We start from the raw sequence: 144,179 nt of genomic DNA on the forward strand, positions 1-144,179 counted from the left end.
CCTGTATTATACTAGACCTGGCCTGTATTATAATAGACCTGGCCTATATTATAATAGACCTGACCTGTATTATAATATACCTGGCCTGTATTATAATAGACCTGGCCTGTATAATAATAGACTTGGCCTGTAGACCTGACCTGTATTATAATAGACCTGACCTGTATTATAATAGACCTGACCTGTATTATAATAGACCTGGCCTATATTATAATAGACCTGACCTGTATTATAATATACCTGACCTGTATTATAATAGACCCGGCCTTATATTTTAATAGACCTCTCCTGTATTATAATAGACCTGACCTGTATTATAATATACCTGGCCTGTATTATAATATACCTGGCCTGTATTATAATAGAACTGGCCTGTATTATAATAAACCTGTCCGGTATTATAATTTACCTGGTCTGTATTATAATAGACCTGGCCTGTATTATAACAGACTTGGCCTGATTTATAATAGACCTGGCCAGTAGACCTGGTCTGTATTACAATAGACCTGGCCTGTATAATAATATACCTGACCTGTAGACCTGACCTGTATTATAATAGACCTGGCCTGTATTATACTAGACCTGGTCTGTATTATAATAGACCTCTCCTGTATTATAATAGACCTCTCCTGTCTTATAATAGACCTGGTCTGTATTATAATATACCTGGCCTGTATTATAATAGACCTGGCCTGTATTATAATAGACCTGGCCTGTATTATACTAGAGGTCTGTATTTTAATAAACCTGGCCTGTTTTATAATAGACCTGGTCTGTAGGATAATAGACATGGCCTGTAGACCTGGAATTTATTATAATAGACCTGGCCTGTATTATATTAGAACAGGCCTGTATTACAATAGACCTGGCCTGTATTATACAAGACCTGGCCTGTATTATACAAGACCTGGTCTGTATTATAATAGACCTGACCTGTATTATAATAGACTTGGCCTGTATTATAATAGACCTGGCCAGTAGACATGGCCTGTATTCTTTTAGACCTGGTCTGTATAATAATATAACTGACCTGTAGACCTGACCTGTATTATAATAGACATGGCTTGTATTATAATAGACCTGGCCTGTATTATACTAGACCTGGCCTGTTGACCTGTCCTGTATTATAATAGACCTGGCCTGTATTTTAATAGACATGACCTGTATTATAATAAACCTGGCCGGTATTATAATCTACCTGGTCTGTATTATAATAGACCTGACCTGTGTTATAATAGACCTGGTCTGTAATATAATAGACCTGCTCTGTAGACCTGGCCTGTATTATAATAAACCTGGCCTGTATTATAATAGACCTAGCCTGTATTATAATAGACCTGGTCTGTATTATATCCCCACAGAACACATCCTTGATCAGTTTACAACTGGTCTTTCTTGTCGATGAAAGGACGAAGATTATCGTCATTGACGAAGGTTGGCCAAAAATGCCTAATGTTAAGTCCTAGACTTTGGAAAGCACTGGGTCTTTCCTCGTTTCCTCTACTATGTCTGAGGCAGTTCGTCAATGAGAGAGATCTGGAAGACTGCTCTATCATCTTCACTGTCGGAGTCACTATTGCATGGTAGCGGATGCAACAATGTGGACAAGTTTGCCACAAACTTTCCGTAATAGTTCAGGAGACCCAAAAATGACCTCAGCTCTGAGATATAAGGTGCTCTCCAATGGTTGGTGCTGACACGAGGATGTCGTCCGTGAAGCGGCCCCGGGAAGCGGCCCCGGGAAGCGGCCCCGGGAAGCGGCCCCGGGAAGCGGCCCCGGGAAGCGGCCCCGGGAAGCGGCCCCGGAAAGCGGTGAGTACGGAGCAGGGGTGCTGTATACCATCTGATCCATGGTGTGTTGGAATATCGCTGGAGCTGTCGAGATTTCGTAGGCCAAGCGATTCTGAATAGCCCCTTGTGTGTATTGATGGTCAGATACTGTTCTGATTCCGGATCCAGCTTCAGTTGCTGATAAGCGAATGAAAACCAGCTTACTGAAAACCTTCCCACCAGCTAGAGTGGCAAACAGATCTTCAGCATTTGGTAGTGGATATTCCTCTGGTAGTATGCAGCGATTTACTGTGACCTTGTAGTCAACCGCACATTCTGACGGTCTTGTCTTTCTTTGGTTCTACAACGATCGGAGCGGCCCAGTCGCTCCTCGCTACTTTCGTGATTATGTTATTCTTCTGTAGGCGGTCCAGTTCATTCTCTACTGCTTCCTTAAGAGCATAGGGAACTGGACGTGGTTTGTGAAAGATAGGCTTGGTTCCTTCTTGCACTCTGACTTTTGCTGTGAAGTCTTGTATTTCGCCGTCGCCATCTTTGAAAAGTTATTTGTGCTTCTCCAGCATGTTAGTGAGTGTAGCTTGACTCACTAGTTTGTCATTTCTCAGACTGAAGATATCTCCCCAGTTCAACTTGATCTTTTGAAGCCAGTTTCTGCCTAGCAAGGCTGATTCTTCTCCTTTAACAATGACAAGCGGTAGCATCCACTCCTTTTCCTCATACCGGACTGGTACCTGGATCTGCACACAGGAATAGTGTCACCAGTGTATGAAGAAAGGCTGAAGAGGGTTACCCTTTTAGTTTTTCTTTGTAGTGTCTCTCTGGAACCAGAGATACAGACGCTCCGGTGTCCAGCTGCATTTTTACTGGTTTTCCCGCTAACTCCATGTTGAGATAGATTCCATCTTTTTGTTGTTGAGCTGTGTACACTGTGAACAGTTCCAATACTGTTTCAGTTGTACCTTCCTCTTCTTGTGCTGCGTCTGACACTTTGTGCGCTCTTGCTGTGCGTTTTGAGGCTTTACACACTTTCTGTAAATGTCCAACCTTTCCACAATTGTGGCACTTTTCATTTTGGAATCGACATTCACTGTGCTGATGATTATCTCCCCTACATCTGTAGCAACTTGGCTTAGACCTTTGAGATGTGGGCTGCTTTGTTCTTGTGTAACCTTGAGGACGGGACTGAGAAAAAGTGTGACTTTTGTTGGCCTTTTTCACCCCGTGCATCACTGACCTTGTGAACACCTTTCTGACGTTCTGCATATCCCGATAGCTCAATAGTATCCCGTGGGCAAGCTCGAGTCCAAGTGCGATATCACAGGCTTTCTTAAAGGTCAGGTCCTTCTCTGACAGAAGCCTTCTGTGAAATGCTTCACCTGTGAGACCCCATACAAACTTGTCTCGAAGAGCATCATCAAGAAATTGTGCAAACCCACATGTACTTGCCAGGCTTTTCAAAGCAAGGATGTAGTCAGCCACGGTTTCCCCTTGACTCTGGTGACGTTGGTAAAATCTGAAACGTTCTGCAATGAGAGTAGGCTCTCCATGAAAGAGTTTCAGTCAGTTCTGCATAGTTCACCTCCACTGCTTTTATTGGTTGAATGAGACCTTTCAGCAATCCATACTCAGTGGGACCCAAAACACTGAGAAATACGTCTGCTTTCTTTTCATCTTTGATTTCATTTGCAGCCAGCCAACGCTCAAAACGCTCCAAATAGGCTATACTCAGCCTTGTCTCAGGGTAGTAGGGTGGTAGATATCCCTCTAGTGGTGTGGGGGCTATACTCAGCCTTGTCTCAGGGTAGTAGGGTGATAGATATCCCTCTAGTGGTGTGGGGGCTATACTCAGCCTTGAATCAGGGTAGTAGGGTGGTAGATATCCCTCTAGTGGTGTGGGGGCTATACTCAGCCTTGTCTCAGGGTAGTAGGGTGATAGATATCACTCTAGTGGTGTGGGGGCTATACTCAGCCTTGTCTCAGGGTAGTAGGGTGGTAGATATCCCTCTAGTGGTGTGGGGGCTATACTCAGCCTTGTCTCAGGGTAGTAGGGTGGTAGATATCCCTCTAGTGGTGTGGGGGCTATACTCAGCCTTGTCTCAGGGTAGTAGGGTGGTAGATATCCCTCTAGTGGTGTGGGGGCTATACTCAGCCTTGTCTCAGGGTAGTAGGGTGGTAGATATCCCTCTAGTGGTGTGGGGGCTATACTCAGCCTTGTCTCAGGGTAGTAGGGTGGTAGATATCCCTCTAGTGGTGTGGGGGCTATACTCAGCCTTGTCTCAGGGTAGTAGGGTGGTAGATATCCCTCTAGTGGTGTGGGGGCTATACTCAGCCTTGTCTCAGGGTAGTAGGGTGGTAGATATCCCTCTAGTGGTGTGGGGGCTATACTCAGCCTTGTCTCAGGGTAGTAGGGTGGTAGATATCCCTCTAGTGGTGTGGGGGCTATACTCAGCCTTGTCTCAGGGTAGTAGGGTGGTAGATATCCCTCTAGTGGTGTGGGGGCTATACTCAGCCTTGTCTCAGGGTAGTAGGGTGGTAGATATCCCTCTAGTGGTGTGGGGGCTATACTCAGCCTTGTCTCAGGGTAGTAGGGTGGTAGATATCCCTCTAGTGGTGTGGGGGCTATACTCAGCCTTGTCTCAGGGTAGTAGGGTGGTAGATATCCCTCTAGTGGTGTGGGGGCTATTCTCAGCCTTGTCTCAGGGTAGTAGGGTGGTAGATATCCCTCTAGTGGTGTGGGGGCTATACTCAGCCTTGTCTCAGGGTAGTAGGGTGGTAGATATCCCTCTAGTGGTGTGGGGGCTATACTCAGCCTTGTCTCAGGGTAGTAGGGTGGTAGATATCCCTCTAGTGGTGTGGGGGCAATACTCAGCCTTGTCTCAGGGTAGTAGGGTGGTAGATATCCCTCTAGTGGTGTGGGGGCTATACTCAGCCTTATCTCAGGGTAGTAGGGTGGTAGATATCCCTCTAGTGGTGTGGGGGCAATACTCAGCCTTGTCTCAGGGTAGTAGGGTGGTAGATATCCCTCTAGTGGTGTGGGGGCAATACTCAGCCTAGTCTCAGGGTAGTAGGGTGGTAGATATCCCTCTAGTGGTGTGGGGGCTATACTCAGCCTTGTCTCAGGGTAGTAGGGTGGTAGATATCCCTCTAGTGGTGTGGGGGCTATACTCAGCCTTGTCTCAGGGTAGTAGGGTGGTAGATATCCCTCTAGTGGTGTGGGGGCAATACTCAGCCTTGTCTAATTTTAGTAGGGTGGTAGATATCCCTCTAGTGGTGTGGGGACTATACTCAGCCTTGTCTCAGGGAAGTAGGGTGATAGATATCCCTCTAGTGGTGTGGGGGCTATACTCAGCCTTGAATCAGGGTAGTAGGGTGGTTGATATCCCTCTAGTGGTGTGGGGGCTATACTCAGCCTTGTCTCAGGGTAGTAGGGTGGTAGATATCCCTCTAGTGGTGTGGGGGCTATACTCAGCCTTGTCTCAGGGAAGTAGGGTGATAGATATCCCTCTAGTGGTGTGGGGGCTATACTCAGCCTTGAATCAGGGTAGTAGGGTGGTTGATATCCCTCTAGTGGTGTGGGGGCTATACTCAGCCTTGTCTCAGGGTAGTAGGGTGGTAGATATCCCTCTAGTGGTGTAGGGGCTATACTCAGCCTTGTCTCAGGGTAGTAGGTTGGTGGTCTGTTGATATCCCTCTAGTGGTGTGGGGGCTGTGCTTTGGCATAGTGGGTGGAGTTATATCCTGCCTGGTTGGCCCTGTCCAGGGGTATTGTCGGACGGGGTCACAGTGTCCCACGATCCCCCCTTATCAACCTCCAGTATCTATGCTGCAATAGTCCATGTGCTGGGGGAGGGGCTAGGGTCAGTCTGTTATATCTGGTGTAATTCTCCTGTCTTATCTGGTGTCATGTGTGAATTTAAGTATGCTCCCTCTAATTCTCTCTCTTTCCCTCTCTCCCGGAGGACCTGAGCCCTAGGACCATGCCTCAGGACTACCTAGCCTGATGACTCCTGGCTGTCCCCAGTCCACCTGCGGCTATGGAACCCTGACCTGTTCACCGGACGTGCTACCTTGTCCTGGACCTACTGTTTTTGACTCTCTCTCTCTACCGCACCTGCTGTCTCGACCTCTGAATGCTTGGCTATGAAAAGCCAACTGACATTTACTCCTGAGGTACTGACCTTTTGCACCCTCTACAACCACTGTGGTTATTATTTGACACTGCTGGTCGTCTATGGACGTTTGAACATCTTGAAGAACAATCTGGCCTTAATGGCTATGCACAGTTATAATCTCCAACCGGTACAGCCAGAAGAGGACTGGTCACCCCTCAGAGCCTGGTTCCTCTCTAGGTTTCTTCCTAGGTTTTGTCCTTTCTAGGGAGTTTTTCCTAGCCACCGTGCTTCTACATCTGCATTTCTTCCTGTTTGGGGTTTTAGGCTGCGTTTCTGTATAAGCACTTTTGTGACATCTGCTGATGTAAAAAGAGCTTTACAAATAAGCGTGAGTGACTGGAATATATTTTGATTGATTAGCTTACCTATATTGATTAGCAATATTGACATCAGCTCAGAAGCACTTGTGTTTCAAACTAGGTCTTGTTTTACCAATTGCTGATCAATGGACACGTCTGTCAAAATAACATGTAGCTTCAAGTTGTTTGTACTTGTATTTCTTTATGCAATAAAGATGGTGGAGCAACAATAACACACATTTACAATAGGCCTATATTAGAAAATACATACAGCCAAGTGATATACAGAACCATACACATCTACAGTGCCTTCGAAAAGTATTCAGACCCCTTGACTTTTTGCACATTTTGTTAATTTACAGCCTCATTGTAAAATTTATTACATTGATTTTTCCCCCTCATCAATCTACACACAATACCCCATATTGACAAAGCAAAAACAGGTTTTTAGAAAAGTTTGCAAAAAACCCGAAATATTACATTTACATAAATATTCAGACCCTTTACTCAGTACTTTGTTAAAGTACCTTTGGCAGCGATCACAGCCTCGAGTCTTCTTGGGTATGACGCTACAAGCTTGGCACACCTGCATTTGGGGAGTTTCTCCCATTCTTCTCTGCAGATCCTTTCAAGTTCTGGCAGGTTGGATGAGGTCCTGAGCGCTCTGGAGCAGGTTTTCATCAAGGATCTCTCTGTACTTTGATCCGTTCATCTTTCACTTGATCCTGACTAGTCTCCAAGTCCCTACCACTGAAAAACATCCCCACAGCATGATTCTGCCACCACCATGCTTCACCGTAGGGATGGTGCCAGGTTTCCTCCGCTTGGCATTCAGGCCAAAGAGTTCAATCTTTGGCCTGAGAATCTTGCGTCTCATGGTCTGAAATTCTTCAGGGGCCTTTTGGCAAACTCCAAGCGGGCTGTCATGTGCCTTTTACTGAGGAGTGGCTTCTGTCTGACCACTCTACCAGGAAGGCCTAATTGGTGGAGTGTTGCAGAGATGGTTGTCCTTCTGGAAGGTTCTCCCATCTCCACTGAGGAACTCTGGAGCTCTGTCAGAGTGACCATCAGGTTCTTAGTCACCTCCCTGACCAAGGCCCTTCCCCGACTGCTCAGTTTGGCCGGGCGACCAACTCTAGGAAGAGTCCTAGTGGTTCCAAACATCTTCCATTTAAGAATGATGGAGGCCACTGTGTTCTTGGGGACGTTCAATGCTGCAGACATTTTCTAGTACCCTTCCCCAGATCTGTGCCTCGACACAATCCTGTCTCTGAGCTCTACGGACAATTCCTTCTACCTCATGGCTTGGTTTTTGCTCTGACATGCAGTGTTAACTGTGGGACCTTTATATAGACAGGTGTGTTCCTGTCACGACTTCTGCCGAAGCCTCTCCTTGTTCTACCGAAGTCGAAGCCTCTCCTTGTTCTGCCGAAGTCGATGCCTCTCCTTGTTCGGGTGGTGCTTGGCGGTCGACGTCACCGGTCTTCTAGCCATCATTAATCCATTTTTCATTTTCCATTGGTTTTGTCTTGTCTTCCTACACACCTGGTTTGAATCCCATTCATTACCTGTTGTGTATTTAACCCTCTGTTTCCCCTCATGTTTTTGTCAGAGATTGTTTGTATTTCAGTGTTGTATATCTTTTGTATTGGTGCGCGACGGTCCTCGGACCCATTTTGTTATTTGTTACATTTAGTGTTTGGAGTATGTTTCGCTCATTATTATTAAATAACTCCATTACACTCAGTTTGATTCTCCTGCGCCTGACTTCCCTGCCACCTATACACACAACGCTGACAGTTCCTTTACAATCATGTCAAATCAATTGAATTTACCACAGGTGGACTCCAATCAAGTTGTAGAAACATCTCAAGGATGATCAATGGAAACAGGATGCACCTGAGCAAAATTGAGTCTCAGAGCAAAGGGTCTGAATACTTTAATAAATTTACCCAAGAAATGTAAAAACCTGTTTTCGCTGTCATTATCGGGATTTGTGTGTAGATTGATTGACATTTTTTTATTTAATACATTTTAGAATAAGGCCGTAACTTAACAAAATGTGGATAAAGTCAAGGGGTTTGAATACTTTTTGAAAACACTGTATATATATATATATATATATATATATACACACATATACACAGTTGAAGTCAGAAGTTTACATACACCTTAGCCTAATACATTTTAACTCAGTTTTTCACAATTTCTGACATTTAATTCTAGATTCTAGTAAAAAATTCCCTGTCTTAGGTCAGTGAGGATCACCACTTTATTTTAAGAACGTGAAATGTCAGAATAATAGTAGAGAGAATGATTTATTTCATCACATTCCCAGTGGGTCAGAAATGTACATACACTCAATTAGTATTTGGTAGCATTGCCTTTAAATTGTTTAACTTGGGTCAAACGTTTCGGGTAGCCTTCCACAAGCTTCCCACGATAAGTTGGGTGAATTTTGGCCCATTCCTCCTGACAGAGCTGGTGTAACTGAGTCAGGTTTGTAGGCCTCCTTGCTCGCACATGCTTTTTCAGTTCTGCCCACCAATTTTCCATAGGATTGAGGTCAGGGCTTTGTGATGGCCACTCCAATACCTTGACTGTGTTGTCCTTAAGATATTTTGCCACAACTTTGGAAGTATGCTTGGGGTCATTGTCCATTTGGAAGACCCAAGCTTTAACTTCCTGACTGATGTCTTGAGATGTTGCTTCAATATATCCACATAATTTTCCTCCTCATGATGCCATCTATTTTGTGAAGTGTACCAGTCCCTCCTGCAGCAAAGTACCCCCACAACATGATGCTGCCACCCCCGTGCTTCACAGTTGGGATGGTGTTCTTCGGCTTGCAAGCTCCTCCCTTTTTCCTCCAAACATAACAATGGTCATTATGACCAAACAGTTCTATTTTTGTTTCATCAGACCAGAGGACATTTCTCCAAAAATGTAGTTTATGGCGGTTTTGGAGCAGTGGCTTCTTCCTTGCTGAGCGGCCTTTCAGGTTATGTCGATATAGGACTCGTTTTACTGTGGATATAGATACTTTTGTACCCGTTTCCTCCAGCATCTTCACAAGGTCCTTTGCTGTTGTTCTGGGATTGATTTGCACTTTTCGCACCAAAGTACTTTCATCTCCAGGAGACAGAACGCGTCTCCTTCCTGAGCGGTATGGCGGCTGCGTGGTCCCATGTAAAGAATTGTTGGAAAAGTTACTTGTGTCATGCACAAAGTAGATGTCCTAACAGACTTGCCAAAACTATAGTTTGTAGTTTGTTAATAAGAAATGTGTGGAGTGGTTGAAAAACTAGTTTTAATGACTACAACGGAAGTGGATGTAAACTTCCGACTTCAACCGTACTAGGTAGGATCTGATATTACCTGTTATTATACAGTATAGGCTACATGTACATACTACCTCAATTTGCCCAACTAACTGGTGCCTGTATATAGCCTCTCTACTGTATATAGCCTCTCTACTGTATATAGCCTCTCTACTGTATATAGCCTCTCTACTGTATATAGCCCCTCTACTGTATATAGCCTCTCTACTGTATATAGCCCCTCTACTGTATATAGCCTCTCTACTGTATATAGCCTCTCTACTGTATATAGCCCCTCTACTGTATATAGCCTCTCTACTGTATATAGCCTCTCTACTGTCTATAGCCTCTCTACTGTATATAGCCTCTCTACTGTATATAGCCCCTCTACTGTATATAGCCTCTCTACTGTATATAGCCTCTCTACTGTATATAGCCTCTCTACTGTATATACCCTCGCTACTGTTATAGCCTCGAAACTTATTTTCACTGTCTTTTTACTGTTGTTTTTATTTATTTTCTTATCTATTGTTCACCTAATATCTATTTTTTTTCTTAAAAATCGACTGTCGGCCGTCATTGTAAATAAGAATTTGTTTTTAACTGACTAAACTTTTGTCGCCTCCCTCTCAACCATACAATTTTTTTATTTCCTCAATCCAGAGATTTAACAGTTTTTACAGTCATTTTCTTAATGGGTGCATGCATATTAGTAACTGGGATAAGCAATTTCATAAATGTGTCTAATGCAGTGTCTGGTTGCTCCTCATTACGCACCAAGGAACAACAAATATTCTTTACATCAACAACATAGGAATCACTACAGAACTTCTTGTATGACCTCTTATACACTATATTAGGCCCAGTCTTCAGAACTGTGGTTTTCCTAGATACGGTTACTATATGATGATTGCAATCTAATATAGCTTATTTGCTGAGATATAAATGTCAAATTGAACAATTAGCCATGTAACAAGCTAATGATGCATCAGCTTTTACAATCACAACTACATTTCATATGAAGGATTTGGGATAAAAACATGTGTTGTCTGCTTGAAGTTTCAGGCTTTGTGAAATGTAGTGTACACTGGGATCAAGCTAAGCTAACTGCAAGCTAGCTAACTACAGCCACACTAAATGTAAAGGGTTTCAGGCTATGTAAAATGTAGTGTACACTGGGATCAAGCTAAGCTAACTGCAAGCTAGCTAACTACAGCCACACTAAATGTAAAGGGTTTCAGGCTTTGTAAAATGTAGTGTACACTGGGATCAAGCTAAGCTAACTGCAAGCTAGCTAACTACAGCCACACTAAATGTAAAGGGTTTCAGGCTATGTAAAATGTAGTGTACACTGGGATCAAGCTAAGCTAACTGCAAGCTAGCTAACTACAGCCACACTAAATGTAAAGGGTTTCAGGCTTTGTAAAATGTAGTGTACACTGGGATCAAGCTAAGCTAACTGCAAGCTAGCTAACTACAGCCACACTAAATGTAAAGGGTTTCAGGCTTTGTGAAATGTAGTGTACACTGGGATCAAGCTAAGCTAACTGCAAGCTAGCTAACTACAGCCACACTAAATGTAAAGGGTTTCAGGCTATGTAAAATGTAGTGTACACTGGGATCAAGCTAAGCTAACTGCAAGCTAGCTAACTACAGCCACACTAAATGTAAAGGGTTTCAGGCTTTGTAAAATGTAGTGTACACTGGGATCAAGCTAAGCTAACTGCAAGCTAGCTAACTACAGCCACACTAAATGTAAAGGGTTTCAGGCTATGTAAAATGTAGTGTACACTGGGATCAAGCTAAGCTAACTGCAAGCTAGCTAACTACAGCCACACTAAATGTAAAGGGTTTCAGGCTTTGTAAAATGTAGTGTACACTGGGATCAAGCTAAGCTAACTGCAAGCTAGCTAACTACAGCCACACTAAATGTAAAGGGTTTCAGGCTTTGTGAAATGTAGTGTACACTGGGATCAAGCTAAGCTAACTGCAAGCTAGCTAACTACAGCCACACTAAATGTAAAGGGTTTCAGGCTATGTAAAATGTAGTGTACACTGGGATCAAGCTAAGCTAACTGCAAGCTAGCTAACTACAGCCACACTAAATGTAAGGGTCGCAACGATTTCCAAATAGACTTACCACTGTGTTACGTCCTGAACGTAAGGCTGTGTTCTACCTTGCACCATTGCTGGGCTAACATTACAGTACATTTTCTGACTTAGTAGCCATGTGGTGAGTTTTCTAACAACAATGACAAGAAACTGCCATGTGGTGAATCATAAGTGGCTCGGCTTGTTCGTGATACCATGTCTTGTTTTGAGGTGTTTTGGTTGATGTCACGTGACTAAAATTGGCTAGCTAGCGCAAGCTAACCAACACCTGTTACTATGTATGAGAGACAAGTGCTCATTGTGCTTTATTTTATGTTTTCAATAAACATTGGAGACTAAATATAGTTTACATGTTATCAACAATCTAAGCACATCCCAGTGCGTATCGCCCAAAGTTACGCATGCGTCAGTTGTGTTGCTAAACAACCAACCCGTCTATATGACTGAAGAGTGAGACAGACAGCTATTTAATATGACATCACTGGAGAGTGAGACAGGTTTAAAATGACATCACTGGAGAGTGAGACAGGTTTAAATGACATCACTGGAGAGTGAGACAGGTTTAAATGACATCACTGGAGAGTGAGACAGGTTTAAATGACATCACTGGAGAGTGAGACAGGTTTAAATGACATCACTGGAAAGTGAGACAGGTTTAAAATGACATCACTGGAGAGTGAGACAGGTTTAAATGACATCACTGGAGAGTGAGACAGGTTTAAATGACATCACTGGAAAGTGAGACAGGTTTAAATGACATCACTGGAGAGTGAGACAGATTTAAATGACATCACTGGAGAGTGAGACAGGTTTAAATGACATCACTGGAGAGTGAGACAGGTTTAAATGACATCACTGGAAAGTGAGACAGGTTTAAATGACATCACTGGAGAGTGAGACAGGTTTAAATGACATCACTGGAAAGTGAGAGATCTTGAACAGTAAACCAGTCCTTAGAGACAGGACTAGTGAGAGATCTTGAACAGTAAACCAGTCCTTAGAGACAGGACTAGTGAGAGATCTTGAACAGTAAACCAGTCCTTAGAGACAGGACTAGTGAGAGATCTTGAACAGTAAACCAGTCCTTAGAGACAGGACTAGTGAGAGATCTTGAACAGTAAACCAGTCCTTAGAGACAGGACTAGTGAGAGATCTTGAACAGTAAACCAGTCCTTAGAGACAGGACTAGTGAGAGATCTTGAACAGTAAACCAGTCCTTAGAGACAGGACTAGTGAGAGATCTTGAACAGTAAACCAGTCCTTAGAGACAGGACTAGTGAGAGATCTTGAACAGTAAACCAGTCCTTAGAGACAGGACTAGTGAGAGATCTTGAACAGTAAACCAGTCCTTAGAGACAGGACTAGTGAGAGATCTTGAACAGTAAACCAGTCCTTAGAGACAGGACTAGTGAGAGATCTTGAACAGTAAACCAGTCCTTAGAGACAGGACTAGTGAGAGATCTTGAACAGTAAACCAGTCCTTAGAGACAGGACTAGTGAGAGATCTTGAACAGTAAACCAGTCCTTAGAGACAGGACTAGTGAGAGATCTTGAACAGTAAACCAGTCCTTAGAGACAGGACTAGTGAGAGATCTTGAACAGTAAACCAGTCCTTAGAGACAGGACTAGTGAGAGATCTTGAACAGTAAACCAGTCCTTAGAGACAGGACTAGTGAGAGATCTTGAACAGTAAACCAGTCCTTAGAGACAGGACTAGTGAGAGATCTTGAACAGTAAACCAGTCCTTAGAGACAGGACTAGTGAGAGATCTTGAACAGTAAACCAGTCCTTAGAGACAGGACTAGTGAGAGATCTTGAACAGTAAACCAGTCCTTAGAGACAGGACTAGTGAGAGATCTTGAACAGTAAACCAGTCCTTAGAGACAGGACTAGTGAGAGATCTTGAACAGTAAACCAGTCCTTAGAGACAGGACTAGTGAGAGATCTTGAACAGTAAACCAGTCCTTAGAGACAGGACTAGTGAGAGATCTTGAACAGTAAACCAGTCCTTAGAGACAGGACTAGTGAGAGATCTTGAACAGTAAACCAGTCCTTAGAGACAGGACTAGTGAGAGATCTTGAACAGTAAACCAGTCCTTAGAGACAGGACTAGTGAGAGATCTTGAACAGTAAACCAGTCCTTAGAGACAGGACTAGTGAGAGATCTTGAACAGTAAACCAGTCCTTAGAGACAGGACTAGTGAGAGATCTTGAACAGTAAACCAGTCCTTAGAGACAGGACTAGTGAGAGATCTTGAACAGTAAACCAGTCCTTAGAGACAGGACTAGTGAGAGATCTTGAACAGTAAACCAGTCCTTAGAGACAGGACTAGTGAGAGATCTTGAACAGTAAACCAGTCCTTAGAGACAGGACTAGTGAGAGATCTTGAACAGTAAACCAGTCCTTAGAGACAGGACTAGTGAGAGATCTTGAACAGTAAACCAGTCCTTAGAGACAGGACTAGTGAGAGATCTTGAACAGTAAACCAGTCCTTAGAGACAGGACTAGTGAGAGATCTTGAACAGTAAACCAGTCCTTAGAGACAGGACTAGTGAGAGATCTTGAACAGTAAACCAGTCCTTAGAGACAGGACTAGTGAGAGATCTTGAACAGTAAACCAGTCCTTAGAGACAGGACTAGTGAGAGATCTTGAACAGTAAACCAGTCCTTAGAGACAGGACTAGTGAGAGATCTTGAACAGTAAACCAGTCCTTAGAGACAGGACTAGTGAGAGATCTTGAACAGTAAACCAGTCCTTAGAGACAGGACTAGTGAGAGATCTTGAACAGTAAACCAGTCCTTAGAGACAGGACTAGTGAGAGATCTTGAACAGTAAACCAGTCCTTAGAGACAGGACTAGTGAGAGATCTTGAACAGTAAACCAGTCCTTAGAGACAGGACTAGTGAGAGATCTTGAACAGTAAACCAGTCCTTAGAGACAGGACTAGTGAGAGATCTTGAACAGTAAACCAGTCCTTAGAGACAGGACTAGTGAGAGATCTTGAACAGTAAACCAGTCCTTAGAGACAGGACTAGTGAGAGATCTTGAACAGTAAACCAGTCCTTAGAGACAGGACTAGTGAGAGATCTTGAACAGTAAACCAGTCCTTAGAGACAGGACTAGTGAGAGATCTTGAACAGTAAACCAGTCCTTAGAGACAGGACTAGTGAGAGATCTTGAACAGTAAACCAGTCCTTAGAGACAGGACTAGTGAGAGATCTTGAACAGTAAACCAGTCCTTAGAGACAGGACTAGTGAGAGATCTTGAACAGTAAACCAGTCCTTAGAGACAGGACTAGTGAGAGATCTTGAACAGTAAACCAGTCCTTAGAGACAGGACTAGTGAGAGATCTTGAACAGTAAACCAGTCCTTAGAGACAGGACTAGTGAGAGATCTTGAACAGTAAACCAGTCCTTAGAGACAGGACTAGTGAGAGATCTTGAACAGTAAACCAGTCCTTAGAGACAGGACTAGTGAGAGATCTTGAACAGTAAACCAGTCCTTAGAGACAGGACTAGTGAGAGATCTTGAACAGTAAACCAGTCCTTAGAGACAGGACTAGTGAGAGATCTTGAACAGTAAACCAGTCCTTAGAGACAGGACTAGTGAGAGATCTTGAACAGTAAACCAGTCCTTAGAGACAGGACTAGTGAGAGATCTTGAACAGTAAACCAGTCCTTAGAGACAGGACTAGTGAGAGATCTTGAACAGTAAACCAGTCCTTAGAGACAGGACTAGTGAGAGATCTTGAACAGTAAACCAGTCCTTAGAGACAGGACTAGTGAGAGATCTTGAACAGTAAACCAGTCCTTAGAGACAGGACTAGTGAGAGATCTTGAACAGTAAACCAGTCCTTAGAGACAGGACTAGTGAGAGATCTTGAACAGTAAACCAGTCCTTAGAGACAGGACTAGTGAGAGATCTTGAACAGTAAACCAGTCCTTAGAGACAGGACTAGTGAGAGATCTTGAACAGTAAACCAGTCCTTAGAGACAGGACTAGTGAGAGATCTTGAACAGTAAACCAGTCCTTAGAGACAGGACTAGTGAGAGATCTTGAACAGTAAACCAGTCCTTAGAGACAGGACTAACGCCGCGTTCAAAACTACTGGGAATTGGTAAAGATACGAGGTCAAATCATGACGTCAGTGATCTTCAGGTCGGAAAGTCGGAGCTCTAGAAAGAGGCGGAGCTCTAGAAAGAGGCGGAGCTCTAGAAAGAGGCGGAGCTCTAGAAAGAGGCCGAGTTCCCGAGTTGGATGATCGTTCAAATCGATTTCTCTCCAGTCAGAGCTCGTTTTTTATCGAATTCCCAGTTGTTTTGAACGCAGCAAAATAAACACTGACCTGGCAGGTTTGGTACATATTCTACTAACCCTGACCCAACTTTGAAAGGTCCCAACCCTGACCCTGACCCTGACCCAGCTCTGAATGGTCCTGGAGACAATCACATGACTGACAATCTACAGCATCCCTGCGATGGTTTACTGACACAGTACTTGTAGTACGTGTGTGTGTTAGTCTCTCTCTAACCAGGTCTTCCAGAGAGAAGAGGTGTGTGTCTGAGTCTTCAGGGAGGAGGGTCCTCAGCGCCTCAGCCAGTGAAAACAGGTATTCAGTGTTCCGTCCGCTCGGTCCGACTGCATCTACAATCTGATTGGCTATCAGTTCCAGGGGGGCGGGGCCCAGGTAGTCAGGGCTGTCATTAGAACCGATGTAGAGCAGAGCCTGGCTGGGTGCAGGGGGAGTGTCAGTGTGTCGTGTGGGGGTCACGGAGGGTCGGGGGTGAAAGTTCACTGCAATGACGCGGTAACCGCCCTTCTCCCGGTAGTCAAGGTAACATTTCACTTCCTGCTCTCGGCCAGACGGCAGCTTATATGCCACGCCCCAGACACAACCCTGAAAGAGAGAGAGAAGCCCAGTTATACCAGGCACGACCTTTACCAATAAAACTGCCAGAGACCAATCACTGCCAATAGCAGAAGGAGACACAGAGAGACATTCAGTGACGGTTGACGGCGAAGAACTCGGGTGACCAGAGCTCAGAAAGTCCCAGGTTTATGGAAATTAGCAGCGACGCAACTGTGAAATAACTAAATCAGAGGAGGGAGGGTCCTGCTAGCTAGCTTTGACACTGTGCTGGATAGGCTAGCAGCCAATGAGACGCTGTGCTGGATATGCTAACAGCCAATGAGACGCTGTGCTGGATAGGCTAACAGCCAATGCGACGCTGTGAATGCTGTTTGGAAGATACACTGACAAAGGGAGAATTGGCCAGCATAGAGAAGGACAGAAGACAAATCTGAGGACATCTATATTAGAGGTCTGAGGGCCAACATCTGGAATCAAAAATAATTGTACTAGTCACATGCGCCGAATACAACAGGTGTACAACAGGTGTAGACCTTACAGTGAAATCCTTCTTACGAGCCCCTAACCAACAACGCAATTTAAAAAATACAAATAAGAAATAAAAAGGGAACAAGTAATTAAAGAGCAGAAGTAAAATAACAATAGCGAGGCTATATACAGGGGGAACCGGTACAGAGTCAATGTGCGGGGGCACCGGTTAGTCGAGGTAAAATGTACAGTTGAAGTCAGGAGTTCACATACACCTTAGCCAAATACATTTAAACTCAGTTTTTCACAACTCCTGACATTTAATCCTAGTAAAAATTCCCTGTTTTAGGTCATTTAGGATCACCACTTTATTTTAAGAACGTGAAATGTCAGAATAATAGTAGAGAGAATGATTTATTTCAGCTTGTATTTCTTTCATTACATTCGCAGTGGGTCAGAAGTTTACATACACTCAATTAGTATTTGGTAGCATTGCCTTTAAATTGTTTAACTTGGGTCAAACGTTTCGGGTAGCCTTCCACAAGCTTCCCACAATAAGTTGGATGAATTTTAGGCCCATTCTTCCTGACAGAGCTGGTGTAACTGAGTCAGGTTTGTAGGCCTCCTTGCTCGCACACGCTTTTTCAGTGGCCACCATTTTTCAGTGACGTCCACTCCAATACCTTGACTTTGTTGTCCTTAAGCCATTTGGCCACAACTTTGGAAGTATGCTTGGGGTCATTGTCCATTTGGAAGACCCATTTGCGACCAAGCTTTTGGAGCAGTGGCTTCTTCCTTCCTAAGCGGCCTTTCAGGTTATGTCGATATAGGACTCGTTTTACTGTGGATTTAGATACTTTTGTACCCGTTTCCTCCATCATCTTCACAAGGTCCTTTGCTGTTGTTCTGGGATTGATTTGGTCCCATGGTGTTTATACTTGCGTACTATTGTCTGTACAGATGAACGTGGTACCTTCAGGCGTTTGGAAATTGCTCCCAAGGATGAACCAGACTTGTGGAGGTCTACAATTTTTTTCCTGAGGTCTTGGCTGATTTCTTTTGATTTTCCCATGATGTCAATCAAAGAGGCACTGAGTTTGAAGGTAGGCCTTGAAATACATCCACAGGTACACCTCCAATTGACTCAAATGATGTCAATTAGCCTATCAGAAGCTTCTAAAGCCATGACATAATTTTCTGGAATTTTCCAAGCTGTTTAAAGGCACAGTCAACTTAGTGTATGTAAACTTCTGACCCACTGGAATTGTGATACAGTGAATTATAAGTGAAATAATCTGTCTGTAAACAATTGTTGAAAAAATTACTTGTGTCATGCACAAAGTAGATGTCCTAACCGACTTGCCAAAACTATAGTTTGTTAACAAGAAATTAGTGGAGTGGTTGAAAAACGAGTTTTAATGACTCCAACCTAAGTGTATGTAAACTTCCGACTTCAACTATACATGTAGGTTATTAAAGTGACTATACATAGATAATAACAAGAGAGTAGCAGCGGCGTAAAAGATGGGGTAAGGGGGGTGGGGCAATGCAGATAGTCTGGGTAGCCATTTGATTAGATGTTCAGGAGTCATATTGGGGTAGAAGCTGTTTAGAACCTTGGACCTTGTTACTGTAACAGTGTTCTATCCCTCTTACCTACCGCTCCACAAAAGACGCGGTCCTTGCAGAGCAAGTGAAACAACTACTTCATAATGCCGCCGGAGGGGATGGCTGACGTTTCACGGGCTCCGAACCAACTGGGCTATTTTGTTTATGTTGTCGCTGTAACGGTCCTGACCTGTTTTCTGTTGTTTTTGTATGTGTTTATGGTCAGGGCGTGTGTTTTGGGTGGGCAGTCTATGTTTTCTGTTTCTATGTTGGTTTTGGGTTGCCTGGTATGGCTCTTAATTAGAGGCAGGTGGTTTGCGTTTTCCTCTAATTAAGAGTCATATTTAGGTAGGGCGTTCTCACTGTTTGTTTGTGGGTGATTGTCTTCCGTATCTGTGTTATGTCTTGCACCATACGGGACTGTTCGGTTGTTCGTTTTGTTTCGATGTAGTCTGTTCCTGTCCGTGAGTTTTACGTTTTAGTTTAGTAAGTTCATGTTCAGGTTTTTTCGTCTACGTCGTTTTCTTGTTTTGTAATTTTGAAAGTGTTTTGTTTTTCGTGTTGTCATCGTCGTGTTTAAATAAAAGATGGCTTATTTCCCGAATGCTGCATTTTGGTCTGATGATCCTTCTCTCCTCTCCTCGTCCGAGGAAGAGGAGAACGACAGCCCTTACAGTCGCATTGTTTGTAACTCGTTTTGTACATAATGTTGCTGCTTCCGTCTCTTATGACCGAAAAGAGTTTCCCCACATCAGAACAGAGATTGCTCACCTCTAACTGGACCAAATCTCCGTCATCAACGTGAAGAAAAGAGGAAGAGGGGGAGGAGGGCGGGGTGCCTTGGAAGAATTCACCGACGAGCAGGTAAACCACCACTTCCCTCCGTATTATTGGCCAACGTGCAATCACTGGAAAACAAACTGGACGATCTACGATTAAGACTATTCTACCAACGGGACTTTAAAAACTGTAATATCTTATGTTACACCGAGACGTGGCTGAACGACGACACAGAGAATATAGAGCTGGTTTTCCGTGCATCGTCAGGACAGAGCAGCTACGTCAGGTAAGACGAGGGGTGGGGGTGTGTGTCTATTTGCCAATAACTGCTGGTGAGCGATGTCTAATATTAAAGAAGTCTCGAGGTATTGCTCACCTAGAGTACCTCATGATAAACTGTAGACCACACTATCTACCAAGAGAGTTCTCATCTATATTATTCGTAACCGTCTATTTACCACCACAAACCGATGCTGGCACTAAGACCACACTCAACATATAAGGCCATAAGCAAACGACTCTAGACCACCCTTACTCCATACACAGACGCATACAAAGCTCTCTCTCGCCCTCCATTTGGCAAATCTGACTATAATTCTATCCTGCTGATTCCTGCTTACAAGCAAAAACTAAAGCAGGATGTAACAGTGACTCACTCAATACGGAAGTGGTCAGATGACGCGGATGCTACACCACAGGACTGTTTTGCTAGCACAGACTGGAATATGTTCCAGGATTCATTTAATGGCATAGAGGAGTATACCACCTCAGTCACCGGCTTCATCAATAAGTGCATCAACGACGTCGTCCCCACAGTGACCGTACGTACATATCCCAACCAGAAGCCATGGATTACAGGCAACATCTGCACCGAGCTAAAGGCTAGAGCTTCCGCTTTGAAAGGCTGGTCATGGCTCACATCAACACCATCATGCCGGAAACCCTAAACCCACTCCAATTTGCATACCGCCCAAACAGATCCACAGATAATTCAATCTCAATCGCACTCCACACTGCCCTTTCCCACCTGGACAACAGGAACACCTATGTGAGAATGCTGTTCATTGACTACAGCTCAGCGTTCAACACCATAGTGCCCACAAAGCTCATCACTAAGCTAAGGACCCTGGGACTAAACACCTCCCTCAGCAACTGGATCCTGGACTTCCTGACGGGCCGCCCCCAGGTGGTAAGGGTAGGTAACAACACACGTTGATCCTCAACACAGGGGCCCCTCAGGGGTGTGTACTCAGTCCCCTCCTGTACTCCCTGTTCATCCATGACTGCGTGGCCAAGCACGACTCCAACACCATCATTAAGTTTGCTGACGATACAACAGTGGCCTGATCACTGACAACGATGAGACAGCCTATAGGGAGGAGGTCAGAGACCTCTACCTCTCCCTCAATGTGAAAAAGACAAAGGAGCTGATTGTGGACTATAGGAAAAGGATGGCCCAACAGGCCCCCATTAACATCAACGGACTGGAGTGGAGCGGGTCGAGAGTTTCAAGTTCCTTGGTGTCCACGTCACCAACGAACTATCATGGTCCAAACACACCAAGACAGTCGTGAAGAGGGCACGACAACACCTTTTCCCCCTCAGAGGAGACTGAAAAGATTTGGCATGGGTCCCCAGAACCTCACGGCCCAGTACATCACTTGGGCCAAGCTTCCTGACATCCAGGACCTATATACTAGGCCGTGTCAGAGGGAGGCCCAAAAAATTGTCAAAAACTCCAGTCACCCGAGTCATAGACTTCTCTCTGCCACTGCACGGCAAGCGGTACCAGAGCGCCAAGTATAGGACCAAATGGCTCCTTAACAGCTTCTTCCCCCAAGCCATAAAACTGCTACACAATTAATCAAATGGCCACCCAGAATATTTACATTGTCCCCCCCTTCCCTTTGACACTGCTGCTACTCGCTGTTTATTATCTATGCATAGTCACTTTACAAATTACCTCGACTAACCTGTACCCCCGCACACTGACTCGGTACCGGTGCCCGCTGTATATAGCCTCGTTATTGTTATGTCATTTTCTCGTGTTACTTTTTTGATTTTATTTTTTGTACTTTATTTAGTAAATATTTTCTGAACTTTATTTCTTTAACTGTATTGTTGGTTAATAAAGGCTTGTAAGTCAGCATTTCACGGTAAGGTCCTGTTGTATTCGGCATTTCACGGTAAGGTCTACACCTGTTGTATTCAGCATTTCATGGTAAGGTCTACACCTGTTGTATTCAGCATTTCACGGTAAGGTCCTGTTGTATTCGGCATTTCACGGTAAGGTCCTGTTGTATTCGGCATTTCACGGTAAGGTCTACACCTGTTGTATTCAGCATTTCACGGTAAGGTCTACACCTGTTGTATTCAGCATTTCACGGTAAGGTCTACACCTGTTGTATTCAGCATTTCACGGTAAGGTCTACACCTGTTGTATTCGGCACATGGGGTGGCAGGTAGCCTAGTGGTTAAAGCGTTGGACTAGTTGCCATTTCACACCTGTTACATTACCACACAGGTGTAAGTAACTACGTGGCAGCTCACCTCTGGGTCCTCCACCAGAGTCACGACTCGGCCAGGCTGAAAAGAGAAGACAGGGAAGAGCTGATTGAGCTTTAATAAATACAACCTTTAAAGAGGTCAACAACATTGAGCCTCCAGTCACCATATTACATTTCAGATGCTGTAGAGCAGTTATGTAGCTAGCTGGATATCACCACTAGTCAACATAGACTATTACTTAATAATAAACTTACACTAGCTTCACTAGTCATCCATACAGATAGACAGATACATCACCTTGCCTGGCACTCCCCTGTGGTCGGTGCTGCCTTGCCAGAAGCGCCGGCTGAAGCCTTCAATGTAGCCGATCCGCTTCTCCTCATAAGGAAAATCCACCTTCCAGATCAGAGAGCCATAACCGAACACCCACATAGCTACTGTACCTCCTCCACCTGTAGTGGCAGCTACTACTGTACCTCCTCCACCTGTAGTGGCAGCTACTACTGTACCTCCTCCACCTGTAGTGGCAGCTACTACTGTACCTCCTCCACCTGTTAGTGGCAGCTACTACTGTACCTCCTCCACCTGTTAGTGGCAGCTACTACTGTACCTCCTCCACCTGTTAGTGGCAGCTACTACTGTACCTCCTCCACCTGTTAGTGGCAGCTACTACTGTACCTCCTCCACCTGGCTAACTGTCACACCTCACGTAGCGTGTTACTGTCAAACATTTACTTTCTAGCACTAAACACCACCATCTTTACTGTTAGTGGCAGCTACTACTGTACTACATTCACAACGGAGCTCAATGTCGCGACGAGCTACTTCCGTCTCAAGCAACCAGCACCTCGTCACGTGATAGTCAGACACAACTTGCGAGCACAGACTTTGCTTGCCAGGCATTAGTAATCAATCATCATCAAATTCAATCTGCACTCAAAATCAAGTCAAAGTTGAATCGTCACGTTTACAGGATACAGCAGGGGTGTAATATGATGCCGATTCAGTTGCAAAACGTTTCTGTATCTGTGACATGGGCAGCGCCAATGAGAAAGGTGACATGCATATAATAACGCGATTATTGTGGATAGTCGGATTAATATAATAGTTGATTAAAACGTTTACATGCTTTGCAAGAACGATTTGCCTAATAATCATGTTTACATGGAAACATCTGAAATCAGGCTACATAATGGTACTCTGATACATGCAGAAAATCGCCAATCAAAATAAATGTTCTACCACAGCGACAATGTTATTTGTTGTATAGGTTGTATAGGAACACCAATGAAGGTGATTACATGTCCTAATCATGGAACACCAATGAAGGTGAATACATGTCCTAATCATGGAACACCAATGAAGGTGATTACATGTCCTAATCATGGAACACCGAGGAAGGTGTTTACATGTCCTAATCATGGAACACCAATGAAGGTGAATACATGTCCTAATCATGGAACACCAATGAAGGTGATTACATGTCCTCATCATGGAACACCAATGAAGGTGAATACATGTCCTAATCATGGAACACCAATGAAGGTGTTTACATGTCCTAATCATGGAACACCAATGAAGGTGAATACATGTCCTAATCATGGAACACCAATGAAGGTGAATACATGTCCTAATCATGGAACACCAATGAAGGTGATTACATGTCCTCATCATGGAACACCAATGAAGGTGTTTACATGTCCTAATCATGGAACACCAATGAAGGTGTTTACATGTCCTAATCATGGAACACCAATGAAGGTGTTTACATGTCCTTATCATGGAACACCAATGAAGGTGAATACATGTCCTTATCATGGAACACCAATGAAGGTGAATACATGTCCTAATCATGGAACACCAATGAAGGTGATTACATGTCCTAATCATGGAACACCAATGAAGGTGATTACATGTCCTAATCATGGAACACCAATGAAGGTGATTACATGTCCTAATCATGGAACACCAATGAAGGTGTTTACATGTCCTAATCATGGAACACCAATGAAGGTGATTACATGTCCTAATCATGGAACACCAATGAAGGTGTTCACATGTCCTTATCATGGAACACCAATGAAGGTGAATACATGTCCTAATCATGGAACACCAATGAAGGTGACTACATGTCCTAATCATGGAACACCAATGAAGGTGAATACATGTCCTAATCATGGAACACCAATGAAGGTGAATACATGTCCTAATCATGGAACACCAATGAAGGTGAATACATGTCCTAATCATTTGTCAGAAGTTTACATACACCTTAGCCAAATACATTTAAACTCAGTTTTTCACAACTCCTGACATTTAATCCTCGTAAAAATTCCCTGTTTTAGGTCATTTAGGATCACCGCTTTATTTTAAGAACGTGAAATGTCAGAATAATATTAGAGAGAATGATTTATTTCAGCTTTTATTTCTTTCATCACATTCCCAGTGGGTCAGAATACACTCAATTAGTATTTGGTAGCATTGCCTTTAAATTGTTTAACTTGGGTGAAATGTTTCAGGTACCTTCCACAAGCTTCCCACAATAAGTTGGGTGAATTTTGGCCAATTCCTCCTGACAGAGCTGGTGTAACTAACTCAGGTTTGTAGGCCTCCTTGCTCGCACACGCTTTTTCAGTTCTGCCCATAATTTTCTATGGGATTGAGGTCCGGGCTTTGTGATGGCCACTCCAATACCTTGACTTTGTTGTCCTTAAATCAGTTTGCCACAATTTTGGAAGTATGCTTGGGGTCATTGTCCATTTGGAAGACCCATTTGCAACCAAGCTTTAACTTCCTGACTGATGTCTTGAGATGTTGCTTCAATATATCCACATAATTTTCCAACCTCATGATGCCATCTATTTTGTGAAGTGCACCAGTCCCTCCTGCAGCAAAGCACCCCCACCACATGATGCTGCCACCCCCGTGCTTCACGGTTGGGATGGTGTTCTTCGGCTTGCAAGCTTCCCCCTTTTTCCTCCAAACATAACGATGGTCATTATGGCGAAAATTCTCTATTTTTGTTTCACCAGACCAGAGGACATTTCTACAAAAAGTACAATCTTTGTCCCCATGTGCAGTTGCAAACCGTAGTTTGGGATTTTTATGGCGGTTTTGAAGCAGTGGCTTCTTCCTTGCTGAGCGGACTTTCAGGTTATGTCGAAATAGGACTCGTTTTACTCTGGATATAGATACTTTTGTACCTGTTTCCTCTAGCATCTTCACAAGGTCCTTTGCTGTTGTTCTGGGATTGAAATATGTTATTTCAATAATCAATCGTTGTTGAAAGGTAGAAATGCATTGTGCATAATGCTACTGGGAGCGGAACAAAACTACATTTTCCGTAGAGGAACTACAATCCCCCAAACCCCCTTGTTTATAGCCGACCGTAAACAGAAAGCGGAAACAATAGAGAACCACAAACACACACCCTTGTCTTGGCGATCTACTCAGGGAAATAAAATACCTTTACCTTTTAAGCAATACTAGTAAAGTAGACATCTAAGAAAATACGAAGTCGACGAGTACTTAGGGGCATTTGACTAAGTTGGTCACCATGGCACTGAAAAGAATACAGAAGGTAAGATGGTTAGCTAGCATTGTGGCTAGCTGTGCCAGGGTGGCTAGCTAACTAACGTTAGCCTCACCGAGCCGAACGTCATCTATCGGAAAGTTATTGTTTGTTAATGTTACGCTAGCTAGATAATTGGTTCATTTCAAAACGAATCCTAACCATGTAGCTAGCTATCTAGTTAGACTGCACACATACGAGGAGGCTAGTTAACAATTCATTAACCCGGCCCACAATCTTAATGTTTAGCATGATATCATGGTATGGCACCACGTCTGAACTAGATTGTCATTTTCTTTGTCAGCCATTCAACCCCTGTCCAGGACTATTGATGCTAAATACTCTTATTTAGGCGCAGCACCTGTTCATGTTGTAATGATAACTAGTCTAATTTGACTTGAGGTTGTAGCTAAGGCAGGGCATTATGAAGTAGGCCTATCATTATTACAGTCAAATATATCAACGAATAAAGTTATGACTAGGGACATGTTTATTAAGAAACCCAGCTTTTTCGTGGATTTAAAATGTATCTGACCTAGTCCTCAAGGACAACTTTCAGTTTCATGTGTAACCCTTAGCACTACTTGTCTGACTTGTTTTGTCCCCTAGGAGCTTCATGACCTGCAGAGGGATCCGCCAGCACAGTGCTCTGCTGGACCCGTGGGAGAGGACTGTAAGTTTAGGACTCTGAGGGTAATGTAGTCTATATCCGGTGAAGGGGAGATGGACTAGGGCTGGTTGTATAGGCCCTACCTAGAGGGACTAGGGCTGGTTGTATAGGCCCTACCTAGAGGGACTAGGGCTGGTTGTATAGGCCCTACCTAGAGGGACTAGGGCTGGTTGTATAGGCCCTACCTGGAGGGGCTGGTTGTATAGGCCCTACCTAGAGGGACTGGTTGTATAGGCCCTACCTAGAGGGACTAGGGCTGGTTGTATAGGCCCTACCTGGAGGGGCTGGTTGTATAGGCCCTACCTATAGGGGCTGGTTGTATAGGCCCTACCTAGATGGACTAGGGCTGGTTGTATAGGCCCTACCTAGATGGACTAGGGCTGGTTGTATAGGCCCTACCTAGATGGACTAGGGCTGGTTGTATAGGCCCTACCTAGAGGGACTAGGGCTGGTTGTATAGGCCCTACCTAGAGGGACTAGGGCTGGTTGTATAGGCCCTACCTGGAGGGGCTGGTTGTATAGGCCCTACCTAGAGGGGCTGGTTGTATAGGCCCTACCTAGATGGACTAGGGCTGGTTGTATAGGCCCTACCTAGATGGACTAGGGCTGGTTGTATAGGCCCTACCTAGATGGACTAGGGCTGGTTGTATAGGCCCTACCTAGATGGACTAGGGCTGGTTGTATAGGCCCTACCTAGAGGGACTAGGGCTGGTTGTATAGGCCCTACCTAGAGGGACTGGTTGTATAGGCCCTACCTGGTGAAGTGATGCTCTATAGGCCTAATACATGTTCTCTTTCTATATTCCAGTGTTCCATTGGCAAGCAACAATAATGGGGCCAGTGAGTATGACTTCAAAAGAATGTGTGTGGTTTAATGATTGCAACATGGGTCATCTGAACAATAGGTATGAATGGGTATTGAAATCATTTTATTGTACATTTTCATCATTTATAACAATGTATATCTGTTCCTGTTATTCCTAGGGTGATAGTCCGTACCAAAGTGGGGTCTTCTTTCTCACAATCCACTTCCCCACCGACTATCCCTTCAAGCCACCAAAGGTAAGAATTGATTTGTTATGGAGGTCGTTACATCATTAAACTGTTGCTAAAGAATGGTCCTCGTGGATAAATTGAACATAAACCCATGTCCATCTTTCTACAGGTAGCGTTCACAACGAAGATCTATCATCCAAACATCAACAGTAACGGGAGCATTTGCTTGGACATCTTGCGATCCCAGTGGTCTCCAGCATTAACTGTATCAAAAGGTGAGAGAACTGGGTTGGTACTTTACTACACATGCTGCCACAATGTAGCTGGCTGACTGGTAGAAATGACAGGCCTGGTTACTTTACTACACATGCTGCCACAATGTAGCTGGCTGACTGGTAGAAATGACACGCCTGGTTCCATGTTAAAGCATTGTTCCATCCAACACTTGTAGAATGTTCTATTACAACCCTCCTATAACCTGATCATTAAATCACAATGTTACAACCCTCCTATAACCTGATCATTAAATCACAATGTTACAACCCTCCTATAACCTGATCATTAAATCACAACATTACAACCCTCCTATAACCTGATCATTAAATCACAATGTTACAACCCTCCTATAACCTGATCATTAAATCACAATGTTACAACCCTCCTATAACCTGATCATTAAATCACAATGTTACAACCCTCCTATAACCTGATCATTAAATCACAATGTTACAACCCTCCTATAACTGTAACCTGATCATTAAATCACAATGTTACAACCCTCCTATAACCTGATCATTAAATCACAATGTTACAACCCTCCTATAACCTGATCATTAAATCACAATGTTACAACCCTCCTATAACCTGATCATTAAATCACAATGTTACAACCCTCCTATAACCTGATCATTAAATCACAATGTTACAACCCTCCTATAACCTGATCATTAAATCACAATGTTACAACCCTCCTATAACCTGATCATTAAATCACAATATTACAACCCTCCTATAACCTGATCATTAAATCACAATGTTACAACCCTCCTATAACTGTAACCTGATCATTAAATCACAATGTTACAACCCTCCTATAACTGTAACCTGATCATTAAATCACAATGTTACAACCCTCCTATAACTGTAACCTGATCATTAAATCACAACATTACAACCCTCCTATAACCTGATCATTAAATCACAATATTACAACCCTCCTATAACCTGATCATTAAATCACAATGTTACAACCCTCCTATAACCTGATCATTAAATCACAATGTTACAACCCTCCTATAACCTGATCATTAAATCACAATGTTACAACCCTCCTATAACCTGATCATTAAATCACAATGTTACAACCCTCCTATAACCTGATCATTAAATCACAATGTTACAACCCTCCTATAACCTGATCATTAAATCACAATGTTACAACCCTCCTATAACCTGATCATTAAATCACAATATTACAACCCTCCTATAACCTGATCATTAAATCACAATGTTACAACCCTCCTATAACCTGATCATTAAATCACAACATTACAACCCTCCTATAACTGTAACCTGATCATTAAATCACAATGTTACAACCCTCCTATAACCTGATCATTAAATCACAATGTTACAACCCTCCTATAACCTGATCATTAAATCACAATGTTACAACCCTCCTATAACTGTAACCTGATCATTAAATCACAATGTTACAACCCTCCTATAACCTGATCATTAAATCACAACATTACAACCCTCCTATAACCTGATCATTAAATCACAATATTACAACCCTCATATAACTGTAACCTGATCATTAAATCACAATGTTACAACCCTCCTATAACCTGATCATTAAATCACAATGTTACAACCCTCCTATAACTGTAACCTGATCATTAAATCACAATGTTACAACCCTCCTATAACTGTAACCTGATCATTAAATCACAATGTTACAACCCTCCTATAACCTGATCATTAAATCACAATGTTACAACCCTCCTATAACCTGATCATTAAATCACAATATTACAACCCTCCTATAACCTGATCATTAAATCACAATATTACAACCCTCCTATAACTGTAACCTGATCATTAAATCACAATGTTACAACCCTCCTATAACCTGATCATTAAATCACAATGTTACAACCCTCCTATAACCTGATCATTAAATCACAATGTTACAACCCTCCTATAACCTGATCATTAAATCACAATATTACAACCCTCCTATAACCTGATCATTAAATCACAATGTTACAACCCTCCTATAACCTGATCATTAAATCACAACATTACAACCCTCCTATAACCTGATCATTAAATCACAATGTTACAACCCTCCTATAACCTGATCATTAAATCACAATATTACAACCCTCCTATAACCTGATCATTAAATCACAATATTACAACCCTCCTATAACCTGATCATTAAATCACAATGTTACAACCCTCCTATAACCTGATCATTAAATCACAATGTTACAACCCTCCTATAACCTGATCATTAAATCACAATGTTACAACCCTCCTATAACCTGATCATTAAATCACAATGTTACAACCCTCCTATAACTGTAACCTGATCATTAAATCACAATGTTACAACCCTCCTATAACTGTAACCTGATCATTAAATCACAATGTTACAACCCTCCTATAACTGTAACCTGATCATTAAATCACAATGTTACAACCCTCCTATAACTGTAACCTGATCATTAAATCACAATGTTACAACCCTCCTATAACCTGATCATTAAATCACAATGTTACAACCCTCCTATAACCTGATCATTAAATCACAATGTTACAACCCTCCTATAACCTGATCATTAAATCACAATGTTACAACCCTCCTATAACCTGATCATTAAATCACAATGTTACAACCCTCCTATAACCTGATCATTAAATCACAATATTACAACCCTCCTATAACTGTAACCTGATCATTAAATCACAATGTTACAAACCTCCTATAACCTGATCATTAAATCACAATGTTACAACCCTCCTATAACTGTAACCTGATCATTAAATCACAATATTACAACCCTCCTATAACTGTAACCTGATCATTAAATCACAATATTACAACCCTCCTATAACCTGATCATTAAATCACAATGTTACAACCCTCCTATAACTATAACCTGATCATTAAATCACAATGTTACAACCCTCCTATAACCTGATCATTAAATCACAATGTTACAACCCTCCTATAACCTGATCATTAAATCACAATATTACAACCCTCCTATAACCTGATCATTAAATCACAATGTTACAACCCTCCTATAACCTGATCATTAAATCACAATGTTACAACCCTCCTATAACCTGATCATTAAATCACAATGTTACAACCCTCCTATAACCTGATCATTAAATCACAATGTTACAACCCTCCTATAACCTGATCATTAAATCACAATATTACAACCCTCCTATAACCTGATCATTAAATCACAATATTACAACCCTCCTATAACTGTAACCTGATCATTAAATCACAATATTACAACCCTCCTATAACCTGATCATTAAATCACAACATTACAACCCTCCTATAACTGTAACCTGATCATTAAATCACAATATTACAACCCTCCTATAACCTGATCATTAAATCACAACATTACAATCCTCCTATAACTGTAACCTGATCATTAAATCACAATGTTACAACCCTCCTATAACTGTAACCTGATCATTAAATCACAATATTACAACCCTCCTATAACCTGATCATTAAATCACAATGTTACAACCCTCCTATAACCTGATCATTAAATCACAATGTTACAACCCTCCTATAACCTGATCATTAAATCACAATATTACAACCCTCCTATAACCTGATCATTAAATCACAATATTACAACCCTCCTATAACCTGATCATTAAATCACAACATTACAACCCTCCTATAACCTGATCATTAAATCACAATATTACAACCCTCCTATAACTATAACCTGATCATTAAATCACAATGTTACAACCCTCCTATAACCTGATCATTAAATCACAATGTTACAACCCTCCTATAACCTGATCATTAAATCACAATGTTACAACCCTCCTATAACCTGATCATTAAATCACAATGTTACAACCCTCCTATAACCTGATCATTAAATCACAATGTTACAACCCTCCTATAACTGTAACCTGATCATTAAATCACAATGTTACAACCCTCCTATAACCTGATCATTAAATCACAATGTTACAACCCTCCTATAACCTGATCATTAAATCACAATGTTACAACCCTCCTATAACCTGATCATTAAATCACAATGTTACAACCCTCCTATAACCTGATCATTAAATCACAATGTTACAACCCTCCTATAACCTGATCATTAAATCACAATGTTACAACCCTCCTATAACCTGATCATTAAATCACAATATTACAACCCTCCTATAACCTGATCATTAAATCACAATGTTACAACCCTCCTATAACTGTAACCTGATCATTAAATCACAATGTTACAACCCTCCTATAACTGTAACCTGATCATTAAATCACAATGTTACAACCCTCCTATAACTGTAACCTGATCATTAAATCACAACATTACAACCCTCCTATAACCTGATCATTAAATCACAATATTACAACCCTCCTATAACCTGATCATTAAATCACAACATTACAACCCTCCTATAACCTGATCATTAAATCACAATGTTACAACCCTCCTATAACCTGATCATTAAATCACAATGTTACAACCCTCCTATAACCTGATCATTAAATCACAATGTTACAACCCTCCTATAACCTGATCATTAAATCACAATGTTACAACCCTCCTATAACCTGATCATTAAATCACAATGTTACAACCCTCCTATAACCTGATCATTAAATCACAATGTTACAACCCTCCTATAACCTGATCATTAAATCACAATGTTACAACCCTCCTATAACCTGATCATTAAATCACAATGTTACAACCCTCCTATAACCTGATCATTAAATCACAATGTTACAACCCTCCTATAACCTGATCATTAAATCACAATGTTACAACCCTCCTATAACCTGATCATTAAATCACAATGTTACAACCCTCCTATAACCTGATCATTAAATCACAATATTACAACCCTCCTATAACCTGATCATTAAATCACAATGTTACAACCCTCCTATAACCTGATCATTAAATCACAACATTACAACCCTCCTATAACCTGATCATTAAATCACAATGTTACAACCCTCCTATAACCTGATCATTAAATCACAATATTACAACCCTCCTATAACCTGATCATTAAATCACAATATTACAACCCTCCTATAACCTGATCATTAAATCACAATGTTACAACCCTCCTATAACCTGATCATTAAATCACAATGTTACAACCCTCCTATAACCTGATCATTAAATCACAATGTTACAACCCTCCTATAACCTGATCATTAAATCACAATGTTACAACCCTCCTATAACTGTAACCTGATCATTAAATCACAATGTTACAACCCTCCTATAACTGTAACCTGATCATTAAATCACAATGTTACAACCCTCCTATAACTGTAACCTGATCATTAAATCACAATGTTACAACCCTCCTATAACCTGATCATTAAATCACAATGTTACAACCCTCCTATAACCTGATCATTAAATCACAATGTTACAACCCTCCTATAACCTGATCATTAAATCACAATGTTACAACCCTCCTATAACTGTAACCTGATCATTAAATCACAATGTTACAACCCTCCTATAACTGTAACCTGATCATTAAATCACAATGTTACAACCCTCCTATAACCTGATCATTAAATCACAATGTTACAACCCTCCTATAACCTGATCATTAAATCACAATATTACAACCCTCCTATAACCTGATCATTAAATCACAATATTACAACCCTCCTATAACTGTAACCTGATCATTAAATCACAATGTTACAACCCTCCTATAACCTGATCATTAAATCACAATGTTACAACCCTCCTATAACCTGATCATTAAATCACAATGTTACAACCCTCCTATAACCTGATCATTAAATCACAATATTACAACCCTCCTATAACCTGATCATTAAATCACAATGTTACAACCCTCCTATAACCTGATCATTAAATCACAACATTACAACCCTCCTATAACCTGATCATTAAATCACAATGTTACAACCCTCCTATAACCTGATCATTAAATCACAATATTACAACCCTCCTATAACCTGATCATTAAATCACAATATTACAACCCTCCTATAACCTGATCATTAAATCACAATGTTACAACCCTCCTATAACCTGATCATTAAATCACAATGTTACAACCCTCCTATAACCTGATCATTAAATCACAATGTTACAACCCTCCTATAACCTGATCATTAAATCACAATGTTACAACCCTCCTATAACTGTAACCTGATCATTAAATCACAATGTTACAACCCTCCTATAACTGTAACCTGATCATTAAATCACAATGTTACAACCCTCCTATAACTGTAACCTGATCATTAAATCACAATGTTACAACCCTCCTATAACTGTAACCTGATCATTAAATCACAATGTTACAACCCTCCTATAACCTGATCATTAAATCACAATGTTACAACCCTCCTATAACCTGATCATTAAATCACAATGTTACAACCCTCCTATAACCTGATCATTAAATCACAATGTTACAACCCTCCTATAACCTGATCATTAAATCACAATGTTACAACCCTCCTATAACCTGATCATTAAATCACAATATTACAACCCTCCTATAACTGTAACCTGATCATTAAATCACAATGTTACAACCCTCCTATAACCTGATCATTAAATCACAATGTTACAACCCTCCTATAACTGTAACCTGATCATTAAATCACAATATTACAACCCTCCTATAACTGTAACCTGATCATTAAATCACAATATTACAACCCTCCTATAACCTGATCATTAAATCACAATGTTACAACCCTCCTATAACTATAACCTGATCATTAAATCACAATGTTACAACCCTCCTATAACCTGATCATTAAATCACAATGTTACAACCCTCCTATAACCTGATCATTAAATCACAATATTACAACCCTCCTATAACCTGATCATTAAATCACAATGTTACAACCCTCCTATAACCTGATCATTAAATCACAATGTTACAACCCTCCTATAACCTGATCATTAAATCACAATGTTACAACCCTCCTATAACCTGATCATTAAATCACAATGTTACAACCCTCCTATAACCTGATCATTAAATCACAATATTACAACCCTCCTATAACCTGATCATTAAATCACAATATTACAACCCTCCTATAACTGTAACCTGATCATTAAATCACAATATTACAACCCTCCTATAACCTGATCATTAAATCACAACATTACAACCCTCCTATAACTGTAACCTGATCATTAAATCACAATATTACAACCCTCCTATAACCTGATCATTAAATCACAACATTACAATCCTCCTATAACTGTAACCTGATCATTAAATCACAATGTTACAACCCTCCTATAACTGTAACCTGATCATTAAATCACAATATTACAACCCTCCTATAACCTGATCATTAAATCACAATGTTACAACCCTCCTATAACCTGATCATTAAATCACAATGTTACAACCCTCCTATAACCTGATCATTAAATCACAATATTACAACCCTCCTATAACCTGATCATTAAATCACAATATTACAACCCTCCTATAACCTGATCATTAAATCACAACATTACAACCCTCCTATAACCTGATCATTAAATCACAATATTACAACCCTCCTATAACTATAACCTGATCATTAAATCACAATGTTACAACCCTCCTATAACCTGATCATTAAATCACAATGTTACAACCCTCCTATAACCTGATCATTAAATCACAATGTTACAACCCTCCTATAACTGTAACCTGATCATTAAATCTGAATGAACGATCTCACTGATTGTGAATATATAGATATATAGATAGTAATAGAATAGTAATAATATATAGATATATAGATATATATAATAGAATGTGAAATACCGATGACCATTTAAAGACACAACTTCATCACCTGTTGCTTCATCTGTTTTCCAGTTCTGTTGTCCATATGTTCGTTGCTTTGTGACCCGAACCCAGACGACCCCCTAGTTCCAGACATAGCACAGATCTACAAACTAGACAAAGACAAGTGAGTATATTGTTACTGTGTAAAGTGTTAGGCCTTTTTGCTCCAATGAGCTGCTGGAACCAAATTCTTTGAATAACGGAGGACTTGTTTAGATCGTTTCAGTAGGTTTTGAACATTCTATAGCAGATGAACATTCTATAGCAGATGAACATTCTATAGCAGATGAACATTCTATAGCAGATCAACATTCTATAGCAGATCAACATTCTATAGCAGATCAACATTCTATAGCAGATCAACATTCTATAGCAGATGAACATTCTATAGCAGATCAACATTCTATAGCAGATCAACATTCTATAGCAGATCAACATTCTATAGCAGATCAACATTCTATAGCAGATCAACATTCTATAGCAGATCAACATTCTATAGCAGATCAACATTCTATAGCAGATCAACATTCTATAGCAGATCAACATTCTATAGCAGATCAACATTCTATAGCAGATCAACATTCTATAGCAGATCAACATTCTATAGCAGATCAACATTCTATAGCAGATCAACAGAGATGACACTTCAACTTTGTTTCATATTATTTCTGTCTTTGTTATTGTGAGATAACCCTATTTATTTTGTTTCCAGATACAACAGACTAGCAAGAGATTGGACCCAGAAGTATGCAATGTAAAGATCCTCCTGGAGATGTTTTTTAAAGTCACTAAACACTGTACATTCTGGTTATAGAAAGTCAACCTAGGTGATATGGAACACATTGTACTGTCAACATTTATCATGTGAACCCATGAACTCTAGATGATTTTGTGTTTACAGGGGGTATACACTGCACATATGTACATTAAGGGTGATTATAGGGTGACAAATATGGGGGACAACAACTGTACATTGTTGTTCTCCCTACTTCCTGGTTTTGGGAACTTTTGTTTCTCGTCTCATGAATGGAAGAGGAAGTTATTAGAATACTGTAGCCCACGGTTACATTCAGAATACTGTAGCCTGTTGTTCCAGTCATCAGAATACTGTAGCCTGCTGTTCCAGTCATCAGAATACTGTAGCCTGCTGTTCCAGTCATCAGAATACTGTAGCCTGCCGTTCCAGTCATCAGAATACTGTAGCCTGCCGTTCCAGTCATCAGAATACTGTAGCCTGCTGTTCCAGTCATCAGAATACTGTAGCCTGTTGTTCCAGTCATCAGAATACTGTAGCCTGTTGTTCCAGTCATCAGAATACTGTAGCCTGTTGTTCCAGTCATCAGAATACTGTAGCCTGCCGTTCCAGTCATCAGAATACTGTAGCCTGTTGTTCCAGTCATCAGAATACTGTAGCCTGCTGTTCCAGTCATCAGAATACTGTGGCCTGCTGTTCCAGTCATCAGAATACAACACAGAGTACAACATACTCATGGCTCTGATGACTGTCACCCATAAAGAGGGAAATTGATGAATCAAACCAATTTTACCGTTTTTTTTTTTATTGTATCAAACTATTCTGGACCTACTTTAGTTGTTTTAGCATTAAGTCAGAACTTGTATCATTAAAACATTGAAATACATTCTCTGCAAATAACAGTGATTTAGGGTCTTCAATTATGGCTTATGCTGTTTAACACTTTTGTATAATTAAAGAATGGTACACTTTTTATTAATGTTCATGTGTTCTAATTCACTGCTGTTGAAAGGATGGAAATTTGTCCTGAGGTAAGCATGAGTTAGTTTTATTACGGGTTAAATATTCCACTGGTTTAAAGGCTCAACGTGTTCAGTGGAGTGAATGATGCTCACAGTGAGTTGAGGGGGAACTGCTGACTCCTGAAAGACACTGCCAGGGAAATGAGTGCAGACCACTGGATGGAGATTCAGATGGTGACTCTTCTGATCAAAGTGTGATGAGTATGACCCCGTTACTGGGTATGGCCCCGTTACTGGGTCTGGCCCCGTTACTGGGTATGGCCCCGTTACTGGGTCTGGCCCCGTTACTGAGTATGGCCCCGTTACTGAGTATGGCCCCGTTACTGGGTCTGGCCCCGTTACTGAGTATGGCCCCGTTACTGGGTATGGCCATGGGGCATCAGGCTGTCTTACAGAAAGTGATGGGGGCATGTCTGCCCCTGTTACTGGGTATGGCCAAGGGGCATCAGGCTGTCTTACTCCAGTTGCTGATTGTTTACACCGCCATCCATAAAAGACAATACTGTGCAGCTGTCTTCATCGACCTGGCCAAGGCTTTTGACTCTGTCAATCACCGTATTCTTATCGGCAGACTCAACAGCCTTGGTTTCTCTAATGACTGCCTCGTCTGGTTCACTAACTACTTCTCAGATAGAGTTCAGTGTGTCAAATTGGAGGGCCTATTGTCCGGACCTCTGGCAGTCTCTATGGGGTGCCACAGGGTTCAATTCTCGGGCTGACTCTTTTCTCTGTATATATCAAGGATGTCGCTCTTGCTGCGGGTGATTCTTTGATCCACCTCTACGCAGACGACACCATTCTGTATACTTCTGGCCCTTCTTTGGACACTGTGTTAACAAACCTCCAAACAAGCTTTTGACTCACATTAAGTATCTCCAATCCAAAGTTAAATCTAGAATCGGCTTCCTATTTCGCAACAAAGCTTCCTTCACTCATGCTGCCAAACATACCATCGTAAAACTGACTATCCTACCGATCCTTAACTTCGGCGATGTCATTTACAAAATAACCTCCAACACTCTACTCAGCAAATTGGATGCAGTCTATCACAGTGCCATCCGTTTTGTCACCAAAGCCCCATATACTACCCACCACTGCGACCTGTATGCTCTCGTTGGCTGGTCCTCGCTACATATTCGTCGCCAAACCCACTGGCTCCAGGTCATCTATAAGTCTTTGCTAGGTATAGCTCCACCTTATCTCAGCCCACTGGTCACCATAGCAACACCCACCCGTAGCACTCACTCCAGCGGGTATATGTCACTAGTCATCCCCAAAGCCAGCACCTACTTTGGCCGCCTTTCCTTCCAGTTCTCTGCTGCCAATGACTGGAACGAATAGCAAAAATCTAAAAGTTGGAGACTTATATCTCCCTCACTAACTTTAAGCGTCAGCTGTCAGAGCAGCTTACCGATCACTGCAGCTGTACACAGCCCATCTGTAAATAGCCCAACCAACTACCTCATCCCCATATTGTTTTTGTTTTTCTGCTCTTTTGCACACCAGTATTTCTACTTGCACATCCTCATCTGCACATCTATCACTCCAGTGTTAATCTGCTAAATTGTAATTACTTCGCCACTATGACCTATTTATTGCCTTACCTCCTTACTTCATTTGCACACACTGTATACAGATTTGTCTATTGTGTTATTGACATTACGTTTGTTTATCTCGTGTAACTCTGTGTTGTTGTTTTTGTCGCACTGCTTTGCTTTATCTTGGCCAGGTCGCAGTTGTAAATGAGAACTTGTTCTCCACTGGCCTACCTGGTTAAATAAAGGTGAAATAAAGTAAATAAAATTAATTGTTTGTACAATTTGTTAAAGTTGATATAGCCTTTCTATTTTCATCCCCCAAAATGATCATCATTTGGGAAGCTCTGATTGGACTTCTGGCAACGCCTACTCAGAAGAACTAATGCAATGAAACCCATGGGTCAAGAACGCAAAAAATATAATTTATATAAATGAAACCCATGGGTCAAGAACACAAAAAAATATAATTTATATAAATGAAACCCATGGGTCAAGAACACGGCAATTTATTAGAGTAATTCAAAAGTCACTTGATTATTTATTGGTCACATGTATTTTTCAATTGGTTGACGTTCCCATTTCTCGTGAATGTGCTGCAGTGAATCTTAAACTACGTAAACACTGCCATGACCTTATCCCACAATGCAGCGCGATGGTGAAGGCGCGTTATCCGTGCATGGCAGGGGCAAACGGACATTATTGAATTAGGTAGCTAATAAACAACCAGAAACGTGTGAGCCAGTCAGTCCGGGACAGTACCATTGTTGTGTCTTTCATAGCTCTATTCTGACCGTCTAGTGCATTCAACCAGACATGGCGCCTTTCGGGCTTATGTTTTCTGGTGTTAGCCTTTTGAAAAAGTCATTCAGTCTCTTCTCCAACGCATCCAGTCTCACAAGGTAACCCAAGGAGCAAAACTTCCCGTTGTATAGATAGATCGTTTTAGCTGTGTTAGGTAGGTAGTTAGTAAGCCACCCTGTACAATTTCTCATTGGTATTTTAGATTTTTGGACATTCATAAAGCCAACTCTGCAAAGGAATTGCTTTATTTCCAGCTATCACGCCAGTATTAGTCTAATTAGAGCCAAGTTAGTTAGCTAGCTAGGGTTAGCTAACGTTAGCTTGACTGGCACTGACCGGTGTCCAAGGACATGTTTTATTTTGTCAAATGTTTTTAACCTTTAAAAATTGGCAAGTCAGTTAAGAACAAATTCTTATTATTTACAATGACTGTAAAAGGCCTCCTGTTTGGACGGGGGCTGGTGCCTGCTGGACGGTTCATTTATCACGGTACTCCACTTTATTTACCTTTCTGTGTAGTGAACCGACCCTCTCTGCCCATTCATCACATGTTGTTGTCTTAGCTGATTAGCTGTTGTCTTACCCGTTGTTGTCTTAACTAGCTCTCCCAATCAACACCTGTGATTGCTTTATGCCTCGCTTTTTGTCTCTCTCAAATGTCAATATGCCTTGTATACTGTTGTTTAGGATAATTATCATTGTTTTAGTTTACTGCCGAGTCCCTAGTCCCACTGTACATGCCTTAGATACCTCCTTTGTCCCATCTGCCACACATGCGGTGACCTCACCCAGTATAACCAGTGTGTCCAGAGACGCAATCTCTCTTATCATCACCCGGTGCCTGGGCTTACCTCCACTGTACCCGCACCCCACCATACCCCTGTCTGCACATTATGCCCTGAATCTATTCTACCACGCCCAGAATTCTGCTCCTTTTATTCTCTGTCCCCAACGCACTAGACGACCAGTTTTGCTAGCCTTTAACCGTACCCTCATCCTACTCCTCCTCTGTTCCTCGGTGATGTGGAGCCTAACCCAGGCCCTGCGTGTTCCCAGGCACTCTCATTTGTTGACTTCTCTAACTGTAAAAGCCTTGGTTTCATGCATGTTAACATCAGAAGCCTCCTCCCTAAGTTTGTTTTACTCACTGCTTTAGCACACTCCGCCAACCCTGACACTCCGCCAATCCTTGCCGTGTCTGAATCCTGGCTTAGGAAGTTCACCAAAAACTCTTGAGATTTCCATACCCAACTACAACATTTTCCGTCAAGATAGAACTGCCAAAGGGGGAGGAGTTGCAATCTACTGCAGAGATAGCCTGCAAAGTTCTGTCATACTTTCCAGGTCTATACCCAAACAGTTCGAGCTTCTAGTTTAAAAATGAATCTCTCCAGAAATAAGTCTCTTACTGTTGCCGCCAGTTATAGACCCCCCTCAGCTCCCAGCTGTGCCCTGGACACCATATGTGAATTGATTGCCCCCCATCTATCTTCAGAGTTCGTTCTGTTAGGTGACCTAAACTGGGATATGCTTAACACCCCAGCAGTCCTTCAATTTAAGCTAGATGCCCTCAATCTCACACAAATTATCAAGGAAACCACCAGGTACAACCCTAAATCCGTAAACATGGGCACCCTCATCGATATTATCCTGACTAACTTGCCCTCCAAATACACCTCTGGTGTTTTCAATCAGGATCTCAGCGATCATTGCCTCATTGCCTGCATCCGCTATGGGTCCGCGGTCAAACGACCACCCCTCATCACTGTCAAACGCTCCCTAAAACACTTCAGTGAGCAGGCCTTTCTAATCGACCTGGCCAGGTGTCCTGGAAGGATATTGACCTCATCCCGTCAGTCGAGGATGCTTGGTCGTTCTTTAAAAGTAATTTCCTCACCATCTTAAATAAGCATGCCCCTTTCAAAAAATGTAGAACTAAGAACAGATATAGCCCTTGGTTCACTCCAGACCTGACTGTCCTTGACCAGCACAAAAACATCCTGTGGCGGACTGCAATAGCATCGAATAGGGCAATATGCAACTGTTCAGGGAAGTCAGGAACCAATACACACAGTCAGTCAGGAAAGCAAAGGCTAGCTTTTTCAAACAGAGCTACAGGATGCAAATTTCTAACTCCAAAAAGTTTTGGGACACTGTAAAGTCCATGGAGAACAAGAGCACCTCCCAGCTGCCCACTGAGGCTAGGCGACACGGTCACCACCGATAAATCCATGATAATTGAAAATTTCAATAAGCATTTCTTTACGGCTGGCCATGCTTTCCTCCTGGCTACCCCAACCCCAGCCAACAGCTCCGCGCCCCTCGCAGCTACTTGCCCGAGCCTCCCCAGCTTCTCCTTCACCCAAATCCAGATCGCAGATGTTCTGAAAGAGCTGCAAAACCTGGACCCGAACAAATCAGCTGGGCTAGACAATCTTGTAGGGTTAATGTGTAGTAGGGACGATGTATTGTGTGGTGTGTAGTAGGGATAATGTATTGTTGTGTGTGTTGTAGGGATAATGTATCGTGGTGTGTGTGTAGTAGGGATAATGTATTGTGGTGTGTTGTAGGGATAATGTATCGTGGTGTGTAGTCGGGATAATGTATCGTGACATGTAGTAGGGATAATGTATTGTGGTGTGTAGTAGGGATAATGTATCGGGGTGTGTGTAGTAGGGATAATGTATTGGGCGTGTGTGTAGCAGGGATAATGTATTGGGGCGTGTGTGTAGTAGGGATAATGTATTGGGGCGTGTGTGTAGTAGGGATAATGTATTGGGGCGTGTAGTAGGGATAATGTATTGTGGTGTGTAGTAGGGATAATGTGTTGTAGGGATAATGTATTGTGGTGTGTAGTAGGGATAATGTATTGTGGTGTGTTGTAGTAGGGATAATGTATTGTGGTGTGTTGTAGTAGGGATAATGTATTGTGGTGTGTTGTAGTAGGGATAATGTATTGTGGTGTGTTGTAGTAGGGATAATGTATTGTGGTGTGTTGTAGTAGGGATAATGTATTGTGGTGTGTTGTAGTAGGGATAATGTATTGTGGTGTGTTATAGTAGGGATAATGTGGTGTAGGGATAATGTATTGTGGTGTGTTATAGTAGGGATAATGTGGTGTAGGGATAATGTATTGTGGTGTGTAGTAGGGATAATGTGGTGTAGGGATAATGTATTGTGGTGTGTAGTAGGGATAATGTATTGTGGTGTGTTGTAGTAGGGATAATGTATTGTGGTGTGTTGTAGTAGGGATAATGTATTGTGGTGTGTTGTAGGGATAATGTATTGTGGTGTGTTGTAGTAGGGATAATGTATTGTGGTGTGTTGTAGGGATAATGTATTGTGGTGTGTTGTAGGCTCGTCAATGTGATCCCAGCTGTAAAGAGGTTGACCACCAGTGCCGGCGCTCCCCCTAAGAGGCCCCTGAACGGATACATGAGATTTGTGAAACAGCAACAACCTCTCGTTGTCAGGGAGTATCCAGGTGACTGCTGTTAACATGTATCTCTACAGCTTCACTCATTCCTTTATCTTCACACATCACTGAGTTCATGTTGATGTGTGTTTCAGATGTCAAAACTATCGATGTGATAAGGAAGATTGCACAGCAGTGGAGAACTCTGACAGCAGACCAGAAACAGGTAGGTTGTGTCTTGATTCAGTAGGGACAGCAGGGCCCCCCCCCAGACCCTGACACTTTGGACAGCAGGGCCCCCCCCCCCCCCAGACCCTGACACCTTGGACAGCAGGGCCCCCCCCCCAAGACCTTGACACCTTGGACAGCAGCCCCCCCCCCAGACCCTGACACTTTGGACAGCAGGGCCCCCCCAGACCCTGACACCTTGGACAGCAGGGCCCCCCCCTAGACCCTGAAACCTTGGACAGCAGCCCCCCCCCCCCCCAGACCCTGACACCTTGGACAGCAGGGACCCCCCCCCCCCCCCCCCCCAGACCCTGACACCTTGGACAGCAGGGCCCCCCCCCCCAGACCCTGACACCTTGGACAGCAGGGCCCCCCCCCCCAAGACCCTGACACCTTGGACAGCAGGGCCCCCTGACACCTTGGACAGCAGGGCCCCCCCCCCAGACCCTGACACCTTGGACAGCAGGGGCCCCCCCCCAAGACACTGACACCTTGGACAGCAGGGCCCCCCCCCCAGACCCTGACACCTTGGACAGCAGGGTCCCCCCCCCCCCCCCAAGACCCTGACACCTTGGACAGCAGGGCCCCCCCCCCCAAGACCCTGACACCTTGGACAGCAGGGCCCCCCCCCCCACGAGCCTGACACCTTGGACAGCAGGGCCCCCCCCCAGACACCCTGACACCTTGGACAGCAGGGCCCCCCCCCCAGACACCCTGACACCTTGGACAGCAGGCCCCCCCCCCTCCCCAAGACCCTGACACCTTGGACAGCAGGGCCCCCCCCCCCCAAGACCCTGACACCTTGGACAGCAGGGCCCCCCCCCCCCAAGACCCTGACACCTTGGACAGCAGGGCCCCCCCCCCCCCCCAAAACCCTGACACCTTGGACAGCAGGGCCCCCCCCCAGACACCCTGACACCTTGGACAGCAGGGCCTCCCCAAGACCCTGACACCTTGGACAGCAGGGCCCCCCCCCCCCCCAAGACCCTGACACCTTGGACAGCAGGCCCCCCCCCCCCCCCCCCAAGACCCTGACACCTTGGACAGCAGGGCCCCCCCCCAAGACCCTGACACCTTGGACAGCAGGGCCCCCCCCCCAAAACCCTGACACCTTGGACAGCAGGGCCCCCCCCAAGACCCTGACACCTTGGACAGCAGGGCCCCCCCCCCCCCCAAGACCCTGACACCTTGGACAGCAGGGCCCCACCCCCCCCCCCAAGACCCTGACACCTTGGACCGCAGGGCCCCCCCCCCCCCCCAAGACCCTGACACCTTGGACAGCAGGGCCCCCCCAAGACCCTGACACCTTGGACAGCAGGGCCCCCCCCCCCCAAGACCCTGACACCTTGGACAGCAGGGCCCCCCCCCCCCAAAACCCTGACACCTTGGACAGCAGGGCCCCCCCCCCAGACACCCTGACACCTTGGACAGCAGGGCCTCCCCAAGACCCTGACACCTTGGACCGCAGGGCCCCCCCCCCCCCCAAGACCCTGACACCTTGGACAGCAGGGCCCCCCCCCCCCCAAGACCCTGACACCTTGGACAGCAGGGCCCCCCCCCCAAGACCCTGACACCTTGGACAGCAGGGCCCCCCCCCCCCCAAAACCCTGACACCTTGGACAGCAGGGCCCCCCCCAAGACCCTGACACCTTGGACAGCAGGGCCCCCCCTCCCCCAAGACCCTGACACCTTGGACAGCAGGGCCCCACCCCCCCCCCCCCCAAGACCCTGACACCTTGGACAGCAGGGCCCCCCCCCCCCCAAGACCCTGACACCTTGGACAGCAGGGCCCCCCCCAAGACCCTGACACCTTGGACAGCAGGGCCCCCCCCCCCCCCCCCCCAAGACCCTGACACCTTGGACAGCAGGGCCCCACCCCCCCCCAAGACCCTGACACCTTGGACCGCAGGGCCCCCCCCCCCCCCCAGACCCTGACACCTTGGACAGCAGGCCCCCCCCCCCCAAGACCCTGACACCTTGGACAGCAGGGCCCCCCCCCCCAAGACCCTGACACCTTGGACAGCAGGGCCCCCCCCCCCCCAAGACCCTGACACCTTGGACAGCAGGGCCCCCCCCCCCCCAAGACCCTGACACCTTGGACAGCAGGGCCCCCCCCCCCCCCCAAGACCCTGACACCTTGGACAGCAGGGCCCCCAGATATCTTCTGTCTCCTTGTGTGACGGAGAAGACATTTGACACTTCTGTAGTCCACCTTCCGTCAGAGAAGACTACAGACTGTCATGCGTCTACTTCCTCCCAACATGGATCTACTTGCCAGTGTATTTAAATACCTGAACATCGGCTGTTTGACTTCTACCTGAAAAGACAGTCAATGGTGTTGTACTTGTGTGGTTAATTTGCTAAATACATGTTGACTTTCCCCCACAGCCTTTTCAACAGGCGTCAGTGGTTGCCAGGGAACAGTTTAAGGTGGACATGCAGAGGTTCCAGTCCCAGCTCACACCTGCAGAGGCTGCTGCTCTGAAACAGGAGAGGAGACTGAGGCTGGCCAAGAGGAAAGCCAACAGGAGGAAGAGGGTGCGTGTAGCTCATTGATCTTCATAGTGATGTGCTGTGGGCCGTGGACACTATTTGGCGTGACAGGCCCCTCCTAGTGAATGTAATGGCATACTACTAAGGCCTTGTGATCGTGTTAGTAGTGGTGTGTTCTGATGTTGTGCTGCTGAAATGTTCCTGGTGACTCATCTGACTTGAACACCATCTTCCACTTTTAGGAGTTGAACAGTCTGGGCAAACCCAAACGTACCCGGTCGTCCTTTAACATCTTCATGGCAGAACACTTTGAAGAGGCCAGAGGGACGACCACGCAGGTTAGTACCGAGGGGTCCAGAGGGACGACCACGCGGGTTAGTACCGAGGAGTCCAGAGGGACGACCGCGCGGGTTAGTACCGAGGGGTCCAGAGGGACGACCGCGCGGGTTAGTACCGAGGGGTCCAGAGGGACGACCGCGCGGGTTAGTACCGAGGAGTCCAGGTTAGTACCGAGGGGTCCAGAGGGACGACCGCGCGGGTTAGTACCGAGGGGTCCAGAGGGACGACCACGCGGGTTAGTACCGAGGGGTCCAGAGGGACGACCGCGCGGGTTAGTACCGAGGAGTCCAGAGGGACGACCGCGCGGGTTAGTACCGAGGGGTCCAGAGGGACGACCGCGCGGGTTAGTACCGAGGAGTCCAGGTTAGTACCGAGGGGTCCAGAGGGACGACCGCGCGGGTTAGTACCGAGGAGTCCAGAGGGACGACTGGGTTAGTACCGAGGGGTCCAGAGGGACGACTGGGTTAGTACCGAGGGGTCCAGAGGGACGACCACGCGGGTTAGTACCGAGGAGTCCAGAGGGACGACCGCGCGGGTTAGTACCGAGGGGTCCAGAGGGACGACCGCGCGGGTTAGTACCGAGGGGTCCAGAGGGACGACCGCGCGGGTTAGTACCGAGGGGTCCAGGTTAGTACCGAGGGGTCCAGGTTAGTACCGAGGGGTCCAGAGGGACGACCGCGCGGGTTAGTACCGAGGGGTCCAGAGGGACGACCACGCAGGTTAGTACCGAGGGGTCCAGAGGGACGACCGCGCGGGTTAGTACCGAGGAGTCCAGAGGGACGACCGCGCGGGTTAGTACCGAGGAGTCCAGAGGGACGACCGCGCGGGTTAGTACCGAGGAGTCCAGAGGGACGACCGCGCGGGTTAGTACCGAGGGGTCCAGCGGGTTAGTACCGAGGGGTCCAGAGGGACGACCGCGCGGGTTAGTACCGAGGGGTCCAGAGGGACGACCACGCAGGTTAGTACCGAGGGGTCCAGAGGGACGACCACGCGGGTTAGTACCGGGGAGTCCAGAGGGACGACCGCGCGGGTTAGTACCAGTGTTAAGTAATCAAATACTTTTTCATGGGTTCTGAGTCAATGGGATGAAAATATAATATTCTTTAACACATTACATATTAACATCTCTTTAACGCTGGTATAATGTAATATAAATGTAACGGTAAAACACTGTCACCTGTTATAATGCTGCTATAATACCTGTTATAATGCTGCTATAACACTGTCATCTGTTATAATGCTGCTATAATACCTGTTATAATGCTGCTATAACACTGTCACCTGTTATAATGCTGCTATAATACCTGTTATAATGCTGCTATAACACTGTCACCTGTTATAATGCTGCTATAATACCTGTTATAATGCTGCTATAACACTGTCACCTGTTATAATGCTGCTATAATACCTGTTATAATGCTGCTATAACACTGTCACCTGTTATAATGCTGCTATAATACCTGTTATAATGCTGCTATAACACTGTCACCTGTTATAATGCTGCTATAACACTGTCACCTGTTATAATGCTGCTATAATACCTGTTATAATGCTGCTCTAATACCTGTTATGCTGCTATAATACCTGTTATAATGCTGCTATGACACTGTCACCTGTTATAACACTGTCATCTGTTATAATGCTGCTATAATACCTGTTATAATGCTGCTATAACACTGTCACCTGTTATAATGCTGCTATAATACCTGTTATAATGCTGCTATAACACTGTCATCTGTTATAATGCTGCTATAATACCTGTTATAATGCTGCTATAACACTGTCACCTGTTATAATGCTGCTATAATACCTGTTATAATGCTGCTATAACACTGTCACCTGTTATAATGCTGCTATAATACCTGTTATAATGCTGCTATAACACTGTCACCTGTTATAATGCTGCTATAATACCTGTTATAATGCTGCTATAACACTGTCACCTGTTATAATGCTGCTATAATACCTGTTATAATGCTGCTATAACACTGTCACCTGTTATAATGCTGCTATAACACTGTCACCTGTTATAATGCTGCTATAATACCTGTTATAATGCTGCTCTAATACCTGTTATGCTGCTATAATACCTGTTATAATGCTGCTATGACACTGTCACCTGTTATAACACTGTCACCTGTTATAACACTGTCATCTGTTATAATGCTGCTATAATACCTGTTATAATGCTGCTATAACACTGTCACCTGTTATAATGCTGCTATAACACTGTCACCTGTTATAATGCTGCTATAATACCTGTTATAATGCTGCTATAACACTGTCACCTGTTATAATGCTGCTATAATACCTGTTATAATGCTGCTATAATACCTGTTATAATGCTGCTATAATACCTGTTATAATGCTGCTATAACACTGTCACCTGTTATAATACTGTTACCTGTTATAATGCTGCTATAATACCTGTTATAATGCTGCAACAGTGCCTTCGGAAAGTATTCAGACCCCTTGACTTTTTCCACATTTTGTTACGTTACAGCCTTATTCCAAAATTGATTAAATAAATTAAAATGATCAGCAATCTAAACACAATACCCCATAATGACAAAGCTATAACAGGTTTTTAGACATTTTTGCTAATGTATTAAAAACTGAAATACCTTATTTACATACGTATTCAAACCCGTTGCTATGAGACTGAAAATTGAGCTCGGGTGGCCTATGGGACTCCCAATCACAGCCGATTGTGATATAGCCTGGAATCGAACCAGGGTCTGTAGTGACGCCTCTAGTACTGAGATGCAGTGCCTTAGACCGCTGTGCCACTCGGGAGCCCACAGTATAAGGTCCCACAGTTGACAGTGCATGTCAGAGCAAAAAACAAGCCATGACATCCGAGACAGGATTGTTTTGGGGGCACAGATCTGGGGAAGGGTACCAAAAATGTCTGCAGCATTGAAGGTCCCCAAGAACACAATGGCCTCCATCATTCTTTAATGGAAGAAGTTTGGAACCACCAAGACTCTTGTTAGAGCTGGCCGCCCCGGCCAAACTGAGCAATCGCGAGAGAAGGGCCTTGGTCAGGGAGGTGACCAAGAACCCGATGGTCACTCTGACTGACAGAGCTCTAGAGTTCCTCTGGAGATGGGAGAAACTTCCAGAAGGACAACCATCTCTGCAGCACTCCACCAATCAGGCCTTTATGGTAGAGTGGCCAGACGGAAGCCACTCCTCAATAAAAGGAATATGGCGGTCCACTTAGTTTGCCAAAAGGCACCTAAAGAAACAAGATTCTCTGGTTTGATGAAACCAAGATTAAACTCTTTGGCCTGAATACAATCACGTCTGGAGGAAACCTGACACCATCCCTACGGTGAAGCATGGTGGTTGCAGCATCATGCTGTGGCTACGTTTTTCAGCGGCAAGGACTGGGAGACTAGTCAAATCAAATTCTATTGGTCACATACTCGTGTTTAGCAGATGTTATTGTGGGTGTAGCGAAATGCTTGTGTTTCTAGCTCCGACAGTGCAGTAATATCTAACAATTTCACAACATATACCCAATACACACATCTAAGTAAAGGACTGGAATTTAGAATATATAAATATGTAGACGAGCAGTTTCAGAACTGCGTAGACTAAGATGCAGTAGAATAGAGTACAGTATATACATATGAGATGAGTAATACATAGACTAAGATACAGTAGTGTCATGACGTTGGGTTGGGGGTAGGTTTACGACAGTCATAAATACCTCTCCCCCACTATAACTGATGTGACATAAGGAAACCCATGGGTTAACATAGAGATTCTGGGTAACATCAGAAATTGGGGGAAATGAACTATATTCTGGTAATCCAACCAACTGTACATATGCGGTGGTACTTAAGGTATATTATGTCAGTTCGGTGGCCCTCTGACACATTCTCATCAATGATAGAATGACATAAACGCTACTGTGAAAAGTCTAAACGTCAGAGGTATCAGATTCACATGGAATTGTTGTTTAATTCAAATGTTTGAATATGACATTGTTTGTGAAGAGGTGAAATGTAATTTTACCTTCCAAATGAGAGATCTGTGTTTTCATAAATTTGGCTTCTGCTCAACCAGGGGCCCGCCCCCGTGAAGAGACTTGGGTAATTGACTTCTCAGACACACCCCTCTCCCTCCACTATATAAAGCCAGTGACAAGAATATAACTTCCTGTTCCGGGTACTCTAGGATGACGATCCAGGGTCAGAATGGTTCAGATAATAACTACAGAACTAGGCCAACATCAGCATGGACTTTGACTGTGAATGGTATGAACTTTAAACTCGTGTTCACTACAGAAGTGATATCTCCTAGCCGTTGAGTTGGCAACAGCTGCTACAAACGCAGGTTAGGAAGGACAATCCAAGTATCCCGTCTTCCACACACAACGTTACTACAAAGTATCCCGTGACAACCAGAGACATTCTCCAAAGGACAGAGGACTCGGGTTGGCGATACGTTCTTCCATCTACCACCAACCTACTGAAGCGCAGCTCAGAGTAAATATGTATTGCATTTTCTTTCTCAAATGGGCGGTAATTTAGAATGCATAAGATACTATATTTACGAGAGCACAGCTTTTGCCATGCTCAAGTCTCCCGCGCTTTCACTAAGACTCAGCCCCTTTTCTTTGTGTAACAAGCTGCCATATCTACTCCGCCCGCTAGGGACGTTTTCTGTATGACGTAATTTGTGATCAAGTTATGATTTAATTGTATATGTGTGTTTCTGTGTGATTAGTTAGGTATTTAGTAAATAAATAATTAAACCCAATTTTGTATTGCTGATTCAACTTGTTAGCTAGGATTCTTGCAGATAATCAAGGACTTACAACTTTCAGATGAGACTGAATATAATGACGATTAATGTGACGGCTATTTAGTAAAATATTACAAAATCTTTAAGAGTTTATTCGAAAGATAACAGCTCTATAAATATTCTTTCGTGGTGTCCCTCTCTAGTTAATTAATATTTACATGATTAGTTCAATCAGGTAATATTAATTACGGAGAAATAATTTTATAGAATAGCATGTCATAGCAATCAATCTGGCATAGTCAAAGACACGACAGTAGAATAGAGTACAGTATATACAGATGAGATGAGTAATGCAAAATATGTAAACATTATTAGTGACCTGTGTTTATTAATAGTGGCCAGTGATTTCAAGTGTATGTATATATGCAGCAGCCTCTAATGTGCTAGTGATTGCTATTTAACAGTCGGATGGCCTTGAGATAGAAGCTGTTTTTCAGTCTCTCGGTCCCGGTTTTGATGCACCTGTACTGACCTCGCCTTCTGGATGATAGTGGGCTGAACAGGCCGTGGCTCGGGTGGTTGTTGTCCTTGATGTTCTTTTTGGCCTTCCTGTGACATCGGGTGGTGTAGGTGTCCTGGAGGGCAGGTAGTTTGCCCCCGGTGATGCGTTGGGCAGACCGCACCACCCTCTAGAGAGCCTTACGGTTGTGGGCGGTGCAGTTGACCTACCAGGCGGTGATACAGCCCGACAGGATGCTCTCATTTGTGCATCTGTAAAAGTTTGAGGGTTTTAGGTGCCAAGGCAAATTTCTTCAGCCTCTTGAGGTTGAAGAGGCGCTGCTGTGCCTTCTTCACTACACTATCTGTGTGGGTGGACCATTTCAGTTTGTCAGTAATGGGTACACAGAGGAACTTGAAGCTTTCCACCTCCACTGTGGTCCCATCGATGTGGATAGGTGGGTGCTTCCTCAAGTCCACAACCATCTGTTTTCTTGACTTTGAGTGAGATGTTATTTTCCTGGCACCACACTCCCAGGGCCCTCACCTCCTCCCTGTAGGCTGTCTTGTCATTGTTGGTATTCAAGCCTACAACTGTTGTGTCGTCTGCAAACTTGATGATTGAGTTGGAGGGGCGCGTTGCCATGCAGTCAAGGGTGAACAGGGAGTACAGGAGGGGGCTGAGCACGCACTCTTGTGGGGCCCCGGTGTTGAGGATCAGCGAAGTGGAGGGGTTGTTTCCTACCTTCACCACCTGGGGTGGGCCCGTCAGGAAGTCCAGGACCCAGTTGCACAGGGCGGGTTTCAGACCCAGGGCCACGAGATTAATGATGAGCTTGGAGGGTGCTATGACGCTGTAGGCAATAAGCAGCATTCTTACATAGGTATTCCTCTTGTCCAGGTGGGAGAGGGCATTGCGTTGGCGATTGCATCGTCTGTGGATCTTTTGCGGCGTTAAGCAAATTGAAGTGGGTCTAGGGTGACAGGTAAGGTAGAGGTGATATGACCCTTGACTTGTCTCTCAAAGCACTTCATGATGACAGAAGTGAGTGCTACGGGAATTTGGTAATTTAGTTCTGTTACCTTTACTTTCCTGGGTACATGAACAATGGTGGACATCTTGAAGCATGTGGGAACAGCAGACTGGGATAGGGAGAGATTGAATATGTCTGTAAACACACCAGCCAGCTGGTCTGTGCACACTGAGGACGCAACTAGGGATGCCGTCTGGGCCGGCAGCCTTGCGAGGGTTAGCACGCTTAAATGTCTTACTCACGTTGGCCACGGAGAAGGAGAGCCCACAGTCCTCGGTAGCGGGCTGCGTCGGTGGCACTGTGTTATCCTCAAAGCGGGCGAAGAAGGTGTTTTAGCTTGTCTGGAAGCAAGACGTCGGTGTCCGCAATGTGGCTGGTTTTCGTAATCCGTGATTGTCACATGTCTTGTGTCTGAGCCGTTGAATTGAGACTCCACTTTGTCTCTATAGTGACGTTTTGCCTGTTCGATTGCCTTGCGGAGGGAATAACTACACTGTTTGTATTCTGCCATATTCCCAGTCACCTTGCCAAGGTTTAATGCGGTGGTTCGCACCTTTGTTTTGCGTGAATGCTGCCGTCTATCCACGGTTTCTGGTTAGGGTAGGTTTAATGTCTATCCACGGTTTCCGGTTAGGGTAGGTTTAATGTCTATCCACGGTTTCTGGTTAGGGTTTAATAGTCGGTGGGTACAACCTCTCCTATACACTTCCTGATCAACTCACTCACCCAGTATTTTGGTCAATGTTATTCTCGGAAGCTACCCGGAACATATCCCAGTCCACAATGTGTTGATTGGACTTCGGCAGCCTCTTTGTTAAAATCCCCAGCAACACTAAATGCGGCCTCAGGATATGTGATTTCAGTCCACTGAAGTTCTTTTAAGGGCCGTCGTGGTATCGACTTGAGTGGGAATATACACGTCTGTGACTATAACCGAAGATAATTCTCTTGGGTGGTAATACGGTCGGCATTTGATTGATTGTGAGGTATTCTAGGTCGGGTGAACAAAAGGACTTGAGTTCCTGTATGTTATCACAATCACACCATGAGTTGTTAATCATGAAACATACCGCCATCACCGCCCTTCTTCTTCCCGGAGAGATATTTATTCCTGTCTGCGCAATGAACTGAGAACCCAACTGGCTGGATGGACTCAGACAGTATATCTCGAGATACTCTGTTTCATGGAAACATGGTTATGTTACAATCGCTGATGTCTCTCTCGTCAACTTTATTATCCAGAGACTGAACATTAGCGAGTAATATACTATGATGCGGTGGGTGGTGTGCGCGCCTCCTATGCCGGACTAGAGTACCTCTCCTCCGCCGGCGGTGTTTTGAGTCGGCCTCTGGAATCAGTTCAATTGCCCGTGGGGGTGTGAACAAAGAATCCACTTCGGGAAAGTCGTATTCCTGGTCGTAGTGCTGGTGAGTTACCGCTGCTCTGATATCCAATAGTTCTTCCCGGCTGGATGTAATAAAAAGATTTCTGGGCTAATAATGTAATAATTAATACATAAAAATACTGCAACGTTTCCTAAGAGCTAGAAGCACGGCAGCCCTCTCCGTCGGTGCCATTTTCATAGTCAGGATCGAGGCAAAGATGAACGGAGCTAAGTACAGAGATCCTTGATGTAAACCTACTCCACAGCGCTCAGGACCTCAGACTGGGGTGAAGGTTCACCTTTCAACAGGACAATTACCCTAAGCACACAGCCAAGACAACGCAGGAGTGGCTTCGGAACAACTCTGACTGTCCTTGAGTGGCCCAGCCAGAGCATGGACTTGAAAAAACGATGTCAGCCATTTTAGAATAAGGCTGTAACATAACATGTTGATATAGTGAAAGGGTCTGAATACTTTCCGAAAGCACTGTATAACACTGTTACCTGTTATAATGCTGCTATAACACTGTCACCTGTTATAATGCTGCTATAACACTGTTACCTGTTATAATGCTGCTATAACACTGTTACCTGTTATAATGCTGCTATAACACTGTTACCTGTTATAATGCTGCTACAACACTGTTACCTGTTATAATGCTGCTATAACACTGTCACCTGTTATAATGCTGCTGTAACACTGTCACCTGTTATAATGCTGCTGTAACACTGTCACCTGTTATAATGATGCTGTAACACTGTTATAATGCTGCTATAACACTGTCACCTGTTATAATGCTACTGTAACACTGGCACCTGTTATAATGCTGCTATAACACTGTCACCTGTTATAATGCTGCTGTAACACTGTCACCTGTTGTAATGCTGCTATAACACTGGCACCTGTTATAATGCTGCTATAACACTGTCACCTGTTATAATGCTGCTGTAACACTGTCACCTGTTATAATATAACACTGGCACCTGTTATAATGCTGCTATAACACTGGCACCTGTTATAATGCTGCTGTAACACTGGCACCTGTTATAATGCTGCTATAACACTGTCACCTGTTATAATGCTGCTGTAACACTGTCACCTGTTACAATGCTGCTGTAACACTGTCACCTGTTATAATGCTGCTATAACACTGTCACCTGTTATAATGCTGCTATAACACTGTCACCTGTTATAATATAACACTGTCACCTGTTATAATGCTACTGTAACACTGGCACCTGTTATAATGCTGCTATAACACTGTCACCTGTTATAATGCTGCTATAACACTGTCACCTGTTATAATGCTGCTATAACACTGTCACCTGTTATAATGCTGCTATAACACTGTCACCTGTTATAATGCTGCTATAACACTGTCACCTGTTATAATGCTGCTATAACACTGTCACCTGTTATAATGCTGCTGTAACACTGTCACCTGTTATAATGCTGCTGTAACACTGTCACCTGTTATAATGCTGCTGTAACACTGTCACCTGTTATAATGCTGCTATAACACTGTCACCTGTTATAATGCTGCTGTAACACTGTCACCTGTTATAATGCTGCTGTAACACTGGCACCTTTTTCCCCCTCAGGACAAGATGAAGATGCTGCAAGAGGACTGGACCAAACTGTCAACCTCACAGAAACAAGTAGGTGGAACGAAGTTTTTGATATACAGTGCGTAACGTTTTCATCAAGGATCTCTCTGTACTTTCCTCCGTTCATCTTTGCCTCGATCCTGACTGCGGCCGCCACCATGCTTCACCGTAGTGATGGTGCCGCCACCATGCTTCACCGTAGTGATGGTGCCAGGTTTCCTCCAGATGTGACGCTTGGCATTCAGGCCAAAGAGTTCAATCTTGGTTTCATCAGACTAGAGACATGCTTGTTTCTCATGGTCTGAGAGTCATTTAGGTTCCTTTTTGCAAGCTCCAAGTGGGCTGTCATGTACTTTTTACTGAGGAGTGGCTTCCGTCTGGCCACTCTACCATAAAAGCCTGATTGGTGGAGTACTGCAGAGATGGTTGTCCTTCTGGAAGGTTCTCCCAACTCCAGAGAGGAACTCTCGAGCTCTGTCAAAGAGACCATCATCTGACCAAGGCCATTCTCCCCGATTGCTCTGTCAGAGAGACCACCTCCCTGACCCAAGGCCATTCTCCCCCGATTGCTCAGTTTAGCTGGGAGGTCAGCTCTAGGAAGAGTCTTGGTGGTTCCAAACTTCTTCCATTTAAGAATGATGGAGGCCACTGTGTTCTTGGGGACCTTCAAAGCTGCAGAAGTTTTTTGGTATCCTTCCCCAGATCTGTGCCTCGACACAATCCTGTCTCTGAGCTCTACGGACACTTCTTTCGACCTCATTGCTTGGTTTTTGCACTGACATGCAGTGTCAACTGTGGGACCTTTTATATAGACAGGTGTGCCTTTCCAAATCATGTCCAATCAATTGAATTGACCACAGGTGGACTCTAATCAAGTTGTAGAAACATCTCAAGGATGATCCATGGAAACAGGATAAACCTGAGCTCAATTTTGAGTCTCAAATATGCAAATATGGTATTTCTTTTTTATTTGTAGTAAATTAGCAAAAATGTAAACCTATTTTCACTTTCATTATGGAGTATTGTGTTGTATTGAGGGAAAGTAATATTTAATGACTTTTAAAATAAAGCTGTAACGTAACAATGTGGAAAAAGTGGGTCCGAACACTGTCAGTATGGTATAGATGTAGTTATATACATATGGTGGTGGTATAGATGTAGTTATATACATATGGTGGTGGTGGTGGTATAGATGTAGTTATATACATATGGTGGTGGTATAGATGTAGTTATATACATATGGTGGTGGTGGTGGTATAGATGTAGTTATATACATATGGTGGTGGTGGTGGTATAGATGTAGTTATATACATATGGTGGTGGTATAGATGTAGTTATATACATATGGTGGTGGTGGTGGTGGTATAGATGTAGTTATATACATATGGTGGTGGTATAGATGTAGTTATATACATATGGTGGTGGTGGTGGTATAGATGTAGTTATATACATATGGTGGTGGTATAGATGTAGTTATATACATATGGTGGTGGTATAGATGTAGTTATATACATATGGTGGTGGTGGTGGTATAGATGTAGTTATATACATATGGTGGTGGTATAGATGTAGTTATATACATATGGTGGTGGTATAGATGTAGTTATATACATATGGTGGTGGTGGTATAGATGTAGTTATATACATATGGTGGTGGTATAGATGTAGTTATATACATATGGTGGTGGTGGTGGTATAGATGTAGTTATATACATATGGTGGTGGTGGTGGTGGTATAGATGTAGTTATATACATATGGTGGTGGTGGTGGTATAGATGTAGTTATATACATATGATGGTGGTGGTGGTATAGATGTAGTTATATACATATGGTGGTGGTGGTGGTATAGATGTAGTTATATACATATGGTGGTGGTGGTATAGATGTAGTTATATACATATGGTGGTGGTGGTGGTATAGATGTAGTTATATACATATGGTGGTGGTGGTGGTATAGATGTAGTTATATACATATGGTGGTGGTGGTATAGATGTAGTTATATACATATGGTGGTGGTGGTATAGATGTAGTTATATACATATGGTGGTGGTGGTGGTGTAGATGTAGTTATATACATATGGTGGGGGTATAGATGTAGTTATATACATATGGTGGTGGAGGTGGTATAGATGTAGTTATATACATATGGTGGGGGTATAGATGTAGTTATATACATATGGTGGTGGTATAGATGTAGTTATATACATATGGTGGTGGTATAGATGTAGTTATATACATATGGTGGTGGAGGTGGTATAGATGTAGTTATATACATATGGTGGTGGAGGTGGTATAGATGTAGTTATATACATATGGTGGTGGTGGTATAGATGTAGTTATATACATATGGTGGTGGTGGTGGTATAGATGTAGTTATATACATATGGTGGGGGTATAGATGTAGTTATATACATATGGTGGTGGAGGTGGTATAGATGTAGTTATATACATATGGTGGTGGTGGTGGTATAGATGTAGTTATATACATATGGTGGTGGTATAGATGTAGTTATATACATATGGGGGTGGTATAGATGTAGTTATATACATATGGGGGTGGTATAGATGTAGTTATATACATATGGTGGTGGTATAGATGTAGTTATATACATATGGTGGTGGTGGTGGTATAGATGTAGTTATATACATATGGTGGTGGTATAGATGTAGTTATATACATATGGTGGTGGTATAGATGTAGTTATATACATATGGTGGTGGTGGTGGTGTAGATGTAGTTATATACATATGGTGGTGGTATAGATGTAGTTATATACATATGGTGGTGGAGGTGGTATAGATGTAGTTATATACATATGGTGGTGGTGGTGGTATAGATGTAGTTATATACATATGGTGGTGGTATAGATGTAGTTATATACATATGGGGGTGGTATAGATGTAGTTATATACATATGGTGGTGGTGGTGGTATAGATGTAGTTATATACATATGGTGGTGGAGGTGGTATAGATGTAGTTATATACATATGGTGGTGGAGGTGGTATAGATGTAGTTATATACATATGGTGGTGGAGGTGGTATAGATGTAGTTATATACATATGGTGGTGGTGGTATAGATGTAGTTATATACATATGGTGGTGGTGGTGGTGGTATAGATGTAGTTATATACATATGGTGGTGGTGGTGGTATAGATGTAGTTATATACATATGGTGGTGGTATAGATGTAGTTATATACATATGGTGGTGGTGGTGGTATAGATGTAGTTATATACATATGGTGGTGGAGGTGGTATAGATGTAGTTATATACATATGGTGGTGGAGGTGGTATAGATGTAGTTATATACATATGGTGGTGGTGGTGGTGTAGATGTAGTTATATACATATGGTGGTGGTGGTGGTGGTATAGATGTAGTTATATACATATGGTGGTGGTGGTATAGATGTAGTTATATACATATGGTGGTGGTATAGATGTAGTTATATACATATGGTGGTGGTATAGATGTAGTTATATACATATGGTGGTGGTGGTGGTATAGATGTAGTTATATACATATGGTGGTGGTGGTGGTGGTATAGATGTAGTTATATACATATGGTGGTGGTGGTATAGATGTAGTTATATACATATGGTGGTGGTGGTATAGATGTAGTTATATACATATGGTGGTGGTGGTATAGATGTAGTTATATACATATGGTGGTGGTGGTGGTATAGATGTAGTTATATACATATGGTGGTGGTGGTATAGATGTAGTTATATACATATGGTGGTGGTATAGATGTAGTTATATACATATGGTGGTGGTATAGATGTAGTTATATACATATGGTGGTGGTGGTGGTGGTGGTATAGATGTAGTTATATACATATGGTGGTGGTGGTATAGATGTAGTTATATACATATGGTGGTGGTGGTATAGATGTAGTTATATACATATGGTGGTGGTGGTGGTATAGATGTAGTTATATACATATGGTGGTGGTGGTGGTGGTATAGATGTAGTTATATACATATGGTGGTGGTGGTGGTATAGATGTAGTTATATACATATGGTGGTGGTGGTGGTATAGATGTAGTTATATACATATGGTGGTGGTGGTATAGATGTAGTTATATACATATGGTGGTGGTATAGATGTAGTTATATACATATGGTGGTGGTGGTGGTATAGATGTAGTTATATACATATGGTGGTGGTATAGATGTAGTTATATACATATGGTGGTGGTATAGATGTAGTTATATACATATGGTGGTGGAGGTGGTATAGATGTAGTTATATACATATGGTGGTGGTGGTGGTGGTATAGATGTAGTTATATACATATGGTGGTGGTATAGATGTAGTTATATACATATGGTGGTGGTATAGATGTAGTTATATACATATGGTGGTGGTATAGATGTAGTTATATACATATGGTGGTGGTATAGATGTAGTTATATACATATGGTGGTGGTATAGATGTAGTTATATACATATGGTGGTGGTATAGATGTAGTTATATACATATGGTGGTGGTATAGATGTAGTTATATACATATGGTGGTGGTGGTGGTATAGATGTAGTTATATACATATGGTGGTGGTGGTGGTATAGATGTAGTTATATACATATGGTGGTGGTGGTGGTATAGATGTAGTTATATACATATGGTGGTGGTGGTATAGATGTAGTTATATACATATGGTGGTGGTGGTGGTGGTATAGATGTAGTTATATACATATGGTGGTGGTGGTGGTATAGATGTAGTTATATACATATGGTGGTAGTGGTGGTATAGATGTAGTTATATACATATGGTGGTAGTGGTGGTATAGATGTAGTTATATACATATGGTGGTAGTGGTGGTATAGATGTAGTTATATACATATGGTGGTAGTGGTGGTATAGATGTAGTTATATACATATGGTGGTGGTGGTATAGATGTAGTTATATACATATGGTGGTGGTGGTGGTATAGATGTAGTTATATACATATGGTGGTGGTATAGATGTAGTTATATACATATGGTGGTGGTATAGATGTAGTTATATACATATGGTGGTGGAGGTGGTATAGATGTAGTTATATACATATGGTGGTGGTGGTGGTATAGATGTAGTTATGTACATATGGTGGTGGTATAGATGTAGTTATATACATATGGTGGTGGTATAGATGTAGTTATATACATATGGTGGTGGTATAGATGTAGTTATATACATATGGTGGTGGTATAGATGTAGTTATATACATATGGTGGTGGTATAGATGTAGTTATATACATATGGTGGTGGTGGGGTGGTATAGATGTAGTTATATACATATGGTGGTGGTGGTGGTATAGATGTAGTTATATACATATGGTGGTGGTATAGATGTAGTTATATACATATGGTGGTGGTATAGATGTAGTTATATACATATGGTGGTGGTATAGATGTAGTTATATACATATGGTGGTGGTATAGATGTAGTTATATACATATGGTGGTGGTATAGATGTAGTTATATACATATGGTGGTGGTGGTGGTATAGATGTAGTTATATACATATGGTGGTGGTGGTGGTATAGATGTAGTTATATACATATGGTGGTGGTGGTGGTGGTATAGATGTAGTTATATACATATGGTGGTGGTGGTGGTGGTATAGATGTAGTTATATACATATGGTGGTGGTGGTGGTATAGATGTAGTTATATACATATGGTGGTAGTGGTGGTATAGATGTAGTTATATACATATGGTGGTAGTGGTGGTATAGATGTAGTTATATACATATGGTGGTAGTGGTGGTATAGATGTAGTTATATACATATGGTGGTGGTGGTATAGATGTAGTTATATACATATGGTGGTGGTGGAGGTATAGATGTAGTTATATACATATGGTGGTGGTGGTGGTATAGATGTAGTTATATACATATGGTGGTGGTGGTGGTATAGATGTAGTTATATACATATGGTGGTGGTATAGATGTAGTTATATACATATGGTGGTGGTGTAGATGTAGTTATATACATATGGTGGAGGTATAGATGTAGTTATATACATATGGTGGTGGTGGTGGTATAGATGTAGTTATATACATATGGTGGTGGTGGTGGTATAGATGTAGTTATATACATATGGTGGTGGTGGTGGTATAGATGTAGTTATATACATATGGTGGTGGTATAGATGTAGTTATATACATATGGTGGTGGTATAGATGTAGTTATATACATATGGTGGTGGTGGTGGTATAGATGTAGTTATATACATATGGTGGTGGTGGTGGTATAGATGTAGTTATATACATATGGTGGTGGTGGTGGTATAGATGTAGTTATATACATATGGTGGTGGTATAAATGTAGTTATATACATATGGTGGTGGTGGTGGTATAGATGTAGTTATATACATATGGTGGGGGTATAGATGTAGTTATATACATATGGTGGTGGTGGTGGTATAGATGTAGTTATATACATATGGTGGTGGTATAGATGTAGTTATATACATATGGTGGTGGAGGTGGTATAGATGTAGTTATATACATATGGTGGTGGTGGTGGTGGTATAGATGTAGTTATATACATATGGTGGTGGTATAGATGTAGTTATATACATATGGTGGTGGTATAGATGTAGTTATATACATATGGTGGTGGTATAGATGTAGTTATATACATATGGTGGTGGTATAGATGTAGTTATATACATATGGTGGTGGTATAGATGTAGTTATATACATATGGTGGTGGTATAGATGTAGTTATATACATATGGTGGTGGTATAGATGTAGTTATATACATATGGTGGTGGTGGTGGTATAGATGTAGTTATATACATATGGTGGTGGTGGTGGTATAGATGTAGTTATATACATATGGTGGTGGTGGTGGTATAGATGTAGTTATATACATATGGTGGTGGTGGTATAGATGTAGTTATATACATATGGTGGTGGTGGTGGTGGTATAGATGTAGTTATATACATATGGTGGTGGTGGTGGTGGTATAGATGTAGTTATATACATATGGTGGAGGTGGTATAGATGTAGTTATATACATATGGTGGTGGTGGTGGTATAGATGTAGTTATATACATATGGTGGTGGTGGTGGTATAGATGTAGTTATATACATATGGTGGTAGTGGTGGTATAGATGTAGTTATATACATATGGTGGTAGTGGTGGTATAGATGTAGTTATATACATATGGTGGTAGTGGTGGTATAGATGTAGTTATATACATATGGTGGTGGTGGTATAGATGTAGTTATATACATATGGTGGTGGTGGTGGTATAGATGTAGTTATATACATATGGTGGTGGTATAGATGTAGTTATATACATATGGTGGTGGAGGTGGTATAGATGTAGTTATATACATATGGTGGTGGTGGTGGTATAGATGTAGTTATATACATATGGTGGTGGTATAGATGTAGTTATATACATATGGTGGTGGTATAGATGTAGTTATATACATATGGTGGTGGTATAGATGTAGTTATATACATATGGTGGTGGTATAGATGTAGTTATATACATATGGTGGTGGTATAGATGTAGTTATATACATATGGTGGTGGTATAGATGTAGTTATATACATATGGTGGTGGTATAGATGTAGTTATATACATATGGTGGTGGTATAGATGTAGTTATATACATATGGTGGTGGTATAGATGTAGTTATATACATATGGTGGTGGTGGTGGTGGTGGTATAGATGTAGTTATATACATATGGTGGTGGTGGTATAGATGTAGTTATATACATATGGTGGTGGTGGTATAGATGTAGTTATATACATATGGTGGTGGTGGTGGTATAGATGTAGTTATATACATATGGTGGTGGTGGTGGTATAGATGTAGTTATATACATATGGTGGTGGTGGTGGTATAGATGTAGTTATATACATATGGTGGTGGTGGTGGTATAGATGTAGTTATATACATATGGTGGTGGTGGTATAGATGTAGTTATATACATATGGTGGTGGTATAGATGTAGTTATATACATATGGTGGTGGTGGTGGTATAGATGTAGTTATATACATATGGTGGTGGTATAGATGTAGTTATATACATATGGTGGTGGTATAGATGTAGTTATATACATATGGTGGTGGAGGTGGTATAGATGTAGTTATATACATATGGTGGTGGTGGTGGTGGTATAGATGTAGTTATATACATATGGTGGTGGTATAGATGTAGTTATATACATATGGTGGTGGTATAGATGTAGTTATATACATATGGTGGTGGTATAGATGTAGTTATATACATATGGTGGTGGTATAGATGTAGTTATATACATATGGTGGTGGTATAGATGTAGTTATATACATATGGTGGTGGTATAGATGTAGTTATATACATATGGTGGTGGTATAGATGTAGTTATATACATATGGTGGTGGTGGTGGTATAGATGTAGTTATATACATATGGTGGTGGTGGTGGTATAGATGTAGTTATATACATATGGTGGTGGTGGTGGTATAGATGTAGTTATATACATATGGTGGTGGTGGTATAGATGTAGTTATATACATATGGTGGTGGTGGTGGTGGTATAGATGTAGTTATATACATATGGTGGTGGTGGTGGTATAGATGTAGTTATATACATATGGTGGTAGTGGTGGTATAGATGTAGTTATATACATATGGTGGTAGTGGTGGTATAGATGTAGTTATATACATATGGTGGTAGTGGTGGTATAGATGTAGTTATATACATATGGTGGTGGTGGTATAGATGTAGTTATATACATATGGTGGTGGTGGTGGTATAGATGTAGTTATATACATATGGTGGTGGTATAGATGTAGTTATATACATATGGTGGTGGTATAGATGTAGTTATATACATATGGTGGTGGAGGTGGTATAGATGTAGTTATATACATATGGTGGTGGTGGTGGTATAGATGTAGTTATATACATATGGTGGTGGTATAGATGTAGTTATATACATATGGTGGTGGTATAGATGTAGTTATATACATATGGTGGTGGTATAGATGTAGTTATATACATATGGTGGTGGTATAGATGTAGTTATATACATATGGTGGTGGTGGAGGTGGTATAGATGTAGTTATATACATATGGTGGTGGTGGTGGTATAGATGTAGTTATATACATATGGTGGTGGTATAGATGTAGTTATATACATATGGTGGTGGTATAGATGTAGTTATATACATATGGTGGTGGTATAGATGTAGTTATATACATATGGTGGTGGTATAGATGTAGTTATATACATATGGTGGTGGTATAGATGTAGTTATATACATATGGTGGTGGTGGTGGTATAGATGTAGTTATATACATATGGTGGTGGTGGTGGTATAGATGTAGTTATATACATATGGTGGTGGTGGTGGTGGTATAGATGTAGTTATATACATATGGTGGTGGTGGTGGTGGTATAGATGTAGTTATATACATATGGTGGTGGTGGTGGTATAGATGTAGTTATATACATATGGTGGTAGTGGTGGTATAGATGTAGTTATATACATATGGTGGTAGTGGTGGTATAGATGTAGTTATATACATATGGTGGTAGTGGTGGTATAGATGTAGTTATATACATATGGTGGTGGTGGTATAGATGTAGTTATATACATATGGTGGTGGTGGAGGTATAGATGTAGTTATATACATATGGTGGTGGTGGTGGTATAGATGTAGTTATATACATATGGTGGTGGTGGTGGTATAGATGTAGTTATATACATATGGTGGTGGTATAGATGTAGTTATATACATATGGTGGTGGTGTAGATGTAGTTATATACATATGGTGGTGGTATAGATGTAGTTATATACATATGGTGGTGGTGGTGGTATAGATGTAGTTATATACATATGGTGGTGGTGGTGGTATAGATGTAGTTATATACATATGGTGGTGGTGGTGGTATAGATGTAGTTATATACATATGGTGGTGGTATAGATGTAGTTATATACATATGGTGGTGGTATAGATGTAGTTATATACATATGGTGGTGGTGGTGGTATAGATGTAGTTATATACATATGGTGGTGGTGGTGGTATAGATGTAGTTATATACATATGGTGGTGGTGGTGGTATAGATGTAGTTATATACATATGGTGGTGGTGGTATAGATGTAGTTATATACATATGGTGGTGGTGGTGGTATAGATGTAGTTATATACATATGGTGGTGGTATAGATGTAGTTATATACATATGGTGGTGGAGGTGGTATAGATGTAGTTATATACATATGGTGGTGGTGGTGGTGGTATAGATGTAGTTATATACATATGGTGGTGGTATAGATGTAGTTATATACATATGGTGGTGGTATAGATGTAGTTATATACATATGGTGGTGGTATAGATGTAGTTATATACATATGGTGGTGGTATAGATGTAGTTATATACATATGGTGGTGGTATAGATGTAGTTATATACATATGGTGGTGGTATAGATGTAGTTATATACATATGGTGGTGGTATAGATGTAGTTATATACATATGGTGGTGGTGGTGGTATAGATGTAGTTATATACATATGGTGGTGGTGGTGGTATAGATGTAGTTATATACATATGGTGGTGGTGGTGGTATAGATGTAGTTATATACATATGGTGGTGGTGGTATAGATGTAGTTATATACATATGGTGGTGGTGGTGGTGGTGGTATAGATGTAGTTATATACATATGGTGGTGGTGGTGGTATAGATGTAGTTATATACATATGGTGGAGGTGGTATAGATGTAGTTATATACATATGGTGGTGGTGGTGGTATAGATGTAGTTATATACATATGGTGGTGGTGGTGGTATAGATGTAGTTATATACATATGGTGGTAGTGGTGGTATAGATGTAGTTATATACATATGGTGGTAGTGGTGGTATAGATGTAGTTATATACATATGGTGGTGGTGGTATAGATGTAGTTATATACATATGGTGGTGGTGGTGGTATAGATGTAGTTATATACATATGGTGGTGGTATAGATGTAGTTATATACATATGGTGGTGGTATAGATGTAGTTATATACATATGGTGGTGGAGGTGGTATAGATGTAGTTATATACATATGGTGGTGGTGGTGGTATAGATGTAGTTATATACATATGGTGGTGGTATAGATGTAGTTATATACATATGGTGGTGGTATAGATGTAGTTATATACATATGGTGGTGGTATAGATGTAGTTATATACATATGGTGGTGGTATAGATGTAGTTATATACATATGGTGGTGGTATAGATGTAGTTATATACATATGGTGGTGGTATAGATGTAGTTATATACATATGGTGGTGGTATAGATGTAGTTATATACATATGGTGGTGGTATAGATGTAGTTATATACATATGGTGGTGGTGGTATAGATGTAGTTATATACATATGGTGGTGGTGGTGGTATAGATGTAGTTATATACATATGGTGGTGGTGGTGGTATAGATGTAGTTATATACATATGGTGGTGGTGGTGGTATAGATGTAGTTATATACATATGGTGGTGGTGGTGGTATAGATGTAGTTATATACATATGGTGGTGGTGGTGGTATAGATGTAGTTATATACATATGGTGGTGGTGGTGGTATAGATGTAGTTATATACATATGGTGGTGGTGGTGGTGTAGATGTAGTTATATACATATGGTGGTGGTGGTGGTATAGATGTAGTTATATACATATGGTGGTGGTGGTATAGATGTAGTTATATACATATGGTGGTGGTGGTGGTATAGATGTAGTTATATACATATGGTGGTGGTGGTGGTATAGATGTAGTTATATACATATGGTGGTGGTGGTATAGATGTAGTTATATACATATGGTGGTGGTATAGATGTAGTTATATACATATGGTGGTGGTGTAGATGTAGTTATATACATATGGTGGTGGTATAGATGTAGTTATATACATATGGTGGTGGTGGTGGTATAGATGTAGTTATATACATGTGGTGGTGGTATAGATGTAGTTATATACATATGGTGGTGGTATAGATGTAGTTATATACATATGGTGGTGGTATAGATGTAGTTATATACATATGGTGGTGGTGGTGGTATAGATGTAGTTATATACATATGGTGGTGGTGGTGGTATAGATGTAGTTATATACATATGGTGGTGGTGGTGGTATAGATGTAGTTATATACATATGGTGGTGGTATAGATGTAGTTATATACATATGGTGGTGGTGGTGGTATAGATGTAGTTATATACATATGGTGGTGGTATAGATGTAGTTATATACATATGGTGGTGGTGGTGGTATAGATGTAGTTATATACATATGGTGGTGGTATAGATGTAGTTATATACATATGGTGGTGGTATAGATGTAGTTATATACATATGGTGGTGGTGTAGATGTAGTTATATACATATGGTGGTGGTGGTGGTGGTGGTATAGATGTAGTTATTTACATATGGTGGTGGTGGTGGTATAGATGTAGTTATATACATATGGTGGTGGTGGTGGTATAGATGTAGTTATATACATATGGTGGTGGTGGTGGTATAGATGTAGTTATATACATATGGTGGTGGTGTAGATGTAGTTATATACATATGGTGGTGGTGGTGGTATAGATGTAGTTATATACATATGGTGGTGGTGGTGGTATAGATGTAGTTATATACATATGGTGGGGTGGTATAGATGTAGTTATATACATATGGTGGTGGTGGTGGTATAGATGTAGTTATATACATATGGTGGTGGTGGTGGTATAGATGTAGTTATATACATATGGTGGTGGTGGTGGTATAGATGTAGTTATATACATATGGTGGTGGTGGTGGTATAGATGTAGTTATATACATATGGTGGCGGTGGTGGTGTAGATGTAGTTATATACATATGGTGGTGGTGGTGGTGTAGATGTAGTTATATACATATTGTGGTGGTGGTATAGATGTAGTTATATACATGTGGTGGTGGTATAGATGTAGTTATATACATATGGTGGTGGTATAGATGTAGTTATATACATATGGTGGTGGTGGTGGTATAGATGTAGTTATATACATATGGTGGTGGTATAGATGTAGTTATATACATATGGTGGTGGTGGTGGTATAGATGTAGTTATATACATATGGTGGTGGTATAGATGTAGTTATATACATATGGTGGTGGTATAGATGTAGTTATATACATATGGTGGTGGTGGTGGTATAGATGTAGTTATATACATATGGTGGTGGTGGTGGTATAGATGTAGTTATATACATATGGTGGTGGTATAGATGTAGTTATATACATATGGTGGTGGTATAGATGTAGTTATATACATATGGTGGTGGTATAGATGTAGTTATATACATATGGTGGTGGTGGTGGTATAGATGTAGTTATATACATATGGTGGTGGTATAGATGTAGTTATATACATATGGTGGAGGTGGTATAGATGTAGTTATATACATATGGTGGTGGTGGTGGTATAGATGTAGTTATATACATATGGTGGTGGTGGTGGTATAGATGTAGTTATATACATATGGTGGTGGTGGTGGTATAGATGTAGTTATATACATATGGTGGTGGTGGTATAGATGTAGTTATATACATATGGTGGTGGTGGTGGTATAGATGTAGTTATATACATATGGTGGTGGTATAGATGTAGTTATATACATATGGTGGTGGTATAGATGTAGTTATATACATATGGTGGTGGTGGTGGTATAGATGTAGTTATATACATATGGTGGTGGTGGTGGTATAGATGTAGTTATATACATATGGTGGTGGTGGTATAGATGTAGTTATATACATATGGTGGTGGTATAGATGTAGTTATATACATATGGTGGTGGTATAGATGTAGTTATATACATATGGTGGTGGTGGTGGTATAGATGTAGTTATATACATATGGTGGTGGTGGTATAGATGTAGTTATATACATATGGTGGTGGTGGTATAGATGTAGTTATATACATATGGTGGTGGTATAGATGTAGTTATATACATATGGTGGTGGTGGTGGTATAGATGTAGTTATATACATATGGTGGGTGGTATAGATGTAGTTATATACATATGGTGGTGGTGGTGGTATAGATGTAGTTATATACATATGGTGGTGGTGGTGGTATAGATGTAGTTATATACATATGGTGGGGTGGTATAGATGTAGTTATATACATATGGTGGTGGTGGTATAGATGTAGTTATATACATATGGTGGTGGTATAGATGTAGTTATATACATATGGTGGTGGTATAGATGTAGTTATATACATATGGTGGTGGTGGTGGTATAGATGTAGTTATATACATATGGTGGTGGTGGTGGTATAGATGTAGTTATATACATATGGTGGTGGTATAGATGTAGTTATATACATATGGTGGTGGTATAGATGTAGTTATATACATATGGTGGTGGTGGTGGTATAGATGTAGTTATATACATATGGTGGTGGAGGTGGTATAGATGTAGTTATATACATATGGTGGTGGTGGTGGTATAGATGTAGTTATATACATATGGTGGTGGTGGTGGTATAGATGTAGTTATATACATATGGTGGTGGAGGTGGTATAGATGTAGTTATATACATATGGTGGTGGTGGTGGTATAGATGTAGTTATATACATATGGTGGGGTGGTATAGATGTAGTTATATACATATGGTGGGGTGGTATAGATGTAGTTATATACATATGGTGGTGGTGGTGGTATAGATGTAGTTATATACATATGGTGGTGGTGGTGGTATAGATGTAGTTATATACATATGGTGGTGGTGGTGGTATAGATGTAGTTATATACATATGGTGGTGGTGGTGGTATAGATGTAGTTATATACATATGGTGGTGGTGGTGGTATAGATGTAGTTATATACATATGGTGGTGGTATAGATGTAGTTATATACATATGGTGGTGGTGGTGGTATAGATGTAGTTATATACATATGGTGGTGGGGTGGTATAGATGTAGTTATATACATATGGTGGTGGTGGTGGTATAGATGTAGTTATATACATATGGTGGTGGTGGTGGTATAGATGTAGTTATATACATATGGTGGTGGTATAGATGTAGTTATATACATATGGTGGTGGTGATAGATGTAGTTATATACATATGGTGGTGGTGGTGGTATAGATGTAGTTATATACATATGGTGGTGGTGGTGGTATAGATGTAGTTATATACATATGGTGGGGTGGTATAGATGTAGTTATATACATATGGTGGTGGGGTGGTATAGATGTAGTTATATACATATGGTGGTGGTGGTGGTATAGATGTAGTTATATACATATGGTGGTGGTGGTGGTATAGATGTAGTTATATACATATGGTGGTGGTGGTGGTATAGATGTAGTTATATACATATGGTGGTGGTGGTGGTATAGATGTAGTTATATACATATGGTGGTGGTGGTGGTATAGATGTAGTTATATACATATGGTGGTGGTGGTATAGATGTAGTTATATACATATGGTGGTGGTATAGATGTAGTTATATACATATGGTGGTGGTATAGATGTAGTTATATACATATGGTGGTGGTGGTGGTATAGATGTAGTTATATACATATGGTGGTGGTGGTATAGATGTAGTTATATACATATGGTGGTGGGGTGGTATAGATGTAGTTATATACATATGGTGGTGGTATAGATGTAGTTATATACATATGGTGGTGGTGGTATAGATGTAGTTATATACATATGGTGGTGGTGGTGGTATAGATGTAGTTATATACATATGGTGGTGGTGGTGGTATAGATGTAGTTATATACATATGGTGGTGGTGGTATAGATGTAGTTATATACATATGGTGGGTGGTATAGATGTAGTTATATACATATGGTGGGTGGTATAGATGTAGTTATATACATATGGTGGTGGTGGTGGTATAGATGTAGTTATATACATATGGTGGTGGTATAGATGTAGTTATATACATATGGTGGTGGGGTATAGATGTAGTTATATACATATGGTGGTGGTGGTGGTATAGATGTAGTTATATACATATGGTGGTGGTGGTGGTATAGATGTAGTTATATACATATGGTGGTGGTGGTGGTATAGATGTAGTTATATACATATGGTGGTGGGGTGGTATAGATGTAGTTATATACATATGGTGGTGGTGGTGGTATAGATGTAGTTATATACATATGGTGGTGGTATAGATGTAGTTATATACATATGGTGGTGGTATAGATGTAGTTATATACATATGGTGGTGGTGGTGGTATAGATGTAGTTATATACATATGGTGGTGGTGGTGGTATAGATGTAGTTATATACATATGGTGGTGGTATAGATGTAGTTATATACATATGGTGGTGGTATAGATGTAGTTATATACATATGGTGGGTGGTATAGATGTAGTTATATACATATGGTGGTGGTGGTGGTATAGATGTAGTTATATACATATGGTGGTGGTGGTGGTATAGATGTAGTTATATACATATGGTGGTGGTATAGATGTAGTTATATACATATGGTGGTGGTATAGATGTAGTTATATACATATGGTGGTGGTGGTGGTATAGATGTAGTTATATACATATGGTGGTGGTGGTATAGATGTAGTTATATACATATGGTGGTGGTGGTGGTATAGATGTAGTTATATACATATGGTGGTGGTGGTGGTATAGATGTAGTTATATACATATGGTGGTGGTGGTATAGATGTAGTTATATACATATGGTGGTGGTGGTGGTATAGATGTAGTTATATACATATGGTGGTGGTATAGATGTAGTTATATACATATGGTGGTGGTGGTATAGATGTAGTTATATACATATGGTGGTGGTGGTGGTATAGATGTAGTTATATACATATGGTGGTGGTGGTGGTATAGATGTAGTTATATACATATGGTGGGTGGTATAGATGTAGTTATATACATATGGTGGTGGTATAGATGTAGTTATATACATATGGTGGTGGTGGTGGTATAGATGTAGTTATATACATATGGTGGTGGTGGTGGTATAGATGTAGTTATATACATATGGTGGTGGTGGTGGTATAGATGTAGTTATATACATATGGTGGTGGTGGTGGTATAGATGTAGTTATATACATATGGTGGTGGTGGTGGTATAGATGTAGTTATATACATATGGTGGTGGTGGTGGTATAGATGTAGTTATATACATATGGTGGTGGTATAGATGTAGTTATATACATATGGTGGTGGTATAGATGTAGTTATATACATATGGTGGTGGTGGTGGTATAGATGTAGTTATATACATATGGTGGTGGTGGTGGTATAGATGTAGTTATATACATATGGTGGTGGTGGTGGTATAGATGTAGTTATATACATATGGTGGTGGTGGTGGTATAGATGTAGTTATATACATATGGTGGTGGTGGTGGTATAGATGTAGTTATATACATATGGTGGTGGTGGTATAGATGTAGTTATATACATATGGTGGTGGTGGTGGTATAGATGTAGTTATATACATATGGTGGTGGTGGTGGTATAGATGTAGTTATATACATATGGTGGTGGTGGTGGTATAGATGTAGTTATATACATATGGTGGTGGTGGTGGTATAGATGTAGTTATATACATATGGTGGGGGTATAGATGTAGTTATATACATATGGTGGTGGTATAGATGTAGTTATATACATATGGTGGTGGTGGTATAGATGTAGTTATATACATATGGTGGTGGTGGTGGTATAGATGTAGTTATATACATATGGTGGTGGTGGTGGTATAGATGTAGTTATATACATATGGTGGTGGTATAGATGTAGTTATATACATATGGTGGTGGTGGTGGTATAGATGTAGTTATATACATATGGTGGTGGTGGTGGTATAGATGTAGTTATATACATATGGTGGTGGTGGTGGTATAGATGTAGTTATATACATATGGTGGTGGTGGTGGTATAGATGTAGTTATATACATATGGTGGAGGTGGTATAGATGTAGTTATATACATATGGTGGTGGTGGTGGTATAGATGTAGTTATATACATATGGTGGTGGTATAGATGTAGTTATATACATATGGTGGTGGTATAGATGTAGTTATATACATATGGTGGTGGTGGTGGTATAGATGTAGTTATATACATATGGTGGTGGTGGTGGTATAGATGTAGTTATATACATATGGTGGTGGTATAGATGTAGTTATATACATATGGTGGTGGTATAGATGTAGTTATATACATATGGTGGTGGTATAGATGTAGTTATATACATATGGTGGTGGTGGTGGTATAGATGTAGTTATATACATATGGTGGTGGTGGTGGTATAGATGTAGTTATATACATATGGTGGTGGTGGTGGTATAGATGTAGTTATATACATATGGTGGTGGTGGTATAGATGTAGTTATATACATATGGTGGTGGTGGTGGTATAGATGTAGTTATATACATATGGTGGTGGTATAGATGTAGTTATATACATATGGTGGTGGGTATAGATGTAGTTATATACATATGGTGGGTGGTATAGATGTAGTTATATACATATGGTGGGGTGGTATAGATGTAGTTATATACATATGGTGGTGGTGGTATAGATGTAGTTATATACATATGGTGGTGGTGGTGGTATAGATGTAGTTATATACATATGGTGGTGGTGGTGGTATAGATGTAGTTATATACATATGGTGGTGGTGGTGGTATAGATGTAGTTATATACATATGGTGGTGGTGGTGGTATAGATGTAGTTATATACATATGGTGGTGGTATAGATGTAGTTATATACATATGGTGGTGGTGGTGGTATAGATGTAGTTATATACATATGGTGGTGGTGGTATAGATGTAGTTATATACATATGGTGGTGGGGTGGTATAGATGTAGTTATATACATATGGTGGTGGTGGTGGTATAGATGTAGTTATATACATATGGTGGTGGTGGTGGTATAGATGTAGTTATATACATATGGTGGTGGTGGTGGTATAGATGTAGTTATATACATATGGTGGTGGGGTGGTATAGATGTAGTTATATACATATGGTGGTGGTGGTATAGATGTAGTTATATACATATGGTGGTGGTGGTGGTATAGATGTAGTTATATACATATGGTGGTGGTGGTATAGATGTAGTTATATACATATGGTGGTGGTGGTGGTATAGATGTAGTTATATACATATGGTGGTGGTGGTGGTATAGATGTAGTTATATACATATGGTGGTGGTGGTATAGATGTAGTTATATACATATGGGGTGGTGGTATAGATGTAGTTATATACATATGGTGGTGGTGGTGGTATAGATGTAGTTATATACATATGGTGGTGGTGGTATAGATGTAGTTATATACATATGGTGGTGGTGGTGGTATAGATGTAGTTATATACATATGGTGGTGGTGGTATAGATGTAGTTATATACATATGGTGGTGGTGGTGGTATAGATGTAGTTATATACATATGGTGGTGGTATAGATGTAGTTATATACATATGGTGGTGGTATAGATGTAGTTATATACATATGGTGGTGGTGGTGGTATAGATGTAGTTATATACATATGGTGGTGGTGGTATAGATGTAGTTATATACATATGGTGGGGTGGTATAGATGTAGTTATATACATATGGTGGTGGTGGTGGTATAGATGTAGTTATATACATATGGTGGTGGTGGTGGTATAGATGTAGTTATATACATATGGTGGTGGTATAGATGTAGTTATATACATATGGTGGTGGTGGTGGTATAGATGTAGTTATATACATATGGTGGTGGTGGTATAGATGTAGTTATATACATATGGTGGTGGAGGTGGTATAGATGTAGTTATATACATATGGTGGTGGTGGTGGTATAGATGTAGTTATATACATATGGTGGTGGTGGTGGTATAGATGTAGTTATATACATATGGTGGTGGTGGTATAGATGTAGTTATATACATATGGTGGTGGTGGTGGTATAGATGTAGTTATATACATATGGTGGTGGTGGATAGATGTAGTTATATACATATGGGTGGTGGTATAGATGTAGTTATATACATATGGTGGTGGTGATAGATGTAGTTATATACATATGGTGGTGGTATAGATGTAGTTATATACATATGGTGGTGGTGGTATAGATGTAGTTATATACATATGGTGGTGGTGGTGGTATAGATGTAGTTATATACATATGGTGGTGGTGGTGGTATAGATGTAGTTATATACATATGGTGGTGGTGGTGGTATAGATGTAGTTATATACATATGGTGGTGGTGGTGGTATAGATGTAGTTATATACATATGGTGGTGGTATAGATGTAGTTATATACATATGGTGGTGGTGGTGGTATAGATGTAGTTATATACATATGGTGGTGGTGGTATCGATGTAGTTATATACATATGGTGGTGGAGGTGGTATAGATGTAGTTATATACATATGGTGGTGGTGGTGGTATAGATGTAGTTATATACATATGGTGGTGGTGGTGGTATAGATGTAGTTATATACATATGGTGGTGGTGGTGGTATAGATGTAGTTATATACATATGGTGGTGGTGGTGGTATAGATGTAGTTATATACATATGGTGGTGTGGTGGTATAGATGTAGTTATATACATATGGTGGTGGTGGTGGTATAGATGTAGTTATATACATATGGTGGTGGGGTGGTATAGATGTAGTTATATACATATGGTGGTGGTGGTATAGATGTAGTTATATACATATGGTGGTGGGGTATAGATGTAGTTATATACATATGGTGGTGGTGGTGGTATAGATGTAGTTATATACATATGGTGGTGGTGGTATAGATGTAGTTATATACATATGGTGGTGGTGGTGGTATAGATGTAGTTATATACATATGGTGGTGGTGGTATAGATGTAGTTATATACATATGGTGGTGGTGGTGGTATAGATGTAGTTATATACATATGGTGGTGGTATAGATGTAGTTATATACATATGGTGGTGGTATAGATGTAGTTATATACATATGGTGGTGGTGGTGGTATAGATGTAGTTATATACATATGGTGGTGGTGGTATAGATGTAGTTATATACATATGGTGGTGGTATAGATGTAGTTATATACATATGGTGGTGGTATAGATGTAGTTATATACATATGGTGGTGGTATAGATGTAGTTATATACATATGGTGGTGGTGGTGGTATAGATGTAGTTATATACATATGGTGGTGGTGGTGGTATAGATGTAGTTATATACATATGGTGGAGGTGGTATAGATGTAGTTATATACATATGGTGGTGGTGGTGGTATAGATGTAGTTATATACATATGGTGGTGGTATAGATGTAGTTATATACATATGGTGGTGGTATAGATGTAGTTATATACATATGGTGGTGGTGGTATAGATGTAGTTATATACATATGGTGGTGGTGGTGGTATGGATGTAGTTATATACATATGGTGGTGGTGGTGGTATAGATGTAGTTATATACATATGGTGGTGGTGGTGGTATAGATGTAGTTATATACATATGGTGGTGGTGGTGGTATAGATGTAGTTATATACATATGGTGGTGGTGGTGGTATAGATGTAGTTATATACATATGGTGGTGGGGTGGTATAGATGTAGTTATATACATATGGTGGTGGTGGTGGTATAGATGTAGTTATATACATATGGTGGTGGTGGTATAGATGTAGTTATATACATATGGTGGTGGTGGTGGTATAGATGTAGTTATATACATATGGTGGTGGTGATAGATGTAGTTATATACATATGGTGGTGGTATAGATGTAGTTATATACATATGGTGGTGGTGGTGGTATAGATGTAGTTATATACATATGGTGGTGGTGGTATAGATGTAGTTATATACATATGGTGGTGGTGGTGGTATAGATGTAGTTATATACATATGGTGGTGGTGGTGGTATAGATGTAGTTATATACATATGGTGGTGGTGGTATAGATGTAGTTATATACATATGGTGGTGGTGGTGGTATAGATGTAGTTATATACATATGGTGGTGGTGGTGGTATAGATGTAGTTATATACATATGGTGGTGGGTATAGATGTAGTTATATACATATGGTGGTGGTATAGATGTAGTTATATACATATGGTGGTGGTGGTGGTATAGATGTAGTTATATACATATGGTGGTGGTGGTATAGATGTAGTTATATACATATGGTGGTGGTGGTGGTATAGATGTAGTTATATACATATGGTGGTGGGGTGGTATAGATGTAGTTATATACATATGGTGGTGGTGGTGGTATAGATGTAGTTATATACATATGGTGGTGGTGGTGGTATAGATGTAGTTATATACATATGGTGGGGTGGTATAGATGTAGTTATATACATATGGTGGTGGTATAGATGTAGTTATATACATATGGTGGTGGTGGTGGTATAGATGTAGTTATATACATATGGTGGTGGTGGTGGTATAGATGTAGTTATATACATATGGTGGTGGTGGTGGTATAGATGTAGTTATATACATATGGTGGTGGTGGTGGTATAGATGTAGTTATATACATATGGTGGTGGTGGTATAGATGTAGTTATATACATATGGTGGTGGTGGTGGTATAGATGTAGTTATATACATATGGTGGTGGTGGTGGTATAGATGTAGTTATATACATATGGTGGTGGGGTGGTATAGATGTAGTTATATACATATGGTGGTGGTGGTGGTATAGATGTAGTTATATACATATGGTGGTGGTGGTGGTATAGATGTAGTTATATACATATGGTGGTGGTGGTGGTATAGATGTAGTTATATACATATGGTGGTGGTGGTATAGATGTAGTTATATACATATGGTGGTGGTGGTGGTATAGATGTAGTTATATACATATGGTGGTGGTGGTGGTATAGATGTAGTTATATACATATGGTGGTGGTGGTGGTATAGATGTAGTTATATACATATGGTGGTGGTGGTATAGATGTAGTTATATACATATGGTGGTGGTGGTGGTATAGATGTAGTTATATACATATGGTGGTGGTGGTATAGATGTAGTTATATACATATGGTGGTGGTGGTGGTATAGATGTAGTTATATACATATGGTGGTGGTATAGATGTAGTTATATACATATGGTGGGTGGTGGTATAGATGTAGTTATATACATATGGTGGTGGTGGTGGTATAGATGTAGTTATATACATATGGTGGTGGTGGTATAGATGTAGTTATATACATATGGTGGTGGTGGTGGTATAGATGTAGTTATATACATATGGTGGTGGTATAGATGTAGTTATATACATATGGTGGAGGTGGTATAGATGTAGTTATATACATATGGTGGTGGTGGTGGTATAGATGTAGTTATATACATATGGTGGTGGTATAGATGTAGTTATATACATATGGGTGGTGGTATAGATGTAGTTATATACATATGGTGGTGGTGGTATAGATGTAGTTATATACATATGGTGGTGGTATAGATGTAGTTATATACATATGGTGGTGGTGGTGGTATAGATGTAGTTATATACATATGGTGGTGGTGGTGGTATAGATGTAGTTATATACATATGGTGGTGGTGGTGGTATAGATGTAGTTATATACATATGGTGGTGGTGGTGGTATAGATGTAGTTATATACATATGGTGGTGGTGGATAGATGTAGTTATATACATATGGTGGTGGTGGTATAGATGTAGTTATATACATATGGTGGTGGGGTGGTATAGATGTAGTTATATACATATGGTGGTGGTGGTGGTATAGATGTAGTTATATACATATGGTGGGTGGTATAGATGTAGTTATATACATATGGTGGTGGTATAGATGTAGTTATATACATATGGTGGTGGTGGTGGTATAGATGTAGTTATATACATATGGTGGTGGTGGTGGTATAGATGTAGTTATATACATATGGTGGTGGGGTGGTATAGATGTAGTTATATACATATGGTGGTGGTGGTGGTATAGATGTAGTTATATACATATGGTGGTGGTATAGATGTAGTTATATACATATGGTGGTGGTATAGATGTAGTTATATACATATGGTGGTGGTGATATAGATGTAGTTATATACATATGGTGGTGGTGGTGGTATAGATGTAGTTATATACATATGGTGGTGGTGGTATAGATGTAGTTATATACATATGGTGGTGGAGGTGGTATAGATGTAGTTATATACATATGGTGGTGGTATAGATGTAGTTATATACATATGGTGGTGGTGGTGGTATAGATGTAGTTATATACATATGGTGGTGGTGGTGGTATAGATGTAGTTATATACATATGGTGGTGGGTATAGATGTAGTTATATACATATGGTGGGGTGGTATAGATGTAGTTATATACATATGGTGGTGGTGGTGGTATAGATGTAGTTATATACATATGGTGGTGGTATAGATGTAGTTATATACATATGGTGGTGGTATAGATGTAGTTATATACATATGGTGGTGGTGGTATAGATGTAGTTATATACATATGGTGGTGGTATAGATGTAGTTATATACATATGGTGGTGGTGGTGGTATAGATGTAGTTATATACATATGGTGGTGGTGGGGTGGTATAGATGTAGTTATATACATATGGTGGTGGTGGTGGTATAGATGTAGTTATATACATATGGTGGTGGGGTGGTATAGATGTAGTTATATACATATGGTGGTGGAGGTGGTATAGATGTAGTTATATACATATGGTGGTGGTATAGATGTAGTTATATACATATGGTGGTGGTGGTATAGATGTAGTTATATACATATGGTGGTGGAGGTGGTATAGATGTAGTTATATACATATGGTGGTGGTGGTGGTATAGATGTAGTTATATACATATGGTGGTGGTATAGATGTAGTTATATACATATGGTGGTGGTATAGATGTAGTTATATACATATGGTGGTGGTGGTGGTATAGATGTAGTTATATACATATGGTGGTGGTGGTGGTATAGATGTAGTTATATACATATGGTGGTGGAGGTGGTATAGATGTAGTTATATACATATGGTGGTGGTGGTGGTATAGATGTAGTTATATACATATGGTGGTGGTATAGATGTAGTTATATACATATGGTGGTGGTATAGATGTAGTTATATACATATGGTGGTGGTGATATAGATGTAGTTATATACATATGGTGGTGGTGGTGGTATAGATGTAGTTATATACATATGGTGGTGGTGGTATAGATGTAGTTATATACATATGGTGGTGGAGGTGGTATAGATGTAGTTATATACATATGGTGGTGGTATAGATGTAGTTATATACATATGGTGGTGGTGGTGGTATAGATGTAGTTATATACATATGGTGGTGGTGGTGGTGGTATAGATGTAGTTATATACATATGGTGGTGGTGGTGGTATAGATGTAGTTATATACATATGGTGGTGGAGGTGGTATAGATGTAGTTATATACATATGGTGGTGGTGGTATAGATGTAGTTATATACATATGGTGGTGGTATAGATGTAGTTATATACATATGGTGGTGGTGGTGGTATAGATGTAGTTATATACATATGGTGGTGGTATAGATGTAGTTATATACATATGGTGGTGGTGGTGGTATAGATGTAGTTATATACATATGGTGGTGGTGGTATAGATGTAGTTATATACATATGGTGGTGGTGGTGGTATAGATGTAGTTATATACATATGGTGGAGGTGGTATAGATGTAGTTATATACATATGGTGGTGGTGGTGGTATAGATGTAGTTATATACATATGGTGGTGGTATAGATGTAGTTATATACATATGGTGGTGGTATAGATGTAGTTATATACATATGGTGGTGGTGGTGGTGGTATAGATGTAGTTATATACATATGGTGGTGGTGGTATAGATGTAGTTATATACATATGGTGGTGGTATAGATGTAGTTATATACATATGGTGGTGGTATAGATGTAGTTATATACATATGGTGGTGGTATAGATGTAGTTATATACATATGGTGGTGGTGGTGGTGTAGATGTAGTTATATACATATGGTGGTGGTGGTGGTGGTATAGATGTAGTTATATACATATGGTGGTGGTATAGATGTAGTTATATACATATGGTGGTGGTGGAGGTGGTATAGATGTAGTTATATACATATGGTGGTGGTATAGATGTAGTTATATACATATGGTGGTGGTATAGATGTAGTTATATACATATGGTGGTGGTATAGATGTAGTTATATACATATGGTGGTGGTGGAGGTGGTATAGATGTAGTTATATACATATGGTGGTGGTGGTGGTGGTGGTATAGATGTAGTTATATACATATGATGGTGGTGGTGGTATAGATGTAGTTATATACATATGGTGGTGGTGGAGGTGGTATAGATGTAGTTATATACATATGGTGGTGGTGGAGGTGGTATAGATGTAGTTATATACATATGGTGGTGGTGGAGGTGGTATTGATGTAGTTATATACATATGGTGGTGGTGGTGGTGTAGATGTAGTTATATACATATGGTGGTGGTGGTGGTGGTGGTGGTATAGATGTAGTTATATACATATGGTGGTGGTGGTGGTGGTATAGATGTAGTTATATACATATGGTGGTGGTGGTATAGATGTAGTTATATACATATGGTGGTGGTGGTGGTGGTATAGATGTAGTTATATACATATGGTGGTGGTGGTATAGATGTAGTTATATACATATGGTGGTGGTGGTGGTGGTATAGATGTAGTTATATACATATGGTGGTGGTATAGATGTAGTTATATACATATGGTGGTGGTATAGATGTAGTTATATACATATGGTGGTGGTGGTGGTATAGATGTAGTAATATACATATGGTGGGGGTATAGATGTAGTTATATACATATGGTGGTGGTGGTGGTGGTATAGATGTAGTTATATACATATGGTGGTGGTGGTGGTGTAGATGTAGTTATATACATATGGTGGTGGTGGTGGTGGTATAGATGTAGTTATATACATATGGTGGTGGTGGTGGTGGTATAGATGTAGTTATATACATATGGTGGTGGTGGTGGTGTAGATGTAGTTATATACATATGGTGGTGGTATAGATGTAGTTATATACATATGGTGGTGGTATAGATGTAGTTATATACATATGGTGGTGGTGGTGGTATAGATGTAGTTATATACATATGGTGGTGGTATAGATGTAGTTATATACATATGGTGGTGGTGGTGGTATAGATGTAGTTATATACATATGGTGGTAGTGGTGGTATAGATGTAGTTATATACATATGGTGGTGGTGGTGGTATAGATGTAGTTATATACATATGGTGGTGGTGGTGGTATAGATGTAGTTATATACATATGGTGGTGGTGGAGGTGGTATAGATGTAGTTATATACATATGGTGGTGGTATAGATGTAGTTATATACATATGGTGGTGGTATAGATGTAGTTATATACATATGGTGGTGGTGGTGGTGGTATAGATGTAGTTATATACATATGGTGGTGGTGGTGGTGTAGATGTAGTTATATACATATGGTGGTGGAGGTGGTATAGATGTAGTTATATACATATGGTGGTGGTGGTGGTGGTATAGATGTAGTTATATACATATGGTGGTGGTGGTGGTGGTATAGATGTAGTTATATACATATGGTGGTGGTGGTGGTATAGATGTAGTTATATACATATGGTGGTGGTGGTATAGATGTAGTTATATACATATGGTGGTGGTGGTATAGATGTAGTTATATACATATGGTGGTGGTGGTGGTGGTATAGATGTAGTTATATACATATGGTGGTGGTGGTGGTATAGATGTAGTTATATACATATGGTGGTGGTGGTGGTGGTATAGATGTAGTTATATACATATGGTGTTGGTATAGATGTAGTTATATACATATGGTGGTGGTATAGATGTTGTTATATACATATGGTGGTGGAGGTGGTATAGATGTAGTTATATACATATGGTGGTGGTGGTATAGATGTAGTTATATACATATGGTGGTGGAGGTGGTATAGATGTAGTTATATACATATGGTGGTGGTGGTATAGATGTAGTTATATACATATGGTGGTGGTGGTGGTATAGATGTAGTTATATACATATGGTGGTGGTATAGATGTAGTTATATACATATGGTGGAGGTGGTATAGATGTAGTTATATACATATGGTGGTGGTGGTGGTATAGATGTAGTTATATACATATGGTGGTGGTATAGATGTAGTTATATACATATGGTGGTGGTATAGATGTAGTTATATACATATGGTGGTGGTGGTATAGATGTAGTTATATACATATGGTGGTGGTATAGATGTAGTTATATACATATGGTGGTGGTGGTGGTATAGATGTAGTTATATACATATGGTGGTGGTGGTGGTGGTATAGATGTAGTTATATACATATGGTGGTGGTGGTGGTATAGATGTAGTTATATACATATGGTGGTGGAGGTGGTATAGATGTAGTTATATACATATGGTGGTGGAGGTGGTATAGATGTAGTTATATACATATGGTGGTGGTATAGATGTAGTTATATACATATGGTGGTGGTGGTATAGATGTAGTTATATACATATGGTGGTGGAGGTGGTATAGATGTAGTTATATACATATGGTGGTGGTGGTGGTATAGATGTAGTTATATACATATGGTGGTGGTATAGATGTAGTTATATACATATGGTGGTGGTGGTGGTATAGATGTAGTTATATACATATGGTGGTGGTGGTGGTATAGATGTAGTTATATACATATGGTGGTGGAGGTGGTAAGATGTAGTTATATACATATGGTGGTGGTGGTGGTATAGATGTAGTTATATACATATGGTGGTGGTATAGATGTAGTTATATACATATGGTGGTGGTATAGATGTAGTTATATACATATGGTGGTGGTGGTATAGATGTAGTTATATACATATGGTGGTGGTGGTGGTATAGATGTAGTTATATACATATGGTGGTGGAGGTGGTATAGATGTAGTTATATACATATGGTGGTGGTATAGATGTAGTTATATACATATGGTGGTGGTGGTGGTATAGATGTAGTTATATACATATGGTGGTGGTGGTGGTGGTATAGATGTAGTTATATACATATGGGGGACTGTCTCTCATTATCCTCCTCCCTGTCCTGGGGGGCAAAATGCATTTGCGTCCTCTACCCGTGAGGTTTTCAACTGTTCCATATCTTTTAGTAATTGCCCTGACAGTGCTCAGTGGTATATTCAATCGTTTGTGGATCTTCTTGTAGCCATTATCAGATTTATGCAGGTCTACGACCATCTGTCTCTTTGAACTGACAGGTCTTTTGTTTTCTTCATGGTGTTGGATGACAAAGGGATATTGCATGCATGTTACCTCATTTTTATACCCTAGTGAAACAGGAAGTGATATAATGGCTCAATTAAGTTCCTTAAGACTTTAGATAAGTGGAATGTAATTCCTGGTTTAATTTTGGTAGATGTTATTTACAATAATCTGTAGGGATGCCATTAATTGTGAAACGTTGATTTGGAGGACATTGCTTTTTAATTACTAGGCTAATTGACTCTGTGATGTTTCAGGTCTACATGACTTAACTACTAGACTGACTCTGTGATGTTTCTGGTCTAGATGACTAACTGACTCTGATGTGTGCTCTGCAGGTTTACATGCAGCTGGCGGAGGATGATAAGGTGCGCTATACGACTGAGATGAAGTCCTGGGAGGAACACATGATGGATATCGGACGGGAGGACCTGATCAGACGGAAAAAGACCCACAAGAAAAAAACAGCTACTAAAGGAGGCAAACAGAAACCCAAAGTGAAAGTGGTGAAAACTAAATCTGCAGAAGCTAAGACAGTGAGGAGCGGGAAAAAGGCCTGAGTTGTTCTGGAGAGGAAGGGTGCTGTTATAAAGGCAAGTTACCGTCCCAAATAAAATACACTTTGTTTATCAGTTGTTCATAGTCCTATCAATGCTCGTAGCGCCTCAAACTGTGAAAGACCCCTTCATCAGTCTGTGAAAGATCATCAAACGTTCTCAACCGACAGTTCAGAGTTCACTGTATGATGTCACAAAGTGAGAATTCACTGTGATGTCACAAAGCAGTGTTCACTGTATGATGTCACAAAGTGAGAATTCACTGTGATGTCACAAAGCAGTGTTCACTGTGTGATGTCACAAAGCAGTGTTCACTGTATGATGTCACAAAGCAGTGTTCACTGTATGATGTCACAAAGCAGTGTTCACTGTGTGATGTCACAAAGCAGTGTTCACTGTATGATGTCACAAAGCAGTGTTCACTGTGTGATGTCACAAAGCAGTGTTCACTGTGTGATGTCACAAAGCAGTGTTCTTTCTACTATGAAAAGATGAATTATGTTGAAGTTCCCGTAACCAGGGCAACGTTCTGTTTATACTGTCTCTATGCATTACGTACTGTACAGGCTAGTCTATACTAGATATAGTCTTTGCTGAGTGTTGACATACCAGTGACTTTGTTTGTAGACTATTCGTTTTTACCTGCGGAAAAGTTGCCTCATGTTTTGTATTTAATCTTTATTAAATAAACATTTACGTACATTAAAAAAAAGGACACTTCATATTATACACAATGTTTATACAGTGAAAACAAATTGGGAGGAAATCGACAAGGTCCATAAAACGCTGTATGATGAAAGTAAACTATGTACAATGTCTACACACTTAATGCTCACATCGTATAATAAAACTGTACAATGTCTACACACTTAATGCTCACATCGTATAATAAAAGTGTACAATATCTACAGATGAATGCTGAAAAAGGTGAAGTGTATATAAGTTAGAGAGGTGCTGAGTGGTCAGGTGACGGTAGCAGAGCCTGGAAGTCTGGAGAGCAGACCAGCTTGTGCTTGATGTTCCCCAGGATACTCATGTCTCCAGTCAGGCCCTCAGACAGACGCACAGACACCAGTTGCTGTGGGAGAAATAACAGAGGATTTAGCCCCTCATTGTCTGACCCTAAGACATTGTCTGCACATCCTGGATCACAGTGAATCAGGACTAAACACATCCTGGATCACAGTGAATCAGGACTATGTGGTTCTTTAGGACTAAACACATCCTGGATCACAGTGAATCAGGACTAAACACATCCTGGATCACAGTGAATCAGGACTATGTGGTTCTTTAGGACTAAACACATCCTGGATCACAGTGAATCAGGACTATGTGGTTCTTTAGGACTAAACACATCCTGGATCACAGTGAATCAGGACTATGTGGTTCTTTAGGATTAAACACATCCTGGATCACAGTGAATCAGGACTATGTGGTTCTTTAGGACTAAACACATCCTGGATCACAGTGAATCAGGACTATGTGGTTCTTTAGGACTAAACACATCCTGGATCACAGTGAATCAGGACTAAACACATCCTGGATCACAGTGAATCAGGACTATGTGGTTCTTTAGGACTAAACACATCCTGGATCACAGTGAATCAGGACTAAACACATGCTGGATCACAGTGAATCAGGACTATGTGGTTCTTTAGGACTAAACACATCCTGGATCACAGTGAATCAGGACTATGTGGTTCTTTAGGACTAAACAGGAGAGCTGCCTCTGATACGTCCATAGTGATGTTCCTCAACACCATCTAACCCTGTAATGTCTATTATATTAACGGACCTGTAGGAAAGAGAAGGCCGCTCCCTCTGATACGTCCATAGTGATGTTCCTCAACACCATCTAACCCTGTAATATGTCTATTATATTAACGGACCTGTAGGAAAGAGAAGGCCGCTCCCTCTGAGACGTCCATAGTGATGTTCCTCAACACCATCTAACCCTGTAATATGTCTATTATATTAACGGACCTGTAGGAAAGAGAAGGCCGCTCCCTCTGAGACGTCCATAGTGATGTTCCTCAACACCATCTAACCCTGTAATATGTCTATTATATTAACGGACCTGTAGGAAAGAGAAGGCAGCTCCCTCTGAGACGTCCATAGTGATGTTCCTCAACACCATCTAACCCTGTAATATGTCTATTATATTAACGGACCTGTAGGAAAGAGAAGGCAGCTCCCTCTGAGACGTCCATAGTGATGTCTCCCAGCACCAGCTGCACCTTGCCAGACTTCCTGATCTGTAGTTTACCCAGAAAGCCCTCTGTGAACTCTGACAGGACAGGAACGTCTTGACCAGCAGGGTCCTGTGGAAGAACATGGCCGTTAGGGTCAGGGGTCAGGAGAACTCTGACCGGATGGGAACACTGTCTCTAGCAGGGTCCTGGGGGAGAACATGGCCTTTAGGGTCAGGGGTCAGTAGAACTCTGACCGGATGGGAACACTGTCTCTAGCAGGGTCCTGAGGGAGAACATGGCCTTTAGGGTCAGGGGTCAGGAGAACTCTAACCGGATGGGAACACTGTCTCTAGCAGGGTCCTGAGGGAGAACATGGCCTTTAGGGTCAGGGGTCAGGAGAACTCTAACCGGATGGGAACACTGTCTCTAGCAGGGTCCTGAGGGAGAACATGGCCTTTAGGGTCAGGGGTCAGGAGAACTCTAACCGGATGGGAACACTGTCTCTAGCAGGGTCCTGAGGGAGAACATGGAATACAACAAATGTAGACCTTAGCGTGAAATGTTTCTCTGTTAGAGTGAAGTGGACGGTAGAACATAGCATAGAAGGTGGTCGTTACTCACTGGTGCTTTAATGTGAGAGCAGCGCTTGCTGTCGGACTTGGAGTCTTTTTTACCATTTTTTTCTGGGGCTGTGATTGGCTGGCCGGTGGCTGTGGTTGGCTGGCCGGTGGCTGTGGTTGGCTGGCCAGGGATAATATCAGGAAGCTGGATGAACAGCAACTCTTCTGTCTCTGAAACCGTCAGCTGATGGAAGAGATCTGCTACAGAGGGCTGGTCTGGGCTCAGGACCCCCTGGCCTGGTCCGTACTGAGGGATCTGGTCTGGGCTCAGGACCCCCTGGCCTGGTCCGTACTGAGTGAGCTGGTCTGGGCTCAGGACCCCCTGGCCTGGTCCGTACTGAGGGATCTGGTCTGGGCTCAGGACCCCCTGGCCTGGTCCGTACTGAGGGATCTGGTCTGGGCTCAGGACCCCCTGGCCTGGTCCGTACTGAGGGATCTGGTCTGGGCTCAGGACCCCCTGGCCTGGTCCATACTGAAGGATCTGGTCTGGGCTCAGGACCCCCTGGCCTGGTCCGTACTGAGGGATCTGGTCTGGGCTCAGGACCCCCTGGCCTGGTTCGTACTGAGGGATCTGGTCTGGGCTCAGGACCCCCTGGCCTGGTCCGTACTGATGGACCTGGTCTGGGCTCAGGACCCCCTGGCCTGGTCCGTACTGAGGGATCTGGTCTGGGCTCAGAACCCCCTGGCCTGGTCCGTACTGAAGGGGCAGGTGTGGGTTAGTAGTAGCAGGGGCTCTGAATGCTGTAGGGCAACAAACACAGGACCATCAGTTACCTGGGAACCAGTTTGGATTGACAAGACTGAAACACACGTATCATGTCTTTATGTATTGAGTCTGTACACCTCCATGTATCATGTCTTTATGTATTGAGTCTGTACACCTCCATGTATCATGTCTTTATGTATTGAGTCTGTACACCTCCATGTATCATGTCTTTATGTATTGAGTCTGTATCCTCCATGTATCCCCCATGTATCATGTCTTTATGTATTGAGTCTGTATCCCCCATGTATCATGTCTTTATGTATTGAGTCTGTACACCTCCATATATCATGTCTTTATGTATTGAGTCTGTACACCTCCATGTATCATGTCTTTATGTATTGAGTCTGTGCACCTCCATGTATCATGTCTTTATGTATTGAGTCTGTACACCTCCATGTCTGTCTACATAGTGTGTTGTGCATCGAGGGCCTTCAGGAAACACCCCTTTGACTTATTCCTCATTGTGTTGTTACAGACGGAACTTAAAATGGATTCAATGAGATTGTGTCACTGGCCTACACTCAATACCCCATAATGTCAAAATGGAATTTAGTTTGTAGAAATGAACAAATGAAAAGCTGAAATGTCTTGAGTGAATAAGTGTTCAACCCCTTTGTATTGGCCTAAATAAGTTCAGGAGTAAAAATGTGCTGAACAATGGACTTCCCCGTTGTCTCTGCTGCTGTTTGTTGATTCTTTCTCTCTCTTCCTGTCCGTTTAATCAAACTCTGGCGTTGACCACTTTACCAACGTCCTAGTTTTGTCCTCCCTCTACTTCCAGAAGCGTCCGGGATGGAAACGTTTCATCTGGCATGGATCTGCAGGACCTCCTCCAGACGGAGAAGCTGAGTAACATGGTGCCTTCTCACTGCAGTCGCTGTCCTCGGAAATATACAGGAGGATCGCTGGGTTGGGAACTCTGCTTCAGATGCAATAGTTGGACCAAACGGCGATTTAAAGTGTAGGAAAGGATGATGGTGTCTGTGTAAATACAGGTAGTAGTGTTAATCCCTCTGCACAGCCAGGCAACAACATGGATTCTGGAAAGAAATGCTGTCCACATGCTAGACTGGTGTTAATCCCTCTGCACAGCCAGGCAACAACATGGATTCTGGAAAGAAATGCTGTCCACATGCTAGACTGGTGTCGCTCATTCAGCCGATGAGAAACATTCAACCGGTTTTCCCCACTAAGCAACGAGTCAGAGCCTGAGCCTTCCCAGGAGTCTCCTCCACCGTTACGGGGTCTGAGCCTTCCCAGGAGTCTCCTCCACCGTTACGGGGTCTGAGCCTTCCCAGGAGTCTCCTCCACCGTTACGGGGTCTGAGCCTTCCCAGGAGTCTCCTCCACCGTTACGGGGTCTGAGCCTTCCCAGGAGTCTCCTCCACCGTTACGGGGTCTGAGCCTTCCCAGGAGTCTCCTCCACCGTTACGGGGTCTGAGCCTTCCCAGGAGTCTCCTCCACCGTTACGGGGTCTGAGCCTTCCCAGGAGTCTCCTCCACCGTTACGGGGTCTGAGCCTTCCCAGGAGTCTCCTCCACCGTTACGGGGTCTGAGCCTTCCCAGGAGTCTCCTCCACCGTTACGGGGCCTGAGCCTTCCCAGGAGTCTCCTCCACCGCTACGGGGCCTGAGCCTTCCCAGGAGTCTCCTCCACCGTTACGGGGTCTGAGTCTTCCCAGGTGTCTCCTCCACCGTTACGGGGCCTGAGCCTTCCCAGGTGTCTCCTCCACCGCTACGGGGTCTGAGCCTTCCCAGGAGTCTCCTCCACCGTTACGGGGCCTGAGCCTTCCCAGGTGTCTCCTCCACCGTTACGGGGCCTGAGCCTTCCCAGGTGTCTCCTCCACCGTTACGGGGTCTGAGCCTTCCCAGGAGTCTCCTCCACCGTTACGGGGTCTGAGCCTTCCCAGGTGTCTCCTCCACCGTTACGGGGCCTGAGCCTTCCCAGGAGTCTCCTCCACCGTTACGGGGTCTGAGCCTTCCCAGGAGTCTCCTCCACCGTTACGGGGTCTGAGCCTTCCCAGGAGTCTCCTCCACCGTTACGGGGTCTGAGCCTTCCCAGGAGTCTCCTCCACCGTTACGGGGTCTGAGCCTTCCCAGGAGTCTCCTCCACCGTTACGGGGTCTGAGCCTTCCCAGGAGTCTCCTCCACCGTTACGGGGTCTGAGCCTTCCCAGGAGTCTCCTCCACCGTTACGGGGTCTGAGCCTTCCCAGGAGTCTCCTCCACCGTTACGGGGTCTGAGCCTTCCCAGGAGTCTCCTCCACCGTTACGGGGTCTGAGCCTTCCCAGGAGTCTCCTCCACCGTTACGGGGCCTGAGCCTTCCCAGGAGTCTCCTCCACCGCTACGGGGCCTGAGCCTTCCCAGGAGTCTCCTCCACCGTTACGGGGTCTGAGTCTTCCCAGGTGTCTCCTCCACCGTTACGGGGCCTGAGCCTTCCCAGGTGTCTCCTCCACCGCTACGGGGTCTGAGCCTTCCCAGGAGTCTCCTCCACCGTTACGGGGCCTGAGCCTTCCCAGGTGTCTCCTCCACCGTTACGGGGCCTGAGCCTTCCCAGGTGTCTCCTCCACCGTTACGGGGTCTGAGCCTTCCCAGGAGTCTCCTCCACCGTTACGGGGTCTGAGCCTTCCCAGGAGTCTCCTCCACCGTTACGGGGCCTGAGCCTTCCCAGGAGTCTCCTCCACCGTTACGGGGTCTGAGCGTCTTGCCAGGCTTTTTTCACTATACTTGAGTGGGTTGAGTCACTGACATGATCCTTCCTCTCTGGTCTTGGGTGACATCTTTGTGGGCTCCTCCTTGTCTCAGGGTAGTACGTTGGTGGTCTGTTGATGTCCCTCTGATGTTGGGGGGGGCTGTGCTTTGGCAAAGTGGGTGGAGTTATATCCTGCCTGGTTGCCCCCCCCTCAGTCCCCAGTGTCGGGGGGCTAGGGTCAGTCTGTCCTATCCTGTCTTCTCTGGGTGTCCTGTGTGATCTTAAGTATGCTCCCTCTGATTCCGCCATCTCTCTCTGCCCTAGGACCATGCCTGACAACTCTTGGCTATCCCCTCTCCCCCAGGTCGTGCTGCTGATCCAGTTTCTGCTGTTCTGCCTGCGGCTATGGAACCCTGATCTGTTCACCGGACGTGCTACCTTTTTCCAGACCTGCGGTTTCCTGTCTCTCGCTACCGTGACTGCTGTCTCGACCTCTGAATGCTCGGCTATGGAAAGTCAACTGACATTTACTCCTGAGGTGCTGACCTGTTGCACACTCTACAACCACTTATTATTTGACCCTGCTGGTCATCTATGATCATCTTGAAGAACAATCTAGCCTTAATGACCATGTACTCTTATCTCTACCTGCACAGCCAGAATAGGATCCCGTTTCTTCCTAGGAACCTGCCTTTCTAGAGGACTGGCCACCCCTCAGAGCCTGGTTCCTCTCTAGGTTTCTTCCTAGGTTTCGGCCTTTTAGGGAGTTTTTCCTAGCCACCGTGCTTCTACATCTGCATTGCTTGCTGTTTGGGGTTTTAGGCTGGGTTTCTGTACAGCACTTTGTGATATCAGCTGATGTAAGATGGGCTATATAAATACATTTGATTGGACTCGGTGTAATAGTCGAATATTGTTTAACATGATTTTTTAAATGACTACCTCATCTCTGTACCCCAACACTGAGTAACACTTCATATTGTCAAGCATGGTGATGGCTGCATCATGTTATGGGTAGACTTGTCATCGGCAAGGACGAGGGAGTCTAAAAAAACATTTTTTATAAAAAGAAACAGAATAGAGCTAAGCACAAGCAAAATCCTAGAGGAAGACCTGGTTCAGTCTGCTTTCCAACAGATACTGGAAACAATTCACCTTTCAGCTGGACAAAACCCTAGAGGAAAACCTGGTTCAGTCTGCTTTAACCCCTAACCCTAGTTGTCTGCTTTCCAACAGATACTGGAAACAATTCACCTTTCAGCTGGACAAAACCCTAAAACACAAGGCCAAATATACACTGTGGTTGTTTACCAAGATGACGTTGAATGTTCCTGAGTGGCCGAGTTAATTCAAAAAACTAAGTCGGCTTGAAAATCTATGGCAAATGACTGTCTTGCAATGATCAACTTGACAGAGCTTGAACAATTTTTTAAAAAGAATGTGAAAAGATTGTACAATCCAGGTGTGCAAAGCTTTGAGACTTACCCACTGCCAAAGGTGATTCTAACATGTATTGACTCAAGGGTGTGACTCCTTATGTAAATTAGATTATATTTAATTTTATATACATTTTGAAATCTAAAAATGATTTTAATCCATTTTTGAACACAGGCTGTAACACAATGTGGAACAAGTCAAGGGGTATGAATACTTTCTGAAGGCACTGTGTCTACTTACGTGGAGTTGTGGCCTCTGTTATCAGGATGAATGCTTTCTGAAGGCACTGTGTCTACTTACGTGGAGTTGTGGCCTCTGTTATCAGGATGAATGCTTTCTGAAGGCACTGTGTCTACTTACATGGAGTTGTTGCCTCTGTTATCAGGATGAATGCTTTCTAAAGGCCCTGTGTCTACTTACGTGGAGTTGTGGCCTCTGTTATCAGGATGAATGCTTTCTGAAGGCACTGTGTCTACTTACGTGGAGTTGTGGCCTCTGTTATCAGGATGAATGCTTTCTGAAGGCACTGTGTCTACTTACATGGAGTTGTTGCCTCTGTTATCAGGATGAATGCTTTCTAAAGGCCCTGTGTCTACTTACGTGGAGTTGTGGCCTCTGTAATCAGGAAGTTGCTGGATTGATACAGTGGCAGTTGAATCGGCTTGTTCTTGGCATCATTTTTCAAACCAGGATCATCCAAAAACTACATGGGGGGGAAAGTGTGAGGTTTAAATAAATGTATGTATTTCAACCAGGGGTTGGAACCGGTTCATGGAAATAACTACATGGGGGGGGGGGGGGGTGTGAGGTGTAAATAAATGTATGTATTTCAACCAGGGGTTGGAACCGGTTCATGGAGATAACTACATGGGGGGGGGGGGGGGGCGTGAGGTGTAAATAAATGTATGTATTTCAACCAGGGGTTGGAACCGGTTCATGGAGATAACTACATGGGGGGGGGGGGGGGAGTGAGGTGTAAATAAATGTATGTATTTCAACCAGGGGTTGGAACCGGTTCATGGAGATAACTACATGGGGGGGGGGGGGGGAGTGAGGTGTAAATAAATGTATGTATTTCAACCAGGGGTTGGAACCGGTTCATGGAGATAACTACATGGGGGGGGGGGGGGGGAGTGAGGTGTAAATAAATGTATGTATTTCAACCAGGGGTTGGAACCGGTTCATGGAGATAACTACATGGGGGGGGGGGGGGAGTGAGGTGTAAATAAATGTATGTATTTCAACCAGGGGTTGGAACCGGTTCATGGAGATAACTACATGGGGGGGGGGGGGGGAGTGAGGTGTAAATAAATGTATGTATTTCAACCAGGGGTTGGAACCGGTTCATGGAGATAACTACATGGGGGGGGGGGGGGGGGGGTGTGAGGTGTAAATAAATGTATGTATTTCAACCAGGGGTTGGAACCGGTTCATGGAAATAACTACATGGGGGGGGGGGGGGGTGTGAGGTGTAAATAAATGTATGTATTTCAACCAGGGGTTGGAACCGGTTCATGGAGATAACTACATGGGGGGGGGGGGGGGGGGTGTGAGGTGTAAATAAATGTATGTATTTCAACCAGGGGTTGGAACCGGTTCATGGAGATAACTACATGGGGGGGGGGGGGGGGGTGTGAGGTGTAAATAAATGTATGTATTTCAACCAGGGGTTGGAACCGGTTCATGGAGATAACTACATGGGGGGGGGGGGGGGGGGGGTGTAAAAAAATGTATGTATTTCAACCAGGGGTTGGAACCGGTTCATGGAGATAACTACATGGGGGGGGGGGGGGGGGGGTGAGGTTTAAATAAATGTATGTATTTCAACCAGGGGTTGGAACCGGTTCATGGAGATAACTACATGGGGGGGGGGGGGGGGGGAGTGAGGTGTAAATAAATGTATGTATTTCAACCAGGGGTTGGAACCGGTTCATGGAGATAACTACATGGGGGGGGGGGGGGAGTGTGAGGTTTAAATAAATGTATGTATTTCAACCAGGGGTTGGAACCGGTTCATGGAGATAACTACATGGGGGGGGGGGGGGGGTGTGAGGTGTAAATAAATGTATGTATTTCAACCAGGGGTTGGAACCGGTTCATGGAGATAACTACATGGGGGGGGGGGGGGAGTGTGAGGTTTAAATAAATGTATGTATTTCAACCAGGGGTTGGAACCGGTTCATGGAGATAACTACATGGGGGGGGGGGGGGGGTGTGAGGTGTAAATAAATGTATGTATTTCAACCAGGGGTTGGAACCGGTTCATGGAGATAACTACATGGGGGGGAAAGTGTGAGGTTTAAATAAATGTATGTATTTCAACCAGGGGTTGGAACCGGTTCATGGAGATAACTACATGGGGGGGGGGGGGGGGGGGGGGGTGTAAATAAATATATGTATTTCAACCAGGGGTTGGAACCGGTTCATGGAGATAACTACATGGGGGGGGGGGGGGGGGGTGTAAATAAATGTATGTATTTCAACCAGGGGTTGGAACCGGTTCATGGAGATAACTACATGGGGGGGGGGGGGAGTGTGAGGTTTAAATAAATGTATGTATTTCAACCAGGGGTTGGAACCGGTTCATGGAGATAACTACATGGGGGGGGGGGGGGGAGTGTGAGGTTTAAATAAATATATGTATTTCAACCAGGGGTTGGAACCGGTTCATGGAGATAACTACATGGGGGGGGGGGGGGGGTGTGAGGTTTAAATAAATATGTATTTCAACCAGGGGTTGGAACCGGTTCATGGAAATAACTACATGGGGGGGGGGGGGGAGTGTGAGGTTTAAATAAATGTATGTATTTCAACCAGGGGTTGGAACCGGTTCATGGAGATAACTACATGGGGGGGGGGGGGGGGAGTGTGAGGTTTAAATAAATGTATGTATTTCAACCAGGGGTTGGAACCGGTTCATGGAAATAACTACATGGGGGGGGGGGGGGGGGTGTGAGGTGTAAATAAATGTATGTATTTCAACCAGGGGTTGGAACCGGTTCATGGAAATAACTACATGGGGGGGGGGGGGGGAGTGTGAGGTTTAAATAAATGTATGTATTTCAACCAGGGGTTGGAACCGGTTCATGGAGATAACTACATGGGGGGGGGGGGGGGGGGGAGTGTGAGGTTTAAATAAATGTATGTATTTCAACCAGGGGTTGGAACCGGTTCATGGAAATAACTACATGGGGGGGGGGGGGGAGTGTGAGGTTTAAATAAATGTATGTATTTCAACCAGGGGTTGGAACCGGTTCATGGAGATAACTACATGGGGGGGGGGGGGGAGTGTGAGGTGTAAATAAATGTATGTATTTCAACCAGGGGTTGGAACCGGTTCATGGAGATAACTACATGGGGGGGGGGGGGGGGTGTAAATAAATGTATGTATTTCAACCAGGGGTTGGAACCGGTTCATGGAGATAACTACATGGGGGGGGGGGGGGGTGTGAGGTGTAAATAAATGTATGTATTTCAACCAGGGGTTGGAACCGGTTCATGGAGATAACTACATGGGGGGGGGGGGGGGTGTGAGGTGTAAATAAATGTATGTATTTCAACCAGGGGTTGGAACCGGTTCATGGAGATAACTACATGGGGGGGGGGGGGGGAGTGTGAGGTTTAAATAAATGTATGTATTTCAACCAGGGGTTGGAACCGGTTCATGGAGATAACTACATGGGAGGGGGGGGGGTGTGAGGTGTAAATAAATGTATGTATTTCAACCAGGGGTTGGAACCGGTTCATGGAGATAACTACATGGGGGGGGGGGGGGAGTGTGAGGTGTAAATAAATGTATGTATTTCAACCAGGGGTTGGAACCGGTTCATGGAGATAACTACATGGGGGGGGGGGGGGGAGTGAGGTGTAAATAAATGTATGTATTTCAACCAGGGGTTGGAACCGGTTCATGGAGATAACTACATGGGGGGGGGGGGGGGAGTGAGGTGTAAATAAATGTATGTATTTCAACCAGGGGTTGGAACCGGTTCATGGAGATAACTACATGGGGGGGGGGGGGGGTGTGAGGTGTAAATAAATGTATGTATTTCAACCAGGGGTTGGAACCGGTTCATGGAGATAACTACATGTACTACAACTACATGAACCGGGAACGAAAGTGATCTATACTGTTCCCGGAACAGAACTGTTATGTTAAACAAATGGGAACCAGTTAATAACGTTATCCCTCTGTCAATCAGAAACTTCTCCCAGCGTCTGCCTGCCAGCTAAAAATCGTTACCATTGTGTGTGCGTGTAGGCCACCTGCCCCTCGCCCTCCAAAAGCATTGCTGTAACCTACTAACGTTACAAGCATGATTCAGAAGATGCGGGGAGAGATTTTTAATTAGAGAAGAATGGATTCACTTTTTTCAATGCTAGTTAGGGATACTAGAGTTATCACGTTTCACATTGGATTTATTAACTACAGAAAGGACGTGATTTACATTCTGGTGCCGCTCTGCTCTCACAAGCTTGTTAACGAGCCTCTCTGGTCCAACGTTAAACCAACTCTGAAGTTCAAAGACATTCAAAGTTCCTCCAGAAGCCGCTCCTCTGTAGGTATAATTCTGTGGCCCTAATTCAACATGTCAGTTGCATCTCTGACTAGTCTTTCTATCACACCTGTAAACACTGAGCTATAGGTTTCTAGCTCCGTAACAAGCTGCTCTACCTGTAAACACGGAGCTATAGGTTTCTAGCTCCGTAACAAGCTGCTCTACCTGTAAACACGGAGCTATAGGTTTCTAGCTCCGTAACAAGCTGCTCTACCTGTAAACACTGAGCTATAGCTTTCTAGCTCCGTAACAAGCTGCTCTACCTGTAAACACTGAGCTATAGGTTTCTAGCTCCGTAACAAGCTGCTCTACCTGTAAACACTGAGCTATAGGTTTCTAGCTCCGTAACAAGCTGCTCTACCTGTAAACACTGAGCTATAGGTTTCTAGCTCCGTAACAAGCTGCTCTACCTGTAAACACGGAGCTATAGGTTTCTAGCTCCGTAACAAGCTGCTCTACCTGTAAACACTGAGCTATAGGTTTCTAGCTCCGTAACAAGCTGCTCTACCTGTAAACACTGAGCTATAGGTTTCTAGCTCCGTAACAAGCTGCTCTACCTGTAAACACGGAGCTATAGCTTTCTAGCTCCGTAACAAGCTGCTCTACCTGTAAACACGGAGCTATAGCTTTCTAGCTCCGTAACAAGCTGCTCTACCTGTAAACACGGAGCTATAGGTTTCTAGCTCCGTAACAAGCTGCTCTACCTGTAAACACTGAGCTATAGGTTTCTAGCTCCGTAACAAGCTGCTCTACCTGTAAACACGGAGCTATAGGTTTCTAGCTCCGTAACAAGCTGCTCTACCTGTAAACACGGAGCTATAGGTTTCTAGCTCCGTAACAAGCTGCTCTACCTGTAAACACTGAGCTATAGCTTTCTAGCTCCGTAACAAGCTGCTCTACCTGTAAACACTGAGCTATAGGTTTCTAGCTCCGTAACAAGCTGCTCTACCTGTAAACACTGAGCTATAGGTTTCTAGCTCCGTAACAAGCTGCTCTACCTGTAAACACGGAGCTATAGGTTTCTAGCTCCGTAACAAGCTGCTCTACCTGTAAACACTGAGCTATAGGTTTCTAGCTCCGTAACAAGCTGCTCTACCTGTAAACACTGAGCTATAGGTTTCTAGCTCCGTAACAAGCTGCTCTACCTTTAAACACTGAGCTATAGGTTTCTAGCTCCGTAACAAGCTGCTCTACATGTAAACACTGAGCTATAGGTTTCTAGCTCCGTAACAAGCTGCTCTACCTGTAAACACTGAGCTATAGCTTTCTAGCTCCGTAACAAGCTGCTCTACCTGTAAACACTGAGCTATAGGTTTCTAGCTCCGTAACAAGCTGCTCTACCTGTAAACACTGAGCTATAGGTTTCTAGCTCCGTAACAAGCTGCTCTACCTGTAAACACTGAGCTATAGCTTTCTAGCTCCGTAACAAGCTGCTCTACCTGTAAACACGGAGCTATAGCTTTCTAGCTCCGTAACAAGCTGCTCTACCTGTAAACAAGGAGCTATAGGTTTCTAGCTCCGTAACAAGCTGCTCTACCTGTAAACACTGAGCTATAGGTTTCTAGCTCCGTAACAAGCTGCTCTACCTGTAAACACGGAGCTATAGGTTTCTAGCTCTGTAACAAGCTGCTCTACCTGTAAACACGGAGCTATAGGTTTCTAGCTCCGTAACAAGCTGCTCTACCTGTAAACACTGAGCTATAGCTTTCTAGCTCCGTAACAAGCTGCTCTACCTGTAAACACTGAGCTATAGGTTTCTAGCTCCGTAACAAGCTGCTCTACCTGTAAACACTGAGCTATAGGTTTCTAGCTCCGTAACAAGCTGCTCTACCTGTAAACACTGAGCTATAGGTTTCTAGCTCCGTAACAAGCTGCTCTACCTGTAAACACTGAGCTATAGGTTTCTAGCTCCGTAACAAGCTGCTCTACCTGTAAACACTGAGCTATAGGTTTCTAGCTCCGTAACAAGCTGCTCTACATGTAAACACTGAGCTATAGGTTTCTAGCTCCGTAACAAGCTGCTCTACCTGTAAACACTGAGCTATAGCTTTCTAGCTCCGTAACAAGCTGCTCTACCTGTAAACACGGAGCTATAGGTTTCTAGCTCCGTAACAAGCTGCTCTACCTGTAAACACGGAGCTATAGGTTTCTAGCTCCGTAACAAGCTGCTCTACCTGTAAACACGGAGCTATAGGTTTCTAGCTCCGTAACAAGCTGCTCTACCTGTAAACACGGAGCTATAGGTTTCTAGCTCCGTAACAAGCTGCTCTACCTGTAAACACTGAGCTATAGGTTTCTAGCTCCGTAACAAGCTGCTCTACCTGTAAACACTGAGCTATAGCTTTCTAGCTCCGTAACAAGCTGCTCTACCTGTAAACACGGAGCTATAGCTTTCTAGCTCCGTAACAAGCTGCTCCGTAACAAGCTGCTCTACCTGTAAACACGGAGCTATAGGTTTCTAGCTCCGTAACAAGCTGCTCTACCTGCACTGCATGATTTGGTGAAGTAGCTTTAAAAAGGAACGATATCAACCGGTACTTTTCTTTGGGTCGAACCAGTTCAGAACTTTTATTTTGCTGGTCGGAACAGAAAAGAACGAGACTATAGTCATTAAGGCTGTGTGTACTTTAGGTTGACTAGTCATTAAGGCTGTGTTGTACTTTAGGTTGACTAGTCATTAAGGCTGTGTGTTACTTTAGGTTGACTAGTCATTAAGGCTGTGTGTTACTTTAGGTTGACTAGTCATTAAGGCTGTGTGTTGTACTTTAGGTTGACTAGTCATTAAGGCTGTGTTGTACTTTAGGTTGACTAGTCATTAAGGCTGTGTGTTGTACTTTAGGTTGACTAGTCATTAAGGCTGTGTGTTACTTTAGGTTGACTAGTCATTAAGGCTGTGTGTACTTTAGGTTGACTAGTCATTAAGGCTGTGTGTTGTACTTTAGGTTGACTAGTCATTAAGGCTGTGTGTACTTTAGGTTGACTAGTCATTAAGGCTGTGTGTTGTACTTTAGGTTGACTAGTCATTAAGGCTGTGTTACTTTAGGTTGACTAGTCATTAAGGCTGTGTTACTTTAGGTTGACTAGTCATTAAGGCTGTGTTACTTTAGGTTGACTAGTCATTAAGGCTGTGTTACTTTAGGTTGACTAGTCATTAAGGCTGTGTTACTTTAGGTTGACTAGTCATTAAGGCTGTGTTACTTTAGGTTGACTAGTCATTAAGGCTGTGTTACTTTAGGTTGACTAGTCATTAAGGCTGTGTGTACTTTAGGTTGACTAGTCATTAAGGCTGTGTGTTGTACTTTAGGTTGACTAGTCATTAAGGCTGTGTTACTTTAGGTTGACTAGTCATTAAGGCTGTGTGTTACTTTAGGTTGACTAGTCATTAAGGCTGTGTGTTACTTTAGGTTGACTAGTCATTAAGGCTGTGTGTACTTTAGGTTGACTAGTCATTAAGGCTGTGTTACTTTAGGTTGACTAGTCATTAAGGCTGTGTGTACTTTAGGTTTACTAGTCATTAAGGCTGTGTGTTGTACTTTAGGTTGACTAGTCATTAAGGCTGTGTGTTACTTTAGGTTGACTAGTCATTAAGGCTGTGTTACTTTAGGTTGACTAGTCATTAAGGCTGTGTGTACTTTAGGTTGACTAGTCATTAAGGCTGTGTGTTGTACTTTAGGTTGACTAGTCATTAAGGCTGTGTGTACTTTAGGTTGACTAGTCATTAAGGCTGTGTGTTGTACTTTAGGTTGACTAGTCATTAAGGCTGTGTGTACTTTAGGTTGACTAGTCATTAAGGCTGTGTTACTTTAGGTTGACTAGTCATTAAGGCTGTGTGTTGTACTTTAGGTTGACTAGTCATTAAGGCTGTGTGTTACTTTAGGTTGACTAGTCATTAAGGCTGTGTTGTACTTTAGGTTGACTAGTCATTAAGGCTGTGTGTTGTACTTTAGGTTGACTAGTCATTAAGGCTGTGTTACTTTAGGTTGACTAGTCATTAAGGCTGTGTGTTGTACTTTAGGTTGACTAGTCATTAAGGCTGTGTGTACTTTAGGTTGACTAGTCATTAAGGCTGTGTGTTGTACTTTAGGTTGACTAGTCATTAAGGCTGTGTTACTTTAGGTTGACTAGTCATTAAGGCTGTGTGTACTTTAGGTTGACTAGTCATTAAGGCTGTGTGTACTTTAGGTTGACTAGTCATTAAGGCTGTGTGTTACTTTAGGTTGACTAGTCATTAAGGCTGTGTTGTACTTTAGGTTGACTAGTCATTAAGGCTGTGTGTACTTTAGGTTGACTAGTCATTAAGGCTGTGTGTTGTACTTTCGGTTGACTAGTCATTAAGGCTGTGTGTACTTTAGGTTGACTAGTCATTAAGGCTGTGTGTTACTTTAGGTTGACTAGTCATTAAGGCTGTGTTACTTTAGGTTGACTAGTCATTAAGGCTGTGTGTTGTACTTTAGGTTGACTAGTCATTAAGGCTGTGTGTACTTTAGGTTGACTAGTCATTAAGGCTGTGTGTACTTTAGGTTGACTAGTCATTAAGGCTGTGTGTACTTTAGGTTGACTAGTCATTAAGGCTGTGTGTACTTTAGGTTGACTAGTCATTAAGGCTGTGTGTTGTACTTTAGGTTGACTAGTCATTAAGGCTGTGTGTTACTTTAGGTTGACTAGTCATTAAGGCTGTGTGTTACTTTAGGTTGACTAGTCATTAAGGCTGTGTGTTGTACTTTAGGTTGACTAGTCATTAAGGCTGTGTGTTGTACTTTAGGTTGACTAGTCATTAAGGCTGTGTTACTTTAGGTTGACTAGTCATTAAGGCTGTGTGTTACTTTAGGTTGACTAGTCATTAAGGCTGTGTGTACTTTAGGTTGACTAGTCATTAAGGCTGTGTGTTGTACTTTAGGTTGACTAGTCATTAAGGCTGTGTTACTTTAGGTTGACTAGTCATTAAGGCTGTGTTACTTTAGGTTGACTAGTCATTAAGGCTGTGTGTTACTTTAGGTTGACTAGTCATTAAGGCTGTGTGTTGTACTTTAGGTTGACTAGTCATTAAGGCTGTGTGTTACTTTAGGTTGACTAGTCATTAAGGCTGTTTTGTACTTTAGGTTGACTAGTCATTAAGGCTGTGTGTTGTACTTTAGGTTGACTAGTCATTAAGGCTGTGTGTTACTTTAGGTTGACTAGTCATTAAGGCTGTGTGTACTTTAGGTTGACTAGTCATTAAGGCTGTGTGTTACTTTAGGTTGACTAGTCATTAAGGCTGTGTGTTGTACTTTAGGTTGACTAGTCATTAAGGCTGTGTTACTTTAGGTTGACTAGTCATTAAGGCTGTGTGTTGTACTTTAGGTTGACTAGTCATTAAGGCTGTTTTGTACTTTAGGTTGACTAGTCATTAAGGCTGTGTTACTTTAGGTTGACTAGTCATTAAGGCTGTGTTACTTTAGGTTGACTAGTCATTAAGGCTGTGTGTTGTACTTTAGGTTGACTAGTCATTAAGGCTGTGTGTTACTTTAGGTTGACTAGTCATTAAGGCTGTGTTGTACTTTAGGTTGACTAGTCATTAAGGCTGTGTGTTGTACTTTAGGTTGACTAGTCATTAAGGCTGTGTTACTTTAGGTTGACTAGTCATTAAGGCTGTGTGTTGTACTTTAGGTTGACTAGTCATTAAGGCTGTGTGTACTTTAGGTTGACTAGTCATTAAGGCTGTGTGTTGTACTTTAGGTTGACTAGTCATTAAGGCTGTGTTACTTTAGGTTGACTAGTCATTAAGGCTGTGTGTACTTTAGGTTGACTAGTCATTAAGGCTGTGTGTACTTTAGGTTGACTAGTCATTAAGGCTGTGTGTTACTTTAGGTTGACTAGTCATTAAGGCTGTGTTGTACTTTAGGTTGACTAGTCATTAAGGCTGTGTGTACTTTAGGTTGACTAGTCATTAAGGCTGTGTGTTGTACTTTCGGTTGACTAGTCATTAAGGCTGTGTGTACTTTAGGTTGACTAGTCATTAAGGCTGTGTGTTACTTTAGGTTGACTAGTCATTAAGGCTGTGTTACTTTAGGTTGACTAGTCATTAAGGCTGTGTGTTGTACTTTAGGTTGACTAGTCATTAAGGCTGTGTGTACTTTAGGTTGACTAGTCATTAAGGCTGTGTGTACTTTAGGTTGACTAGTCATTAAGGCTGTGTGTACTTTAGGTTGACTAGTCATTAAGGCTGTGTGTACTTTAGGTTGACTAGTCATTAAGGCTGTGTGTTGTACTTTAGGTTGACTAGTCATTAAGGCTGTGTGTTACTTTAGGTTGACTAGTCATTAAGGCTGTGTGTTACTTTAGGTTGACTAGTCATTAAGGCTGTGTGTTGTACTTTAGGTTGACTAGTCATTAAGGCTGTGTGTTGTACTTTAGGTTGACTAGTCATTAAGGCTGTGTTACTTTAGGTTGACTAGTCATTAAGGCTGTGTGTTACTTTAGGTTGACTAGTCATTAAGGCTGTGTGTACTTTAGGTTGACTAGTCATTAAGGCTGTGTGTTGTACTTTAGGTTGACTAGTCATTAAGGCTGTGTTACTTTAGGTTGACTAGTCATTAAGGCTGTGTTACTTTAGGTTGACTAGTCATTAAGGCTGTGTGTTACTTTAGGTTGACTAGTCATTAAGGCTGTGTGTTGTACTTTAGGTTGACTAGTCATTAAGGCTGTGTGTTACTTTAGGTTGACTAGTCATTAAGGCTGTTTTGTACTTTAGGTTGACTAGTCATTAAGGCTGTGTGTTGTACTTTAGGTTGACTAGTCATTAAGGCTGTGTGTTACTTTAGGTTGACTAGTCATTAAGGCTGTGTGTACTTTAGGTTGACTAGTCATTAAGGCTGTGTGTTACTTTAGGTTGACTAGTCATTAAGGCTGTGTGTTGTACTTTAGGTTGACTAGTCATTAAGGCTGTGTTACTTTAGGTTGACTAGTCATTAAGGCTGTGTGTTGTACTTTAGGTTGACTAGTCATTAAGGCTGTTTTGTACTTTAGGTTGACTAGTCATTAAGGCTGTGTTACTTTAGGTTGACTAGTCATTAAGGCTGTGTTACTTTAGGTTGACTAGTCATTAAGGCTGTTTTGTACTTTAGGTTGACTAGTCATTAAGGCTGTGTTACTTTAGGTTGACTAGTCATTAAGGCTGTGTGTACTTTAGGTTGACTAGTCATTAAGGCTGTGTGTTACTTTAGGTTGACTAGTCATTAAGGTTGTGTGTACTTTAGGTTGACTAGTCATTAAGGCTGTGTGTTGTACTTTAGGTTGACTAGTCATTAAGGCTGTGTGTTGTACTTTAGGTTGACTAGTCATTAAGGCTGTGTGTACTTTAGGTTGACTAGTCATTAAGGCTGTGTTACTTTAGGTTGACTAGTCATTAAGGCTGTGTGTTGTACTTTAGGTTGACTAGTCATTAAGGCTGTGTTGTACTTTAGGTTGACTAGTCATTAAGGCTGTGTGTACTTTAGGTTGACTAGTCATTAAGGCTGTGTGTTGTACTTTAGGTTGACTAGTCATTAAGGCTGTGTTACTTTAGGTTGACTAGTCATTAAGGCTGTGTGTTGTACTTTAGGTTGACTAGTCATTAAGGCTGTGTTACTTTAGGTTGACTAGTCATTAAGGCTGTGTGTACTTTAGGTTGACTAGTCATTAAGGCTGTGTGTTGTACTTTAGGTTGACTAGTCATTAAGGCTGTGTTACTTTAGGTTGACTAGTCATTAAGGCTGTGTGTACTTTAGGTTGACTAGTCATTAAGGCTGTGTGTACTTTAGGTTGACTAGTCATTAAGGCTGTGTGTTGTACTTTAGGTTGACTAGTCATTAAGGCTGTGTGTACTTTAGGTTGACTAGTCATTAAGGCTGTGTGTTGTACTTTAGGTTGACTAGTCATTAAGGCTGTGTTGTACTTTAGGTTGACTAGTCATTAAGGCTGTGTTACTTTAGGTTGACTAGTCATTAAGGCTGTGTGTTGTACTTTAGGTTGACTAGTCATTAAGGCTGTGTTACTTTAGGTTGACTAGTCATTAAGGCTGTGTTACTTTAGGTTGACTAGTCATTAAGGCTGTGTTACTTTAGGTTGACTAGTCATTAAGGCTGTGTTACTTTAGGTTGACTAGTCATTAAGGCTGTGTTACTTTAGGTTGACTAGTCATTAAGGCTGTGTTACTTTAGGTTGACTAGTCATTAAGGCTGTGTTACTTTAGGTTGACTAGTCATTAAGGCTGTGTGTACTTTAGGTTGACTAGTCATTAAGGCTGTGTGTTGTACTTTAGGTTGACTAGTCATTAAGGCTGTGTGTTACTTTAGGTTGACTAGTCATTAAGGCTGTGTGTTGTACTTTAGGTTGACTAGTCATTAAGGCTGTGTGTTACTTTAGGTTGACTAGTCATTAAGGCTGTGTGTACTTTAGGTTGACTAGTCATTAAGGCTGTGTTACTTTAGGTTGACTAGTCATTAAGGCTGTGTGTACTTTAGGTTGACTAGTCATTAAGGCTGTGTGTTGTACTTTAGGTTGACTAGTCATTAAGGCTGTGTGTTACTTTAGGTTGACTAGTCATTAAGGCTGTGTTACTTTAGGTTGACTAGTCATTAAGGCTGTGTGTACTTTAGGTTGACTAGTCATTAAGGCTGTGTGTTGTACTTTAGGTTGACTAGTCATTAAGGCTGTGTGTTGTACTTTAGGTTGACTAGTCATTAAGGCTGTGTGTACTTTAGGTTGACTAGTCATTAAGGCTGTGTGTTGTACTTTAGGTTGACTAGTCATTAAGGCTGTGTGTACTTTAGGTTGACTAGTCATTAAGGCTGTGTTACTTTAGGTTGACTAGTCATTAAGGCTGTGTGTTGTACTTTAGGTTGACAAGTCATTAAGGCTGTGTGTTACTTTAGGTTGACTAGTCATTAAGGCTGTGTTGTACTTTAGGTTGACTAGTCATTAAGGCTGTGTGTTGTACTTTAGGTTGACTAGTCATTAAGGCTGTGTGTTACTTTAGGTTGACTAGTCATTAAGGCTGTGTTGTACTTTAGGTTGACTAGTCATTAAGGCTGTGTTACTTTAGGTTGACTAGTCATTAAGGCTGTGTGTTGTACTTTCGGTTGACTAGTCATTAAGGCTGTGTTACTTTAGGTTGACTAGTCATTAAGGCTGTGTGTTGTACTTTAGGTTGACTAGTCATTAAGGCTGTGTTACTTTAGGTTGACTAGTCATTAAGGCTGTGTGTTACTTTAGGTTGACTAGTCATTAAGGCTGTGTGTTACTTTAGGTTGACTAGTCATTAAGGCTGTGTGTTGTACTTTAGGTTGACTAGTCATTAAGGCTGTGTGTACTTTAGGTTGACTAGTCATTAAGGCTGTGTGTACTTTAGGTTGACTAGTCATTAAGGCTGTGTGTACTTTAGGTTGACTAGTCATTAAGGCTGTGTTACTTTAGGTTGACTAGTCATTAAGGCTGTGTGTTGTACTTTAGGTTGACTAGTCATTAAGGCTGTGTGTTACTTTAGGTTGACTAGTCATTAAGGCTGTGTGTACTTTAGGTTGACTAGTCATTAAGGCTGTGTGTACTTTAGGTTGACTAGTCATTAAGGCTGTGTGTACTTTAGGTTGACTAGTCATTAAGGCTGTGTGTTGTACTTTAGGTTGACTAGTCATTAAGGCTGTGTGTACTTTAGGTTGACTAGTCATTAAGGCTGTGTGTACTTTAGGTTGACTAGTCATTAAGGCTGTGTGTACTTTAGGTTGACTAGTCATTAAGGCTGTGTGTACTTTAGGTTGACTAGTCATTAAGGCTGTGTGTTGTACTTTAGGTTGACTAGTCATTAAGGCTGTGTGTACTTTAGGTTGACTAGTCATTAAGGCTGTGTGTACTTTAGGTTGACTAGTCATTAAGGCTGTGTGTTGTACTTTAGGTTGACTAGTCATTAAGGCTGTGTGTACTTTAGGTTGACTAGTCATTAAGGCTGTGTGTACTTTAGGTTGACTAGTCATTAAGGCTGTGTCTACTTTAGGTTGACTAGTCATTAAGGCTGTGTGTACTTTAGGTTGACTAGTCATTAAGGCTGTGTGTACTTTAGGTTGACTAGTCATTAAGGCTGTGTGTTACTTTAGGTTGACTAGTCATTAAGGCTGTGTTACTTTAGGTTGACTAGTCATTAAGGCTGTGTGTTACTTTAGGTTGACTAGTCATTAAGGCTGTGTGTACTTTAGGTTGACTAGTCATTAAGGCTGTGTGTTGTACTTTAGGTTGACTAGTCATTAAGGCTGTGTGTTGTACTTTAGGTTGACTAGTCATTAAGGCTGTGTTACTTTAGGTTGACTAGTCATTAAGGCTGTGTGTTACTTTAGGTTGACTAGTCATTAAGGCTGTGTGTACTTTAGGTTGACTAGTCATTAAGGCTGTGTGTACTTTAGGTTGACTAGTCATTAAGGCTGTGTGTTACTTTAGGTTGACTAGTCATTAAGGCTGTGTGTTGTACTTTAGGTTGACTAGTCATTAAGGCTGTGTTACTTTAGGTTGACTAGTCATTAAGGCTGTGTTACTTTAGGTTGACTAGTCATTAAGGCTGTGTGTTACTTTAGGTTGACTAGTCATTAAGGCTGTGTTACTTTAGGTTGACTAGTCATTAAGGCTGTGTTACTTTAGGTTGACTAGTCATTAAGGCTGTGTGTTGTACTTTAGGTTGACTAGTCATTAAGGCTGTGTGTTACTTTAGGTTGACTAGTCATTAAGGCTGTGTGTTACTTTAGGTTGACTAGTCATTAAGGCTGTGTGTTACTTTAGGTTGACTAGTCATTAAGGCTGTGTGTTACTTTAGGTTGACTAGTCATTAAGGCTGTGTGTTGTACTTTAGGTTGACTAGTCATTAAGGCTGTGTGTTACTTTAGGTTGACTAGTCATTAAGGCTGTGTGTTACTTTAGGTTGACTAGTCATTAAGGCTGTGTGTTACTTTAGGTTGACTAGTCATTAAGGCTGTGTGTTACTTTAGGTTGACTAGTCATTAAGGCTGTGTGTTACTTTAGGTTGACTAGTCATTAAGGCTGTGTTACTCACATCATCCCGTTGAAGCTTGTGTAACATATCATCATCGTTTTCCTCTGAGGCCCGTCTCTCCTTCTTAAAACACTTCGCTACAGGAGAGGATCTGCTGTCTCCGAGGTCGGTCCCTCTCCACCCCCCTGCACAGAACAGAGGACTGGAATCAGGCCTTTCTAATGATCATAATAATAACCTCTAACACAGTGAAGACACAGAACAGAGGACTGGAATCAGGCCTTTCTAATGATCATAATAATAACCTCTAACACACAGTGAAGACACAGAACAGAGGACTGGAATCAGGCCTTTCTAATGATCATAATAATAACCTCTAACACAGTGAAGACACAGAACAGAGGACTGGAATCAGGCCTTTCTAATGATCATAATAATAACCTCTAACACAGTGAAGACACAGAACAGAGGACTGGAATCAGGCCTTTCTAATGATCATAATAATAACCTCTAACACACAGTAAAGGCACAGAACAGAGGACTGGAATCAGGCCTTTCTAATGATCATAATAATAACCTCTTTAACACAGTAAAGACACAGAACAGAGGACTGGAATCAGGCCTTTCTAATGATCATAATAATAACCTCTAACACACAGTAAAGGCACAGAACAGAGGACTGGAATCAGGCCTTTCTAATGATCATAATAATAACCTCTAACACACAGTAAAGACACAGAACAGAGGACTGGAATCAGGCCTTTCTAATGATCATAATAATAACCTCTAACACACAGTGAAGACATCTTCTGGCAGAGAAGGTCCAATTCACCTGGTTTCTTTACTGTGTCTGCAGGACCCTGTTCAAAGATGGAGTGGGACTGAATGGTCTGATGGGGGCGCTCTCTTCTCTCCACTCTCCTCTCCCTGTGCCTCTCCTCCCTCACTCTTCTGTCCTTCTTTGGTGGAACATGGGCCTCTTCCTTTAACCTGGGGGAAGGAGTTCAACGTTAACATGTATTCTACTAAACGGGATCCTCGGTAGTCTAATGGAATGTGTCTTCAAGCAGTCGATACTCACTCATCTTTACTCTTCCTCAGAGAATGGACATTGGGTACGAAGGTTTTCTGTAATAAAAATTATAAATGATTAATTTCTACTATTTTTGTCACATCTGAATATCATGACTGTTTTGTTTAATGCTTGTGACAGGACACAGTGACAGGACACTGGACACAGTGACTGGACACAGTGACAGGACACTGGACACAGTGACTGGACACAGTGACAGGACACTGGACACAGTGACAGGACACAGTGACAGGACACTGGACACAGTGACAGGACACTGGACACAGTGACAGGACACAGTGACTGGACACAGTGACAGAACACTGGACACAGTGACAGGACACAGTGACAGGACACTGGACACAGTGACTGGACACAGTGACAGGACACTGGACACAGTGACAGGACACTGGACACAGTGACTGGACACAGTGACTGGACACAGTGACAGGACACTGGACACAGTGACTGGACACAGTGACAGGACACTGGACACAGTGACTGGACACAGTGACAGGACACTGGACACAGTGACAGGACACAGTGACAGGACACTGGACACAGTGACTGGACACAGTGACAGAACACTGGACACAGTGACAGGACACAGTGACAGGACACTGGACACAGTGACAGGACACTGGACACAGTGACAGGACACAGTGACAGGACACTGGACACAGTGACAGGACACAGTGACAGGACACAGTGACAGGACACAGTGACAGGACACAGTGACTGGACACAGTGACTGGACACAGGACACAGTGACAGGACACAGTGACAGGACACTGGACACAGTGACAGGACACTGGACACAGTGACAGGACACAGTGACAGGACACAGTGACAGGACACAGTGACAGGACACAGGACACAGTGACAGGACACAGTGACAGGACACAGTGACAGGACACAGGACACAGTGACAGGACACAGGACACAGTGACAGGACACTGGACACAGTGACAGGACACAGTGACAGGACACAGTGACAGGACACAGGGACAGGACACTGGACACAGTGACAGGACACTGGACACAGTGACAGGACACTGGACACAGTGACAGGACACTGGACACAGTGACAGGACACTGGACACAGTGACAGGACACTGGACACAGTGACAGGACACTGGACACAGTGACAGGACACTGGACACAGGGACAGGACACTGGACACAGGACACAGTGACAGGACACAGTGACAGGACACTGGACACAGGGACAGGACACAGGGACAGGACACAGGACACAGTGACAGGACACTGGACACAGGGACAGGACACTGGACACAGGGACAGGACACAGTGACAGGACACTGGACACAGGGACAGGACACAGGGACAGGACACAGGTACAGGACACTGGACACAGGACAGCTGTTTATTTGCCTGTTGTTCACCACCCACTGTGTTTCTGTTTACACTGTAGACTGGTTACTTAACCCAAATCTTTTTTAATTTTATTAACAACAAATCAATACATAAAGTACATGAGGGAACACAAGTATGTATAGATTATATACAATGGACAATCGAGCTAGTATAGGGGGTGGGGCTGGGGGCGGGGCTAGGGTTAGCTAGTATAGGGGGCGGGGCTAGGGTTAGCTAGTATAGGGGGCGGGGCTAGGGTTAGCTAGTATAGGGGGCGGGGCTAGGGTTAGCTAGTATAGGGGGCGGGGCTAGAGTTAGCTAGTATAGGGGGCGGGGCTGGGGGCGGGGCTAGGGTTAGCTAGTATAGGGGGCGGGGCTAGGGTTAGCTAGTATAGGGGGCGGGGCTAGGGTTAGCTAGTATAGGGGGCGGGGCTAGGGTTAGCTAGTATAGGGGGCGGGGCTGGGGGCGGGGCTAGGGTTAGCTAGTATAGGGGGCGGGGCTAGGGTTAGCTAGTATAGGGGGGGGGGCTAGGGTTAGCTAGTATAGGGGGCGGGGCTAGGGTTAGCTAGTATAGGGGGCGGGGCTAGAGTTAGCTAGTATAGGGGGTGGGGCTGGGGGCGGGGCTAGAGTTAGCTAGTATAGGGGGCGGGGCTAGAGTTAGCTAGTATAGGGGGTGGGGCTGGGGGCGGGGCTAGGGTTAGCTAGTATAGGGGGCGGGGCTAGGGTTAGCTAGTATAGGGGGCGGGGCTAGGGTTAGCTAGTATAGGGGGCGGGGCTAGGGTTAGCTAGTATAGGGGGCGGGGCTAGGGTTAGCTAGTATAGGGGGCGGGGCTAGGGTTAGCTAGTATAGGGGGCGGGGCTAGGGGCGGGGCTAGGGTTAGCTAGTATAGGGGGCGGGGTTAGGGGGTACAATATCACATTACACAAGGACCTTAAGGGACATACATACACTTACAATTCTAACAGCTTTTTTGTTCGTAGAGTATTTAATTGTCTTAAAATACAGGCCAAAAGAATAATGAAATTAATTACATAAAAATGTTTCAGCTTATTTCTATCGTATGTAAAGAATCCAAGCAGTACATCTCTCCATAATAGTGTAAAATCTTCATAAATGTGTTCAATTCTAAATCTACTGATGTCTTGCCACAGTTTTCTTACATGAATACAATGTCCAAACAGATGCAACACTGTTTCTGGTCATTACAAAAGGAACAACACTGTTTCTGGGTGGTCATTACAAAAGGAGCAACACTGTTTCTGGGTGGTCATTACAAAAGGAACAACACTGTTTCTGGGTGGTCATTACAAAAGGAACAACACTGTTTCTGGTCATTACAAAAGGAACAACACTGTTTCTGGGTGGTCATTACAAAAGGAACAACACTGTTTCTGGTCATTACAAAAGGAACAACACTGTTTCTGGTCATTACAAAAGGAACAACACTGTTTCTGGGTGGTCATTACAAAAGGAACAACACTGTTTCTGGTCATTACAAAAGGAACAACACTGTTTCTGGGTGGTCATTACAAAAGGAACAACACTGTTTCTGGTCATTACAAAAGGAACAACACTGTTTCTGGGTGGTCATTACAAAAGGAACAACACTGTTTCTGGGTGGTCATTACAAAAGGAACAACACTGTTTCTGGTCATTACAAAAGGAGCAACACTGTTTCTGGGTGGTCATTACAAAAGGGGCAACACTGTTTCTGGGTGGTCATTACAAAAGGAACAACACTGTTTCTGGGTGGTCATTACAAAAGGAGCAACACTGTTTCTGGTCATTACAAAAGGAGCAACACTGTTTCTGGTCATTACAAAAGGAACAACACGGTTTCTGGGTGGTCATTACAAAAGGAGCAACACTGGTTCTGGTCATTACAAAAGGAGCAACACTGTTTCTGGGTGGTCATTACAAAAGGAACAACACTGTTTCTGGGTGGTCATTACAAAAGGAGCAACACTGTTTCTGGGTGGTCATTACAAAAGGAGCAACACTGTTTCTGGTCATTACAAAAGGAACAACACTGTTTCTGGTCATTACAAAAGGAGCAACACTGTTTCTGGTCATTACAAAAGGAGCAACACTGTTTCTGGGTGGTCATTACAAAAGGAGCAACACTGTTTCTGGGTGGTCATTACAAAAGGAACAACACTGTTTCTGGGTGGTCATTACAAAAGGAACAACACTGTTTCTGGGTGGTCATTACAAAAGGAGCAACACTGTTTCTGGTCATTACAAAAGGAACAACACTGTTTCTGGTCATTACAAAAGGAACAACACTGGTTCTGGGTGGATTATTACAAAAGGAGCAGTTTGAGTTGATGTTTTCCTTAAACTTCTTCATATAGTGGTTGGCAGGATAATATTTATCAATCATTTTAAAGGAAACTTCCTTCATTTTGTTATTAAGTAGGTATGTGTGTGGCAACATCCAAACCTTTTTCCAACAGATAAATCCATTCCAATAAGGCATGACAACATCCTGCTGAAACAAGGTTCGTATCGCTCTGTTGTTGAATGGACCAGAAGACAAACAAATCTTTCCTACTGATGAGTCAACAGGGTCAACGGAAGGTCGGCTCTGAGGGTCTTGACACGTTCCTGAATAACAGAGCAACACCTGAGGGAATGGCGTCTAAAACAGTTGTAAAATCTTTAGGTGTTACAGGGACCTTGTAAAGAGATAAGACTTCCTTATAACTGAGTAAAAGACCCTCTGCATTTACCAGTTGGCTCACCAACAGGATATTATTTAGGAACCCATATTCTAAAAACAAAGAAGTATTTTTATACAATATATCCCGATTATTCCATATATAATATCTGTGCGGAGAAAAATTGTGTTTAGAAATTAATTACCATGACAAGAAAACCTGCCGATGAAAAGCACAAAGTTTCACTGGAACTTTGGCAATATTATAATTGCAAAACAACATGAAGTTAAGGCCACCAAAAGTAGAGAAGACATGAAGAGGAATAAAATTACAGATTTGAAGTGGGTTTTCTTAGGAATTGTTTTATCCAATTGATCTTAAAAGTATTATCTAAGGTAGGTAAAGTCCAGAAAATCCAGCCCACCATTCTCATAAGTGTTCATGACAACAGTTTTCCTAATGTAATGGGTTTCTCCACAGAGAGTTGAAAAGCATCTGGTCTATCTCCTTATTTTACCGTCGAGATATAGAGATAGTATGCGCCGTATGTTAGTCTAGAGATGCCTTCAGCCTTGGTTATTAGGACCTTTTAAAGATAAGTCCCTCTGTTTCCATTGATTTAGCTTCTTCTGGGGTTTTTAATAAGAGGGTTAACATGTAGTAAGCCTCTAGACTTCTGATCCTTAGTGATGGTTCTGCTTAAATATGTAAGTTCTTCTTTCACTGGAATACCGTAATATGAAGGTGTCACACAATCTTTGACAGCCACGAGTTCACATTTATTAATGTTAAGATATAAAAATCTGTCGTTCTGCCCCTGAACAAGGCCGTCATTGAAAATAAGAATTTGTACTTCACTGACTTGCCTAGTTAAATAAAATATTTTGTTTTGGCTACGATTAGTTTAGATAGTCTATAGATAGTCTAGCCAGCCAATTTATCAATCCAATTTGTTTTCTTCTGACATGGCTAATTGAGTAGGGGGGCTGGGGCCCTAAGCGACCGCTTATGCCTGGAGCAGGGCCCTGATGGCACAGATACAAAGATGAGTCCTCTATCTCTATGGGTTGAGTAGCTAGTCTGTGATATGAGTGTTCCCATTGGGTATCACCTTTTTGAACCCGCCCAGAGTCAGGTCCCGGGACCGCAGGGACGTCAGTCTGCCTGGAGGAGTAGGAGACTTCAGCACGGTCTGACGAGGTAACCCACTGCCAGCTACATTTAGTCTGGTGATACCGGAGTAGCCAGCCATACCGTCTGTGTTGCTGTTTGGATCAGTCATTCTGCTAATCACTGGCCGGAACGGACGGCTTTGTGACAATACAGTATTAAGGGGATGTAGGCTGTTGAAGGCTACTAAACCTACACCCGTTATTCGATGGGGAAGCCTACAAAGGAAATGACATCATAACTCCGATTTGGAATAAACAATATTTGAGCCGAATTCCTATTTGTCCTTCATCACGCTGTCCAATAGCCTAATAAACCTATGATGTGTGAATGAATAAGAGGCCTTCTTACTGTGAAGTCAGAGAATACAGGTATCCCCTCCGTTAACACGGATATCGGTGTTCACACAACAGTCTGTTATTGTACGGTAAGCCTCCAGAAGCTGTAGCGTCCATCTTGTCTGTCATGTCTGGGCACATCTGACCACAAACAGAGACTGAACAGCAGCCTACATACAATCCAACAGTCTGTTATTGTACGGTAAGTCTGACCACAAACAGAGACTGAACAGCAGCCTACATACAATCCGAATCCAACAGTCTGTTATTGTACTGTAAGTCTGACCACAAACAGAGACTGAACAGCAGCCTATATACAATCCAAATCCAACAGTCTGTTATTGTACGGTAAGTCTGACCACAAACAGAACTGAACAGCAGCCTATATACAATCCAACAGTCTGTTATTGTACTGTAAGTCTGACCACAAACAGCGACTGAACAGCAGCCTATATACAATCCAAATCCAACAGTCTGTTATTGTACTGTAAGTCTGACCACAAACAGCGACTGAACAGCAGCCTACATACAATCCAAATCCAACAGTCTGTTATTGTACTGTAAGTCTGACTACAAACAGCGACTGAACAGCAGCCTACATACAATCCAAATCCAACAGTCTGTTATTGTACGGTTAGTCTGACCACAAACAGAGACTGAACAGCAGCCTACATACAATCCGAATCCAACAGTCTGTTATTGTACTGTAAGCCTCCAGAAGCCGTAGCGTCCATCTTGTCTGTCATGTCTTTATTTAGAAATATTACAAAGTAACTTACTTCCTGATCACGTGAGCAAGTCTTCAGTAAACACAAGCTACATTCCCCGCGCGCTGTAGCCTCGTGAAGGACACGTCACAACAGACGGTAAACGCTCATTCGGTTCCCGAGGTAATCACATCAGCACCGTTTATTCTGCTCTGTCTTCACATGATTCCATTCTCTGAACACAAGGTGGCGCTGTTTATTCGCTCTGAGAAGTATATCTGTGTTGTAACCTGATAAAATAGTATCCCAATTGTAGAATACAACCCCTATTGTATTTGTTCCAATTCATTATTGTCATGTTTCTTTTTCTGACGTTTTGGTGAAAAACAAAAATAAATTCCCGTGAGATGAAAGGCGCAGGACTGTGCAACGTGGTAAAGGCCACACCCTCTCATGCAATACTATGCCAATTGTCCACATGGTGGCGCTATAACAATCGATTGCTAAAATGCTAACTTTGATAGGTCAGCCCCCGCACCCCGTGTGACCCAGAGTCATGAAATATGGTCCATAGGTCCCTCTCCTCACAAGGAACACATTTCCCTCAAGAACCCATAAAGTCCGCCTTGATGGATTTTCCGCCATTTAGAATTTTGTGAAAATCACGTGAAACTCTACTCCTCTCGCACCGATTTGACGGATCTGCACAAAACTTGACAAGTGGCATGTATGGACCAAGGTTTATCAACACAATCATTTCCATACTAGTAACAAAAAACATGGCCGCTATTTCCCAATGCACATTCATGTGGGCGTGGTCTCACACATAAATGCATACAAATCAGACAAGGATATTCGTATTGTGACAAAAATTGGTACACTGTCAAAACTCAACATATGTAAGTACATTTAGATTGACCACACGGTGGAGCTCTAACAGGAAGTCAGTCCAGCTAAGCACATTTAGATTGACCACACGGTGGAGCTCTAACAGGAAGTCAGTCCAGCTAAGCACATTTAGATTGACCACACGGTGGAGCTCTAACAGGATGTCAGTCCAGCTAAGTACATTTAGATTGACCTCATGGTGGAGCTCTAACAGGATGTCAGTCCAGCTGTAATGGTTCAGTTCGCCACATGGTGGAGCTCTAACAGGATGTCAGTCCAGCTGTAATGGTTCAGTTCGCCACATGGTGGAGCTCTAACAGGATGTCAGTCCAGCTGTAATGGTTCAGTTCGCCACATGGTGGTGCTGTTTTACAGGAGAAAATGTCATGCAGGTTCATTGGCTTGTGGCGCCATGTTGTTTGATGTAGAGTCTTGGAAAATACTGTGTTTAAAGATGTCCGTGGAGAGCTGCTACAAACCAAATCGGGTGTTGATCGTTCCAGCGGTTTTGGTGAAGTAGACTTTTAAAGTCATTAAGAAAAGGTCCAAAATGGGCATTTTGTATGATCGGTTTGATGTTGTTCTGATATTTGGCAAGCACGGTATAAAGTACAAAGTTGCTCATCCAACTGGAATGGGTCCAATTTGTCCTGATGGTGGCACTATGCAACCAACAATGCACCAACAGATGTGATGCTTATTTATAAAACCCTCTGAGGCCTCACTCCCCCTTATCTGAGACACCTACTGCAGCCCTCATCCTCCACATACAACAACCGTTCTGCCAGTCACATTCAGTTAAAGATCCCCAAAGTGCACACATCCCTGGGTCGCTCCTCTTTTCAGTTTGCAACATCTAGAAACTGGAACGAGCTGTAAAAAAACACTCAAACCGGACAGTTTTATCTCCATCTCTTCATTCAAAGACTCGAGCATGGTCTTTTGAACTGTTGTCTGTGCCCAATAATGTTTGTACCATGTTTTGTGCTGCTACCATGTTGTTGTCACGTTGTGTTCCTACCATGCTGTGTTGTCATGTGTTGCTGCCATGCTATGTTGTTGTCTTCGGTCTCTCTTTATGTAGTGTTGTGGTGTCTCTTCTCAGGTTAGACATTTTAGCAAATTGATTAAAAATAAAATACTGAAATATCACATTTACATAAGTATTCAGACTCTTTACTCAGTACTTTGTTGAATGAAGCACCTTTGGTCTTCTTGGGTATGACGCTACAAGCTTGGCACACCTGTATTTGGGGAGTTTCTCCCATTCTTCTCTGCAGATCCTCTCAAGCTCTGTCAGGTTGGATGGGGAGCTTTGCTGCACAGCTACTTTAAGGTCTCTCCAGAGATGTTCGATCGGGTTCAAGTCTGGGCTCTGGACATTATGAGACTTGTCAAGGACATCAAGAGACTTGTCCCAAAGCCAGTCCTCCATTGTCTTGGCTGTGTGCTTAAGGTCGTTGTCCTGTTGGAAGGTGAACCTTCGCCCCCAGTCTGAGGTCCTGAGCGCTCTGGAGCAGGTTTTTTATCAAGGATCACTCAGTACTTTGCTCCGTTCATATTTCCCTTGATCCTGACTAGTCTCCCAGTCCCTGCCACTAAAAAGCATCCCCACAGCATGATGCTGCAACCACCATGCTTCACCGTAGGGATGGTGGCAGGTTTCCTCCAGACGTGACGCTTGGCATTCATGCCAAAGACCAGACCAGATCTTGTTTCTCATGGTCTGAGAGTCCTTTAGGTGCCTTTTGGGAAACTCCAAGTGGGCTGTCCTGTGCCTTTACTGAGGAGTGGCTTCCGTCTGGTCACTCTACCACAAAGGCCTGATTTGTTAGAGTGCTGCAGAGATGGTTGTCCTTCTGGATGGTTCTCCCATCTCACAGAGGATCTCTGGAGCTCTGTCAGAGTGACCATCGAGTTTTTGCTTCACCTCCCTGACCAATGCCCTTCTCCCCCGATTGCTCAGTTTGGCCGGGCGGCCAGCTCTAGGAAGAGTCTTGGTGCTTCCTATCGTCTTCCATTTAAGAATGATGGAGGAGCCTTTTTGGTACCCTTCCCCAGATTTGTGCCTTGACACAATCCTGTCTCAGAGCTCTACAGACAATTCCTTCGACCAAAAACCTGTTTTTTGGTCAACTGTGGGACCTTTATATAGACAGGTGTGTACCTTACCAAATCATGTCCAATCAATTGAATTTACAACATGTGGACTCCAATCAAGTTGTAGTAACATCTCAAGGATGATCAATGGAAACAGGATGTACCTGAGCTCAATTTGGAGTCTCATAGCGAAGGGTCTGAATACTCTGTTTCTGTACCTGTTTTTGCCTTGTCATTATGGGGTATTGTGTGTAGATCGATGAGAATTAAAATGACACAGGGCGAGACCCAGATGCAGACACCGGAGGCAGATGGTTCAAGTCATTGAAATGTATTGAACAACAAGGGGCAGGCAAGAGGTCGAGGAGACGCAAAAGTTCATAAACCAGGTCAGAGTTCCAAACGGTACAGGGCGGCAGGCAGACTCCGGGTCAGGGCAGGCTGAATGGTCAGGCAGGCATAGTGTCAGGGCAGGCAAGAGGTCAGACCAGGAGGACTTGAAGAACAGAGACTAGGAAAAAACAGGAGCTCGGAAAAACACGCTGGTAAGCTTGACAAGACAAGACGAACTGGCAACAGACAAACAGAGAACACAAGAATAAATACACTGGGAATAATAAAGAAGATGGGCCATAACCCTCCCAGTCAATCAGTGTACTGGAAACCCCCTGCCCCATGGTTGAACACTCAGGAGACTTCTCACCATGTTCTCCGGATGGCCATCGATGACGCAGGGAGGAGGTGTGGGCCTGGAAACAGAAGACAAAGAGCTGTGAGACAAGGGCTTAATCCTGGACACATAAAAAATACTGTGTGTACGGAGTAACTGTAGACGAACAGCAGTGGGACTAAGGACTCTGGAGATGTGGAAAGAACCAATAAAATGGGGGGAAAGTTTACGGAACTCCACCCGGAGGGGTAGGGCCCGTGTAGACAGCCATACCCTCTGCCCGAGACGATAGCTGGGATCCGGAGTCCGGTGGCGGTACGCTTGTCGACGGTACCTGGAGGTGGTCTTGAAAAGAGTCGACTGAGCTCTTCTGGGCTGATGGTATGTTGACTTCTACATCTTGCTCCGGGAAGAGCGGGGGCTGATACCCCATGTAGCACTCGAAAGAGGAGAGCTCAGTGGCCGAGCAGGGAAGAGTGTTCCTAGCATACTCCACCCAGTCAAGTTGCTGGCTCCAGGTGGTGGGGTTTGTAGAGGGTTTGTGTTTCCATGTATTGATTGGCTCGCTCCGACTGGCCATTGGACTGAGGGTGAAACCCGGAGGACAGTCTGGCCGACGACCCAATAAGAGTGCAGAACGCCTTCCAGAATCGGGACGAGAACTGAGGACCACGAGCAGAGACAATGTCAACCGGGAGTCCATGGATTCGGAAGACGTGCTGCACCATGAACTGGGCCATCTCCTTGTCTGACGACACGGTGGAGCTCTAACAGGATGTCAGTCCAGGGGAGAGGGATGAAATGGGCGGCTTTAAAGAACCTGTCCACCACCGTTAGGATGGTGGTGTTGCCATCTGACGGAGGGAGCCCAGTGACAAAATCCAGGGAAATATGGGACCAGGGGCGATGAGGAACAGGGAGTGGCTGAAGGAGGCCAGACGGAGCTTGTCTTATTTTGAGCACAAACCGTGCATGTGGCAATGAAGGCCGAGACATCAGGAACCATAGTGGGCCACCAGAAGCGTTGTCGGAGGAAGGCCAGGGTTCTACGGGCGCCAGGATGACAGGTAAGCCTGGAGGAGTGAGTCCATTCCAGGACCTGAGACCGGGCCGAATGAGGGACGAACATCCGGGTAGCCGGGCGCCCCAAATGGTCGGGCTGGGAACGTTGTGACTTACGGGCCTGCCTAGAGTTTAGGTGTTGGCTGTGCGGAGGTATTCTAAATTCTTATGGTCAGTCCACACCAAAAATAGATGTTCCGCCCTTCCAGCCAGTGGAGGCACTTCTCCAGCGCCTTCTTAACCGCCAGAAGTTCCCAGTTCCCAATGTCATAGTTCCTTACTGCAGAGTTGAGACGATGGGACAGGAAGGCACAGGGATGAAGCTTTTGGTCCTGGAGACGGCCCCCACTCCCACGTCAGAAGCGTCAACCTCAACCACAAACTGACTGGCCTGATCCTGCTGGATGAGGATGGGGGCTGTAGTGAACCGCTGCTTAAGGTCCACAAATGCCCTGTCAACAGCTGGGGACCATGTGAACGGTACCTTGGGAGAGGTGAGTGCAGAGACAGGAGCCGCCAGGGTGCTGTAGCCCCGAATGAAACGGCGGTAGAAATTAGCAAACCCCAGGAACCGTTGTCACTACACCCTGGACGTGGGTTGGGGCCAACCCACCACCACCCTCACCTTTTCAGGATCCATCTGGACATTCTCTTCAGCGATGATATATCCCAGAATGGAGATAGTAGAGCAGTGAAAATTGAACTTCTCTGCCTTCACAAACAACTGAAGGACTTGTCGGACATGAAGAACGTGTTCTTGGGCAGACCGGGAGAAAACAAGGATGTCATCGAGGTAGACAAACACAAAACAATTTAACACATCGTTGACCAGGGCCTGGAAAACAGCGGGATATACAGGCTATATACAGGAGTACCAGTACCTAGTCAATGTGCAGGGGTACCAGGTAATACCATGGCTATATACAGGAGTACCAGTACTGAGTCAATGTGCAGGGGTACCAGGTAATAACATGGCTATATACAGGAGTACCAGTACTGAGTCAATGTGCAGGGGTACCAGGTAATAACATGGCTATATACAGGAGTACCAGTACTGAGTCAATGTGTAGGGGTACCAGGTAATAACATGGCTATATACAGGAGTACCAGTACTGAGTCAATGTGCAGGGGTACCAGGTAATAACATGGCTATATACAGGAGTACCAGTACTGAGTCAATGTGCAGGGGTACCAGGTAATAACATGGCTATATACAGGAGTACCAGTACTGAGTCAATGTGCAGGGGTACCAGGTAATAACATGGCTATATACAGGAAGTACCAGGTAATTACATGGCTATATACAGGAAGTACCAGTATTGAGTCAATGTGCAGGGGTACCAGGTAATACCATGACTATATACAGGAGTACCAGTACTGAGTCAATGTGCAGGGGTACCAGGTAATAACATGGCTATATACAGGAGTACCAGTACTGAGTCAATGTGCAGGGGTACCAGGTAATAACATGGCTATATACAGGAGTACCAGTACTGAGTCAATGTGCAGGGGTACCAGGTAATAACATGGCTATATACAGGAGTACCAGTACTGAGTCAATGTGCAGGGGTACCAGGTAATAACATGGCTATATACAGGAGTACCAGTACTGAGTCAATGTGTAGGGGTACCAGGTAATAACATGGCTATATACAAGGAGTACCAGTACTGAGTCAATGTGCAGGGGTACCAGGTAATAACATGGCTATATACAGGAAGTACCAGGTAATTACATGGCTATATACAGGAGTACCAGTACTGAGTCAATGTGCAGGGGTACCAGGTAATAACATGGCTATATACAGGAGTACCAGTACTGAGTCAATGTGCAGGGGTACCAGGTAATAACATGGCTATATACAGGAGTACCAGTACTGAGTCAATGTGCAGGGGTACCAGGTAATAACATGGCTATATACAGGAAGTACCAGGTAATAACATGGCTATATACAGGAGTACCAGTACTGAGTCAATGTGCAGGGGTACCAGGTAATAACATGGCTATATACAGGAAGTACCAGGTAATTACATGGCTATATACAGGAGTACCAGTACTGAGTCAATGTGCAGGGGTACCAGGTAATAACATGGCTATATACAGGAGTACCAGTACTGAGTCAATGTGCAGGGGTACCAGGTAATAACATGGCTATATACAGGAAGTACCAGGTAATTACATGGCTATATACAGGAGTACCAGTACTGAGTCAATGTGCAGGGGTACCAGGTAATAACATGGCTATATACAGGAGTACCAGTACTGAGTCAATGTGCAGGGGTACCAGGTAATAACATGGCTATATACAGGAGTACCAGTACTGAGTCAATGTGCAGGGGTACCAGGTAATAACATGGCTATATACAGGAGTACCAGTACTGAGTCAATGTGCAGGGGTACCAGGTAATAACATGGCTATATACAGGAGTACCAGTACTGAGTCAATGTGCAGGGGTACCAGGTAATAACATGGCTATATACAGGAAGTACCAGGTAATTACATGGCTATATACAGGAAGTACCAGTATTGAGTCAATGTGCAGGGGTACCAGGTAATACCATGGCTATATACAGGAGTACCAGTACTGAGTCAATGTGCAGGGGTACCAGGTAATAACATGGCTAAATACAGGAGTACCAGTACTGAGTCAATGTGCAGGGGTACCAGGTAATACCATGGCTATATACAGGAGTACCAGTACTGAGTCAATGTGCAGGGGTACCAGGTAATACCATGGCTATATACAGGAAGTACCAGTACTGAGTCAATGTGCAGGGGTACCAGGTAATACCATGGCTATATACAGGAGTACCAGTACTGAGTCAATGTGCAGGGGTACCAGGTAATAACATGGCTATATACAGGAGTACCAGTACTGAGTCAATGTGCAGGGGTACCAGGTAATACCATGGCTATATACAGGAGTACCAGTACTGCGTCAATGTGCAGGGGTACCAGGTAATAACATGGCTATATACGGAACGTACCAGGCAATTACATGGCTATATACAGGAAGTACCAGTACTGAGTCAATGTGCAGGGGTACCAGGTAATAACATGGCTATATACGGGAAGTACCAGGTAATTACATGGCTATATACAGGAAGTACCAGTACTGAGTCAATGTGCAGGAGTACCAGGTAATAACATGGCTATATACGGAACGTACCAGGCAATTACATGGCTATATACAGGAAGTACCAGGTAATAACATGGCTATATACAGGACATACCAGGTAATAACATGGCTATATACAGGAAGTACCAGGTAATAACATGGCTATATACAGGAAGTACCAGGTAATAACATGGCTATATACAAGGAGTACCAGTACTGAGTGGACGTGCAGGGGTACCAGGTAATAACATGGCTATATACAGGAAGTACCAGTACTGAGTGGATGTGCAGGGGTACCAGGTAATAACATGGCTATATACAAGGAGTACCAGTACTTCCTGTATATAGCCATGTTATTTTTACTTGTTATTGTTATTCGTTATTCACTGTTTATTTATTCCTCATGTGACTATTTCAATTTATTTTTTCTACCTATCTACCTATCTACCTATCTATCTACCTACCTACCTACCTACCTACCTACCTACCTACCTACCTACCTACCCATCTACCTACCTACCTACCTACCCATCTACCCATCTACCTACCTACCCACCCATCTTTCTACCCATCTATCTATCCATCTACCTATCTATCCATCTATCCATCTACCTATCTACCTATCTACCTACCTATCTATCTATCCATCTATATCTTTGAATCTGCATTGTTGGAAAAGGACCCGTAAGTTAGCATTTCACTATTAGTGTACACCTGTTGATTATGAAGCATGTGACAAATAACATTTGATTTGATTTGATCTGATGGTGTGCCATCTGAGTCGAAAGTAGGTGCCTGCAGCCTGCATATTGTCCCATTTCAAATGAAGTATTTACTGGCCTTGTCATTTATTTGTGATGAAAAGAGAGATGGACGTGATGAAAAGACGACAGAGGTTTCATTGGAGCTGCGACACAGTGCGTAGCAGAGTAATCTGGTTACATCAACCGTCATTTAATTCATTCTTTCTGCTAATCCCTGCTCTATGTTCTCTGCCCTGAGGCTGAATAAACACACGTGGCTGGCCTGTTACATCAGCATTAATAATTCAATAACGTGTCTAATAGATAACGTCATGTTCCCTCCTTTTTCTCCATTTCTTTCCAGTTATCCACTGTGTCTCAGCGGGGACCGTTTGTCCAAGTAGTGCCGTGCCAAGTAGTGCTGAAGCTGCTTGATCACTGGAAGGGGACCCGAGAGGAGGAGGGGAGGGGAGGAAGGGAGGGGAGGGGAGGGGAGGAGAGGGGAGGGGAGAAGGGTATCAGAGGAGGAAGGGAGGGGAGGGGGGAGGGGGATCAGAGGAGGAAGGGAGGGGAGGAGGGGAGGGGGATCAGAGGAGGAAGGGAGGGGAGGAGGGGAGGGGGTAAGGGAAGAGGAGGGGAGAGGATCACTGAGCACAGCGAGTGACTGGACTGTGTATTGAAGGTGAAGATCAGCACCACGAAGAGACAACAGTAGGAGACGTTGTAAAGGCCATGGAGGTTCCGCGTGTGGACGACAGCACCAGCGGCCCTGTCAGCCGCTGCGACAATATGATGAAGAACCTGGACCTGATGCAGCTGAGTGACAGGGAAGGTAAGTACCGGACCCCAGAGGGCGGCAGGGTCATGGCTTGAAGGAGCAGTGTGTAGCCTGCATTGGTCAAATCAAACTGGGTCACATGACCCTGCCGCCCTTACCGTGAAACGCTTACTTACAAGTAAATTAACAATAGCGAGGCTATATACAGGGGGAACCGGCACAGAGTCAATGTGGAGGCTATATACAGGAGGTACCGTACAGAGTCAATGTGGAGGCTATATACAGGGGGTACCGGTACAGAGTCAATGTGGAGGCTATATACAGGGGGTACCGTACAGAGTCAATGTGGAGACTATATACAGGGGGTACCGGTACAGAGTCAATGTGGAGGCTATATACAGGGGGTACCGGTACAGAGTCAATGTGGAGACTATATACAGGGGGTACCGGTACAGAGTCAATGTGGAGGCTATATACAGGGGGTACCGGTACAGAGTCAATGTGGAGGCTATATACAGGGGGGTACCGGTACAGAGTCAATGTGGAGGCTATATACAGGGGTACCGGTACAGAGTCAATGTGGAGGCTATATACAGCGTGTTACGGTACAGAGTCAATGTGGAGGCTATATACAGGGGGTACCGGTACAGAGTCAATGTGGAGGCTATATACAGGGGGGTACCGGTACAGAGTCAATGTGGAGGCTATATACAGGGGGTACCGGTACAGAGTCAATGTGGAGGCTATATACAGCGTGTTACGGTACAGAGTCAATGTGGAGGCTATATACAGGGGGGTACCGGTACAGAGTCAATGTGGAGGCTATATACAGGGGGTACCGGTACAGAGTCAATGTGGAGGCTATATACAGCGTGTTACGGTACAGAGTCAATGTGGAGGCTATATACAGGGGGTACCGGTACAGAGTCAATGTGGAGGCTATATACAGGGGGGTACCGGTACAGAGTCAATGTGGAGGCTATATACAGGGGGTACCGGTACAGAGTCAATGTGGAGGCTATATACAGCGTGTTACGGTACAGAGTCAATGTGGAGGCTATATACAGGGGGGTACCGGTACAGAGTCAATGTGGAGGCTATATACAGGGGGTACCGGTACAGAGTCAATGTGGAGGCTATATACAGCGTGTTACGGTACAGAGTCAATGTGGAGACTATATACAGGGTATTACGGTACAGAGTCAATGTGGAGGCTATATACAGAGGGTACCGGTACAGAGTCAATGTGGAGGCTATGTACAGGGGGTACCAGTACAGAGTCAATGTGGAGGCTATATACAGGGGGTACCGGTACAGAGTCAATGTGGAGGCTATATACAGGGTATTACGGTACAGAGTCAATGTGGAGGCTATACACAGGGGTACCGGTACAGAGTCAATGTGGAGGCTATATACAGGGGGGTACCGGTACAGAGTCAATGTGGAGGCTATATACAGGGTGTTACGGTACAGAGTCAATGTGGAGGCTATATACAGGGGGTACCGGTACAGAGTCAATGTGGAGGCTATATACAGGGGGTACCGGTACAGAGTCAATGTGGAGGCTATATACAGGGGGTACCGGTACAGAGTCAATGTGGAGGCTATATACAGGGGGTACTGGTACAGAGTCAATGTGGAGGCTATATACAGGAAGTACCGGTACAGAGTCAATGTGGAGGCTATATACAGGGTGCTACGGTACAGAGTCAATGTGGAGGTTATATACAGGGGGTACCGGTACAGAGTCAATGTGGAGGCTATATACAGCGTGTTACGGTACAGAGTCAATGTGGAGACTATATACAGGGTATTACGGTACAGAGTCAATGTGGAGGCTATATACAGAGGGTACCGGTACAGAGTCAATGTGGAGGCTATGTACAGGGGGTACCAGTACAGAGTCAATGTGGAGGCTATATACAGGGGGTACCGGTACAGAGTCAATGTGGAGGCTATATACAGGGTATTACGGTACAGAGTCAATGTGGAGGCTATACACAGGGGTACCGGTACAGAGTCAATGTGGAGGCTATATACAGGGGGGTACCGGTACAGAGTCAATGTGGAGGCTATATACAGGGTGTTACGGTACAGAGTCAATGTGGAGGCTATATACAGGGGGTACCGGTACAGAGTCAATGTGGAGGCTATATACAGGGGGTACCGGTACAGAGTCAATGTGGAGGCTATATACAGGGGGTACCGGTACAGAGTCAATGTGGAGGCTATATACAGGGGGTACTGGTACAGAGTCAATGTGGAGGCTATATACAGGAAGTACCGGTACAGAGTCAATGTGGAGGCTATATACAGGGTGTTACGGTACAGAGTCAATGTGGAGGCTATATAAAGGGGGTAATGGTACAGAGTCAATGTGGAGGCTATATACAGGGGGTACCGGCACAGAGTCAATGTGGAGGCTATATACAGGGGGTACCGGTACAGAGTCAATGTAGAGACTATATACAGGGTGTTACGGTACAGAGTCAATGTGGAGGCTATATACAGGGGGTACCGGTACAGAGTCAATGTGGAGACTATATACAGGGGGTACTGGTACAGAGTCAATGTGGAGGCTATATACAGGGGGTACCGGTACAGAGTCAATGTGGAGACTATATACAGGGGGTACCAGTACAGAGTCAATGTGGAGGCTATATACAGGGGGTACCGGTACAGAGTCAATGTGGAGACTATATACAGGGGGTACTGGTACAGAGTCAATGTGGAGGCTATATACAGGAAGTACCGGTACAGAGTCAATGTGGAGGCTATATACAGGGTGTTACGGTACAGAGTCAATGTGGAGGCTATATACAGGGGGTAATGGTACAGAGTCAATGTGGAGGCTATATACAGGGGGTACCGGCACAGAGTCAATGTGGAGGCTATATACAGGGGGTACCGGTACAGAGTCAATGTGGAGACTATATACAGGGAGTACCGGTACAGAGTCAATGTGGAGACTATATACAGGGTGTTACGGTACAGAGTCAATGTGGAGGCTATATACAGGGGGTACCGGTACAGAGTCAATGTGGAGGCTATATACAGGGGTTACCGATACAGAGTCAATGTGGAGGCTATATACAGGGGGTACCGGTACAGAGTCAATGTGGAGGCTATATACAGGGGTTACCGATACAGAGTCAATGTGGAGGCTATATACAGGGGGTACTGGTACAGAGTCAATGTGGAGGCTATATACAGGAAGTACCGGTACAGAGTCAATGTGGAGGCTATATACAGGGTGTTACGGTACAGAGTCAATGTGGAGGCTATATAAAGGGGGTAATGGTACAGAGTCAATGTGGAGGCTATATACAGGGGGTACCGGCACAGAGTCAATGTGGAGGCTATATACAGGGGGTACCGGTACAGAGTCAATGTGGAGACTATATACAGGGTGTTACGGTACAGAGTCAATGTGGAGGCTATATACAGGGGGTACCGGTACAGAGTCAATGTGGAGACTATATACAGGGGGTACTGGTACAGAGTCAATGTGGAGGCTATATACAGGGGGTACCGGTACAGAGTCAATGTGGAGACTATATACAGGGGGTACCAGTACAGAGTCAATGTGGAGGCTATATACAGGGGGTACCGGTACAGAGTCAATGTGGAGACTATATACAGGTGGTACCGGTACAGAGTCAATGTGGAGGTTATATACAGGGGGTACCGGTACAGAGTCAATGTGGAGGCTATATACAGCGTGTTACGGTACAGAGTCAATGTGGAGACTATATACAGGGTATTACGGTACAGAGTCGATGTGGAGGCTATATACAGAGGGTACCGGTACAGAGTCAATGTGGAGACTATATACAGGGGGTACTGGTACAGAGTCAATGTGGAGGCTATATACAGGGGGTACCGGTACAGAGTCAATGTGGAGGCTATATACAGGGTATTACGGTACAGAGTCAATGTGGAGGCTATACACAGGGGTACCGGTACAGAGTCAATGTGGAGGCTATATACAGGGGGGTACCGGTACAGAGTCAATGTGGAGGCTATATACAGGGTGTTACGGTACAGAGTCAATGTGGAGGCTATATACAGGGGGTACTGGTACAGAGTCAATGTGGAGGCTATATACAGGGGGTACCGGTACAGAGTCAATGTGGAGGCTATATACAGGGGGTACCGGTACAGAGTCAATGTGGAGGCTATATACAGGGGGTACTGGTACAGAGTCAATGTGGAGGCTATATACAGGAAGTACCGGTACAGAGTCAATGTGGAGGCTATATACAGGGTGTTACGGTACAGAGTCAATATGGAGGCTATATAAAGGGGGTAATGGTACAGAGTCAATGTGGAGGCTATATACAGGGGGTACCGGCACAGAGTCAATGTGGAGGCTATATACAGGGGGTACCGGTACAGAGTCAATGTGGAGACTATATACAGGGTGTTACGGTACAGAGTCAATGTGGAGGCTATATACAGGGGGTACCGGTACAGAGTCAATGTGGAGACTATATACAGGGGGTACTGGTACAGAGTCAATGTGGAGGCTATATACAGGGGGTACCGGTACAGAGTCAATGTGGAGACTATATACAGGGGGTACCAGTACAGAGTCAATGTGGAGGCTATATACAGGGGGTACGGTACAGAGTCAATGTGGAGACTATATACAGGGGGTACTGGTACAGAGTCAATGTGGAGGCTATATACAGGAAGTACCGGTACAGAGTCAATGTGGAGGCTATATACAGGGTGTTACGGTACAGAGTCAATGTGGAGGCTATATACAGGGGGTAATGGTACAGAGTCAATGTGGAGGCTATATACAGGGGGTACCGGCACAGAGTCAATGTGGAGGCTATATACAGGGGGTACCGGTACAGAGTCAATGTGGAGACTATATACAGGGAGTACCGGTACAGAGTCAATGTGGAGACTATATACAGGGTGTTACGGTACAGAGTCAATGTGGAGGCTATATTCAGGGGGTACCGGTACATTGTCAATGTGGAGGCTATATACAGGGGTTACCGATACAGAGTCAATGTGGAGGCTATATACAGGGGGTACCGGTACAGAGTCAATGTGGAGGCTATATACAGGAGGTACCGTACAGAGTCAATGTGGAGGCTATATACAGGGGGTACCGGTACAGAGTCAATGTGGAGGCTATATACAGGAGGTACCGTACAGAGTCAATGTGGAGACTATATACAGGGGGTACCGGTACAGAGTCAATGTGGAGGCTATATACAGGGGGGTACCGGTACAGAGTCAATGTGGAGGCTATATACAGGGGGTACCGGTACAGAGTCAATGTGGAGGCTATATACAGCGTGTTACGGTACAGAGTCAATGTGGAGGCTATATACAGGGCGGTACCGGTACAGAGTCAATGTGGAGGCTATATACAGGGGGTACCGGTACAGAGTCAATGTGGAGGCTATATACAGCGTGTTACGGTACAGAGTCAATGTGGAGGCTATATACAGGGGGTACCGGTACAGAGTCAATGTGGAGGCTATATACAGGGGGGTACCGGTACAGAGTCAATGTGGAGGCTATATACAGGGGGTACCGGTACAGAGTCAATGTGGAGGCTATATACAGCGTGTTACGGTACAGAGTCAATGTGGAGGCTATATACAGGGGGGTAACGGTACAGAGTCAATGTGGAGGCTATATACAGGGGGTACCGGTACAGAGTCAATGTGGAGGCTATATACAGCGTGTTACGGTACAGAGTCAATGTGGAGACTATATACAGGGTATTACGGTACAGAGTCAATGTGGAGGCTATATACAGAGGGTACCGGTACAGAGTCAATGTGGAGGCTATGTACAGGGGGTACCAGTACAGAGTCAATGTGGAGGCTATATACAGGGGGTACCGGTACAGAGTCAATGTGGAGGCTATATACAGGGTATTACGGTACAGAGTCAATGTGGAGGCTATACACAGGGGTACCGGTACAGAGTCAATGTGGAGGCTATATACAGGGGGGTACCGGTACAGAGTCAATGTGGAGGCTATATACAGGGTGTTACGGTACAGAGTCAATGTGGAGGCTATATACAGGGGGTACCGGTACAGAGTCAATGTGGAGGCTATATACAGGGGGTACCGGTACAGAGTCAATGTGGAGGCTATATACAGGGGGTACCGGTACAGAGTCAATGTGGAGGCTATATACAGGGGGTACTGGTACAGAGTCAATGTGGAGGCTATATACAGGAAGTACCGGTACAGAGTCAATGTGGAGGCTATATACAGGGTGTTACGGTACAGAGTCAATGTGGAGGCTATATAAAGGGGGTAATGGTACAGAGTCAATGTGGAGGCTATATACAGGGGGTACCGGCACAGAGTCAATGTGGAGGCTATATACAGGGGGTACCGGTACAGAGTCAATGTGGAGACTATATACAGGGTGTTACGGTACAGAGTCAATGTGGAGGCTATATACAGGGGGTACCGGTACAGAGTCAATGTGGAGACTATATACAGGGGGTACTGGTACAGAGTCAATGTGGAGGCTATATACAGGGGGTACCGGTACAGAGTCAATGTGGAGACTATATACAGGGGGTACCAGTACAGAGTCAATGTGGAGGCTATATACAGGGGGTACCGGTACAGAGTCAATGTGGAGACTATATACAGGTGGTACCGGTACAGAGTCAATGTGGAGGTTATATACAGGGGGTACCGGTACAGAGTCAATGTGGAGGCTATATACAGCGTGTTACGGTACAGAGTCAATGTGGAGACTATATACAGGGTATTACGGTACAGAGTCAATGTGGAGGCTATATACAGAGGGTACCGGTACAGAGTCAATGTGGAGGCTATGTACAGGGGGTACCAGTACAGAGTCAATGTGGAGGCTATATACAGGGGGTACCGGTACAGAGTCAATGTGGAGGCTATATACAGGGTATTACGGTACAGAGTCAATGTGGAGGCTATACACAGGGGTACCGGTACAGAGTCAATGTGGAGGCTATATACAGGGGGGTACCGGTACAGAGTCAATGTGGAGGCTATATACAGGGTGTTACGGTACAGAGTCAATGTGGAGGCTATATACAGGGGGTACCGGTACAGAGTCAATGTGGAGGCTATATACAGGGGGTACCGGTACAGAGTCAATGTGGAGGCTATATACAGGGGGTACCGGTACAGAGTCAATGTGGAGGCTATATACAGGGGGTACCGGTACAGAGTCAATGTGGAGGCTATATACAGGAAGTACCGGTACAGAGTCAATGTGGAGGCTATATACAGGAAGTACCGGTACAGAGTCAATGTGGAGGCTATATACAGGGTGTTACGGTACAGAGTCAATGTGGAGGCTATATAAAGGGGGTAATGGTACAGAGTCAATGTGGAGGCTATATACAGGGGGTACCGGCACAGAGTCAATGTGGAGGCTATATACAGGGGGTACCGGCACAGAGTCAATGTGGAGGCTATATACAGGGGGTACCGGTACAGAGTCAATGTGGAGACTATATACAGGGTGTTACGGTACAGAGTCAATGTGGAGGCTATATACAGGGGGTACCGGTACAGAGTCAATGTGGAGACTATATACAGGGGGTACTGGTACAGAGTCAATGTGGAGGCTATATACAGGGGGTGCCGGTACAGAGTCAATGTGGAGACTATATACAGGGGGTACCAGTACAGAGTCAATGTGGAGGCTATATACAGGGGGTACCGGTACAGAGTCAATGTGGAGACTATATACAGGGGGTACTGGTACAGAGTCAATGTGGAGGCTATATACAGGAAGTACCGGTACAGAGTCAATGTGGAGGCTATATACAGGGTGTTACGGTACAGAGTCAATGTGGAGGCTATGTACAGGGGGTAATGGTACAGAGTCAATGTGGAGGCTATATACAGGGGGTACCGGCACAGAGTCAATGTGGAGGCTATATACAGGGGGTACCGGTACAGAGTCAATGTGGAGACTATATACAGGGAGTACCGGTACAGAGTCAATGTGGAGACTATATACAGGGTGTTACGGTACAGAGTCAATGTGGAGGCTATATACAGGGGGTACCGGTACAGAGTCAATGTGGAGGCTATATACAGGGGTTACCGATACAGAGTCAATGTGGAGGCTATATACAGGGGGTACCGGTACAGAGTCAATGTGGAGGCTATATACAGGAGGTACCGTACAGAGTCAATGTGGAGGCTATATACAGGGGGTACCGGTACAGAGTCAATGTGGAGGCTATATACAGGAGGTACCGTACAGAGTCAATGTGGAGACTATATACAGGGGGTACCGGTACAGAGTCAATGTGGAGGCTATATACAGGGGGTACCGGTACAGAGTCAATGTGGAGACTATATACAGGGGGTACCGGTACAGAGTCAATGTGGAGGCTAAATACAGGGGGTACCGGTACAGAGTCAATGTGGAGGCTATATACATTGTTGGTTTCTATCAGCATGTTAAATGTGCAACCAGGGGGGAAAAAAACTCTAGACCACCTTCACTCCACACACAGAGACAAGTACAAAGCTCTCTCACGTCCTCCATTTGGCAAATCTGACCATAATTCTATCCTCATGATTCCTGCTTATGAGCAAAAATTCAATAAAAAAGTGGTCAGATGAAGCAGATGCTAAGCTACAGGACTGTTTTGCTATCACAGACTGGAATATTTTCTGGGATTCTTCCGATGGCATTGAGGAGTACACCACATCAGTCATTGGCTTCATCAATAAGTGCATCCATGACGTCATCCCCACAGTGATTGTACATACATACCCCAACCAGAAGCCATGGATTACAGGCAACATTCCCACTGAGCTAAAGGCTAGAGCTGCCGTAATCAAGGAGCGGGACTTTAATAAGGAAGCTTATAAGAAATCCCGCTACGCCCTCCGACGAACCATCAAACAGGCAAAGTGTCAATACAGGACTAAGATGGAATCGTACTACACCGGCTCTAACGCTCGTCAGATGTGGCAGGACCATGTTGATCTCCTACTACACCGGCTCCAACGCTCGTCAGATGTGGCAGGGCCATGTTGATCTCCTACTACACCGGCTCTGACGCTCGTCGGATGTGGCAGGGCCATGTTGATCTCCTACTACACCGGCTCCAACGCTCGTCGGATGTGGCAGGGCCATGTTGATCTCCTACTACACCGGCTCCAACGCTCGTCGGATGTGGCAGGGCATGTTGATCTCCTACTACACCGGCTCCGACGCTCGTCGGATGTGGCAGGGCATGTTGATCTCCTACTACACCGGCTCCGACGCTCGTCGGATGTGGCAGGGCCATGTTGATCTCCTACTACACCGGCTCCAACGCTCGTCGGATGTGGCAGGGCCATGTTGATCTCCTACTACACCGGCTCTAACGCTCGTCGGATGTGGCAGGGCCATGTTGATCTCCTACTACACCGGCTCCGACGCTCGTCGGATGTGGCAGGGCCATGTTGATCTCCTACTACACCGGCTCCGACGCTCGTCGGATGTGGCAGGGCCATGTTGATCTCCTACTACACCGGCTCTGACGCTCGTCGGATGTGGCAGGGCCATGTTGATCTCCTACTACACCGGCTCTAACGCTCGTCAGATGTGGCAGGGCCATGTTGATCTCCTACTACACCGGCTCTAATGCTCGTCAGATGTGGCAGGACCATGTTGATCTCCTACTACACCGGCTCTAACGCTCGTCAGATGTGGCAGGGCCATGTTGATCTCCTCTCCCTCTCTCTAATGCCTTTATTGATTTATTTACTATTTGTTGACTCATTGTTGACTGTGTTGTCTACTTCCTGTGTTGACAGGAAACAACTCTCAGGACAGCAGCATCGCGGAAAAGGAGGATCTTCCTGTTCCTCAGAACGTCAAGATCACCAACATCACCTGTGACTCCTTCAAGATCAACTGGGACATGGAGTGTGGAGCCAAGGACCGCATCACTAACTACTTCATAGACCTCAATAAGAAGGAGCACAACATCTCCAACAAGTTCAAACACAAGGTTAGATACAGTCCATCATATAGTTCAACACAAGGATAGATACAGTCCATCATATAGTTCAACACAAGGTTAGATACAGTCCATCATATAGTTCAACACAAGGATAGATACAGTCCATCATATAGTTCAACACAAGGATAGATACAGTCCATCATATAGTTCAACACAAGGATAGATACAGTCCATCATATAGTTCAACACAAGGATAGATACAGTCCATCATATAGTTCAACACAAGGATAGATACAGTCCATCATATAGTTCAACACAAGGATAGATACAGTCCATCATATAGTTCAACACAAGGATAGATACAGTCCATCATATAGTTCAACACAAGGATAGATACAGTCCATCATATAGTTCAACACAAGGATAGATACAGTCCATCATATAGTTCAACACAAGGATAGATACAGTCCATCACATAGTTCAACACAAGGATAGATACAGTCCATCATATAGTTCAACACAAGGTACATCAATACAGTCCATCATATAGTTCAACACAAGGTACATCAATACAGTCCATCATATAGTTCAACACAAGGTTAGATAAATTCCATCATATAGTTCATTGTTCAGACATCCTTCAGGGCTTTACAGTAATGTACAGTGTCGTGGCAATTTCCTGTATTACCAAATGAGGAGAGTTACAAACCACACACCAGTCAGAGTTATACTTAAACTTAATCTTTAATAATATGAGCTTCACCATAGCCCTTTGACTCTCAGATCAATTCAGTGTCTATAATGAATTCTGAGAGTGCCTACAAAAGAATACCAAGATCTTTTATAGCCAAGACACACCCCTCTCAACTTACATGACGAACAACCGATCTTAGGAACTCTTCACAAAGAAAGACTTTTACTTGAGAGAGGAGTATCCCATAGCCAGATAGCATTAGCTATAAATTATCGTTCAGTTTGGTCTCTAAGACGAGGTTCTAATCTCGTTCTTGGTACTTCATAGTACCAAAACATTACCTCATCCAAGGCATAACTCAATTGTCAACTCTATATTCTCCCATCTCAAGTAAAACCCCCTCTTCTCCCCACTCCTGGACAAGCTCACTGAGGGGAGTGACTTCTGCACAGACATTGTGGAGCCAAGAGATAATTGGTTCGCCTTTAACCATCCCTTCACATGTTTTAACAGATACATTCACATATGAAGATAATGTTCCATTGTGAACTCTTCCTTTCTGATATTCTGCACCAGGGACATGTAAAAGATAAGCCTGACCTCTCCCCTCTCTGGGCCCCAAGTGACTGAGCCCCAGGTGACTGAGCCCCAGGTGACTGAGCCCCAGGTGACTGAGCCCCAGGTGACTGAGCCCCAGGTGACTGAGCCCCAGGTGACTGAGCCCCAGGTGACTGAGCCCCAGGTGACTGAGCCCCAGCTGAGAAGGGAAAAGAGCAACTGCCAACAGTATAGTCCAAAGGGAGACATTCTAATGACAAGTATCTCACATAAGCATATTATGTAAATAAAACATATTATTTATCTATGTTACCCAACTAATTCTGATTCATCCTCCACAACAGTTGAAGTCGGAAATTTACACACACCAAATACATTCAAACTCAGTTTTTCACAATTTCTGACATTTAATCCTAGTAAAAAATTCCCTGTTTTAGGTCAGTTAGGATCACCACTTTATTTTACGAATGTGAAATGTCAGAATAATAGTAGAGAGAATGATTTATTTCAGCTTCTATTTCTTCTATGGCACTTTGAGATTTATTTTAAACTGCAAAACCCTTACGCACCACTGCACTTTGTATACCAGGGTTGGCTGGCCTTCTCTAGTCAATCGTAGACTCAGTCACTGGTATACCAGGGTTGGCTGGCCTTCTCTAGTCACTTGTAGGCTCAGTCACTGGTATACTTTTATTTATAAAGCCATTTTGGGCTTACTACCTTTTTATTTGGGCATTTCTATTGTTCAGAAATGTGGTGGGTACTCTCTTTGTTCGCTGGACTTTATCCTGCTAACTGTTCCAAATGTCCGAACTGAATTTGGTTAAAGGGCTTTTATGTACTCTGCCCCATCGTCTTGGAACGCCTTACAAAATACTTTTAAACTGGAAGAACTTGTCCCGATTGGTGTTTTTAAATCACTGATGAAGGATTTTGAGGCTGATTCCCTGACCTGTCAATGTTTTTAACTTGCTGTTTTTGATTCTGTTATACTCTTGTGAATTCAATGGCTTTTACTAGATTACTTCTAGTTTTTCATGTTGTTTGTCTAATTTTTGTAATGACTTGGTGCTGCCTATCTTGGCCAGGACGCTCTTGAAAAAGAGATTTTAAATCTCAATGAGCCCTTCCTGGTTAAATAAAGGTTAAATTAAATTAAAATTTCATCACATTCCAAGTGGGTCAGAAGTTTACATACACTCAATTATTATTTGGTAGCATTGCCTTTAAATTGTTTAACTTGGGTCTAACATTTCTGGTAGCCTTCCACAAGCCTCCCACAATAAGTTGGGTGAATTTTGGCCCATTCCTCCTGACAGAGCTGGTGTAACTGAGTCAGGTTTGTAGGCCTCCTTGCTCTCACACGCTTTTTCAGTTCTGCCCACAGATTTTCTATAGGATTGAGGTCAGGGCTTTGTGATGGCCACTCCAATACCTTGAGTTTGTTGTCCTTAAGCCATTTGGAAGTATGCTTGGGGTCAATGTCCATTTGGAAGACCCATTTGCGACCAAGCTTTAACTTCCTGACTGATGTCTTGAGATGTTGCTTCAATATATCCACATCATTTTCCTCCTCATGATGCCATCTAGTTTGTGAAGTGCACCAGTCTCTCCTGCAGCAAAGCACCCCCACAACATGATGCTGCCACCCCCGTGCTTCACAACTGGGATGGTGTTCTTCGGCTTGCAAGCCTCCCCCTTTTTCCTCCAAACATAATGATGGTCATTATAGCCAAACAGTTCTATTTTTGTTTCATCAGACCAGAGGACATGTCTCCAAAAAGAACAACCTTTGTCCCCATGTGCAGTTGCAAACCGTAGTCTTGGTTTTTTATGGCTGTTTTGGAGCAGTGGCTTCTTCCTTGCTGAGCGGCCTTTCAGGTTGTGTCGATATAGGACTCGTTTTACTGTGGATATAGATACTTTTGTACCTGTTTCCTCCAGCATCTTCACAAGGTCCTTTGCTGTTGTTCTGGGATTGATTTGCACTTTTTGTACCAAAGTACATTCATCTCTAGGAGACAGAACGCGTCTTCTTCCTGAGCAGTATGACGGCTGCGTGGTCCCATGGTGTTTATACTTGCGTACTATTGTTTGTACAGATGAACGTGGTACCTTCAGGCATTTGGAAATTGCTCCCAAGGATGAACCAGACTTGTGAAGATCAACAATAATTTTTCTGAGGTCTTGGCTAATTTCTTTTGATTTTCTCATGATGTCAAGCAAAGAGGCACTAAGTTTGAAGGTAGGCCTTGAAATACATCCACAGGTTCACCTCCAATTGACTCAAATGATGTCAATTAGCCTATTAGAAGCTTCTAAAGCCATGACATCATTTTCTGGAATTGACCAAGCTGTTTAAACTTCTTATGGCTGCAATCCCGTTAACGGGATCGATATGACAACAGCCAGTGAAAGTGCAGGGTGCCAAATTCAAACAACAGAAATCTCATAATTAAAATTCCTCAAGCATTCAAGTATTTCACACCGTTTTAAAGATACACTTCTTGTTAATCCCACCACAGTGTCCGATTTCAAAAAGGCTTTACAGCGAAAGCACCACAAACGATTATGTTAGGTCACCGCAAAATCACAGAAAAACACAGCCATTTTTTCCAGCCAAAGACAGGAGTCACAAAAAGCAGAAATAGAGATAAAATGAATCACTAACCTTTGATGATCTTCATCAGATGACACTCATAGGACTTCATGTTACACAATACATATATGTTTTGTTCGATAAAGTTCATATTTATATCCAAAAACCTCAGTTTACATTGGCGCCATGTTCAGAAATGCCTCCAAAATATCCGGAGAAATTGCAGAGAGCCACGTCAAATAACAGAAATACTCATCATAAACTTTGATGAAAGATACATGTTTTACATAGAATTAAAGATACACTTGTTCTTAATGCATCCGCTGTGTCAGATTTCAAAAATCTTTACGGCAAAAGCACAATATTAAATCATCTGAGAACAGCGTTCAGCCACAAAAGGAAGCCATACAGTTACCCGCCAAATTGTGGAGTCAACAAAAGTTATAAATAGCATTATAAATCTTCACTTACCTTTGCTGATCTTCGTCGGAATGCACTCCCAGGACTCCCACTTCCACAAGAAATGTTCTTTTTGTCCATCATTTATGTCCAAATAGCTATTTTTGTTAGCGTGTTTGGTAAACAAATCCATAGTCAGGAAGCGCGTTCACTAAAAGCAGACGAAATGTCAAAAATTCCGTAACAGTCAGTAGAAACATGTCAAACGATGTATTGAATCAATCTTTAGGATGTTTTTAACATAAATCTTCAATAAAGTTCCAACAGGAGAATTCCATTGTCTTCAGAAGTGCGATGGAACAGAGTTCCCTCTTGTGTGAACGAGCATGGTCAGTGCATGGCTAGGTCATGGTCAGAGCATGGTCAGCTCATGGTCAGCTCATGGTCAGCTCATGGCAGACCTTACTCATTCCTGTCTGCTTCGGCCCCACTTCACAGTAGAAGCATCAGACAAGCTTCTACAGACTGTTGACAACTAGTGGAAGCCGTAGGAAGTGCAAACTGACCCATATCCCACTGTGTATTCAATAGGCGATGAGTTGAAAATCGACCAACCTCAGATTTTCCACTTCCTGTTTGGATTTCTTCTCAGGTTTTTGAGTTCTGTTATACTCACAGACATCATTCAAACAGTTGTAGAAACTTCAGAGTGTTTTCTATCCAACACTAATAATAATATGCATATATTAGCAACTGGGACTGAGGAGCAGGCAGTTTACTCTGGGCACTTTTCATCCAAGCTACTCAATACTGCCCCTGCAGCCATAATAAGTTAAAGGTATGTAAACTTCTGACTCACTGGAATTGTGATACAGTGAATTATAAGTGAAATAATCTGTCTGTAAACAATTGTTGGAAAAATTACTTGTGTCATGCACAAAGTAGATGTCCTAACCGACTTGCCAAAACTATAGTTTGTTAACAAGAAATGTGTGGAGTGGTTGAAAAACGAGTTTTAATGACTCCAATCTAAGTGTATGTAAACTTCCGACTTCAACTATACTAGGTAGGATCTGATATTACCTGTTGTTATTATACAGTAGAGGCTACATCCATGTTATTATACACCAGGTAGGATCTGATATTACCTGTTGTTATTATACAGTAGAGGCTACATCCATGTTATTATACACCAGGTAGGATCTGATATTACCTGTTGTTATTAACCTAAGTGTATGTAAACTTCCGACTTCAACTGTATGTGTATGTGGCACTATCCCTAATAGATCTCTGACCTTTGGGTTCTGCCCTCACTGATGTGATATATCCCTAATAGAACTCTGACCTTTGGGTTCTGACCCCACTGATGTGATCTATCCCTAATAGATCTCTGACCTTTGGGTTCTGCCCTCACTGATGTGATCTATCCCTAATAGAACTCTGACCTTTGGGTTCTGCTCTCACTGATGTGATCTATCCCTAATAGAACTCTGACCTTTGGGTTCTGCCCTCACTGATGTGATCTATCCCTAATAGAACTCTGACCTTTGGGTTCTGCTCTCACTGATGTGATCTATCCCTAATATAACTCTGACCTTTGGGTTCTCCTCTCACTGATGTGATCTATCCCTAATAGAACTCTGACCTTTGGGTTCTGACCCCACTGATGTGATCTATCCCTAATAGAACTCTGACCTTTGGGTTCTGACCCCACTGATGTGATATATCCCTAATAGATCTCTGACCTTTGGGTTCTGACCCCACTGATGTGATATATCCCTAATAGAACTCTGACCTTTGGGTTCTGCTCTCACTGATGTGATGGTGCAGATCAGCTGTTAATCCCTTAAGCCTCCAGTAGCATTTCTGAGCCTGGCTACAGGGTAGAGGCTAGTGGGTAGTGGATAGTGGGTAATAGCTAAGACTGTAGAGGCTAGTGGATAGTGGGTAATAGTTAGACTGTAGAGACCAGTGGGTAATAGTTAGACTGTAGAGACCAGTGGGTAATGAATAGTAAGACTGTAGAGACCAGTGGGTAATGAATAGTTAGACTGTAGAGACCAGTGGGTAATGAATAGTTAGACTGTAGAGACCAGTGGGTAATGAATAGTTAGACTGTAGAGACCAGTGGGTAATGAATAGTTAGACTATAGAGACCAGTGGGTAATGAATAGTTAGACTGTAGAGACCAGTGGGTAATGAATAGTTAGACTGTAGAGACCAGTGGGTAATGAATAGTTAGACTGTAGAGACCAGTGGGTAATGAATAGTTAGACTGTAGAGACCAGTGGGTAATAGTTAGACTGTAGAGACCAGTGGGTAATGAATAGTTAGACTGTAGAGACCAGTGGGTAATGAATAGTTAGACTGTAGAGACCAGTGGGTAATAGTTAGACTGTAGAGACCAGTGGGTAATGAATAGTTAGACTGTAGAGACCAGTGGGTAATAGTTAGACTGTAGAGACCAGTGGGTAATGAATAGTAAGACTGTAGAGACCAGTGGGTAATGAATAGTTAGACTGTAGAGACCAGTGGGTAATGAATAGTTAGACTGTAGAGACCAGTGGGTAATGAATAGTAAGACTGTAGAGACCAGTGGGTAATGAATAGTTAGACTGTAGAGACCAGTGGGTAATGAATAGTAAGACTGTAGAGACCAGTGGGTAATGAATAGTTAGACTGTAGAGACCAGTGGGTAATAGTTAGACTGTAGAGACCAGTGGGTAATGAATAGTAAGACTGTAGAGACCAGTGGGTAATAGGTAAGACTGTAGAGACCAGTGGATAATGAATAGTTAGACTGTAGAGACCAGTGGGTAATGAATAGTTAGACTGTAGAGACCAGTGGGTAATGAATAGTAAGACTGTAGAGACCAGTGGGTAATGAATAGTTAGACTGTAGAGACCAGTGGGTAATGAATAGTAAGACTGTAGAGACCAGTGGGTAATAGTTAGACTGTAGAGACCAGTGGGTAATAGTTAGACTGTAGAGACCAGTGGGTAATGAATAGTTAGACTGTAGAGACCAGTGGGTAATGAATAGTTAGACTGTAGAGACCAGTGGGTAATAGTTAGACTGTAGAGACCAGTGGGTAATGAATAGTAAGACTGTAGAGACCAGTGGGTAATGAATAGTAAGACTGTAGAGACCAGTGGGTAATAGTTAGACTGTAGAGACCAGTGGGTAATGAATAGTAAGACTGTAGAGACCAGTGGGTAATGAATAGTTAGACTGTAGAGACCAGTGGGTAATGAATAGTAAGACTGTAGAGACCAGTGGGTAATAGTTAGACTGTAGAGACCAGTGGGTAATGAATAGTAAGACTGTAGAGACCAGTGGGTAATGAATAGTAAGACTGTAGAGACCAGTGGGTAATGAATAGTTAGACTGTAGAGACCAGTGGGTAATGAATAGTTAGACTGTAGAGACCAGTGGGTAATGAATAGTAAGACTGTAGAGACCAGTGGGTAATGAATAGTAAGACTGTAGAGACCAGTGGGTAATAGTTAGACTGTAGAGACCAGTGGGTAATGAATAGTTAGACTGTAGAGACCAGTGGGTAATGAATAGTAAGACTGTAGAGACCAGTGGGTAATGAATAGTTAGACTGTAGAGACCAGTGGGTAATGAATAGTTAGACTGTAGAGACCAGTGGGTAATAGTTAGACTGTAGAGACCAGTGGGTAATGAATAGTTAGACTGTAGAGACCAGTGGGTAATGAATAGTTAGACTGTAGAGACCAGTGGGTAATAGTTAGACTGTAGAGACCAGTGGGTAATGAATAGTTAGACTGTAGAGACCAGTGGGTAATAGTTAGACTGTAGAGACCAGTGGGTAATGAATAGTAAGACTGTAGAGACCAGTGGGTAATAGTTAGACTGTAGAGACCAGTGGGTAATAGTTAGACTGTAGAGACCAGTGGGTAATAGTTAGACTGTAGAGACCAGTGGGTAATAGTTAGACTGTAGAGACCAGTGGGTAATAGTTAGACTGTAGAGACCAGTGGGTAATGAATAGTTAGACTGTAGAGACCAGTGGGTAATAGTTAGACTGTAGAGACCAGTGGGTAATGAATAGTTAGACATGGTCTTTCGCTGCAACACATTTGAATTTTCCCTTTAATGTTTCATTTCCCACTGCTGTAATGCATGCTGGTACTAATACACTGCTGTAATGCATGCTGGTACATGGTGTGATGCATGCTGGTACATGGTGTGATGCATGCTGGTACTACTACACTGCTGTAATGCATGCTGGTACATGGTGTGATGCATGCTGGTACTAATACACTGCTGTAATGCATGCTGGTACATGGTGTGATGCATGCTGGTACATGGTGTGATGCATGCTGGTACATGGTGTGATGCATGCTGGTACTAATACACTGCTGTAATGCATGCTGGTACTAATACATGGCTGTAATGCATGCTGGTACATGGTGTGGTGCATGCTGGTACATGGTGTAATGCATGCTGGTACTAATACATGGCTGTAATGCATGCTGGTACATGGTGTGATGCATGCTGGTACATGGTGTAATGCATGCTGGTACTAATATGTCTGCAGAGAGACACGGGGCTGTAAACTCAGGCATCAGCAACGACTTCCACTACATGTTAAGTGAGGTGTGAAGTTCACTCACTTTCTCTCAAACACACACAAACCCACACAAACCCACACAAACACACTCAAACCCACACAAACCCACACAAACCCACACAAACCCACACAAACCCACACAAACCCACACAAACCCACACAAACACACACAAACCCACACAGCCACAAACCCACACAAACCCACACAAACCCACACAAACCCACACAGACCCACACAAACCCACACAAACCCACACAAACCCACACAAACCAACACAAACCCACACAAACCCACACACACACACAAACCCACACAGACCCACACAAACCCACACAGACCCACACAAACCCACACAAACCTACACAAATCCACACAGACCCACACAAACCTACACAGACC

The 144,179-nt window shown here is 42.9% G+C and overlaps 5 protein-coding genes across 13 annotated transcripts in view; 3 read left to right on the top strand and 2 right to left on the bottom strand.

Annotated features, from left to right (window-relative positions):
- Positions 1-15,693: 15,693 nt before the first annotated feature.
- Positions 15,694-22,811, bottom strand: chac2 (ChaC, cation transport regulator homolog 2 (E. coli)). Of its 5 annotated transcripts, none has more exons than XM_055935929.1 (4): positions 22,610-22,810; positions 22,229-22,473; positions 21,974-22,009; positions 15,694-16,594 (listed from the first exon to the last, which is right to left on the bottom strand). In XM_055935929.1, the coding sequence occupies exons 2-4, from the start codon at positions 22,361-22,363 to the stop codon at positions 16,067-16,069; spliced, it is 699 nt and encodes a 232-aa protein (XP_055791904.1). In that variant the 5' UTR covers positions 22,364-22,473; positions 22,610-22,810; the 3' UTR covers positions 15,694-16,066. The 5 variants fall into 5 exon arrangements, with proteins under 5 accessions (XP_055791904.1, XP_055791915.1, XP_055791926.1 ...); XM_055935940.1 differs by having other exon boundaries at positions 22,229-22,374; positions 22,576-22,810; XM_055935951.1 differs by having other exon boundaries at positions 22,234-22,811.
- A 151-nt stretch (positions 22,812-22,962) lies between these two features.
- Positions 22,963-37,016, top strand: LOC129863740 (ubiquitin-conjugating enzyme E2 D4-like). Of its 2 annotated transcripts, none has more exons than XM_055935971.1 (7): positions 22,963-22,986; positions 26,112-26,175; positions 26,981-27,012; positions 27,157-27,234; positions 27,338-27,443; positions 35,320-35,413; positions 36,002-37,016. In XM_055935971.1, the coding sequence occupies exons 1-7, from the start codon at positions 22,978-22,980 to the stop codon at positions 36,045-36,047; spliced, it is 429 nt and encodes a 142-aa protein (XP_055791946.1). In that variant the 5' UTR covers positions 22,963-22,977; the 3' UTR covers positions 36,048-37,016. The 2 variants fall into 2 exon arrangements, with proteins under 2 accessions (XP_055791946.1, XP_055791955.1); XM_055935980.1 differs by lacking the exon at positions 22,963-22,986 and adding an exon at positions 25,306-25,511.
- Positions 37,017-39,225: 2,209 nt separating this feature from the next.
- Positions 39,226-109,442, top strand: tfam (transcription factor A, mitochondrial). Of its 3 annotated transcripts, XM_055936020.1 has the most exons (9): positions 39,226-39,502; positions 39,843-39,893; positions 42,761-42,888; positions 42,975-43,045; positions 45,436-45,585; positions 45,783-45,878; positions 55,157-55,213; positions 84,819-85,073; positions 109,145-109,442. In XM_055936020.1, exons 1-8 carry the CDS (start codon positions 39,417-39,419, stop codon positions 85,038-85,040), a joined length of 861 nt encoding a protein of 286 aa, XP_055791995.1. In that variant the 5' UTR covers positions 39,226-39,416; the 3' UTR covers positions 85,041-85,073; positions 109,145-109,442. The 3 variants fall into 3 exon arrangements, with proteins under 3 accessions (XP_055791995.1, XP_055791986.1, XP_055792004.1); XM_055936011.1 differs by lacking the exon at positions 109,145-109,442 and having other exon boundaries at positions 84,819-85,109; XM_055936029.1 differs by lacking the exons at positions 39,843-39,893; positions 109,145-109,442 and having other exon boundaries at positions 39,227-39,502; positions 84,819-85,109.
- Positions 85,696-114,716, bottom strand: zgc:171971 (uncharacterized protein LOC569690 homolog). 2 transcript variants are annotated; one of them, XM_055935991.1, is made up of 8 exons: positions 114,510-114,702; positions 109,370-109,416; positions 109,121-109,278; positions 108,349-108,473; positions 93,340-93,442; positions 87,851-88,590; positions 87,209-87,358; positions 85,696-86,115 (listed from the first exon to the last, which is right to left on the bottom strand). In XM_055935991.1, the coding sequence occupies exons 1-8, from the start codon at positions 114,678-114,680 to the stop codon at positions 85,981-85,983; spliced, it is 1,629 nt and encodes a 542-aa protein (XP_055791966.1). In that variant the 5' UTR covers positions 114,681-114,702; the 3' UTR covers positions 85,696-85,980. The 2 variants fall into 2 exon arrangements, with proteins under 2 accessions (XP_055791966.1, XP_055791974.1); XM_055935999.1 differs by lacking the exon at positions 87,209-87,358 and having other exon boundaries at positions 114,510-114,716.
- A 10,101-nt stretch (positions 114,717-124,817) lies between these two features.
- The window catches only part of phyhiplb (phytanoyl-CoA 2-hydroxylase interacting protein-like b), a 39,764-nt gene continuing 20,402 nt past the window's right edge, over positions 124,818-144,179 (top strand). The window contains exons 1-2 of the mRNA XM_055936041.1: positions 124,818-125,025; positions 134,780-134,976. Coding sequence (XP_055792016.1) covers positions 124,926-125,025; positions 134,780-134,976 — 297 coding nt within the window. The 5' untranslated portion in view covers positions 124,818-124,925. The remainder of the gene's footprint in view (positions 125,026-134,779; positions 134,977-144,179) is intronic.

Source organism: Salvelinus fontinalis, chromosome 1 (assembly GCF_029448725.1).
Source record: "Salvelinus fontinalis isolate EN_2023a chromosome 1, ASM2944872v1, whole genome shotgun sequence".
NCBI classification, from domain to species: Eukaryota; Metazoa; Chordata; class Actinopteri; order Salmoniformes; family Salmonidae; genus Salvelinus; species Salvelinus fontinalis.

Bases quoted from the DNA above. Each gene is read 5' to 3' on its own strand.
- chac2 (XM_055935929.1), bottom strand. From the start codon at position 22,363: ATGTGGGTGTTCGGTTATGGCTCTCTGATCTGGAAGGTGGATTTTCCT. The intron at 22,010-22,228 runs GTGATGTATCTG...TTCTCTTTTCAG, and splicing joins ACAGGGGAGTGCCAGGCAAG to CCTGGCCGAGTCGTGACTCT. The intron at 16,595-21,973 runs GTGAGCTGCCAC...TCTCTCTTTCAG, and splicing joins CTCTGGTGGAGGACCCAGAG to GGTTGTGTCTGGGGCGTGGC.
- LOC129863740 (XM_055935980.1), top strand. From the start codon at position 25,488: ATGGCACTGAAAAGAATACAGAAG. The intron at 25,512-26,111 runs GTAAGATGGTTA...TTTGTCCCCTAG, and splicing joins CACTGAAAAGAATACAGAAG to GAGCTTCATGACCTGCAGAG. The intron at 35,414-36,001 runs GTGAGTATATTG...TTTTGTTTCCAG, and splicing joins TACAAACTAGACAAAGACAA to ATACAACAGACTAGCAAGAG.
- tfam (XM_055936020.1), top strand. From the start codon at position 39,417: ATGGCGCCTTTCGGGCTTATGTTTTCTGGTGTTAGCCTTTTGAAAAAG. The intron at 39,894-42,760 runs GTACTCCACTTT...GGTGTGTTGTAG, and splicing joins TGGACGGTTCATTTATCACG to GCTCGTCAATGTGATCCCAG. The intron at 45,879-55,156 runs GTTAGTACCGAG...TTTCCCCCTCAG, and splicing joins CCAGAGGGACGACCACGCAG to GACAAGATGAAGATGCTGCA.
- zgc:171971 (XM_055935991.1), bottom strand. From the start codon at position 114,680: ATGACTGATCCAAACAGCAACACAGACGGTATGGCTGGCTACTCCGGT. The intron at 109,279-109,369 runs GTGAGTATCGAC...TCCTTCCCCCAG, and splicing joins CTGAGGAAGAGTAAAGATGA to GTTAAAGGAAGAGGCCCATG. The intron at 93,443-108,348 runs GTGAGTAACACA...CCCCCCATGTAG, and splicing joins ACAAGCTTCAACGGGATGAT to TTTTTGGATGATCCTGGTTT.